We start from the raw sequence: 144179 nt of genomic DNA on the forward strand, positions 1-144179 counted from the left end.
CAAGGTTGATAATGGCAAGACAAGGAGCATTTATGTCCTGCAGTTTCCAGGGTTGGTATTAGTTAATCCATTGCTTGGGGAGTATTATTCGGTTTGAGAAATCATCCACAACCAGCAACAAGTTATAGGAATTTCAACATGGAATAAGGCTACTGGAAAGTAAGCATGGAGGAAGGTCGACAGAAAAATTAAAAGGTTAAAATGTATGGAGAAACACATATGAACGGTTTGAAGCATCAAAGAAGAAGACATAGGAGTCATAACAATCTCACAAGGTTGAGGGCCACAATAGACCCTTGGAGCAAGACCAAAGATGGGTTTATATTTTTTATTTTTATTTTTTTGATTAACTGTTCTAGCTATTTAATAGAATATTGCTATGAAACACCATTATAACTAATGTAGTTTTAGTTACAACATATTATATATATAGTGATAAAATTTGTTGTAGCTAAGAACACATTTAGTGACAACAAATTATAACTCTTGTGACTAATAACTTTTTAATGACAACATAAATATAATAATATAATTTATTCACAATTTTTTTCACTTTTAGTAACAATTGTGACTAAAAGTAAATATTTGCTTTTTGTAGTGTATCATCTTATGCCACATTAGCACCTTTATATGCCTATTTTGTTGTAGCCGGTGGTGGTTCTTGGGGTGGAGGTGGATTGAGTTCTATTAGACTATTGTGTCTCATATGGAATAAGTGTAAGAATATTAAACTATTAATAAGAACATGTGTAACTCCACTAATCACTAATTGATTTTTAGATGAAGTCTCATAATTCTTGTCAGATTCATGGGGCATGATGGGAGAATTGGATTATTCTTTGGGTGAAGGATTGGGTTCTTGGGCTTGGGGATGTGGATTGAGTTCTTGGACATATGCACCAACAAGTGTTTATTAATAAATTAAGTTTACCATCCTAATGAAATGTGTAATTTGTTAATTATATTAGTTTAGAAAGTATAATAATTATTAATTAAAACTATTAGTTATGCATAGATCAGCCATCTACAACGTGATACATGTATATAATAATATATATACATATATATTGTAATTTGAATAAGTCATACTAGCTAGTTACTAATTAAGCCTTGATCAATTGCGTCAGTTAATCCTCATAAATTAATGAGCTTTAGCTATCTCAACTAGAGATTTATCAATCAATGTATATGTACGTGTCCTTAAAATTAATATATCTCTACTCAAACTTGACATGATCACCACCAACTACTTGATTTTGATCTAATTAATCTAAACTACATATCAATAATTAATTAAGATCGATATTGTTTATATATAAATTAGGTTGTACCATACATGTTTTTCGAGTTGAAATTTTATCAGAGATCGCATTCATGTCAACTGAAGCCTCATCATCATCATCATCATCACCAACCACTTCTATCTTCTTCTTCATCAACATCATCTTTGTTCTAGCTTCATTAACAAGAGCTCAGAATAACAACACTACTCAACCAATTACAGATACCTCTGAAGGTTATCAATATTATTAGTATGCTGATATATAAATATATATATATCTTCATAATAACTAATGCTATATATATATATATATTTTGTAGTGAAAGCTTTGAATTTGATATTTGAGAAATGGAACATAAAGGGTAACACAAAACAATGGAATATAAGTGGGAATCCATGCAGTGGGGCAGCCATAGATGACTCTGATTTAGACGATGTCGCTTACAACCCTTTTATCAAATGTGACTGTTCTTTCAACAATGCCTCCCTTTGCCACATTACTAAACTGTAACTATATATATCCATACATATATATCTCTTATATTTTTTTTTTACATGTTGCTAACTAGAGATCAAGTCTTGAAAAACAAAAGAGTTTGTTTATTACTTGTGTGTTATTATTGCCAGGAAAGTTTATGCAATGGAGAATAGTGTTGTTGGTCCAATTCCAGAAGAGCTTTGGACTTTGACTTACCTCAACAATCTGTATGTTTTTCTTTGGTTGAATATTTACACCAACAATATATACTCATATTTTTTTTAGTCTTTTTGGTACAATATTCATACAATAAATGTTCACTTATTCATATTTATATATCTGTCAATGTTTCAGAAATTTGGGTCAAAATTACTTGAGTGGCACACTTTCTCCATCCATTGGCAATCTCACTCGCATGCAATACTTGTAAGCACACCCTTAAACTTAATTTTGGATTTAAGACATTTAAATTAAAAATATTCTAAACATATTATTATTATTATTATTATTATTATTATTATTATTATTATTATTGTAAAAAGTTGTTAATTAGGAAAAAAAGAATAAATGAAAGAGAGAAAATTTTGAGCAAAGAATTAAGTCACTTCTCTTTATTGACTTGTCAAAATTTAATTAGGTGAATTCAAATTAGTATTGAGCTTTTATAATTTTCTTTTCTTGTTTTGTTATTACTAGGAATTTTGGTATTAATGAACTTTCAGGGAAAATACCAAAGGAATTGGGACAACTTACTGAGTTAATAAGCTTGTAAGCTATCTTCCTCTTTATTCTAGTTCTTCTTTTTTTTTTACAAAGTGTTATTGAGTTATGAAGCAAAAAAAATGTGTAGAGTTTCTTTCCAACTAAGTGAAAGTTAAGCAATTTGGTATTTAAAATTTTTAAAGATTTTATTTTTTGGGCCAAGAAGATCATTGGATTTAGATACATTACATTTGTGAATATTTATACACACACAAACAATTTTTTTAATGGTTCTTGAATCATATATTATGTTAATTTTTAATTGTAGGTCTTTTTCGTCAAACAACTTCTTTGGTCCTCTGCCTTCTGAGTTGGGCAATTTAACAAAATTAGAACAACTGTAAGTTCAATAAAATTGTTCCTCTTTTTCCATTGAGTTGATTTGTAAAGGAATTTGTCAAAAATGACATTGAATTAACAAAATAACTTTAACTTTTAAAGTGAGGGACTCCAAATAAAGTTTCTATGTAAATGTGGTTGCTTGCAATGAATGTCACTTTGTAAACTTATTTTTTGGGGGGATAAATATATATATATATACATACATGATAAGGTCATTTTGGAATAGTCCCCATCTCACATATATAATTATGGTAAAAATTCATTTTTATTTTCCAAATTTGATTAATAGAAGGGTTGTTAATATAAAGTTTCTTTAATTTTAGGAGGTGTTTACATAATTATCTTAATAATCCTTGAAACTTGAAACTAGCTATATCAATCTTGTTACAAAGCCTAATATGAGATCATTTGGCAAATGAGATTTCAACTAAACTTTTAGTTTAGTCTCATGCTGATCCATCTCTTGTTTTTATGAGTTATCTGACAGTTACATGAGCAGTTCTGGTGTTAGTGGTGAGATTCCTTCATCTTTTTCCAAACTAAAGAATCTCAAAACCTTGTAAGAATTCCATGATTATGGATCTTTCACTTCCTCACTAATCACAAAATAGTATTATACATAAGTTATGTTTGATTAGCTTTCTTATTATATATTGTAACTATTACAGGTGGGCATTAGACAATGAATTCACAGGAAAAATACCCGATTTCATAGGAAGTTGGACAAAGCTTGCAGTATTGTAAGACAGTCTTGGTTCTGTCAATTTATGTCAATTACCAAATCCCCATGACTAACTATTATGTACCTTTTAATGTCTCCATAGGAGGCTGCAAGGAAACTCTTTTGAAGGTCCCATACCATCGACATTTTCGAATCTGACTTCTCTTTCAGAGCTGTGAGTATCTTGGCTACATCTTGCTTCCAATTTACTATATGCATACTTATAAAACTAACATTATTGTGTGTGATATCTTTGTAGGCGTGTAAGTGATTTGTCTAATGGGAGTTCTTCTCTTAAATTTATTAAGGGCTTGAAGTCACTGAGTATATTGTAAGCAACAAGAATTCTGCTCACAATTCTCTCTTCTTTATTAACTGTTCTGAAATTATAATGTAAACTGTTAATACACCTTAATACACCTTGCAGGGTACTTAGGAATAATAATATTTCTGATTCAATTCCACCAAATATTGGAGAATACCAAAACTTGACTCAGTTGTAAGTTTTGATTATACTAATGGAGCTAACTTTTTAAGCTGTTCTTTTTTACTCCAATAGAACACTTCATCATGTGTTGTATTTTAAAAGCTTTTATCCTTGTATTACAACATTCTATTCTTTTTCCAGGGATTTGAGTTTCAACAACTTAGTTGGACAGATTCCAGACTCTCTTTTCAACTTGAGTTCACTCTCAATGCTGTAATAAATGAAATATCCATTTAGTTGTATCACAAACCTCCTTAATAGCTAGTCTTAAAGGTTCTTGAAGTAGGTGTTTGTGCTTTCCTTAATCAGGTTTCTTGGGAACAACAAAATAAATGGTACTTTGCCTAAACAAAAAGTTCATTCTCTTCTCAATGTGTAAGTTCCTACTAATCGATCACCTAAAACAAAATCAAAAGTTCATGTGTACTTAGTTTATATTATTGTTACTCAATTTCCCTACTCATAATTGATGTTGTTGTGGTTGTTATGTTATGCCTGCAGAGATGTGTCTTTCAACAATTTAGTGGGGACTTTTCCTTCTTGGGTCAATAAACCAAATCTACACATGTATTTCTTTTAATTCTCAAAAAACATTTTTCTTTTTTGATAAAAACTCTCTAGCTTGATACTTATGTTTACTTCCATAGGTTAGTAGTTTACTAGTTTTGTTGCTACTCTTCTTTTCATTCAATGAATAAAATAACATGGATACTAATATTAATTAATTTTCTTTTGTTTTGGATAATATGAAGCAACTTAGTTGGGAACAACTTCACAATTGAAAGCTCAAACAACAGGTTGGTTTTAATGCTTGGTGCTTCTTTCTTTGCATGGTTTCTGTGCTATTAATAGTTGTGCTTGTCTTTTTTTTTTCTGCAGTGGTATTCTTTCAGGATTGAAGTGCCTTCAACGAAACTTTCCCTGCAATCATGACCGTCCAATCTGTAAGTCAAAAACAAAGATCCATTCTTGGTTTACATCAAGTCAAACATGTTATGACAAGTCAATTGAAAATGCCTTTTTTTGAACATAGTTGAAAGCATCTCCTTAACATCAATATGCAGATTATAGCTTTGGGATCAACTGTGGTGGGCCTCAGATTAAATCTTCTGACAATATTTTGTATGAGACGGATAACGAAACTCTTGGTCCGGCGAGTTACTTTGTCACCAAAACCAATAGATGGGCAGTCAGCAATGTTGGATACTTCAATGGGATTAACAATGCTCAATATACAACAAACTCATTGTCTCAATTTACAAGGACTTTAGACACAGAGCTATTCCAGACATCAAGGCTTTCTGCTTCATCATTGAGGTATTATGGCTTGGGACTTGAAAATGGCAACTACACAGTCAAACTCCTCTTTTCTGAGACAGCTATTCTAGATCCTCCTTCATGGAAAAGTCTTGGGAGACGTGTTTTCGATATCTATATCCAGGTAAATATACATCACACTTTTGCAAATAAGCTTTAGCAGTGTCTTTTCTAATCATTTATGCATCTTCTATTCTAGGGAAGTCTTGTTTTGAAAAATTTTGATATCAGAAAAGAGGCAGGCCATGTCTCTTTTGGCGCTGTAGAGAAAGTATTCACAACTCAAGTATCAGAAAACTACCTTGAAGTTCATCTATTTTGGGCTGGGAAAGGGACTTGTTGCATACCAAAGCAAGGCACTTATGGCCCTTCTATTTCAGCCATCAGTGCTACTGCAGGTAATATGGAATTAAACAAAAATTTGATAAGTACTTGTTTTCCTCTCATGTATATAGATTTGTATCAAGTTTTGACTGTAGTTTTGTACAGATTTTGATCCTACTGTTAGTAACAAGCCTCCAAGCAGTAAAAAGAACAGGACTGGTCTGATTGTGGGGATTCTTGTTGGTGTTGTCATTTTAAGCTCTCTGATGATTTTCATGGTCTCCTATACTTTTCAGAGAAGAAAGAAGTCTCAAATGATTGACAGTGATGGTAAATTGTTACTATAACATGTTGCATAATCCTATAAATTTCAGAAATAGAATAGAAAACCATCATAGTCTACTACATAAACATCAAGAGCCATGACATATAGTGCCTTGTTTTTCATTGTCAGATTTCTTGGGAATGGATGTTAGACCTTTCACTTTCAGTTATGCTGAACTAAAGATGGCGACAAACAATTTCGATTCTGCTAATAAGTTAGGAGAGGGTGGATTTGGACCTGTCTATAAGGTAAGTCATTGTTTTCATCACTTTCATTTTGTTTGCAAAAGTTTTCATAACACTTGAACAAGAAATGTTAGTACTTTTTAAGCATACAATTTGACAAGGTAGAAAAGTTTTTTTGGCTGTTTGTCACTATATGTTATTGTGTCAAATTCATTATTTTCATTCCATTAAATCAACTCCATTCTGAACAGGGATCACTTGATGATGGAAGAGTGATAGCTGTGAAGCAATTGTCTATGACTTCTCATCAAGGAAAGAGCCAGTTTGTGGCGGAAATTGCCACGATATCTGCTGTCCAACACCGAAACTTGATCAAATTGCATGGATGTTGTATTGAGGGAGGCAAACAACTTCTTGTTTACGAGTATCTGGAAAACAAGAGTCTTGATCAAGCACTTTTTGGTATGAAAATAACACTCATGATGCTTATACAATTACATGTACTAAACAAGGCTAATAATGTCTATGTCTGGCATGATCAGGGAACAATAGCTTGAAGCTAGATTGGTCAACACGTTTCGACATTTGTTTAGGCATAGCAAAAGGTCTAGCTTATCTTCATGAAGAGTCACGGCTAAGAATCGTCCACAGAGATGTGAAGGCAAGCAACATTCTGCTAGACTCTAATCTGAATCCTAAAATATCAGATTTTGGTTTGGCCAAGCTTTATGATGACAATAAGACTCACATTAGTACTCATGTTGCTGGAACAATGTAAGATAATTTATCATTGAAGACATTTAGTCACCTTACTTCTATGCATGATCAGGTAACAAAAAATAACCATGGATGATGATGATGCAGTGGCTATCTTGCACCAGAATATGCCATGCGCGGACATCTTACAGAGAAAGCCGATGTGTTTGCTTTTGGTGTTGTGGCGCTAGAGACTATCAGTGGCAGGCCAAACTCTGCTCCTAATTTGGAAGAAGAACAAATATATCTTCTTGGATGGGTACATAATTCCTTACTATTCAATGTATATGTTTTAGCTATGGATTCACAACACAGCAAGGCCCAATTCTAACTAATTTGTGCTTCTCTAGGCTTGGAACTTACAAGAACAAAACAATGAAGCTGATCTTGTGGATTCAGAGTTATCCGAATTCGATGAAGATGAAGTGAGAAGACTCATAAGAGTAGCTCTTTTATGCACTCAAACATCACCAACATCAAGGCCATCAATGTCTAGAGTTGTGGCAATGCTTTCAGGAGATATTGAAGTAAGCACTGAAATCTCAAGGCCTGGTTACTTGGCTGACTGGAGTTTGGATATTCTAAGCAGCATATTAAGTGATGTTGCAACTATAGGAACTGATTCTACCTACTATGATTCGCCTGCTAGTACGAGCATGGTGGGGGATGCATTACCATCGCCTGCCAAAGGCGCCACTCGTCCAATTCTTCAAAGCTGCAAGTCCAAGATTTCCTGAAAAAAATGAAGAAGTGAATTATGATTTTCAAGAGTTATGCTCAGCCTTATTTGACATGTGACACTAAATTAAATAAACTAATCCTAGTGAAGTGACAAGTGAGCAAATGTATCTTGATTCTTGAAGCAATTAGGAGAAAAATGAAGTTGGTTCTGTATATATGTAATTTATAGCTCTTAATTAGTTAAACTAGTGCAATGGTGAAACTAGAGAAGCAAACTAGCCCCACAAAATTTCATGGCTACTTGCTTTTTTGTCGTTTGGAAAGCTACTTTTTGTTATGGCCAGGTCGTTGTCTGCTGATTAGTGTTTGTTCTCCAATAAGATAGAAAACGTCATCAACAATAATAAAAACGACAAAACAAATCAACACGGAATCAAGCTTAAATGTATGTAAACAATAAAGTTTCTAAAATGAGAGAATTACCATAACGCGTGAATAAAATGAAAAATAAATACTTAAAAACTGACTAGTACTTTTAAGTCATATCAGCAAGAAAGCAACATAAAGTTAGTGATTATATTACATTTTTTTTAAAATATGATAGATAAGTACTTAACATAACAAATGATTCTCAATTCTATTTATAAATCTCAACCAGTTTACTAGAAAAGAGTGATAACCTTAGCTGCATCACCACTTTGGGGACCAATATCACAATTATAGAAGACAATTATGGTTAGTGATTACATTACTTATATGTTTTTCTTAGAAAAGATTGCATTACTTGTGTAGTTATGTTATATATTGATATTTTTGTTATATACGTTATTTTATTTAGCCCCAATCTCTCAATTAAGAATTTCAAATTTTCAATTTTAAAATAAGAAAGAAAAAACTACAAGAGTTGTTTTTTCTTTTCTGTTAAAGAAAAAAAAACAATGGGTGGTTGATGAGAGGGTGAAATAAAATGTCATTTCTTTAGAATTCTGAATACATAGAAGACTATGGCCCCGTTTCTTGAAATCAACTAATTTACAAGAGAGCGGTTGGGCTTCGAAATGGAGAGATGCAGAGCTCATTATTCGTCGCATTTAAAGAGAAGAGTTCAACAATTTCTGTCACCGTATATATTTTCCATCTCCACTACTCTCGTAAATATTAGAGCAATTACCTGCAAAATTCCCTCATCTTTACCTTTTAACACACTTAACTTCCATTTTTTATTTTTTTTTGGTAAAACTTCACAATCCATGTTACATTAGCAAATCTAACGGCTTAGTAGTCAATCCAAATTCAATTTTATGATTTCTGAAACTAAAAAATAGTGCATTCAATTTTATGATTTCTGAAACTAAAATAAAGTAGAGCCCACATAAATACTTGATTGGTTGTTTATTTTCAAATTCTAAATCCAAATATTATTTCTAACTTTAAGCTACAAAATAGAAAACATTATTTTCACGTTTTATCTCAATCCAAATCATTATATCCTAAAATCCTACAGATCTATTATTTTTTTTATATGTTCAAATTCTCTACCAATCACATATTCAGTTTTTTAAAATTCAAAAATAGTTTACGGATTCTGAACCAATCATGATTTCAAAAACATGTTTTAAGACTATAAATCCATATTTTCATTTTAGAAATACACTTTTTGAAAATACAGTTTTCTAATCGCCAATCAATCAGACCCTAAGATCTCATTTTGTTGTGGCTGTTAACTGTCAACGAGGATACAAGTGTCCATGATTTATTGGGCCACATATTAAATATCAATGCCATATCATGAAAAATTAATTTAAATTAATAAAAATTATAAAAATATATATGTAAAAATAAAAAAAAATCATTTTTATTTAAAATACAAAAAATTAGCATTAAACTTTTTTTCTTTTTCTGTAATATTCGCTTCTATTAGTAAGGGTATTATAGTGAATTGTATGACATTAAGTGTTTAATTATATGAATTATGATATGCATGATTTATGATGTATGTTTATTTTATGGGTTTTGTCAAACAATCCACACACATTAGTTGTTAGGAAAATATAAATTTGCCTCAATGGAGATGGTAAGAAATTACAACTCTATGCAATATATTACAAATAATAATAATTGATTTAAAAAGAATTATAACTCTATAACTGAAAATTACAAATAAAAAGAGAAGGAGATGTAAGATGATAGAAATAGAAAATACAACTCTATTACAAAAGATACAAATAAACTATAAGTGTTTGAACAAAAAGAAATAAAAGGATTACAACTCTTAAACAAAAGGAACAAGTATATAGAACACCATTGTAGGATACAAAAACATAGACAATAGAGCTTGTGTTGGAAAAAAAAACATTAACATTGTCAGGAAAACTGTCATTTTTTAAAAAATTCATGAAAAAAGAACATTATCGAGCTATATCGAGTTAGCATCGAGCTCTTATCGAGTTAGTATCGAGCTACCATTTCTTAAACCGAACATAAAACCTAACCAAAACCTCCATCGAACTCTATCGAGCTCCTATCGAGCACATATCGAGAAAACCTACACCTATCGAGCTCAAATATTATAGGGTCCAATCGAACCCTTATCGAGTTTCCATCGAGCACTAAAACCTAAACCTATCGAGCTATAATTGAGCTACATCGAGCTCATACAAGACATTCTTCTACATACAATCGAGCTCATATCGAACCGTTATCGAGCTCCTATCGAGCAAAAAAGTTACAAAAACCCAAAAAAAACGCAGATCGCAAAATCTCTATAAAAATCCCAAAAAATACACCAATATAGGCTCAGATTCGTTCAAAATAGCCAAAAAAAAATGTAAATAAATAATACCCAACACAGAAAATGTACAATCTTATTACCTATGGTTTTTCTCCTCCAAAAACTCTCAAAATAGATGTTGGCTTTGATATTAACGACTTCACAGAGACAATGGAGATGGCTAACAATGATTTTGACAAGAAAATTATACAAATCTGTAGGTTTTATAGATGATTTCGTGAGAATGAGAGTGAGAGAGGAAGAGAAGGTTTTATGATTTTTTGATATAATGGGAGGGGTATTTTGGGTATGAGAGGAATGTTTAGCATCAAATTGAAAATATTATTAGTGTTATGATTTTTTGGTAATATTAGGCATCATTAAGTATTAAAAGTAAAATTTCCCCTATTTGAGAGTAACTGAATTTCTTAATATTTTAGATAAGATGTAATAAATGCAGTAGTAAACAGTGATTGTTATTACAACTTACTTAGTATAATTGCATTTATTAAAAACATTTTAAGATCAATATTAATTGATTATATGCTTAATGATTTCACTTCTCAATATTAATTATTATTTATTCATTTATTTCTAGTTTGTTTTATTTTCCATTTAATCTATTGTGACTTGTGAGTTTAAACTTTGAATTAATATTGCATTTATTAAGAAATTTCTTTGTTGGACTAAGTCATACCATACATAGATGAGAAAGAGGATTTATTTGAGCATTTAGGCCTCTTAGGAAAGGAAAATGTTTTCACGTCAATGCGTGTCGTTGCATAATTGAGCACCATATATGAAACTCTGAGTGACCTGACCAGAAAGGCCAAGTAGATTTGAATGAAACTCTGAGTGACCTGACCAGAAAGGCCAAGTAGATTTGAATGAAACTCTGAGTGACCTGACCAGAAAGGCCAAGGAATCATGTCATCAGGTTTTATCTTCACTTTCTTTGTGGCCTGCTGCACTTTTAATCTTCCTTCTTTAACTCTTGCTCAAATTGATTTGAATAAAACTCAGCCCACTACAGATCCCTCTGAAGGTCTTCTCTCTCCCTGTCCCTCTCTATAGTTTCAGTTTTGTTTGTTTGTTTCTTTTTGTTTTATCAAAATTTATATATTAATTATATGATGGCACATACGTTTCTACTTTGACAAAATTTGGTTTTTTATTTCTTAAAATCATATATTAATCACACTAATAATTTTTTACAAGTTTTCAACATTAATCGGATAGTTTTAAATTTTTAATCACTCTTACCAGATATATAATTTGGTACCATAAATTATATTTTCCATATATTTTTTTATTAACTATTTAATTATTTATATAATTATCATCAATATGCTCTAATCTCGACCATTAATTTTTTTTTCATCCAATGGTGCAATCTTTATGTAAAAAGTGTTTTTTTACCAGTCATGTAAATAATTTACTGTTTCATACTATGATATTGGCCTACCCCATGATGACATGTGATTTGTTGGGTTATAGTCATATAGAATTTTGTTTACCGATTTTTAACAAGAACAATATCTTCCATCATTAACATTGAGGGGGAATTGATATATATATATATATATATTTATATATTTTTTAAAAACTTGATTGTTTCTTTGATGAATTGGTTTACATACAGTGAGAGCTTTGAATTCAGATTTTGATCAATGGAAGATAAAGGCTGACACCCGACATTGGAATAAAAGTGGGGAACCATGCAGTGGTGCGGCCATAGACGACGGCTAAGTTTGACGATTTCCCATTGAATCTCTTCATCAAATGCAACTGCTCTTTCAAGAATGACTCCCTCTGCCACATCACCCACCTGTGAGTTCTAGTAATAATTTGTTAGACAAGATCATGTCCAACAAAACAGTTGGCATTGGGAGTTGAATTAGGAGTCAATTGCGTTTAGTAATAGGGGTGTGCACGGTGTGGTTTGGGCGGTTTGAACACTTTTTAATATACCGCGCCACAAGTACGGTGTAGTAGCTAGAACACACCGTGTGGTGTGATTTCGTTGCACCAAACCGACCAAATCAAGCCATTTTTTGCAATGTGGTTTGGGTGGTTTTCCATGGTGTAAGTGTGTTAAAAAATGTGTGAGATAGAGATGGTGATAGGGAGGAGGCGCAAATGAGATGAGAGAGGAATGCGTTGTTGTCGTGTATGATGTGTTAGAGAATAAGGTTATACCATAATTTAAGTAGGCTCATAGTTTCAGATCGAGTTACTAAAAAATGGTATATATGTAAAGTTTAATTTTTTTAATATATTTGTAAGTATACTGTGCAGTGTGGTGCAAACCAAAATTTCACACTGCCAAACCGCGCACCGCACTGTACCATGCGGTTTAGTTAAGATACAAACCATACCGAACCATTCCACTTTTGACACCGCAATTTGCGGTGTAGTGTGGTGCGGTTCGGTCAGTCGCCGCAGTTTGCCGGTTTAGATGCTCATTACTAAATTAGTAATGAAAATGACACCTCGTGTAAGGTATCTCAGTAAGTGTTCTGTTTTCCACATTTATTAGTTGAGCATATTTTTTTTTTTAAAAAAGTAAAAGAATTGTGATATCAATAAAGTCTAAATGTATCATTATTTCATTTTTATCATTCTGGTAGTTAAAATATGTTTTCATTTTTATCATTCTGGTAGTTAAAATATGTTTACAGGAAAGTTTATTCAATGGATGTTGCTGGTCCAATTCCAGAAGAGCTATGGAGTCTGACCTTCCTGTCCAATCTGTATGACTTTATTAGACCTTCCATACTTATCATCATCATCATCTCTTATTGTCACTTTGCTGTAATAACCTAGTGCATGTATACTTGGTTTATTCCATCATCTGTTGTAGGAATTTGGCCCAGAATTTTTTGAATGGTTCTCTTTCTCCATCAATTGGAGACCTTACCAGTATGCAATACTTGTAAGCCTACCTAAAACTTGAGGTTGGAACTAACAAGATTTAGAATGATATGTTAAAAATGCTTTCTACTTATTGAGATAAGTTCGTATGTAGGTCCCTTTCATCAAACATCTTCTCTGGTTCACTGCCGCCAGAACTAGGGAATTTAAAAAAATTACAACAACTGTAAGTTTGGTAACATTACGTCTCGTTTCGCTTCTTTCTTTCGTTTTTTGTCTAAGATTTTAAGAAGTTCTTCTTGGCTGGATTATCTATTCATCTATTGATTGCAGTTGTACATTGGTCATATTCTGACTTCTTTGTATTTACTTGTTTATTTGACAGTTACATTGACAGTGCTGGATTTAGTGGAGAGATACCTTCAACATTTGCAAATCTCCAAAGCATGCAAACATTGTAAACTGTTTCTTCTACCTCATGATCAAATAGAGATGCTATTATATAAGAAGAAGAAAAAAAAAAATTAATTCTTATTTAATGAAATCTTCAAATTTCTGCAGGTGGGCATCAGACAATGAATTCACAGGAAAGATACCCGGCTTCATAGGAAATTGGTCAAATATTAATACCTTGTAAGACAAGTTGAGCAGATTTGCGTGGGTGCAGTTGCTTCTTCATTTTTTTTTTTGGCCAAGGGACCCTTTTTATTTTATATAAATATATATAACATTGTAAGTTGCAACATCTATATCTATATATTAAAAATGGGTAGATAACCACTTGGTACCCTGTGTTTTTGTAAAGTATCATTTTGGTACTTTTTATTTTCAATAATGCTCATATGATACTTTATATTTTAAAATCGTACATATTTGGTACCCTAAACTCAAATTTAATTAATAAAATTTTACCAATTTAATCAAACTGCTGCCAATTATGTAAGTTCCAAATTTAAATTTAATTATTTAATTACATATAACTGATGACAGTTTGATCATATTGATTTTATCTTTCAAATCTGAGTCTAGGGTATCAAATATGTATAATTTTAAAATACAGGGTACCATATAAGTATTTTTACAAACAGAGGGTACCAAAATAATATTTTGCAAAAACATAAGGTACCAAATGAGCAAATTTCCTATTAAAAGTAGTTATTGTTATGTATGCAGGAGATTTCAAGGAAACTCTTTTGAAGGACCTATACCATCAACTTTTGCGAATCTTACTTCTCTAATAGAGTTGTGAGTACCATGCTCAATAGTTACTAACATGTTCATTTACAAGTTATTAAAACTAACAATATTGAGTGTGAAATATATGTAGGCTATTAAGTGAAATATCTAATGCAAGTTCTTCTCTTTCCTTTATCAAGGATATGAAGTCTTTGAATATCTTGTAAGTATCATGTTTTATACATTAATTTTTCTTTGTATTTTTTCTCCCTTTCAAAATATAATCTAATTCTTTAATTCAACTTGCAGAGTACTGAGGAATAACAATATCACTGACTCAATTCCATGGAATATTATTGAGTACGATAAGTTGACACTTCTGTAAGTTACTTTAGGGACTCAAATATACCACCCTGAACTATCCTCCTAACTTTTTTTATTAATTAGTCATAGTATTTTCTACATTTTATTGTTGTTTCATGAAGTTGCACTTTTTATATTTGCAGTGATTTGAGCTTCAACAATATAAATGGACGACAGATTCCAGAATCTCTTTTCACCATGAATTCACTCTCAAAACTGTAATATATCATTTTTTTTTATTTTATGTTTTGCATCACTACCTCCCAACAGGAGTTATTGATAAGTTAGAGAATAATTTCTGTTCCTTTTAATCAGATTTCTTGGAAATAATAGCTTGAGTGGTACCCTGCCTCAACAAAAAAGCACCAGTCTTCTTGTTATGTAAGTATATCCTCTATAAATGTGATTTTTTTGCTGGCTTTGCTTGAACAAAAGTTGTGGTAGATGTTTATTACACAATGGACAGCCTAATAGATATGTTTTTATGTTATGCTTCATAGAGATTTGTCATACAACAATTTAGTGGGTAACCTTCCTTCTTGGGTCAATCAACCAAATTTACAACTGTAAGCCTTCCTTTTCTTTTACTTTTCACTCCCCTTGTAATATGCTTGTCCTTATTAAAATTAAGATTTACAGTTGTAAGTGCACTCCCAATAGAAGAGGTAAAATGTCTAATTCTTTATAATATAGAGAAAAAATTATTAAATAGTTCTAATAGGGGTGATGTAAAATTATATTTTTTTACCTAAATGAATAATATTTCTTTATATGTAGTGAAACATTATTCATCAAGCTATAAATATTTTATTATTTTTTATAAAATTTTGTGTATATATATATGAGTGTGATACTATTATATTTAATTATTTTATTTCTTAAAATGAATAAAATATTTTTTTAAAATATAATATTTAAATGATGTAGAGAAAAAATAGAAAAGTTGATATATGGTATAATGTAAAAGTTTGAGATAAATTATTAAAAATATATGTTTTGGTAATGTATTTTGTAATACATTTTCTCTATAATATTTAGCTAAAACTCACAAAACACTTTCCATCAGCTCATTTATACATATATTTATAATTGCTATGCACAAACTCCAATTAATCCATATCTACATTTACATAACATTTACATATCCTTTATATAATATTTTAATATTATTATTTTTCTTTATAAGCTTTCTCTCTCCCATTTAGTATATATATATTTATTATTTCTTTTTTCTTTTTCAATTATTTTATTTTACTTTAATTAATAAAATATGTTTGAAGATATAATATTTAAATGATGTAGAGAAGTATATAGAGAATCTGATGTATGTTATAATGTAAAACTTAGAGGTAAAATAGAAAAATGTGTATTTTTTGGAAGTATTTTAAAAAATAGAGTAGAGCATCCATTAGGAGTGCTCGCCTTCCTTTTATTTTATTTTTCCCAGTTTATTTATTCTGTTCTCTTCCCTTGTAATGTGTTTGTCCTTTTTATTAAAATTAATTGAAAATTTGATTCTTGTTCCATTGATGTGCTTTCTTTATTCACATGATGAGAAGAATCTAACAATCTCTCTTTCTTGTGGTTGAGTAATATGCAGGAATTTAGTAGGAAGAAACAACTTCAATATAAAAGGTGCAAAGCAGAGGTAATTCTTTGCAGAGTGTGATTCTAATGACTGGACCTTAGAATTATGAATACTTAGAGCATTCTCAACCAGAATACTTAGAGCATTCTCAACCAGTGGGTGTTCTACTCTCTCCTTTAAATACAACATCAAAACACACATTTTTTTTTATTTTACCTCTAAGTTTTACATTATACCATACATTAGCTTCTCTATATATTTCTCTATATCATTTAAATAATATATCATTAAATATATTTTATTACTTAAAATAAAATAAAATAATTAAAAAGGAAAAAAAAATATACTAAATAAAGAGAGAAAGCTTATAAAAAATAATAATAATATTAAAATATTATATAAATGATATGTAAATATTATGTAAATGTAGATATGGATTAATTAGAATTTGTGCATAACTATTATAAATATATGTATAAATGAGCTGATGGAAATAATTTTTATGAGTTTAGCTAAATATTATAGAGAAAGTGTATTACAAAATATATCACCAAAATATACATTTTTATAATTTACATCAAACTTTTACATTATACCATATATCTACTTCTATATTTTTTCTTTACATCATTTATATATTATATTTTTTAAAATATTTTATTCATTTTAAAAAATAAAATGATTAAATGTAATAGGATCACACTCACATATATATACAAAAGTTTATAAAAAAATAATAAAATATTTATAGCTACATGAATAGTATTTCACTATATATAAAGAAATACTATTCATTTAGGTAAAAAAAATATAACTTTACATCACCCATTGAAAGACTACTTAATCATTTTTTTTCTATATTATAAAAAATAAGATTTATACTTTTTTGGACCTTGTGTTTGTCTTATTACCTAAAGAGTATTTGAGAAAAATCAGCAAGTGTTACTGTTTAACTCCAGGTTGAAGTTATTTCCTGGAAAGCTTAAGTCCCGTTGGTCTGGACCATTTACTGTGATGGAAGTGTATCCATTTGGAGCTGTCCTAGTGAAAGATGAACAATCGGGAAGAGAATTCACAGTTAACGGACAGCGACTGAAACACTATTGGGGAGGCGAGGTCAACCGAGAAAAGACCTCGATCTCCTTAAAGGATGCTTGACAATTGTAATTTGGGGTGCCTACAAAAAGAAGAGAGAAAAAAAAAAAGTCAGAGAAAAAAAATGAGGAACAACAGATTCAATGGCACCCCATATAAAAAAAATATAAAGAGAGGAAAAAATATATATATATATATATAATAGATAGCAATAACTGTTTTGTGTAATTCTGAAAGGTGTATTTTTGGTGCAGGTTAAATTCTGGAAGGAAGTCAGGATCTGGGAAAATTTGGAATCTGGGAAAGACATTAAGTTTGGGGTGTAGGAGTATTGCCCAGTTGCTATAGCAATCCGTTAGCAATTGCTGGGCAGCAAGGTTCTGTGTAATTCTGAAAGGTGTATTTTTGGTGCAGGTTAAATTCTGGAAGGAAGTCAGGATCTGGGAAAATTTGGAATCTGGGAAAGACATTAAGTTTGGGGTGTAGGAGTATTGCCCAGTTGCTATAGCAATCCGTTAGCAATTGCTGGGCAACAAGGTTCTGTGTAATTCTGAAAGGTGTATTTTTGGTGCAGGTTAAATTCTGGAAGGAAGTCAGGATCTGGGAAAATTTGGAATCTGGGAAAGACATTAAGTTTGGGGTGTAGGAGTATTGCCCAGTTGCTATAGCAATCCGTTAGCAATTGCTGGGCAGCAATTTGACAAAGCTGGGTTCAAAAACGAGAAGTATCGGGCTTGAAGCTGGGGTAATTGGTTCTGTGAGAATTAATGGGCACGTGGTCAAAAAGAAAGAAACATTTTCAGTGAGCCAATGATTGGGAGATAAGTATTCAATCATTGGGCTTATTTAAAGAATTAGTGGGACCACTTACCTAAGCCCTTTCTTTTCTTGAAATTTTGGGAATGGCCCGTGGAAGTCAATGAATTAAAGAATTAAAACAAAAAGAGATCCATTTGCAAAATTTGTTTTTGGGGATTAATTATTCAAGTCAAAAAGGGCCCATGCATTTTAAATTCGGCCAGACCAGAGAAATGGGTATTGGGCTGACTTAGAAAAGTCAACTGGGCCCCTTGACCACTTTGACCCCAAAACACTCAGTGGCCCACTACATCTCAACCTTACCCTACTGCATCTTCTCCCCTTGGCACCAAGCACAGCAGCCGCCCCCCTCCACACCCAGCTCCGTCGCATTAACCCGAGCCAACCACGAGAACCCCGACCGCATCCCTCGACCCACCTGCCACATACACCGTCCGAACCACCACATTCCACGACCACCGGCACCGAGCCAGCTGCTGCGAAAACACCACGTGCATTCACAACCGCAAGATCCCAGTCATACGCCGCCTCTGCCCAGTGACGTAAACCCGAGCCACTTGCCGCACTCAAACGATCTCCACCACTCAGTCAGCCCTTTCCCTTGTTTACTCGTCCCTACATACGAACCATTCTCTGACTAACCACCATACACAGCCATTCATTTCCACCATTACCCAGAAATCAACCATCAACCCAGCAATATTCACGCCCTCTACCCGAACCAATTGCGTACCCATTACCCAGCCCCCAACCGAAGCTATTCTCCTTCACCATCCACAAATGCCGAGAGTAAAATCAGTTGCTCGCAAAGAGAAAGGCAAAAGGCGGCAGTTTAATGAAGTGGCCAAGTTCTATTGCCCAGTTGCAGAGGCAAAATACAACAATCAAGTCGTTCATCGCGAGTTGTACATGGAACGGGGACTCGTGGCAGATTCAGAGGGCATCAAAGAGTTACCTGAATGGTTGCAGGCAACAATCACTGAGAGGGGGTGGGATAAAATTGTTATGACACCGAAACCAGCTCTCACTGAAGTTGTTCGCGAGTTCTACGCGAATTTTTTATCTCAGGAATGGCCCACCGTAGTCACAGTGCGTGAAGTGCAAGTCCAATTTACTGCCGAGGCGATTAATAATCTGTTTGGGCTCGAGACAGGGAAATGTGTGTTTTCCAAGAACCGAGGAGAGATTCGGGGGGATGAGTTGGTTGAAGTGATGGAAAATGTCGCTCCAGGTGATGTCTGGGATGTCGATGAACAAGACAACTTGCGGCTTAGACGGACGAATTTAGAGCACGAGCTGAAGTGTCTCTATTCATTTGTGCAGACCACTTTATGCCCAACTTCGCACGATTCCACTGTCAGCAAAGCCCGAGCTTTCATGTTATATTGCATTCGGAAGGGGTTGCAAGTGGATGTTGGCACAGTCCTAGCGCGGGAAATTTTTGAGTGCGCACAGCAGGGCAAAGGGAAGCTGTTTTTACCAGCCACCATTACTGCCTTATGTCGAGATGCTGGTGTATCGGTATGGCCCGAAGAGGGGCTGTTGCATCCTAGAGCAGCAGTGAGTTTTGGCCCGGCCCGAGCGTCGAGGACTCATCGTGCCTCTGCCTTCTCCTCAGTGTATGACCCTGCTGCCCCTGTCGACCATGCCCTCATGGAGCGGTTTACTCAGTACGAGATGATGCAGCACCAAATGCATCATCGGCAGGGCGAACTATGTGACAGAATGCAAGCATTTTGGCAGTACGAGCAGCAAAGAGACGGCATCGTGGAACGTACATTCAAAAAGCTAACTCCCAGGATGGTTCCACAGTTCCCACAGTTCCCACAGCAACTCCTCGACCCATGGACGGACTACTCAGCCCCTGCGCCCAATCCGGAGGCTCCCGATGAGGACTCCGAGTGAAGGGGGTTTCCTAATCCTCATATATATATTTTAATTCTGTTTGCTGTTTTTCTGTGTTAGTGTTAGTTGTCATATAGGTGTTCGTTTATGTTTCTGTTCTGGATGTTATTGTTTGTTGTTTTTGTGTTTTTGTCTGTGATGAGAGTTTTAAAAGCTTATTCTTTTGGCCTAGTGTACTGCTCGATGATGATATTTTTTCCATTCGATCCATGCTTGTTTCTGCCTGGCTTTATATGCGGCCCATTCATGTTTAATTGCTGGATATTATGGATGTCTCTGTTAGTCTCTCCTCAATAGGGTATACTTTTGATTTTCCCACCTTACTTTGATCTTTTCTGTCAATGATTGCTGAGCTTATGCTATTAGCATCTAGATTTGGTTAGTGCATTTCCTTGAGGCGAAATCCTAGCTCCACTTATCCTTTAGAAATGATTTAGGCCATCTTTGGACGATTGAGCCTTCTTAGCCTTCCTTGTATGATATGTGTTCCTTAGTCACCCACGTTTGAGCCTATTAACCTGATTTTTTTTTTTTTCATTTAACCCGAACATGCATCACCTTTTCCCCGTTAATACACTTTCCATTTATCTACCCACTTAATTGCTCTCACTTGTCAATTATTATTTTTAAGATTAAGTTTGGGGTGAGTGTGGTGAGTGTAGCTTGTGGAGAGCTAATTCTTATTCATTATTTTAGCCACATTGGGGACAATGTTGGGTTGTAAGTTTGGGGTGGGGAATTATCTCACAAAGCATACATTAATTATATGCAAATTTTCTTGCTATATATATCATCATGTATTAATATCTCTCTCTTATGTTTAATATGTGTTTAGTGTTCAAAAAAAAAAAAAAACAGCATTTTTTAAGAAGAGAGATAGGAATAAAATTAGCAAGAGAAACAAATTTTATTTACATATCTTTGTGAGCCAAAAATCATAGGGAAGAGATTCAAGAGTGAAAAGAAAAACAAAAACAAAAATCATGAGAAAGAGGCTTAATTTTTGACAAGTGAGGTGGTTATGTTTACGCTAGTAAACACATCCTTTACCATACCCTAGCCTAAGCCTTACATTATAAGCTTAATAAAGTCCTTTTGATCTAAGGGATAAGTGAGACTACATTAGTGGAGAGGAATGCACTAATTCAACTTATGGAGCTATAATGAAAAATCAAAGGGTAGTTGTAGAAAATTCAAAGTTAGGTGGGATGCACTTGTGTACACTATTGATTAGGCGACTTGGAGGAGATATTAATGATATCCAGTGAATAAAAGTTGAAAAGGGCAGCATATACAGTTAGGGCAGAAACATTTCATTATTCCACTCAAATCCATTTTTTCTGAGAGCAACAATGTCACTAGGCAAAAATTTGAACCTTTTAAATCTCTCATCTGTTATTTGTGTGTTGTGTTTTGTTTATTGTTTTTACTGTGTGTTGTCATTACTCGAGAACGAGCAATATGCTAAGTTTGGGGTGTTGATAACTCTAAGATTTAGAGTTATTTTTATGTCTTTAAACTTAATTTTCAAACCAAATCAAAGAGTAATGAATTGTAATTAGTTGAAATGGTGTCGAATTAGTGTAAATTTATGTTAGGAGTAGTTGTGTTTGTGTTTTCATATTTTTAGTGATTTATGTAGTTTATGTTTTGTTATTCAGGTTAGGAAACAGGAGCTGAAGGAACTGTGAATCAAAGGGAAATGTTGCTGAAAAGGGGAGGATGCTAACTCAATAATGTTGTAGCAATCAGTCTTAGCAATTAAACAGAAGCTAGAGAAAAAGGACTTCGTGAAAAAAAAGAAATACTCCAGCTGGATTAAATGAAGAGAAAAGAGGCGGCCAGGTGGCAAGTGTACTGAGTACTGAGACAGCTGAGTATGTGGGACAAAGTACATGTAGGCAAATGATCTGGATTGTCCAATTAGGGTAAAGGAAAGTACCCTAGAATTAAAGGAGGGGCCGTATTTTTTGGAGGACGATTTTTTTTTTTTAGAAATTAAGAGAAGTTTTGACTAAGTACAGAGAAGGTTTCAGGGAGAAGATTTTAGAAGAGTACGACCAAAAGAGAAAGAAGAAGGCTGATGCCATAAGGAGGATTTGAGCTCACAACTCATTCTTCCTACACCATTTTTCATTCTCTTTGTATTAATTTCATCTAATATTCTGCAAACTCCATGGATTACTTCTGTATTATTTTCATGTTTAAGTTTGCAACTATGAACTAATTTCCCAAGGGTTTGGGTGATTATGAACCCTCAAGTATGAACTCAATATATAAATGCAATGGCTAAGTGATTATGTCTTTGTTCAATTGAATGTGCTTTACTGTTATTGAATGTTAATTATTGGCCATTTTTAGCATTTACTAAGCTAGATCTAACTTGGAAAAGGGAAGTCTAGCTGATTTCATTCAATTGATGCAAGAGATTCATCTAGTTTTAGGTGATTTTGAGTAGTAGAATAGGAATGTTTTGCTACCTTGCATAACTTAAGAATTGATGCTTAAATGAATGTTTATAATCTGATTTCATGCAGGAATGTATAGAAGGGGAGTATAGACATTAGATTGCACGTTTTGGGAAAAACTTGCTGGGTTTTACGAAATTTGTTAACACTGTCATAATTGCTAACCCATTGCTGAACCATTGCTGTAACAACTGGAACGAACCAAGGGGAATTAATCACCCGAATCCATTTTTCTTATATCTGAAAACCACCCAGTATTTTGTCATTTTAATCTCTGATTTTTGTTTTAATTCCTTTGTTTATCTACAATTATTTTCAGAGTTAATTACCCACTCTTTCCTTTGTTTTGGTCACTATTTGATAAGTTGTTTTTGGTTGATTTTACATTAATTTAGTTAAAAAGTCCCTGTGGATACGAACTTTGACACTTTGTCACTGTATTACTTGTTGCCGATTGTGTATACTTGCGCATATTTTAAACGTTAGAAAATTCACAACAAGTTTTTGGCGCCGTTGCCGGGGACTTTAAAATTAAATTATGTTTTATCAACTATTTGACAATTTATTTTCATTGTTTTTAACCTTGTTGGTTCGGGTTGCGCAATCTCAGGTACCTACAGTGTATGAACCAACAAGAGGACAGTGAACTTGCTCCTATTGACCCCGAAATTGAACGTACTTTCAGAAAAAGGAGAAAGGCACAAAAGGCTAACAGCCGCTGCAACATGGCTGAAAATGTTGGAGAAGAAGAAGAGGGTGCGCAAAACATGACTAATCCTATTGTCTTGGCGGATGATAGAGCCAGGGCAATAAGAGAATATGCTGCCCCTATGTTCAATAAGCTCAATCCGGGCATTGTGAGGCCCGAAATTCAAGCACCTCAGTTTGAGCTAAAACCTGTCATGTTCCAAATGCTCCAAACAGTTGGTCAATTTAGTGGGTTGCTAACGGAAGATCCTCATCTCCATCTTCGCTCATTTTTGGAGGTGAGTGACTCTTTCAAGCTGCAAGGAGTAAGTGAAGAGGCGCTAAGATTGAAGTTGTTCCCGTTCTCTTTAAGGGATCGAGCTAGATCATGGCTCAACACCCTTCCTCCCGATTCGGTGACAAATTGGAACGACTTGGCTGAAAAATTCTTAAGAAAGTACTTCCCTCCCACTAGAAATGCAAGGTTTCGAAGTGAGATTATGTCTTTTCAACAAATGGAAGATGAGTCTACTAGTGATGCTTGGGAAAGATTCAAGGAGCTATTGAGGAAGTGTCCTCACCATGGTATCCCACATTGCATACAAATGGAGACATTTTACAATGGTCTCAATGCAGCCTCTCGAATGGTATTGGATGCTTCAGCCAATGGAGCCATTCTTTCCAAGACTTATAACGAAGCATTTGAGATTTTGGAAAGGATTGCAAGTAATAACTATCAATGGTCAAACACTAGAGCTCCTACAAGTAGAAAGGTGGCGGGAGTTCTTGAAGTAGATGCATTAACGGCTCTAACAGCTCAAATGGCCTCAATGACCAACATCTTGAAGAATATGAGTTTGGGAGGAAGTATTCAGCCAGCTGCTGCCATTCAAAGTGCAGAAGTATCATGTGTGTATTGTGGGGACGGGCATACTTTTGAGAATTGCCCTTCAAATCCAGCCTCGGTTTGCTATGTGGGTAATCAGAATTTCAACCGTAACAACAACCCATATTCTAGCACTTACAATCCAGCGTGGAAGAATCATCCTAATCTGTCATGGGGGGGTCAAGGAGCAAGTTCAAGCACAGCACCAGCACAAGGAAGACAAGCATATCCACCAGGTTTTTCACAGCAGCCAAGACCTTCACAACATGTTCAAAACTCCCAGCCGAACTCTTTGGAGAATCTAATGAGGGAGTATATGGCTAAGAATGATGCAGTAATACAGAGCCAAGCAGCTTCTCTTCGTAATCTTGAGATGCAGCTCGACCAGCTAGCCAATGAAATGAAAACTAGGCCACAAGGATCTTTGCCTAGTGATACAGAAAACCCAAGGAGAGATGGGAAAGAACACTGTAAAGCTATTCAGCTGCGGAATGGTAAAAATCTGGGAAATTCTGAGGAAATACAGGGTAGTGGAGAGCCCACTTCAATCCAAAGCGAAGGAGAAACAAGTAACAAAACTGCCCAGGAAATTGCTGAAACTAGCCCAGTTGCTACAGCAAAGGGTCAGCAAACTGCTCCAGTAAATTCTGGTCCTAAACCGCCCCTTCCATTTCCGCAGCGATTTCGCAAACAACAACAGGATGGTCAGTTCAGAAAGTTTTTGGATGTACTGAAACAGCTGCATATTAATATCCCCTTGGTCGAAGTATTGGAGCAAATGCCAAATTATGTCAAGTTCTTAAAGGATATTTTGACGAAGAAAAGGCGTTTGGGGGAGTTTGAAACTGTAGCACTTACAGAAGGATGCAGCGCAATGTTGAAAAGTAAAATACCCCCTAAATTAAAAGATCCTGGCAGTTTTACAATTCCGTGCTCAATTGGGGGTAGAGATGTGGGAAGAGCATTATGCGACTTAGGCGCTAGTATCAACCTTATGCCTATGTCAATTTTCAAGAAGCTGGGTATTGGTGAGGCACGACCCACTACTGTTACTTTACAACTTGCGGACAGATCTATGGCTCATCCCGAGGGCAAAATCGAAGATGTTCTAGTCCAAGTGGATAAGTTTATCTTTCCGGCGGACTTCATCATTCTAGACTATGAAGCGGATAGAGAAGTGCCTATAATATTGGGTCGGCCCTTTCTTGCTACAGGGCGTACTCTCATTGATGTACAGAACGGAGAACTTACTATGTGGGTGAATGACCAACAAGTCACTTTTAGTGTATACAAAGCCATGAAGTTTCCGGATGAAGTGGAAGAATGTTCTAGAGTTGATGTGATTGACACTTTGGTGGCTGAGAGGTTCAGCAAAAGTGTGGAAAAAGCTGCAATGGGTGCCCAGATTTTTGTAGATGAGGAGGAGTATAGCAATGAGGAAGAGCAGATTATTACATGGGTGGATTCTTATCAACCAGTAAAGAAATTCAATAAAGTTTTTGAAGCTCTAAATCTGCCAGAAAAACACTTCCAGCCACCCAAGCCATCTGTTGAAGAACCACCACAGCTGGAGTTAAAGCCACTGCCAAGTCATTTAAAGTATGTGTACTTAGGCGACAATGATACTTTGCCTGTAATAATTTCAAGCTGTCTGGAGTTTGTTGCTGAGGAGTCATTGCTGAAATTGCTGAAGCAGCATAAAAGGGCGATTGGATGGACAATGGCTGATATTCAAGGGATTAGTCCAGCGCTATGTATGCACAAGATCTTGCTGGAATCTGATTGTACGCACTCTGTGGAGCAGCAAAGGAGGTTGAATCCAGTAATGAAGGATGTGGTTAGAAAAGAAGTCATTAAGTGGCTTGATTATGGGATAATCTATCCGATTTCCGATAGCACTTGGGTTAGTCCTGTCCAATGTGTTCCGAAGAAGGGGGGTGTTACAGTAGTTACAAATGACAGCAACGAACTTATTCCTACTCGCACAGTTACTGGGTGGCGGGTTTGCATGGATTATAGAAAACTAAACAAAGCCACTAGAAAGGACCATTTCCCTTTGCCCTTCATCGACCAAATGTTGGACCGCTTGGCGGGTAAGGAGTTCTTTTGTTTCCTTGACGGGTATTCTGGGTATAATCAGATTTCTATCGCGCCTGAAGACCAAGAGAAGACTACTTTCACCTGCCCATACGGCACATTCGCTTTTAGGAGGATGCCCTTTGGGTTGTGCAATGCACCAGCCACATTTCAGCGGTGCATGATGGCGATTTTTTCAGATATGGCTGAGAGTATTTTGGAGATATTCATGGATGATTTCTCTGTCTATGGGGATTCATTTGAAGGTTGCTTGGAGAATTTAGAAAAAGTCTTAAAGAGGTGTGAGGAAACCCATTTAGTGTTGAATTGGGAAAAATGCCATTTTATGGTGCAAGAGGGCATTGTATTGGGGCATAAAGTGTCAAAAAAGGGGATTGAAGTTGATAGAGAGAAACTGGAAGTTATAGAGAAACTACCAGCCCCTACTACAGTTAAAGGCATTCGAAGTTTCCTTGGTCATGCTGGTTTTTACAGGCGCTTTATTAAGGATTTTTCGAAGGTGTCAAAACCGTTATGCAGCTTGCTGGAGCAGAATAAACCTTTTGAGTTTACTGATGAATGTCAAGAGGCATTTTTGAGATTGAAGTCAGCCCTTGTTACAGCACCAGTGATCACAGCACCCGACTGGTCATTACCTTTTGAACTTATGTGTGACGCCAGTGACTTCGCGATTGGAGCTGTTCTTGGGCAGCGGAAGAACAAAATTTTTCATTCTATTTACTATGCAAGCAAAACATTGGTGGATGCCCAGATTAATTACACTACAACTGAAAAAGAGCTGCTGGCCGTGATTTTTGCCTTTGAAAAATTTCGATCCTATCTTGTGGGGACTAAGGTCATTGTGTACACGGACCACTCTGCGATCAAGTATTTGATAGCCAAAAAGGATTCTAAACCGAGGCTTATACGTTGGGTTTTGTTGCTGCAAGAGTTCGATTTGGAAATCCGAGACAGAAAAGGGACAGAAAATCAAGTGGCGGACCACTTATCAAGGCTAGAAACTAACACTCACAGCAGCAATTTAGAGGCAGAATTACAAATTCAAGACTCATTTCCTGATGAACAGCTGCTGGTTGTGGAGCAAGAACAGGTACCATGGTATGCGGATGTTGTAAACTTTTTAGTTGGGGGTGTACATCCACCTGATTTCACCAAACAGCAGCTTAAAAAGTTCTTACATGACATCAGATTTTATTTCTGGGATGAGCCGTACCTGTACAAACAGTGCCCAGATCATATAATGAGAAGATGTGTACCAGAAACAGAAGTTTCCAGCATCTTGGAACACTGTCATTCAGCTCCATATGGTGGTCATTTTGGTGGACAACGCACTGCTGCCAAAGTGTTTCAATCAGGTTACTATTGGCCTTCTATCTTTAAGGATGCCCACGATTTTGTTCAACGCTGTGACCGATGCCAGCGAGTGGGTAACATCTCAGCCAGGAATGAAATGCCTCTCAATTGTATTTTGGAGGTGGAATTGTTTGACGTGTGGGGCATCGACTTCATGGGGCCTTTCCCCCAATCTTTTGGAAACCTCTACATTTTAGTGGCTGTGGACTACGTATCGAAATGGGTGGAGGCAGTAGCTAGTCCAACGAATGATGCCAAAGTGGTAATGAAATTTCTGCATAAAAATGTTTTTACACGATTTGGGACGCCAAGAGCACTAATCAGTGATGAGGGGACGCACTTTGTCAACAAAGTCTTGGCTGCCTTATTAGCTAAGTACAGTGTAAAGCATAAAATAGCCACGGCATATCACCCGCAGACCAACGGGCAGGCGGAGATTTCGAACAGAGAAATTAAAGGAATTCTTGAAAAAGTGGTGCATCCCAGCAGGAAGGATTGGTCCCAACGATTAGATGATGCACTCTGGGCTTACCGTACAGCTTTTAAAACTCCTTTAGGCATGTCACCTTATCGCCTAGTTTATGGAAAGGCCTGTCATCTTCCTGTAGAATTAGAGCATAAGGCATTTTGGGCGTTGAAGAAGTTAAATTTGGATCTTGTAGTGGCTGGAGAAGCAAGAAAGCTGCAACTGAATGAATTGGATGAGATGCGGCTGTTTGCTTATGAAAATGCAAAGCTGTACAAAGAAAAGACGAAGAAATGGCATGACAGCAGGATAAAGGAAAGAGTGGGTAATTAACTCTGAAAATAATTGTAGATAAACAAAGGAATTAAAACAAAAATCAGAGATTAAAATGACAAAATACTGGGTGGTTTTCAGATATAAGAAAAATGGATTCGGGTGATTAATTCCCCTCTGTTCGTTCCAGTTGTTACAGCAATGGTTCAGCAATGGGTTAGCAATTATGACAGTGTTAACAAATTTCGTAAAACCCAGCAAGTTTTTCCCAAAACGTGCAATCTAATGTCTATACTCCCCTTTTATACATTCCTGCATGAAATCAGATTATAAACATTCATTTAAGCATCAATTCTTAAGTTATGCAAGGTAGCAAAACATTCCTATTCTACTACTCAAAATCACCTAAAACTAGATGAATCTCTTGCACCAATTGAATGAAATCAGCTAGACTTCCCTTTTCCAAGTTAGATCTAGCTTAGTAAATGCTAAAAATGGCCAATAATTAACATTCAATAACAGTAAAGCACATTCAATTGAACAAAGACATAATCACTTAGCCATTGCATTTATATATTGAGTTCATACTTGAGGGTTCATAATCACCCAAACCCTTGGGAAATTAGTTCATAGTTGCAAACTTAAACATGAAAATAATACAGAAGTAATCCATGGAGTTTGCAGAATATTAGATGAAATTAATACAAAGAGAAAGAAAAATGGTGTAGGAAGAATGAGTTGTGAGCTCAAATCCTCCTTATGGCATCAGCCTTCTTCTTTCTCTTTTGGTCGTACTCTTCTAAAATCTTCTCCCTGAAACCTTCTCTGTACTTAGCCAAAACTTCTCTGAATTTCTAAAAAAAAAAAATCGTCCTCCAAAAAATACGGCCCCTCCTTTAATTCTAGGGTACTTTCCTTTACCCTAATTGGACAATCCAGATCATTTGCCTACATGTACTTTGTCCCACATACTCAGCTGACTCAGTACTCAGTACACTTGCCACCTGGCCGCCTCTTTTCTCTTCATTTAATCCAGCTGGAGTATTTCTTTTTTTTCACGAAGTCCTTTTTCTCTAGCTTCTGTTTAATTGCTAAGACTGATTGCTACAGCATTATTGAGTTAGCATCCTTCCCTTTTCAGCAACATTTCCCTTTGATTCACAGTTCCTTCAGCTCTTGTTTCCTAACCTGAATAACAAAACATAAACTACATAAATCACTAAAAATATGAAAACACAAACACAACTACTCCTAACATAAATTTACACTAATTCGACACCATTTCAACTAATTACAATTCATTACTCTTTGATTTGGTTTGAAAATTAAGTTTAAAGACATAAAAATAACTCTAAATCTTAGAGTTATCAACTCTATATTTTAACAAATTACTTTTTGGACCATATGTTTTATAAAATAGTTAAAATAGAACCCTAAACTCAATTTTGATGAAGAAAAAATTAAATATAACAACACAATTTTTAAGCAGAATGATTTTATTTTGTTCTGAAGTGTTAGTTTGGTAAATTATTTGTGATTTTAGTTGAGAAAACATTGACCAAAATCGGGTTTAGGGTTCTATTTTAATTATTTTACAAAATATAAAGTCTAAAAAGTAATTTATCAAAATACAAGGTACAAACATTTAACGGAAAAAACACATGACAAAAAGGTATAAACTCAAAAAAAAAAAAAAATAACACATTTTAAGTTGACAGAGCTCTTATAGCCAATCTCTAAGTAATTGCCTTAACATGATAGTTTCTCTCGTTTTTGGCTCTCAGCAGTCTTGTGTTTTGAGGGTTATAAAGCCCATATTAGAAGCTATTTTTTTTTTTCATTTCATTATGCTCTTTTAAGAATATTTAAGTACCTCTCTCTCCTTCTCTCTCTCTCTCTCTGTAATTAATGGTCTGAGTAGCGAAATGGCCTAGTTGTTGTTGATTGACAATAAACTCTGTTACTTTTGGAAATGTAACTAGCTAGGTGGTACATAACGTTTTGTTTATTTCAGGGTTCTTCAACCAGGATTGGATTGTCTTCAGCAGAACTTTCCTTGCGGTCGAGGCAAACCCATCTGTGAGTATATGATTAAAATTTCATATTATCTTATTATAACCTTGAGAGGAGAATACATGAAGGAAAAGGAAATCTTAACTACTCTTTCCGTCACCATTCTTGAAATGTTTAATGATTACTAGTTTATGGTACAGATTATAGCTTTGCAATTAACTGCGGTAGTCCTGAAACGACGATTTATGATGACATTTTATACGAAAGAGACGATGAAACTCTTGGTCCAGCTACTTATTATGTTAGCAGCGGTAACAGGTGGGCAGTTAGCAACGTTGGAATCTTTACTGAGAACAATATTCAGAGGTATACTTCAGAATTAGCACTTTTCCAGACAGCAAGGGTTTCTACTTCATCACTAAGATATTATGGTCTTGGACTAGAGAAGGGTAACTACACTGTAAAACTTCTATTTGGAGAAGAAACAGCTGTCCTAAACTCTATTTCCTGGAAAAATCTTGGGAGGCACGTATTTGATATTTATATCCAAGTGAGTATTATGTAGTTGAATTGTTGTCAAGAGGTTGTTTTCTGAACACTGTCTAAGCTAAAAGTTTGTCCATTGGTTCTTTTTGTCATGGTACTTGATCATTTAGCTTCTCCCCAATCATCTTTGTAAATTCTTACATGTGATTCCAATTAATTGTCAAAAATCTGAATATTCTAATAATTAGTAATAGTTTCTACTTCTTTTTTGTGGTGTTTTATGTTGGCAAATTAATTTCTACAAACCTACTTCCTGTTTGGTTCAATACCTGTTGTTAGAGAAATAAGAACATTGATTCAAGTCTACTGTTCTTTTATATTTATGCTTCCCTTGGCTACATCCATGCTTTCAGTTTTTTTGGCCTTCCAAACCCCTGCGGACTCAGAGATCCTGGATGCAGATCTTACTCTCTGTATGTCAGGTCCTTGGTCCTTTTTCCTTAGCTGTTCCTGGAGTTATGTGATAGACCTCTTATTAGATCACATATGCTATGCCTTATAAGAAGGGACAGTGGTGATTTAGATTTAGTAGTGTGGAGGAGAGGAATCTTTTGGAAAGTTTATCTTAATCCGGTTGGAATGGACAAATGGTGTCCAGGTGAGAGAAGTTTAACCTTAGACAAGGAAGGTGAGAGAGGTAGGATCCGTGGTGAATTAATTATTGGGAAAATCTTGGGAGTGGAGCTGTTTCTATTGGGAGAGTTTGTGTTTTATTTCCATCCATTCACTGAATAAATGAGGTATTTCAAGTATCTTACTTATCTTTTATATTCTTTCATCTGGAGTCCTATAATTATGGCTCAACCATGAATTTCTTAGTTGTCTTGTTAATTTGCTGGAAGGGATAGAAGATAGGGGGGTTTGGTTGGGAGATAGCTTTCGTTTATTCATTTGCCAGTCAGCTTTTGAAAGTCTGAAGGCTCAGGATTTTCCACTTGTTGTTCTTTGATCTTATAAAGAAAAGTCCAGCTCCATCTGAAGTAAAGATGTTGTTGTGGTTTTTGTTTCGGGATCATGTGTGTGTCCACTAGGTGCTACAGAAATGAAGGCCTTATCAATATGTATCTCCTGGTTGGTGTGTACTAAGGAAGGATTTATTTCTGCACTGGGATTTCTCTTTCCAGATATGGATCAGGCTGTTTCAGGAGTTTAATGTGTGCTGGGTAGTTCAACAACCCTGTTCGGATATATTTGGCTCTCTTATTTTAGGGTATAAGAAGAAACAAAAGTTGTGGAACGTGGCAGCCATGGCTATTTGCTGGGCTATATGGTTAAAGAGGAATAGAATTTTTTTTTAATGATACTGAAAACAAGTTAAATAACTTGTGGGATCGAAGTAGAAATCGGGTAGTAGTTATTTGGTTATTAGATGTTAAGAGTCTAAAGATATATTGTTTTCTAATCTAGTCAGGGATTGGATCATTGGAGTATCTTAATATACAAGTGTTTATTTCTTTTTCAAAAGAAAAAAGTATATATATACTTGTTGTATAGCCTCTCAAGCTCTTGGAGGTGATCCTTGTAATCTCATAATCATCAATACAAAGTTATTTTATCCTTAGGCCTGTGTCTGCTGCAGGGGGAGCTTGTTTTGAAGGATTTTGATATGCGAAAGGAAGCTAGAGGAGTTGATTCTCGATTTATCCGAAAGAACTATACGGTCCTAGTATCAGAGAACTACCTTGAAATCCATCTTTTTTGGGCTGGAAAAGGAACTTGCTGCATACCTAAGCAAGATTCTTCTGGACCCTCTATTTCAGCCATCAGTGTTACCCCAGGTAATATGTTGTAAAGTATTTTGGATCTGATCCTTAAAGTTTGGTTTCTTGCCATAAAATTTCAATTCATTGAATTGATTATTGAGCTTCCATCATGCAGATTTCGAACCCGTGGTCACCATGAAGAACAAGAGGACTGATCTGAGTGTAGGGGCTTCTGTTGGTATTGGGGTTTCAATATTTTTGTGTGTGTTGGGAACTCTTTATTATCTTCAAAGAAAAAAGAAGTCTCATAGCAACAACGACGAAGGTATTTCTTAATGCCATCTAGTAGTCCTAATTAATTAATTAATTATAAAGTTCCTACTTTTTTAAGTAAATATTATTACTTTAGAAGGCTAATTTAGTCTCTCTCTTTTTAAGGATTATTTTAGTTTTTTCATGACTTTAATACAAATAGTATGCTTTTTTCTAAAATGTATATGATGTGTAGTACCTTATGTTTCGTTTGCATGCAGAGCTTTTAGGGATCGATGTTAAACCATTCACTTTCAGTTATGCTGAGCTAAAGATGGCTACTAATGACTTCAGTTCTGCTAACAAGTTGGGAGAGGGAGGATTTGGATTTGTCTACAAGGTAAGTCATTTTTTTCTAATCAAAGTTCAATTACCCAACTCAGGAATTGTCATGTAATGTTCCATATTGCATTCAGTAGTTGAAACAAATTTTTAAGTAGACTTTCTAACCCCTCTCTCTCTCTCTCTCAACATCTGTTCATAATCATTTTGTACTGTTCTTCAGGGAACACTTGAAGATGGAAGAGTAGTAGCCATAAAGCAATTGTCAGTGACATCCCATCATGGAAAAAGCAAGTTTATAGCCGAGATTGCTACAATATCTGTTGTGCAACATCGTCACCTAGTAAAATTGTATGGTTGCTGCCTTCAAGGAGATAAACGACTTCTTGTTTACGAATATTTGGAAAACAAAAGTCTTGATCGAGCACTATTTGGTATGAATTGTCATTAACAGTGTTGTATATACAAACGCAAACATGTAAATGACCATATTTGATGTCAATAGTAAAAACTGATATATTTATGGCTGACACATGAGGCAGACCACAGTTTGAAGCTGGATTGGGCAACACGTTTCAATATTTGCTTAGGAGTAGCAAGAGGTCTAAGTTATCTTCATGAGGAATCACACATTAGAATTGTCCACAGAGATATAAAAGCCAGCAACATTCTGCTAGACTCTAATCTCAACCCCAAAATATCAGATTTTGGTTTGGCAAAGTTTTATGATGATAAAAAGACTCACATAAGCACCTGCGTTGCTGGGACATTGTAAGATCAATCTCAAAGACCTTTTACTTTGCATTTTGCCTTTCTATTACATTTGTTAATATTTGTGAAGTAATTGAAACAATGCAGTGGTTATCTTGCTCCTGAGTACGCTATGAGTGGGCACTTAACAGAGAAGGCTGATGTGTTTGCCTTTGGTGTTGTGGCGCTTGAGATTGTTTGTGTCCGTCCCCGCTCTGATCTGACCTTGGAACAAGAAAAAGTTTATCTTCTTGAATGGGTAACGAAAGTTATATATTTTATGCTCCTTAAAGATTTTTGTGTTCTTGTCATTCTATTACTAAGTGGTAGATTAAGTAAACAAATATAGGACTCTAGTAACACTTGCATAGATTCATAAAATTTATCCTTGATTGAATATTATATTATATTATTTCCCATAGGCTTGGAACTTGCATGAACGAAAACGTGAAGTTGAATTGGTGGATTTAACACTGTCATCGGAGTTTAAGGAGGAAGAAGTAGTGAGAGTGGTAGAAATAGCTCTTTTATGCACCCAAACATCACCGTATGCTCGGCCACCAATGTCTCGAGTGGTGGCAATGCTTTTGGGTGATGTTGAAGTAAACCAAAAAATGTCAAGACCTGGCTACTTCTCTGACTGGAGATTCAGTGATGTTAGCAGCATAGTGAGTGATATTACTGCTACTAACCATTATTACTCGTCTTCGAGTTTAAACACCATGGAGGTCAAATCATCACCCACTAATACGACTCGACCTATACTTTCACAATCACAAGTACTTTAGATCAACTTACATCATTCCTCTGTTTTTATTCAAATATTATAAAATTAGAGAGGTAACATCTATTCTTGAGACTGAATATCAAGTTAAGTTTAGATATGATTTTTGTGCGCATGTAATTACTAAATTTTATTGTATTTTATATTGAAATTAAATGGTTATCTCTTAACTTGGTTCCCACTCTGTTTAAATTGAAAGAATCCATCATGCTAGTATATTATTAATCTATCTGAATAATAATATTATTGTTGGTGTGGTATAATTTGACATTATTCCCAACTAATGACAGTTTTAGTACGTTAGTGTTACTATTTCAATTAATGAAAGTAATGTCTTGGTAACGTAAAATTAATTAGTGAGCTTGTTAAGACTAGTATGAATGGGGCAACTCACAGCTTGAGTTTAAAGACAAAATTGATGCAATTAGAGGTAAAATCAATGCAATTTGATGATTCCATCAAATTTGATTTTTGAAAAATTGTATCTATTTCGAATTAAAAAATCAAGTTTAGATGGAATCGATTTACATATAAAAATTAAGTTTTGATGGAATCATCGAATTGCTCAATTGCATTTAATTATTTTTGCCTTCCAAATCAAGTTTTGATAGAATCATCTTACCGCATCAAAATTGTTTGAAAATCTACATATTTAAGATTTCAAATTTGCAAAAAAAAATTAATAATAAAAAATAGAGGCAAGTAAAACTAGAACATCATGCATAAAAGTATTTGAAACATATAAGTTAGTGCCTCAGGTGAGGATTTTTTTGTGTTTAAGTTTTGCATCATTAAAGTCATTAAAAAAATTGAAAGTGTTAATGGTGGATGTGTGCTTCTAATGGTGAGGGGAGGTGGTGTTAATTGTGTTGTTATTATCTTAAGGTTATTTTAGTCTTTTATGTTATTTTATTATTTTTGCCTTTTATAAGGCTTGACTGATTATTTTACGGTAAGAGAACATTTACTCTTCTTTTGCAATATACTTAGTTTCTCTCTTTCTCTCTTCATATCTTTGCCTTTTGCTTTCTCTTTGAGTTCTATAGATTGTGTAATCTTTGCATAATTATCATGGTATCAGAGCATGATTTATAGAGTTGAATTTCTTAAGCGTAACCATAGCTTTCGCGGATCCAACTTGGGTCTTCTTCATATTTCAGCAATTTGGGTTGGAGCACCATTGCAACAACCTGGTATGTGATTTTTGTGTTCATCTGCAATTTTAGGGTTTCGCCAGATTGTAAAATTTGGTAATTTTTTACTGAGTTAGTTGTTGGAAGTTTGTTTTGCATCTATAATGGCTAGTAATAGAGATGACTCCCTTCAGTCAATTAGCGTGAGGTTAGATGGAAAGAATTACTCTTATTGGAACTATGTGATGAAAAAAAATTGAAAGGGAAAAAGATGTGGGGTTATGCTTCTGGAATTGTGATTAAACCTCCAAATGACAAAGCATATTATGCAACTTTGCTAGAAAATTGGGAAGTGGATAATTCAAAAATCATCACTTGGATAAACAACTCAGTGGAACACTCAATAGGTACCCAATTAGCTATGTATGTATAACGACCCAAATTTCTAATAAGGCTTGGGGCTTTGATTAGGGAGCCAGGATGACAAATTTTGGAATTATATGATTATGTGATATTTATGTATCATTATGTGATTATGTGAGTTATATTATAATATGATTTGATATGCATATTTAGATGTATTAAATATGCATGTGGGCCAATTTCTGTTTAATTATGCAATTTTCATAATTTTGCCCGTTTTGGGTATATTTGACATATATGTGGTATGTGTGTGATACTTCATTATTATTTGGTTATGTTAGAGTTACTCAACACAAGACGATCCTAGGAAGCAAGCCAGTGGGAAAGTCACAACAGGATCCATACTTAACTTGAAGTGAGTCAATGGGTATTTAGCATTATCGGGATATTGGATAATGGGAATAAATATTTGATGATAAATTGGGAGTTAGTAAGATCAGGAGAGAAATTTTGAGAATTTTGACTATTTTATCCCGGGGCGTTTTTGGGACCCCAAGCATTAGGATTTGCTTGAGATTACTTAAGCTTAAAGTAACCTGTCAGAATAATAAAAGAACATTCATAACATTCTCCCTCCCTCCCGTTCCATTTTCGACATTCGATCACATTTTCGAAGAAAACTTGAGTTTTAGGACTCGGATTTAAGCAATGATCGAGGCATAGTGATTCTATGAAAGATTAGAAGCTTATTAGCCGGATGATTTAGTTGGGAAACAACTTAATCAGAGTTAATCTGAGTTTTAAGTTCTAAGTTTTTAAGCTTGGATTGGATTTTGTGTTTTGATAAGTTTTTGAATGGATTGAAATGCCGCCTGTTTTGTTGTGTATTTTAATTTAATATGAGATAATATTTTTAATATTATATAATTACATTTTATATATTAATTTAATTCCTATAACATTAAATAATGTAAGTTATATATATCTCTTCTATATAATAAGTGTGTAGATAACGGAAATTCTTAGTTTTAACGGTTTTTTATTTTTTTAATGTTAACTTTAACAGAATATTCTTATATTTAACAGTAGTTTGTAAATACTTAAATTTAAATAAAATAAATAATTAAAAAAATTAAAATAAGATATATTTTAGATATTTTACAATGATAATTATTTAAAAATAATAAATAATTAAATAAATTAAAATATGATATTTTTAAGATGTTTTACAATGATAATTATTTTAAAATAATAAATAATTAAACAAATTAAAATATGATATTTTTGAGATTTTTTACAATAATAATTATTTAAAAATAATAAAATCATACGTTTTATAACTTAAATAAAATTTAACTAAACTTATAAGCTTACTTATTAAAATAATATCATATTAAACGTATAATATAATTTGCTGTGAATTAGCAACAAATTGCTTTTTTTTTTTAAAAAAAAAACTTGCAAAAAACTTAAATTTAAAATCCACGTATAATATTTAATATTACATTAAACATATAATATATAATCTCTTGTTGTCATTCCTAAATTCAAAAACTAGAAAAACATAAACTTAAACTAAAATAAATAAATTATTTAATTAAAATAAGATATTTATTTCAAAATTTATATGACATTAATATAAATTTAATAAAAATAATTAATAAATTCTATAAATAAAACTAAGCAAACGTGCATATTGTACGTTGCTTGTATCTAGTATATATAAACAAATAAGGAAAGTGGCCGAATTGGTGGGATTGTATTTTTATATTTATGTTTATTAAAATGATATATAATGTATATCTCTTCTATATAATAAGTGTGTAGATAACGGAAACTCTTGGTTTTAACGATTTTTTATTTTTTTAATGTTAACTTTAACAGAATATTTTTATATTTAACGGTAGTTTGTAAATACTTAAACTTAAATAAAATAAAATAAATAATTAAAAATATTAAAATATGATATTTGTTGACGCCGTTTTTCGTCAACAGATAAAAGAAGAGAGCACGTAAACAATTAAAGACAATGGCCAAAAGAAATAAACGAATCAAACACACGGTTTTTTACGTGGTTCAGTAGTTAAATCTGCCTAGTCCACGAGTCTCTGTTATTAATCTCAAGATTATCTCTGAACAATTCTTTAGCATGAATTCTCCAGAGTTTTCTCTCAAGGATCAGAATTTCGGTCCATTACAATGGTGCATGGCTTCTCTATTTATAGAGAAGGATGCAGAATACTATCCCACATATTTTGGGTAGTTACTCTTTTGTGAATAAAAATAAATGGCTTTAAATGCCTTTAATCAGATAAAAAAGGAAACGTCCCTGAAGACCAGGGAATGCATAACTGACTAAATAATATCCTACGATTCTTGGGGATTTACATCAATAAATGAGGATTACATCTCATGTTTACAATACTTGTAGATATTCAAGGTGGTTATAGCGTATCTTCGAGGCTTCAGCATCTCAGGTTTCATGTCATTGTGCGAGCCACTGACATCTCCCGAGCTAACATTGCTTTCGAGATAGTACATCGAGCTCAAGACCCATGCTCCGAAGTTCCTGAAGATGAAGGTGTTCTCGGAGCTACCTTTCGAGATCGAGATCATTTCGAGGTCACCGCATTCGAGATCATATATCATACTTTGCATGCTCGATTTACAATCCTAGATCATACTCTAATCCTCACGAGACCATTTATTGCGAACTCAGCTTTCGAGGTCATATTTACCATGGCTCGAAATCTGGGTATAACATCTTGCCCCCTCAAAAGTATTTGTTCGAATCCTAAGAGAAAGAAACTTTTGAACTACTTTCTCTGGGAACCGTACCGTCATACGCTCTTGAAAACGGACACGTGCCAGATGGGTATTGCTCACTTTAGGTACTTGAGTACCTTGGGAACACGCCCACGATCGTCCGTCTGACAACTTTTCGGCGCCATCTTGTCATTGATCCCCATCCGTTCGATCTAGTGAGAATTCCATTCGACGCTCCTGATTAATTCCATTTTCCCACCTATATATACAAGACCCCCTCTTCGTCTTCTTCTTCACGTTTGTTCATCGTAAACCAGAAAGGAAAAAAACAAGAAAACCAAATACTTTTTTAAGAAGCTTCCGTCCCGTGCATGTTTTCTCGACCCAAGAAACAAAGAAATCCTGGTCTGTTCGAGTCAGTGAGTTCTTTCTTGCAACCTCTCCTCCAATCGACGATTTCGCTGCAATCACCATCACTGTGTAAGTATGTCATTTTTGTTTTCAGCTTTTTACCCATACTGTTCTTGTTGTGTATGCTAGTTTACGTTCTTAGAATGATACGATATGAAGTTTTGAACCAATGGGCTTTTATGCCTTCTAGATTTTCATTCTGGATATTCGTCTCTGGTTTGTACCCAGTTTTGTCGTTTGAACGAAGTTTCAACTTTCTGGATTTTGAAAATTTTAGGCAATGTTTCTTGTACACTAAGTTTTCGAGTAAAAACCCTTGTTCTTGACAATTGCACGAAACCCAAAAATGCCCTTTCCTGGCTAATCGCCACCTTTCTTTCCCTTGAATTTCGGGATTTTCAAAAAATCATCCACGCTCATTTTCTTTCCTGTGGAACACACGCTCTGACTCTTTAGTAAGGGTCTTAATACTTAGTTTCTTGTCCTTAAATCTCCGAGTTCATCCCATCGAGCTCGTGATTCTTGCATGCATGACCCTCACAATTTTTTCTTTCTCGTTAGATGTCACAGAATCCGGAAAGACGGTGGGGGTCATTACGAGCAATCCCTTACGAGCCCAAATCTCCGAGCCCGGAATCGGTCTTTGTCCGGAACCAACGTCGGATTAAAGAATACGAGATCGCACGCGAGCAAGAAGACATTCGAGCCCACTATCGTCGCCAGATAGACGAGGTTATTGAAAAGAAGAGAAGAGTTCTTCGGGAAGCCATCTATCCGGAGCCCAACCCAGGACCTAGGCCAGTTCCCCTCGACCCTGCGTTAAAAGTCACGGTTGCATACCACCCAGGGGAACTCCAGTTTTCCTTAATGGCGGAGCCTTCGTCTTCGCAGCCTAGGAGGGAGATGTTTGAAGCTGAGTTCTACCAGAGCTCGGTTACCACCAGCGACCAAATAACTGATATCTTGGCCCTCCATGGCCTTAGTTCGTTGGACACACTGAAGTGTCGAGCTCCGACTAGGCATGAACGGAGCTGTTTCTCCCCTGGGGGCCGCGATTCCAGTGTAAAATACGCGGCCTGGAGCCAGGAACATATAAGGGCAGGAGCTTTACTGCCCCTGGAGTCCTTTTTCAGAGACTTCATTGATTTCGTTGGGTTGGCTCCATTCCAACTCAACACCAATTCATACAGGGTGCTGTCTGCCCTGAGGTCCTTGTTCCACGAGCTGGGGTGGACAGGGCCTTCACCCCAAGAGATTATATATCTCTTTTGTTTGAAGAGTAATCCCTCCCGAGCTCGGGGAGGAGATAGTTTTTACTATCTTTCGAGCTACCCCAAAGAGAGGAAGATCTTTGAAGATCTTCCGAACCACCCTCCTGACTTCAAGAAGGCTTTTTTCTGGACAGACGGTCTGTCCTCGTCTCGACATCGTTCGTTTAGGCGGATTCGTAAGTATTCTCGTTACTTTCTATTTTTGAGCTCGGAATTTTAGCCCTTAAATCCATATTTAGTTGAAGTGTATCTCGCCTTTCAGCTAACTTTCAGCGTCCCACCCCTGACGAGACAATGAAGGGGCACAGAGAGACCTTGCTCCGACTCTCTTACGGCAGGAGATCTCTCTCATTTCTATTACATGAGGACAAGCTATGAGCTTGTGGGTTGTTGGGACAGGGCCAGTCAACCTCTGACTGGTCCAGTAAAAAATATGAACGCTGGGAGGAAGTGCCACTGCCCACAGGCATCCTTCCTCCGAGGAGAGAAAGGAGGGCATCTCTCCCAATTCGCTCGAGAAGTCCGCTGTCGGGGAATGAGGCCAATGACGAAGCCTCGAGTTCGGACTCCGATGGAGGTAAAACCCTTCCTACTTCGCGAATGTGGTCCCCCACTTTATTAAAACACAGGCCCAATAGACTAGTCTCATGCGCACAGGATAGATACCACTTCTACATATGGAGTTGGGTAGATGACTGTGTCCATAGGTTTGATAGTGGGCTCGAGAAATACGACACTATGTACACCACGGACGAGGTGTGGAATGAGATAGCTGTGCAGTATGGGACCAATGATTATAGGGACCTCTCGAGGTTATCACCAACTTATAGGGAAGGCACTCCCCCCGCCTCTTCTGAAGACGGGGGAATTTCATGGTCCCCAAGCTCGAGCTCGGGGGAGAGTCTCAGTTAGGTTTTTTCTTCAACTGGTTTCCATCTTTTTTCAAAGTTATTATTATTGTTTAACTCACTGTCATTGTGCAGGTGCCATGAATCCCGACCTCGACGCCGTGCTTTTTAGCGATGGGGGAGCTGGCGCCCAAAAGAGTAAACGCCCGAGGATACCAAAGAGATCCGACCGACCGTCCAAGGTACCTAAACATCGTGAGACGACTCCCACGGCCCAGACCACTGCGAACACCTCCAAGGAACCGACTGCCCAGATTGATGGGTCAGGCCCGACTGCATCCATCTCGCTGCTTCCCACCGAAACCCGGTTAACAGTTGTTCGGCCCCCGAAGAAACCTTCTACCTCAACGGTTCAGCTGCCAACGGCTCGAACCCACACTGAGGAGTATGTACTTGATGGTGCCGCTGGGACAGAAGGGGCTGTACTCAGCTCGGACGTCCTTTCTCGGGTAGGTCAGAGCTTTTCTGGCTTCGGCGCCGACCACTGGGATCTCGTGCGCAAGGCCTCGGACTGCAACACTCTTTATGAGAAGAGTATCGAACTCACCGCCGCGGTAGCCTTCTCAACTCTATTTTAAGTATTTATGCCTCAATTCGCAATTCTGATTCGTTTGTGTTTCAGGCCCTTGTTGTTTCAGCACAGCTCAACTATAAACTGACCAACGAGGTGCAAACGAGCTTGTCTCTGGCTCAGAAGTCGAAGGATCTCGAGCTTAAGATGGTTGACGAGCTCAAAGACTCGAAGTCTGAACTTGAAAAACTGAAGACCCGTCTCGAGGAGCTGGAAAAGTCAAACGCTGAGCTCGAGAAGGCCAATGCCAAGCTCGAAGAGGAGAAATCTGCTACCCTCGACCTCATGGAGAGCAAGAAGGTCCGCCTCCTGAACGAGTCTAAGGAGCAGAAGGAGAAAGCGGTCGACCAGGCCATGTACAAGCTTTGGGCCGACAATGCCGACCTCGACATCAGCTTCCTGGGTCCTCTCGAAGCCACATATGTTGGGCGGTGGAATGCCCTTCTCGAGGCAAGTGTAGCTGCTCGAGAGGCGGCCCAGCAGGATAGCCATGCTATTCGTCCTGGAGGGTCTGGTGATACTGATGCTGAGAAGGCCAAGGATACTCCTCTCCCTTAAATCCGATTTCGGAGAAATCAGTTATCGGGGCTGCGTCCCCTCATTCCTATAACTATTTAAATTTGTGCCCACGGGGCTGACACAATTTCTTTAACTACTCCTTTTATATGCTTTACATTTCTCGGCTCGAAATATTTTGCACATTTTATATGGATGAATCATTTATGTTTATTTATTCATACAAACATATTGTGGATTTAGGCTCGAAACTCTATGCATTCATGCATAGTTTGTTCAAATTATACGCTTCCAACCTCGTTATTCATCAAAGTCGGATGTTACTTTAACCATGAACTCGAAAGTACTTATATGGTATGTAACGTGAATGGTTCGGTTATATCTTTTTTTCTTAGTCACTTTTCCTCGTCTTCGGTTTTTACTCCAAGGTTAAGAGTTTGAAACTATTTTTCTTTAAGATATTCCAGCCTCGATCTCGACTTATCCCGAAGTGGGTTTAGGTTCCTACTTATCGTCGATTAGTTTTTTGGCTGGTTTGTTCCGAACCTGTTAAGTTTGCACATCTGGTTAACTCCAAACGTTTTCTATTTTTTGATAACTCGGTTATGTCCGAACTATCTAAGATCGCGTACTTGGTTATATCCAAATACTTTATGTTTTTGATAATTCGGTTATGTCCGAACTATCTAAGATCGCGTACTTGGTTATATCCAAATACTTTATATATTTTTTATTTTTTAAGCTGGTGGTATGTATACCAATGATGCCCCCTTAATATCCTATGAGTGTGACCATAGGTTATTAAATTAAGAGAGATTGCAAAAATAAAAATAAATTACATGTGAAACAAAGTAGACCTTTCATTTGATGAAATTCAAAAACAAACTAACATAGATAGAAAATCATGGTTACAGGCAACACTTTTCCTATACTATTGATAATAATGTCTAAGGTGTTCGCCATTCCATGCTCGTGGTATCAGGCTCCCATCTAATCTCGCCAGTTTGTACACGCCAGGTCAGATGACTGATTCTATTTGGTACGGGCCTTCCCAGTTTGGCCCGAGCACTCCCGCCGCTGAATCTCGGGTTGCTAAGAATACGCATCTCAATATCAGATCTCCCACTCCGAACTTTCGATCTCGAACCCTTTTATTGAAATATCTTGTGGTTCGTTGCTGGTAAGCAGCATTTCTTAGCTGAGCCTCTTCCCTTTTTTCTTCGATCAAGTCTAGGATTTCTTCGAGCTGAGTGTGGTTTGAATCCTGATCGTAAATTTGAGTTCGAATTGTTGGGATTTCGACCTCGATGGGCAACATTGCCTCGCAGCCGTACGCTAGAGAGAACGGGGTATGTCCCGTCGATGTCCGGGCTGTAGTTCTATATCCCCAAAGGACTTGGGGTAATTCCTCGGGCCATCGTCCCTTTGCCTCCTCCAACTTTTTCTTTAGAGAACTCTTGAGAGTTTTGTTAACGGCTTCGACCTGACCATTCGCCTGTGGGTGAGTCACTGACGAAAAGCTCTTTATTATGCCGTTCTTGTTACAAAAGTTGGTGAATAAGTCGCAATCAAACTGGGTTCCGTTATCAGATACAATCTTTCTTGGTACTCCATATCGGCATACAATGTTCTTTACCACGAAATCTAGGATTTTTTTCGAAGTTATGGTCGCCAATGGTTCAGCCTCCGTCCATTTTGTGAAGTAGTCAACCGCGACCACAGCATATTTTACTCCTCCTTTGCCAGTTGGGAGTGAGCCTATGAGGTCGATGCCTCATACCGCGAAAGGCCATGGGGATGTCAACATGGTCAGTTCGGAAGGTGGAGCTCGGGGTATCATGGCGAATCTTTGGCATTTGTCGCACTTTTTCACGTACTCGAAAGAGTCCGTTTTAATGGTTGGCCAGAAATATCCTTGGCGTATAATCTTCTTGGGCAGGCTATGCCCCCCGGTATGGTCTCCGCAGAATCCTTCATGTATTTCTTCAATAATCTTCTTTGCCTCGGGAGGAGTCACACATCTGAGCAACGGCATGGAATACCCTCTTCTGTATAGCCTTCTGTCCAGGATGGTGTAACGAGGAAGTTGATACATTAGCTTCCGAGCCTGATTTCGATCTTTTGGAAGAATTCCATTTTCGAGATAATCAACTATCGGGCTCATCCAGGTCGACTCTGTCTCGATCATACACACATCTTCCTCGTCTGGCTCAGTAATGCTGGGTGCTGACAGGTGTTCTACGGGTACAACATTCAGCTCTTCATTTTCGGCGGAAGTGGCGAGCCGAGCTAAGGCATCTGCATTTGAGTTTTGCTCTCGAGGAACCTGTTCGATTGCATAAAACTCGAAATACTCTAATGCGGATTTTGCCTTCTCCAGATAAGCTGTCATTTTTGTGCCACGAGCCTGGTATTCTCCCAAGATTTGATTAACCACGAGCTGGGAGTCGCTGTAGCAATGTATAGTTTTGGCCTTGAGCTCTTTTGCTATTCGTAGTCCCGCAAGTAAAGCCTCGTACTCAGCTTCATTATTAGATGCTTTAAAGCCGAACCTTAAAGCAGAGTGAAATTTGCTCCATGCAGGAGTGATCAGAATAACTCTTGCCCCCGCTCCATTTTCATTTGACGACCCGTCGATGTAAAGTTTCCACAGCTCGTGGGCCGTGGTTGTTACCTCGTCGTCGGCTATACCGGTGCACTCCACTATAAAATCCGCCAACGCTTGTGCCTTAATGGTCGTTCTCGGATGGTAGGTGATCTCGAACTGTCCGAGCTCAACAGCCCATTTAAGGAGTCGACCAGACGCCTCTGGTTTAGACAAGACTTGCCTTAGTGGTTGATCTGTTAGTACATGGATAGGATGTGCCTGAAAGTAAGGGCGGAGCTTGCGAGATGAGTGGATTAGACTGAGGGCGAGCTTCTCCATCAGTGGATATCTTGATTCTGGCCCCAGTAATCTTTTACTGATATAGTAGACGGGTTTCTGTATTCTCTCTTCTTCTCGAACGAGCACCGCGCTTATCGCGTGTTCGGTAGTTGAGAGGTATAGGAACTGTACTTCTCCCGTCTCAGGCTTCGATTGGATGGGTGGTTTGGCTAAGTGCTTTTTGAGCTCCTGAAAGGCTAGCTCGCACTCATCTGTCCATTCGAACTTCTTACTTCCTTTCAATAAGTTGAAGAATGGGAGACCGCGGTCCGTTGACTTCGAGATGAACCTGCTCAGAGCTGCCATCCTGCCAGTCAAGCTTTGAACATCTTTATGCTTCCGAGGCGAAGGCATATCGATCAGGGCCTTTATTTTGTCGGGATTAGCCTCGATCCCACGATAGTTGACAATGAAACCCAGAAATTTTCCTGAAGACACCCCAAAAGTGCACTTCTGAGGATTCAACTTTATGTTGTACTTTCTGAGCACGCCAAAGCACTCTTCGAGGTCATCAACATGGTTCTTGTTAAGTTGAGACTTTACAAGCATGTCATCAACATAAACTTCCATGTTGTTCCCTATTTGCTCTGAGAACATCATGTTTACGAGCCGCTGGTACGTGGCTCCGGCATTCTTGAGTCCGAATGGCATGACATTGTAGCAGTAGAGCCCTTTATCTGTGATGAAGCTCGTATGCTCTTGGTCGGGGGCATGCATGGGAATCTGGTTATATCCAGAATAGGCATCCATGAACGACATCAGACCATGCCCCGCCGTGGCGTCTACGAGCTGGTCAATTCTCGGCAGTGGAAAACAGTCTTTTGGGCAGGCCTTGTTGAGGTCCGAGTAGTCAATGCACGTTCTCCACGTCCCATTGGGCTTCGGGACCAACACTGGATTGGCCACCCAGTCAGGGTAAAAGGCGTCCCTAATGAAATTATTTGCTTTCAGTCTGTCAACTTCCTCCTTTAGTGCTTTCTTTCTGTCTTCATCCAGCTGTCTTCGCTTTTGTTGCTTCGGGGGAAAGCTTTTGTCTATATTCAATGCGTGGCTCGCTACATTAGGGCTTATTCCCACCATGTCAGAGTGTGACCATGCGAAGACATCCTGGTTTTTCTTCAGAAAGCAAATTAATTGCTATTTTGATTCGTCTTGGAGGTGTTTTCCGACCTTCACCTTCTTTGAGGGATCAGCTTCCTCGAGCTAAACCTCCTCGAGCTCTTCCAAAGGTTGGAGGTCAACTTTTTCCTCAATCCTCGGATCGATCTCCTCATCAAATTCTAAAACTGTCCCATCTTTATTTTGTATGACAACGAGTGCTTGAGCGCTCGTTTGTTTCTTTCCCCTCAAGGAAATGTTGTAGCACTCTCTTCCTGCCAATTGATCTCCTTTTAATGTTCCGACCCCGCTTGGGGTTGGGAACTTAAGGGCCAGATGCCTTACAGATGATACTGCCCCCAGCTCGACCAGGGCGGGTCTCCCGAGCAGTACATTGTAGGCAGATGGAAACTCTACTACCACAAATTCCATTATCTTGGTCACCGAGACTGGATAGTCTCCCAAGGTCACAGGGAGTTCAATGGATCCCATACAGGCAGTTCCTTCTCCAGAAAAGTCGTACAAAGTGGTTGCACAAGCCTTCAGGTCGCGAAGGGAGAGTCCCATTTTCTCTAGCGTTGCTTTATAAAGAATGTTTACTGAGCTCCCATTATCTATGAGAACTCGGCGCACTCTTCTGTTGGCAAGTTGCAGGGTGATGACAAGTGGATCATGATGAGGGAACTGGACATGGGAGGCATCCTCCTCGGTGAAGGTTATAGGCTGAGTTTCAACTCTTTGGCTTTTTGGTGCCCTTGGTTCGGGTTCATAAGGAGACCCGTCCCCTGTCTTCAGCTCATTCACATATCGCTTTTGAGCATTTCTACCCCCTCCTGCAAGATGAGGACCTCCCGAGATGGTTATTACGTCATCTCCATCTATCGGCGGAGGCCTGTCTTCTTCCCGAGATCGGGAGTTATTATTCTGTGCCGCCGAAGGCGCGGCTATTCTCTGGCTTGTAGTGGTCTGTCCAGTACTCTGGTTTTTGACATACTGCCGGAAATAACCTCTCGAGATCAACCCTTCGATCTCGTCCTTCAGCTGTCGGCACTCATCAGTTGTGTGTCCGGTGTCTCTATGAAACCGGCAATACTTACTAGAATCCCTCTTGGACTTTTGATTCCTCATTGGGTCCGGACGCCTGAAGGGGACCTGGTTTTCATTTGCCAGGTATATATTTTCCCGAGACTCGTTGAGCTCGGTGTGTACTTTATATACGGAGTAATACCTTTCTCCTTTCTTTTTCTTTCCTCCTTCAGCCTCGGGGTTATTTCCCTCGCTCTTTTTCCTCTTAGAGGGATTCTCTGAGGTAGGCTGTGAAGCCGCTGGGTCAGCCGAGGTTGAGGCGGAGTTAATGTTTATCGTTGTAGTTTCGGTTTGCGAGGTTGCTTTTAGCGTTGACCTCGCCTCCTCTACATTGACAAATCTCTGCGCCCGCTTGTTAAACTCGGTTATCGACCTCACCGGTTTCCCTTGCATGTCATCCCAAAGGGCACTCTCGGGTAAAACACCAGCTCGGATAGCCATTAGGTGCCCACTGTCATCCACATCTCGAGCTCGGGCGACCTCAAGATTAAATCTTGTCAGATAGCTTTTCAGTGTTTTGCCCGGTTGTTGTCGGACGTTAGTCAAAGTGATGCTTCGGGTCTGACTCCCATCATAGCCCGGAACTGCTTCTTGAAGTCTCTAGACAATTGATCCCACGAAGTTATAGAATGTCTCTTGTACTTCTCGAACCAACTCTTGGCATGTCCGGCCAATGATGTCGGAAACAACATGCATCTGAGCTCGTAACCTACATTACTGGCTCTCATAATAGTGTTGAATGTACTCAGGTGGCTACATGGGTCGGTTTTTCCTTCAAACGCTGGGACGTGAGGAATCCGGAACCCTTGAGGAAACTGAGTGTTAGAAATATTAGGAGCGAATGGCTCGAGCTCCTCATCAGAGTCCTCGTATCGACCACTCCCTCGTTCATTCTTCAAAAGCCTAAAGGCTTTTTCGAGCTGATCAATCCTTTCTTGAACTGGATCCTTAGGTGGTGTCTGGAATTGATAGTCATTAATCGTGATCCCAGGCTCGCGTCTCCGTGAGGGATCTCTACGCCCATTCAGATGATTCCTTAGATCCGGATTTGTCTGATCTCCCTTTCCCCTGCTCTGATTCAAATGATTTCGCAGGTCAGGATGACTCTTGCGATTCCCAGTATTTTTACGACCTCGGTCGTGTTTACTGACGGACCTAGTCTCTCCAGACTCATCACTGGTGAAACTCATTGATCGGTCATTTGGTGGTGGATCATTTCTACGTCTCCTTGTCTCCGCAGTGCGAGATCGAGACGTCTGACTTCTCTCAGATGGTGCGCCTCTCCGCTCCTGGAACGTCTCCCTGTTTCCTTGTCTTTCCCCTGCACGCCCTTGATCCTGATCTCGAACAGGTTGAGCGTTTCTGCGGGGAGGTGAAGGATATCTTATGGGAGACGGAGGGAACCGTATAGGCGACGGTGGTTGTCGCCCTTGCCTCGGCCTAGAGGGTCCAGAATTTGCCCGAGATGGGTCAGTCGCGTTCGGTGCACTACCAGGAACCTGAGTCCGAGCCTCGGCAGGAGTTCGGTTGTTCTCAGTTCCTGCAGGCACTTCCACAGGTGGATTAGGCGGGACCCGAGCTCGGGTACTCCTCTGAGGCCTAGGAGCAGATGGCTCTGCTGGTGCTGGAGGTTGTGTCGGCCTCCTTGTGGCAGCATTTTTCCGTGGACGTCCACGGGGCCTCCGGGGAGGAACGTGCACGTCCCTTGGAGGAGGGACTTGGTTTTCGCGCGGAGGCGGGGGCTGAGCCACCTGCGCCTCTGCGGCTATCCTGGTCAACTCCTCGTTACGTTTGTTGGCTTCTGCCAAAAACTGTTTCAGCTGCCGATTCTCCAATTCTACAATAGGGACATAATGCTCAGGATTGTAGTACATGTCCTCATCCCTTGGTTGTGGAGGTGGTCCCCGGGAATCAGAGGACCCACTTCTTTCATCAGCATCCGGGTTCTCCATTGGTTGTTTTCCAGGGCGCCTTGGGTAATTTTCTTCAGGAGTGTTCTGATTGTTTGCAGTCATGAATCTCTCAGGGATGGATGCTTAAGGCTCTCAATGAAAGCACCAAACTGTTGACGCTGTTTTTCGTCAACAGATAAAAGAAGAGAGCACGTAAACAATTAAAGACAATGGCCAAAAGAAATAAACGAATCAAACACACGGTTTTTTACGTGGTTCAGCAGTTAAATCTGCCTAGTCCACGAGTCTCTGTTATTAATCTCAAGATTATCTCTGAACAATTCTTTAGCATGAATTCTCCAGAGTTTTCTCTCAAGGATCAGAATTTCGGTCCATTACAATGGTGCATGGCTTCTCTATTTATAGAGAAGGATGCAGAATACTATCCCACATATTTTGGGTAGTTACTCTTTTGTGAATAAAAATAAATGGCTTTAAATGCCTTTAATCAGATAAAAAAGGAAACGTCCCTGAAGACCAGGGAATGCATAACTGACTAAATAATATCCCACGATTCTTGGGGATTACATCTCATGTTTACAATACTTGTAGATATTCAAGGTGGTTATAGCGTATCTTCGAGGCTTCAGCATCTCAGGTTTCATGTCATTGTGCGAGCCACTGACATCTCCCGAGCTAACATTGCTTTCGAGATAGTACATCGAGCTCAAGACCCATGCTCCGAAGTTCCTGAAGATGAAGGTGTTCTCGGAGCTACCTTTCGAGATCGAGATCATTTCGAGGTCACCGCATTCGAGATCATATATCATACTTTGCATGCTCGATTTACAATCCTAGATCATACTCTAATCCTCACGAGACCATTTATTGCGAACTCAGCTTTCGAGGTCATATTTACCATGGCTCGAAATCTGGGTATAACAATATTTTTGAGATATTTTATAATGATAATTATTTAAAAATAATAAATAATTAAACAAATTAACATAGAATATTTTTAGATTTTTTACATGATAATTATTTAAAAATAATAAATAATTAAACAAATTAAAATAGAATATTTTTTAGATATTTTATAATGATAGTTATTTAAAAATAATAAAATCATTGTATAACTTAAATAAAATTTAATTAAACTTAAACTCACTTATTAGAATAATATCATATTAAACATATAATATAATTTACTGTCAATTAGTAACAAATTATGTTTTTAAAAAAACTAGCAAGAAGTTTAAAATCAACCTATAATATTTAATATTACATTAAACATATAATATATAATCTCTTGTTGTTACTCCCAAATTCAAAAACTAGAACAAACATAAACTTAAACAAAAATAAATAAATTATTTAATTAAAATATAATATTTATTTAAAATTTATGACATTAATATAAATTTAATAAAAATAGTTAATAAATTCTATAAATAAAACTAAGCAAACGTGCATATTGCACGTTGTTTGTATCTAGTAATTGTATAAATTTTATATGTGATATTATTATAGTAAATTCTTTACTTTTGTTGTATGTAAGTAAAAATTGCCCCTAATTTTATGGCGTACAACCACCCAATATCCACTTAAATGAGTACAACCTAGTTTTGTCAAGACACCAAATTAGACGAGAATGGATAAGGCCTCCTTTGGAGTAAAGTGTGTTGGTATTAAGTTTGAAAAATATCAAAATATGTAGCCTAATGTATAGGGATGGATTTTCAAAAATCATTAATACCAGTCAGAATCATACATATATAATATATTAAATAACACATATAAAGAATATAGATTACATCTTGTAGTCTATCAAGTGTCATTGAATCTTTTAGTAAAATCAACGATCTTCTTATCCTTATGAAAGCTCACACCTCATCATTTCAAGTCGTTCCTCTAACACACAAGGACGTGTGTGGACATGTAGGATTCACAGGTTGATTTAAACTATCTAGATGTACTTAGCATATGAGATCTAAAGATGTTTAAGTAGAGAGAGACTATGGAAACTTCTAGAATTTCAGGTTTATAGAATTCTATTGTTAAGAGAGTCTTATAACTTAGAAACAACTGACTTAGAAAAAAATCGTTTCTTTTCAGGTTTATAAAGATAATTAAACTATTTCAATTAATCTTCATTTAATTAAAATAAAACTGATAGGTTACAACCTATTTTAATTATCTAATTTAAATCATATTTAAAAAAAGAATAATTAAATAAACAAATTAATTTGAAATTTAAAATTTAAATATGTGAGTGGCGCCACTCACTGTCAGATGTGCCACTATTTTTCTATGCCTGATTTTGTTTAATTAATTTTAAGACAAGATATGTATCCTAAAATAAATATCATTTAATTCAAAATCAACTTTATCTTAAAATCTATCAATTTTAAATAATTAATATATAAGAAGATAATAATTAAACTCTCTCAGATATTAATCAAAATATGATTAATATTTATTTGAACTAATATAAAGTTTTTCAAATAAAAACTATATAATTAATTAATTAATTTACAATTAATCAATTGCACATAATTATCATATAATTATTTCCTTACACTGAAAAATTAAATCATTTGCAGTTTAGTTATTCTCTCAATTAATCTTCCTTGTGACATTGTTAACCTTGACAGTGTAGAATAGAGGTGACTCGGGGATCATGGACCTATAATACGAAGCTCCAATAAACCAAACTATTAATTAAACTCTTTATTTCAATAATCTTATTTATTAATTCCTAGATTACTCCACTATAAACATAACACTCAACAATTTGCTTCATTCACCCAAGCATTCTCGAAAAAAAATCACAACTCAAGAGTATTTGTGATATTCACGAACGTCAGACATTATCTCGAAATAAATTTGTTATGATAGGTCGAAGCATTATGATTTAGTGTTTTGATTATTCTTTTAATTTTGTTTTAATATTTTCAATTAAACGATAAGATTTAATCAGATTTTTATATTATAAATTATATATATTTTTTAAAAGAAATTATAAATTTATATATATTTTTTAATATAGGGTTTCCAAAATAAATTTTTAATGAATTGTTTTTTTTAAAGAGTTTTTAATAATAGATTGTTTTGATAGATTTTTTTTAATAGATTATGTTTATATCAGTAAAGGTCTACCATCTTTTAAAAAAGTATCATTTAAGTCTTTATATTTTATTTTGTATTATTTAAGTCCCCAAACTTACTAAATATGTATCTGTTGACGTGGTTCTTCGGCAACAGATAATTAATAGAATAAAGAGCAGGATTAGTGCTGAGAATGAACCGTAATAGATGAATGATCTTAAAATACAATGATAACACGAATATTTTTTTAGGTGGTTCAAAGGTTAAAATCATTCTAGTCCACCAGCCACTATTATTGATATCTTTTTGATATTCTTTACAAGATGTTTCTTTACAGATTAGAATCCAACCCCTTGCAACTCCCAGGGTTTCCATATTTATAGCGAGAGGACACCTTGGGGTTGGCAAGGGAGGTCATCCCGTGACCTTCTTACCCGTCATGTCACTTCTGTGACATTCATGATTAATTCTTAAAACCTGACAATTAAGTGTGGTCTAATCAATAGGAAATGGGGATAATGGGCCGCATGGCCCAACCCAGTCATGGGCCCCTGAACACGCACGTTTATGCTGCGTGTCCGAAAATTCAGGGGTGGATCAGACATGTGATATCTGATATATGCACGTTTACATTGTGTGGTTGACTTTACAAGGAGTCAGAGGGGCCAACTCAAGCTCGCACCACGAACTGAGATAATCTCAGCTCGTGATCTCATACTCCTGACCCGACTCTTAGTAATCGTATTAAGCCTTCGGTTACGTCGAGCTAAAAAGGTGAGACCTGGTAACAGCAACTCCGGGTATGTGACATTCACGTGGCTGATATAATTATGTCATTTCTCAACTCGTTAATAGCCCGTGGATATTTAGGGCGTACATTTACCCCCCAAGCCCCTGCTCGTGGCACACGACGTCACTTGGGGCCACAGTGGGGGCTTTTAGGCTTCTCTGTGGACTCTTCACATTCCGCCCATTATGCGGGTATCGAATACGTGGAGCATCGTGGTTGGTGATGGTACGTCTTCCGAGAACCGCATTAAATGGTCTAGCCTATACTCGGCCGTCGTTTCGTCTCTCGAGTATTGATCCTCGTATCTTACATCAAGGCGATCCAACGGCTCCCTTCCTTTGGCCTATTACGTATATAAAAGGGTTGGCCACCTTTCGCATGGGCTACCTGTTCATTTGAAAATTTCCTCATTTTCTTATTTCTTCTCAGTCTCAAAACCCTTTCTTTCTTCCGGTCACTGTTCCCAGCGTTCCAGAAATTCAGGCACGAGAACTCCTTCGAGACTCCGATACCAGCAATCCTAGCAGGATTCCAACCCAGACGACCCTTTCAGTTTCACCCCAGCAAAAATTTCGGTAAGTCCTCCGTTTGTGCATGTTTTAAGATTTTTTCCTTCACTGTTGCTTAGGTAAATTTTCTCTATAATCGCATGCAGTATGTTACTGGTTTTTGGCTGGTATTTTAGGCGTAGGTTTTTATCCTAGGGGCCTCGGCCGTAGGAAAAACCATTTAGAAGCATGACTCATTGGTTACACTTTCTGGGGAGATTTTCTGGGTAAATTTTTTTCGTATGCCTGTTTGGAAAAGCCAATTCTTAGGGTGCAAAAATCGGGTAGCTTAGGGGACACGCTTCTCAGGCGGTTTTTCCAAATAGTAAGGCAAGGGGTTTTGGTCCAGGAAACCTTTTCTAGGATATCAATACTATAAAATATTCCGGATAATGCTTAAACTTCCTTCTTGGCTAGTTTTCTTCTTGTCCTCATATCTTTATCAATGCATTCAATTCAACTACCTTCTCTTCTATTGTAGTGGAAAAATCAATAAATCAATTATAACATTGCATTTGTTAAGAAATTTCTTTGTCTGACTGAGTCAAACTATACATGAGAAAGACTGAAAGAGGATCACCTTGCATTATTTGAGCATTTGAAGCCATTCATACTCAGGAAAATGTTTCCACCTGATCAATGCGAGTGGTTGCATAAGTCAGCACAATATGATTACTACTAATTAAACAGTGGGTTGATATTTTATTTGGGAACTCTGCTATCTGAGCTCCAAGTGACCAGAAAGCCCATTTAGCCATTTTTGTTTGGGTTGACTGAGATATTCATGTGAATTAATAATCATGTCCTTAGCTCTAATACTTACTTTCTTTGTGGCCTTCCCCACTTTTAGTCATGCTTCTTTAACTCAGCCCACTACAGAGCCCTCTGAAGGTCTTCTCTCTATATAAATATATATATTATATTATATTATTGTAGTTCTTTTTCTTTAATAGATAGATATGCTGTTTTTTGCAAAAGCTATAAAAACCTTGTATGCATGTCAGCAGGTACTTTTTTTAATAAGATATCAGAGGTTAAGATTAAAAAAAAATAGTCATGTTTAAGTGTTTACTGTGTTTACTGTGTTTATACTATTGTATTGGCCTATCACATGAGCACGATGACTTGTGATTTAAACAAGAGCAACGTGTACCATCATTAACATTGAGGTGAAAATGATATGATTTGCATGCAGTGAGAGCTTTGAACTCTATCTTTGATCAATGGGGGATTAAGGCTGACACTCGGCAATGGAATATAAGTGGGGAACCATGCAGTGGTGCTGCCATAGGCGACTCCACCTCCAACGACGACAGCTCAAACAACGCCTTCATCAAATGCGAATGCTCTTTCAAGGATGGCTCCCTCTGCCACATCACCAAACTGTGAGCTCTGATAATATGTATTAGTATACTTAATACCTTGTTAGACAAGATCAAAGCTGAATATCTGTTTACAGGCACGTTTATGAAAAGAATGTTGGTGGTGAAATTCCAGAAGAGCTATGGACTCTGACCTTTCTCTCAGAACTGTATGACTTTATTAATTAGACCTTCCATTATCATCACCATCTCTTTATTGTCACATAATAACCTAGTGCATATATCTGTTGAAGGAATTTGGCCCGGAATTTGTTGACAGGCTCTCTTTCTCCATCAATTGGGAACCTCACTGACATGCAAGACTTGTAAGCGTACCTAAAATTTGAGCTTGGAACTAACGGTTAGATTAAATGAAATATAGACATATGTGTTAGAGTTATTATTTGAGGGTATTTTAGTCTTTTCTTAATCATTGTTATTTTATATCTTTTGCCTTATATAAAAGGCTTGGCTTATAAGTTTTGTAACCTAGAATACATTCTCTCTATTTTTGCAATACACTCTAGCCTCCATTTTCTCTCTTCATCTTCTTGCTATCTCTCATTTGGGTTTTATGGATTGTATCTTTGCATAATTATCATGGTATCAGAGAAGGTTTTGGCTTGGGTCTCCTTCGTATTGCAGCAAATTGGGTCGAAGCATCTTTGCAGTAACTCGGTATGTGATTTTCGTGTTCATTCTGAAATTTTAGGGTTTCGTCATATTGCAGAATTTGGGAACTTTTGTCTGAGATAGCATTTGGAAATTTGTTTCTGAAATGGCAAGTAATAGAGATGATTCCCTTCAATCCATTAGTGTGAGGTTAGATGGAAAGAATTATTCTTATTGGAACTATGTGATGAAAAAAATTTTGAAAGGGAAAAAGATGTGGGGTTATGTTTCTGGAACTTTGGTTAAACCAACAAATGACAAAGCGGATTATGCAACTTTGCTAGAAAATTGGGAAGTGGATAATTCAAAAATTATTACTTGGATAAACAACTCTGTAGAACACTCCATAGGTACCCAACTAGCCAAGTATGAAACAGCGAAGGAAGTTTGGGACCATCTTGCAAGGCTGTATACTCAGTCTAACTTTGCAAAGCAATATCAATTAGAATCAGATATTAGAGCTCTTGAACAGAAAGATATGAGTATTCAAGAGTTCTATTCAGTTATGACAGATCTATGGGATCAATTGGCCCTTACTGAATCTGCAGAATTACGAGCTTTTGCACCATATATTGCTCGTAGGGAGGAACAACGATTGGTTCAGTTTTTGATGGCACTTCGTGATGACTTTGAGGGACTCCATGGCTCTATTTTGCATCGTTCTCCACTTCCTTCGGTTGATTCAGTAGTTAGTGAACTATTGGCAGATGAAATTCGTCTTAAGTCTCAAGCAGGAAAAGGCATCCTCCCAGCACCCAGTCCCTCTGTTTTGGTAGTTCCTTCTCGACACTTTACTCACCATGAGAATAAACCTCACACAAAGGTTGGAGTTGATGAATGCAGCTTTTGCAAACAAAAAGGTCACTGGAAGGCTCAGTGTCCTAAATTAGTAAATCGTGCAACCCAGCAACAAAGACATCAACTCAGACCTCCTCAATTCGGTAATCAACCGCCTCATTATGGTAGCCAACCACAGTTTGGCAACCACTCACAACCTCGACCATACCGTCCTCCGCAATTTAATGCCGCTGCTACTGTACCTCCATCTGACTCGTATGATTTTGGGGCCTCATCTTCCAATCCTGCTCTTGCTGCCCTCTCAGAACAGTTTCAGAAGTTTCTTACCATGCAGCCACATGCCATGTCTGCCTCTTCTTCGGTAGGTCAGCCCCCTACTAGCTCTTCAGGTATGACATCCTCTACATGGATTTTAGATTCTGGAGCCTCGCACCATATGTCTCCACATTCGAAATCTTTTGTTTCCTTGTGTCCTGCATCATCTGTGCCTGTCATGACTGCTGATGGTACTCCTATGCCATTAGCAGGTGTTGGTTCTGTTGTCAGTCATCATTTATCGCTTCCTAATGTTTACCATATTCCTAAGCTTTCACTAAACCTTGTATCTGTTGGTCAATTGTGTGATTCTGGTTACTCAGTGTCTTTTTCTTCTACTGCTTGTCATGTGCAGGATCCGCAGTCTCAGAAGCTGATTGGGACCGGCCGTAGGCGGGGGGGTTTATATGTTTTGGATGAGCTGAAATTACCAGTATTTGCAGCTCCTAGTGCTGATCTGTCTTCCTTTCGATTGTCTCCATCATCGTCTAGTTTTTATTTATGGCACTCTCGCCTTGGTCATGTTTCAGCTTCCCGTTTAAGATTCTTAGCTTCTACAGGAACCTTAGGAGATTTGAAAGTTCATGATATTTCTGATTGTAGTGGTTGTAAACTTGCAAAATTTTCTGCTTTACCTTTCAGTAAAAGTACTTCATGTTCTGTTGCACCTTTTGACTTAGTTCATTCTGATGTGTGGGGACCCTCTCCTATTGCTACAAAAGGAGGGTCTAGATATTATGTCTCTTTTGTTGATGATCACACTCGATTTTGTTGGGTTTTTCTAATGAAATGTCGTTCTGATTTCTATGATATTTATGATCGTTTTCGAGCTTATGTAAAAACTCAACATGCTTCTGTTATTAAATGTTTTAGATGTGATCAAGGTGGTGAATATACTTCAAATAAATTCTGTAATTTGCTTGCTTTAGATGGAACTGTGTATCAAACTTCTTGTACAGATACCCCTGAACAAAATGGTGTTGCTGAAAGAAAGCATAGACACATTATTGAAACTGCTCGTTCTCTTTTATTGTCCTCATTTGTGCCTAGTCAGTTTTGGGGAGAAGCAGTTCTCACTGCAGTCAATCTTATTAATAAGATTCCATCTTCAATCACTTCAGGTTTGTCCCCTTTTGAAAAACTATATGGACATATTCCTGATTATTCTTCTTTGAGAGTCTTTGGTTCTACTTGCTTTGTTCTTCGTCCTAGTGTAGAGCGTACAAAACTGTCATCACGCTCTGCACTTTGTGTGTTCCTTGGTTATGGTGATGGCCAAAAAGGATATCGTTGTTTTGATCCAACTTCTCAAAAATTATATGTATCTCGCCATGTTGTTTTTCTTGAGCATATACCCTTCTTTTCTATTCCTGGCACTACTCACAACTTGACCAAATCAGATCTTATTCATATTGATCCTTTTTGCGAGCATACAAGTACCTCTTCTCCTCAAGTTCCTCAAATTGTAGAGTCTGAATCTTCTCCTGCTCCTATAGTCCCTTTTCCACGTCATTACTCTCGCAGGTCTCGAGCTATTGATACTGGTATTTCGCAGGCTGACATTTCTGAAACACCTCCGCCTACAGCTGTTCTAGATCCTTCTGATACTGTAGATCCTCCTCGCTATCCTTAGCGCACTCGTAAGTCTACTAAACTACCACATTTTGTTTATTCGTCTTATTCTATCCCTTTCACTTCATTTTTAGCGTCTATTCATTGTCTCTCTGAGCCTTTATCCTATAAAGAAGCAGTTACTGACCCTCTTTGGCAGCATGCTATGAATGAGGAACTTTCAGCTTTGCACAAGACAGATACTTGGGATTTGGTATCTTTACCTCCTGGTAAACATACAATTGGTTCTCGTTGGGTTTATAAAATCAAGACCAAGTCTGATGGGTCTGTTGAACGCTACAAAGCTAGATTGGTAGCTAAGGGATTTTCTCAACAGTATGGTATGGATTTTGAGGAAACTTTTGCTCCTGTTGCAAAAATGACTACTGTCCGTGCTCTTATAGCAGTTGCATCTGCTCGTCAGTGGAATATATCTCAGTTGGATGTTAAGAATGCTTTCTTGAATGGCGATTTACATGAAGAGGTCTACATGGTTCCTCCTCCTGGGGTCCCTCATAATCATGGAGAAGTTTGTAAGCTTAAGAAAGCTCTGTATGGTCTCAAACAGGCTCCTCGAGCATGGTTTGAGAAGTTCTCCAATGTTGTTACTTCTCTTGGGTTTCTCTCAAGTAATCATGACTCAGCACTATTTGTTAAGTGTACCAATGCAGGTCGTATTCTCCTTTCCTTATATGTTGATGATATGATCATTACTGGTGATGATTTAGATGGAATTGCAGTGTTAAAGTCTCAATTAGCTTCTCAGTTTGAGATGAAGGATTTGGGGCCTCTTCGGTATTTTCTGGGTATTGAAGTTGCCTTCTCCCCAAAAGGCTATCTTCTTTCTCAGTCAAAATACACTTCTGACATTATTGACCGTGCTCGTCTTACAGATACAAAAGTAGTTGCCACTCCTTTTGAGCTCAATGTTCAGTATTCTCCTTCTGATGGCACTCCCTTGCATGATCCTACTTTATATCGCACTATTGTTGGCAGTTTGGTTTATCTCACTATCACTCGCCCCGACATTGCATATGCTGTTCACATTGTTAGTCAATTTGTTGCCTCTCCTACTACTGTTCACTGGGCAGCTGTTCTTCGCATTTTGAGGTATCTTCGGGGTACTATCTTTCAAAGCCTTTTGTTTCCCTCCACTTCTTCCTTGGAGCTGCGTGCATACTCTGATGCTGATCATGGTCGTGATCCCACGGATCGGAAGTCTGTTACTGGTTTCTGTATCTTTTTGGGTGATTCTCTTATTTCTTGGAAAAGTAAGAAACAAACTGTTGTCTCCCAATCTTCCACTGAAGCAGAGTACCGCGCTATGTCATCTACTACCAAAGAAATTGTTTGGTTAAGATGGCTGCTTGTAGATATGGGTGTATGTCATTCTCAACCCACTCCTATGTATTGTGACAATCAGAGTGCCATCCAGATTGCTCACAACTCAGTTTTTCATGAACGCACCAAGCACATTGAGATTGATTGTCACTTCACTCGTCACCACCTGAAGCTTGGCACTATCACTTTGCCTTTTGTTCCTTCTTCTTTACAGATTGCTGACTTTTTTACTAAGTCTCATTCTATTTCTCGTTTTCAATTTCTAGTTGGCAAACTCTCGATGCTTATTGTTGCTGCATCGTGAGTTTGAGGGGGGTGTTAGAGTTATTATTTGAGGGTATTTTAGTCTTTTCTTAATCATTGTTATTTTATATCTTTTGCCTTATATAAAAGGCTTGGCTTATAAGTTTTGTAACCTAGAATACATTCTCTCTATTTTTGCAATACACTCTAGCCTCCATTTTCTCTCTTCATCTTTTTGCTATCTCTCATTTGGGTTTTATGGATTGTATCTTTGCATAATTATCAATATGAACAATTCTATACATGTAAGCGGAATTGATATATAGATTGAACATATACAAAGAAATTATCGAATAGTGTATACCTTCAGCCATTGCAATTGATAATCTTCATCTAGCTTTAGATCTACAAAAGAAAATAAACAGAAATTAGATCGAGTATACAGACTTCCAAGCTCTCACTAACTCTTTTAGATGGAGTTACTAAAAGTCAGAAATGAGCAGCGAGCTTGGGGACCGGTACTCTATATTTACAGAGTGAGACCTACCATCAGAGTCTCTGCCACAGATTGAGATATTATCTCAATCAGTTGGGATATGCAAAATTGGGTAATAAATAATGTTGACCATTAATTAGAATATTTTGTCAATAAATAAAATATTGATTTTGATATATTAAATCAATTAGTTATAACAAATTAATTTTATATACCATATAAATAAATATTCTAACACTAACAAAATTTGATATGTTATGCTACTTGTTTTTTAATCATTTTTTTTTTCATTTGGCTAAAATTAGGAGCATTGAGTCAAATGCACTCTCTGGGGAGGTACCAAAGGAATTGGGAAGACTTACTAAGCTAATAAGTTTGTAAGCTGCAGTATTTTATATATTTATATATAATCTTAGTGTATGTAATCTGAATTTCCTTTGCCCAATTCAATCATATTCTTGTCTTCTCTTTCATAGTTTATGATGCTATTGAACTAATATTTGAGATAAACTTTTTATACAGGTCATTTTCATCAAATAACTTCTCTGGTACCTTGCCGCAAGAGTTGGGGAATTTAAATAAATTACAAACACTGTAAGTTTGTATCATTGCATCTCTTTCCCTTCTTTTTCTCTTTCCTTTTTAAGGATTTTAAGTTGTTCCTGGCAACATTTAGTTAGAGTTCATAAAGCCAGCATGAACCCCATAGAGACTTTCTGTTCAACTGATGATTGCAGTTGCACATTGGCCCCAATCTGAGTTCTTTGTTTCCTTGTTTATTTGACAGTTCCATTGATAGTTCTGGAGTTAGTGGTGAGATACCTTCAACATTTGCAAATCTCACAAGCTTGCAAAGCGTGTAAACTGTTTCTTCTACCTCGTGATTCAATAGATATCTTATATTGGTATATAAGAAGGAAACAAAAAAGTTATAGGTTTCATTTTTTATGATATCTTTAACTAATGCAGGTCGGCATCAGACAATGAACTAACAGGGAAGATACCTGGCTTTATAGGGAATTGGAGAAATCTTATTACCTTGTAAGCCAAGTTGAGCAATTTCATTTGTGTAAATATATTGGTGGCACAACTTAATATATCACAATATATTAACAATTGTTAGTTCCTTGCCTATGATTTTTACAGGGCTCTTCAAGGAAACTCTTTTGAAGGACCTATACCACCAACTTTTGTGAATCTGACTTCTCTAACAGCCTTGTGAGTACCATACTTAATAGTCACTTCCATATTTATATGCAAATTTCTAAAGCTAACATTCTTGAGTTTAAATTATATGTGTAGGTGGTTAAGTGAAATATCTAATGCAAGTTCTTCTCTTGCATTTATCAAGAATATGAAGTCTTTAAGATTCTTGTAAGTAATATGTTTATCCACACATGATCATGTACTTTATATATGACAATACATCTATTTTTCTTGTGCATTGTTTCTTTTTTCGCAATATAATGTAACAATATTTTAATGCAATGTGTAGAATACTGAGGAATAACAACATCACAGACTCAATTCCTTCTAATATTGGAGACTACCAAAAGTTGACAAAGCTGTAAGCTACTTTAGAGTTAGAGACTCAAATATATTTGTTATTGGTATTATTTCCTAGATTTCATTGTTGAGTCATGAAGTTGTACTTTTTGTTTACAGTGATCTGAGCTTCAACAATATAAGTGGGCAAATTCCTCAATCTCTTTTCAACATGGGTTCATTACTAGAACTGTAATATTTCTTGTCTTTTCTATTCCATCACATACCTCCTAACAGGTATTATATTGATGTATTAGAACATATTTTCTGTTCCTTCTAATCAGGTTTCTTGGAAACAATAGCTTAAGTGGTACGCTGCCCCAACAAAAAATAAGCACCTCTCTTAATACTATGTAAGTATATTTTCTATAAATGTGATTTTTTTGCTGGCTTTAATTGAACAAATACACATTGGACAGCCTAATAGATATGCTGTTATGTTATGCTTCGATAGAGATTTATCATACAATAATTTAGTGGGAAACCTTCCTACTTGGGTCAATCAACCTAATTTACAAATGTAAGCCTTCCTTTTCTACTCTTCACTCCCCTTGTAATATGCTTGTCCTTCTTATTAAAATTAATACAAAACTGGACTCTTGTTCCGTTTGTGTGCTTTCTTTCTACATATGATAAGAAACTAACAACTATCTATCTTGTGGTGGAGTGGAGATTCTAATATGCAGGAATTTAGTAGGTGGAAACAATTTCAATATAAAAAGTTTAAAGAAGAGGTGATTCTATGCAGTGTTTCAATTACATATCATTCTCTACATAATTGCTCTCCCGTTTTTGACTCTCAATCTTACTTAGCTCACATTATATGCTTTTGTTTCAGTCCTCTTCAGAATTTTCAAATACTTTTCTCTTTAGTTATTGATCGGAGTAGTCAAATAAATGGCTTAGTTGGTTGCTGCTGTTTGACAATCAAATTCTCTTACTTTTGAAAAACTAAGTGGTACATCTCTTTTTGTTTATTTCAGTGCTCTTCCCTCAGGGTTATATTGCCTTCAGCAGAAATTTCCTTGCAATCGAGGCAAAGGCATCTGTGAGTCTGATTAAAAATTATCTTTTGAGAGGAGAAATCATGGCTTTGTATTATGGAAAAAGAAATCTTAACTACTCTTACTTGCAGTAATCATTCTTGAAATGTTTAATGATTATTAGTTCTCTGGTACAGATTATTGTTAGAGTTATTATTTGAGGGCATTTTAGTCTTTTCTTAATTATTATTATTTTATATCTTTTGCCTTATATAAAAGGCTTGGCTTATTAGTTTTGTAACCTAGAATACATTCTCTCTATTTTTGCAATACATTCTAGCCTCCCTTTTCTCTCTTCATCTTTTTGCTATCTCTCATTTGTGTGTGTGTATGGATTGTGTCTTTGCATAATTATCAATTATAACTTTGGGATTAGCTGTGGCGGTCCTGAAATAACGCCTTCTAATGGTATTTTGTACGAAAGAGACAATGAAACTCTTGGTCCAGCTACTTATTATGTTAGCAGCACTGAGAGGTGGGCGGTTAGCAGTGTTGGAAGCTTTGGCGTGAACCGTAAAGGGAGTTATACTTCAGAATCAGCACTTTTCCTGACAGCAAGGCTTTCTGCTTCATCACTAAGATATTATGGTCTTGGCCTTGAGAATGGTGCCTACACTGTAGAACTTTCATTTGCAGAAACAACTTTCCCATCTAAGTCTTGGAAAAGTATTGGGAGGCGTGTGTTTGATATTTATATCCAAGTGAGTATTACATAATTGGATTGTTTAAAGAAGTTGTTTTCTGAACATTGTCTTAGCTCAAAAGTCTGTAAATTAAGTCCTGTTTATCATAATACTTGATCATCCCAAGCTCTCAGAGCTGATTCTTGTAATCTCAGGGGAAGCTTGTTTTGAAGGATTTTGATATGAAAAAGGAAACAGTTGGAGGAAATGGTAACTCTATTAAGAAGAACTATACGAAGGTGAGAGTTATAGAGAACTACCTTGAAATCCATCTTTTTTGGGCTGGAAAAGGAACTTGCTGCATACCTTCCGCAGGTACTTATGGACCCTCTATTTCAGCCATCAGTGCTAACCCAGGTAATATGTAGTCAAATATTTAGGATGCTATAAAAGTTTAAAGTCTGTTTTCTTCCCATAAAAGTTTAATTCATTGAGGTTCCATCATCCAGAATTCATTCCTACAGTCAGTAACAAACCTCCAACCAAGAAGAACAAGAGGACTAATCTCATTGCAGGGGCTTCTGTTGGTATTGGAGTTTCAATCTTTTTCTCTGTGTTTGGAATTCTATATTTTCTAAAAATAAAAAAGAAGCCTCAAAGCGACAACGACAACGACAACGACGAAGGTAATCTATTTTAACAGCTATAATATGGCACGTAACAAAGTGATCAGTACACACACTTCAAAATGTGTTTACAAAAGATGTTTGAATTGTATATGGTGTGTAGTAAGTAGAGCCACTGCCTTATGTTTGGTTTGCATGCAGAGCTTTCAGGGATGGGTGTTAAGCCATTCACTTTCAGTTATGCTGAGCTAAAGATGGCTACAAATGACTTCAGTTCTGCTAATAAGTTGGGAGAGGGAGGATTTGGAGTTGTCTACAAGGTAAGTCATTTTTTCTAATCAAAACTTAGTTAACCCAACTCAAGAATTGTCATTTAATGTTCCTTATGATGTTGTGACATCTGTTCATAGTCATAGTCATCTGCTCTGCAGGGAACACTTGAGGATGGAAGAGTAGTAGCCATAAAGCAATTGTCAGTGACATCCCATCATGGAAAAAGTCAGTTTGTAGCTGAGATCGCTACAATATCTGCGGTGCAACATCGCCACCTAGTGAGGTTGTATGGTTGCTGCCTTGAAGGAGATAAACGACTTCTTGTTTACGAGTACTTGGAGAACAAAAGTCTCGATCGAGCACTATTTGGTATGAAATATCATTAATATTGTTGTATATACAAATACACATGTATGCATACAAATCTGATATATTTATGGCTGACACATGAGGCAGACCACAGTTTGAAGCTGGATTGGTAAACACGTTTCAACATTTGCTTAGGAGTAGCAAGAGGTCTAAGTTATCTTCATGAGGAATCACACATTAGAATTGTCCACAGAGATATAAAAGCCAGCAACATTCTGCTGGACTCTAATCTCAACCCCAAAATATCAGATTTTGGTTTGGCAAAGTTTTATGATGATAAAAAGACTCACATAAGCACCTGCGTTGCCGGGACATTGTAAGATCAATCTTCAAGAAATTTTAGTTGCATTTTGTGTTTCTACTACGTTTGTAATATTTGTGAAGTAATTGAAACGATGCAGTGGTTATCTTGCTCCTGAGTACGCTATGAGTGGGCACCTAACAGAGAAGGCTGATGTGTTTGTGTGGTATTGGTATTCATTCAAATCCAACAGTCTTTAACTAACTCTGTTAAGTCAGTTAAGTTAGTTTGAGAGGCTTTTGCCTATTCTTTTAAGAGGCATATATATATGAGGGGTCTCGGCTCATCAGAAAAATACACACAGAAAAACACAGCAAGAAGAGAACAGAGAGAGAAAGTGAGAAAGAGAACTAGAAACTACAAAGAGAGAAAGAGAAGTATATGCACGACAGAAGGAGAGAAGAAGCTGGCATAACACTATGAACGGATGTGTTATGGTGATAAGTTGCTGTTGAGTAGTTCTGAGTTTACTCACCATTGAATCTCTCATTGTCTGGTGATATACTTCTTAACTGTTGTAATTTTGTACTTCTGAGTTCTTGATTAATAAAGGGATAGTATTCAACTGGATGTAGAGTCAAAGATCACATTGATCTTTGATCTTGAACCAGTATAAAATCACTGTGTCGATTGCTTTCTGTTTTGGCCCTTTTATTTCTCTCATTTTTTGATTTCATTGATTCTGGTGTTCTAATTTCGATTAACAGTATATGTTTTGCCTAGTTGTATTGTTCTTCTAATCTATACAGGTTGATATATCTCCTACAGTTTGCCTTTGGTGTTGTGGCGCTTGAGATTGTTTGTGGCCGTCCCCGCTCTGATCTGACCTTGGAACAAGAAAAAGTTTATCTTCTTGAATGGGTAACGAAAGTTATATATTTTATGCTCCTTAAAGATTTTTGTGCTCTTATCATTCTATTACTAAGTGGTGGATTAAGAAAACAAACATAGGACTCTAATAACACTTACATAGATTCATAAAATCTATCCTTGATTGAATATTATATTATATTATATTATTTCCCATAGGCTTGGAACTTGCATGAACGAAAACGTGAAGTTGAATTGGTGGATTTAACACTGTCATCGGAGTTTAAGGAGGAAGAAGTAGTGAGAGTGGTAGAAATAGCTCTTTTATGCACCCAAACATCACCGTTTGCTCGGCCACCAATGTCTCGAGTGGTGGCAATGCTTTTGGGTGATGTTGAAGTAAACCAAAAAATGTCAAGACCTGGCTACTTCTCTGACTGGAGATTCAGTGATGTTAGCAGCATAGTGAGTGATATTACTGCTACTAACCATTATTACTCGTCTTCGAGTTTAAACACCATGGAGGTCAAATCATCACCCACTAATTCGACTCGACCTATGCTTTCACAATCACAAGTACTTTAGATCAACTTACATCATTCCTCTGTTTTTATTCAAATATTATAAAATTAGAGAGATAACATCTATTCTTGAGACTGAATATCAAGTTAAGTTTGGATATGATTTTTGTGCGCATGTAATTACTAAATTTTATTGTATTTTATATTGAAATTAAATGGTTATCTCTTAACTTGGTTCCCACTCTGTTTAAATTGAAAGAATCCATCATGCTAGTATATTATTAATCTATCTGAACAATAATATTATTGTTGGTGTGGTATAATTTGACATTATTCCAAACTTATGACAGTATTAGTACGTTAGAGTTACTATTTCAATTAATGAAAGTAATGTCTTGGTAACAAAAAATTAATTAGTGAGCTTGTTATGACTAGTATGAATGGGGCAACTCACAGCTTGAGTTTAAAGACAAAATTGATGCAATTCGAGGCAAAATCAATGCAATTTGATGGTTCCATCAAACTTGATTTTTGAATAATTGTATCAATTTCGCATTCACAAATCAAGTTAGATGGAATCATCGATTTACATTTAAAAATTAAGTTTTGATGGAATCATTGAATTGCTCAATTGCATTTAACTATTTTTGCCTTCCAAATCAAGTTTTGATAGAATCATCTGATTGCGTCGAAATTGTTTGAAAATCTGCATATTTAAGATTTCAAATTTGCAAAAAAATAAAAATAAATAAATAGAGGCAAGCAAAACTAGAACATCATGCATAAAAGTATTTGAAACATATAAGCTAGTGCCTTAGGTGAGGATTTTTGTGTGTTTAAGTTTTGCATCATTAAAGTCATTAAAAAAATTGAAAGTGTTAATGGTGGATGGGTGCTTCTAATGGTGAGGGGAGGTGGTGTTAATTGTGTTAGAGTTATTATCTTAAGGTTATTTTAGTCTTTTATGTTATTTTATTATTTTTGCCTTCTATAAGGCTTGACTGATTATTTTACGGTAAGAGAACATTTACTCTTCTTTTGCAATATACTTAGTTTCTCTCTTTCTCTCTTCATATCTTTGTCTTTTGCTTTCTCTTTGAGTTCTATAGATTGTGTAATCTTTGCATAATTATCATGGTATCAGAGCATGGTTTATAGAGTTGAATTTCTTAAGCGTAACCATAGCTTTCGCGGATCCAACTTGGGTCTTGGGTCGGAGCACCATTGCAACAACCTGGTATGTGATTTTTGTGTTCTTCTGCAATTTTAGGGTTTCGCCAGATTGTAAAATTTGGTCATTTTTTACTGAGTTAGTTGTTGGAAGTTTGTTTTGCATCTATAATGGCTAGTAATAGAGATGATTCCCTTCAGTCAATTAACGTGAGGTTAGATGGAAAGAATTACTCTTATTGGAACTATGTGATGAAAAAAAAATTGAAAGGGAAAAAGATGTGGGGTTATGCTTCTGGAATTGTGATTAAACCTCCAAATGACAAAGCATATTATGCAACTTTGCTAGAAAATTGGGAAGTGGATAATTAAAAAATTATCACTTGGATAAACAACTCAGTGGAACACTCAATAGGTACCCAATTAGCTATGTATGTATAACGACCCAAATTTCTAATAAGGCTTGGAGTCTTGATTAGGGGGCCATGATGACAAATTTTGGAATTATATGATTATGTGATATTTATGTGTATCATAATGTGATTATGTGAGTTATATTATAATATGATTTGATATGCATATTTAGATGTATTAAATATGTATGTGGGCCAATTTCTGTTTAATTATGCAAATTTCATAATTTTGCCCGTTTTGGGTATATTTGGCATATATGTGGTATGTGTGTGATACTTCATTATTATTTGGTTATGTTAAAGTTACTCAACACGAGACGATCCTAGGAAGCAAGCCAGTGGGAAAATCACAACGGGATCCATACTTAACTTGAAGTGAGTCAATGGGTATTTAGCATTATCGGGATATTGGGTAATGAGAATAAATATTTGATGATAAATTGGGAGTTAGTGAGATCAGGGGAGAAATTTTGAGAATTTTGACTATTTTATCCCGGGGCGTTTTTGGGACCCCAAGCATTAGGATTTGCTTGAGGTTACTTAAGCTTAAAGTAACCTGTCAGAATAATAAAAGAACATTCATAACGTTCTCCCTCCCTCCTGTTCCATTTTCGACATTCGATCACATTTTCGAAGAAAACTTGAGTTTTAGGACTCGGATTTAAGCAATGATCGAGGCATAGCGATTCTATGAAAGATTAGAAGCTTATTAGCCGGATGATTTAGTTGGGAAACGACTTAATCAGAATTAATCTGAGTTTTAAGTTCTAAGTTTTTAAGCTGGGATTGGATTTTGTGTTTTGATGAGTTTTTGAATGGATTGAAATGCCCCCAGTTTTGTTGTGTATTTTCATTTAATATGAGATAATATTTTTAATATTATATAATTACATTTTATATATTAATTTAATTCCTATAACATTAAACAATGTAAGTTATATATATATAAACAAATAAGGAAAGTGACCGAATTGGTGGGATTGTATTTTTATATTTATGTTTATTAAAATGATATATAATGTATATCTCTTCTATATAATAAGTGTGTAGATAACGGAAATTTTTGGTTTTAACGATTTTTTATTTTTTTAATGTTAACTTTAACAGAATATTTTTATATTTAACGGTAGTTTGTAAATACTTAAACTTAAATAAAATAAAATAAATAATTAAAAATATTAAAATATGATATTTTTGAGATATTTTACAATGATAATTATTTAAAAATAATAAATAATTAAACAAATTAACATAGAATATTTTTAGATTTTTTACATGATAATTATTTAAAAATAATAAATAATTAAACAAATTAAAATAGGATATTTTTTAGATATTTTATAATGATAGTTATTTAAAAATAATAAAATCATTGTATAACTTAAATAAAATTTAATTAAACTTAAAATCACTTATTAGAATAATATCATATTAAACATATAATATAATCTACTGTCAATTAGTAACAAATTATGTTTTTAAAAAAACTAGCAAGAAACTTAAATTTAAAATCAACCTATAATATTTAATATTACATTAAACATATAATATATAATCTCTTATTGTTACTCCCAAATTCAAAAACTAGAACAAACATAAACTTAAACAAAAATAAATAAATTATTGAATTAAAATATAATATTTATTTAAAATTTATATGACATTAATATAAATTTAATAAAAATAGGTAATAAATTCTATAAATAAAACTAAGCAAACGTCCATATTGCACGTTGCTTGTATCTAGTAATTGTATAAATATTATATGTGATATTATTATAGTAAATTCTTTACTTTTGTTGTATGTAAGTAAAAATTGCCCCCAATTTTATGGCGTACAACCGCCCAATATCCACTTAAATGAGTACAACCTAGTTTTGTCAAGACACCAAATTAGACGAGAATGGATAGGGCCTCCTTTGGAGTAAAGTGTGTTGGTATTAAGTTTGAAAAATATCAAAATATGTAGCGTAATGTATAGGGATGGATTTTCAAAAATCATTAATACCAGTCAGAATCATACATATATAATATATTAAATAACACATATAAAGAATATAGATTACATCTTGTAGTCTATCAAGTGTCATTGAATCTTTTAGTAAAATCAACAATCTTCTTATCCTTATGAAAGCTCACACCTTATCCTTTCAAGTCGTTCCTCTAATACACAAGGACGTGTGTGGACATGTAGGATTCACAGGTTGATTTAAACTATCTAGATGTACTTAGCATATGAGATCTAAAGATGTTTAAGTAGAGAGAGACTATGGAAACTTCTAGAATTTCAGATTTAGAGAATTCTATTGTTAAGAGAGTCTTATAACTTAGAAACAACTGACTTAGAAAAAAATAGCTTCTTTTCAGGTTTATAAAGATAATTAAACTGTTTCAATTAATCTTCATTTAATTAAAATAAACTGATAGGTTACAACCTATTTTAATTATCTAATTTAAATCATATTTAAAAAAAGAATAATTAAATAAACAAATTAATTTGAAATTCAAAATTTAAATTTGTGAGTGGTGCCACTCACGGTCAGATGTGCCACTATTTTTCTATGCCCGATTTTGTTTAATTAATTTTAAGACAAGATATGTATCCCAAAATAAATATCATTTAATTCAAAATCAACTTTATCTTAAAATCCATCAATTTTAAATAATTAATATATAAGAAGATAATAATTAAACTCTCTCAAATATTAATCAAAATATGATTAATATTTATTTGAACTAATATAAAGTTTTTCAAATGAAAACTATATAGTTAATTAATTAATTTACAATTAATCAATTGCACATAATTATCATATAATTATTTCCTTGCACTGAAAAATTAAATCATTTGCAGTTTAGTTATTCTCTCAATTAATCTTCCTTGTGACATTGTTAACCTTGACAATGTAGAATAGAGGTGACTCGGGGATCATGGACCTATAATACGAAGCTCCAATAAACCAAACTATTAATTAAACTCTTTATTTCAATAATCTTATTTATTAATTCCTGGATTACTCCACTATAAACATAACACTCAACAATTTGCTTCATTCACCCAAGCATTCTCGAAAAAAAATCACAACTCAAGAGTATTTGTGATATTCACGAACGTCAGACATTATCTCGAAATAAATTTGTTATGATAGGTCGAAGCATTATGATTTAGTGTTTTGATTATTCTTTTAATTTTATTTTAATATTTTCAATTAAACAATAAGATTTAATCTCATTTTTATATTATAAATTATATATTTTTTAATATAGGGTTTCCAAAATAAATTTGTAATGAATTGTTTTTTTTAAATGGATTTTTAATAATAGATTGTTTTGATAGATTTTTTTTAATAGATTATAAATGAGTTTATATCAGTAAAGGTCTACCATCTTTTAAAAAAGTATCATTTAAGTCTTTATATTTTATTTTGTATTATTTAAGTTCCCAAACTTACTAAATATGTATCTGTTGACGTGGTTCTTCGGCAACAGATAATTAATAGAATAAAGAGCAGGATTAGTGCTGAGAATGAACCGTAATAGATGAATGATCTTAAAATACAATGATAACACGAATATTTTTTTAGGTGGTTCAAATGTTAAAATCATTCTAGTCCACCAACCACTATTATTGATATCTTTATGATATTCTGTACAAGGTGTTTCTTTACAGATTAGAATCCAACCCCTTGCAACTCCCAGGGTCTCCATATTTATAGGGAGAGGACACCTGGGGGTTGGCAAGGGAGGTCATCCCGTGACCTTCTTACCCGTCATGTCACTTCTGTGACATTCATGATTAATTCCTAAAACCTGACAATGAAGTGTGGTCTAATCAATAGGAAATGGGGATAATGGGCCGCATGGCCCAACCCAGTCATGGGCGCCTGAACACGCACGTTTATGCTGCGTGTCTGAGAATTCAAGGATGGATCAGACATGTGATATCTGATATATGCACGTTTACATTGCGTGGTTGAATTTACAAGGAGTCAGAGGGGCCAACTCAAGCTCGCACCACGAGCTGAGATACTCTCAGCTTGTGATCTCATACTCCTGACCCGACTCTTAGTAATCTTATTAAGCCTTCGGTTACGCCGAGCTAAAAAGGTGAGACCTGGTAACAGCAGCTCCGGGTATGTGACATCCACGTGGCTGATATAATTATGTCATTTCTCAGCTCGTTAATATCCCGTGGATATTTAGGGCGTACATTTACCCCCCAAGCCCCTGCTCGTGGCACACGACGTCATTTGGGGCCACGGTGGGGGCTTTTAGGATTCTCTGTGGACTCTTCACATTCCGCCCATTATGCAGGTATCGAATACGTGGATCATCGTGGTTGGTGATGGTACGTCTTCCGAGAACCGCATTAAATGGTCTAGCCTATACTCGGCCGTCGTTTCGTCTCTCGAGTAGTGATCCTCGTATCCTACATCAAGGCGATCCAACGGCTCCCTTCCTTTGGCCTATTACGTATATAAAAGGGTTGGCCACCTTTCGCATGGGCTACCCGTTCATTTGAAAATTTCCTTATTTTATTCTTTCTTCTCAGTCTCAAAACCCTTTCTTTCTTCCGGTCACTGTTCCCAGCGTTCCAGAAATTCAGGCACGAGAACTCCTTCGAGACTCCGGTACCAGCAATCCTAGCAGGATTCCAACCCAGACGACCCTTTCAGTTTCACCCCAGCAAAACATTTCAGTAAGTCCTCCATTTGTGCATGTTTTAAGATTTTTTCCTTCACTGTTGCTTAGGTAAATTTTCTCTATAATCGCATGCAGTATGTTACTTGTTTTTGGCTGGTATTTTAGGCGTAGGTTTTTATCCTAGGGGCCTCGGCCATAGGAAAAACCATTTAGAAGCATGACTCATAGGTTACACTTTTTGGGGAGATTTTCTGGGTAAAAAAATTTCGTATGCCTGTTTGGAAAAGCCAGTTCTTAGGCTGCAAAAACCGGGTAGCTTAGGGGACACGCTTCTCAAGCGGTTTTGCCAAATAGTAAGGCAAGGGGTTTTGGTCCAGGAAACCTTTTCTAGGATATCAATAATATAAAATATTCTGGATAATGCTTAAACTTCCTTCTTGGCTAGTTTGCTTCTTGTCCTCATATCTTTATCAATGCATTCAATTCAACTACCTTTTCTTCTATTGTAGTGGAAAAATCAATAAATCAATTATAACATTGCATTTGTTAAGAAATTTCTTTGTCTGATTGAGTCAAACTATACATGAGAAAGACTGAAAGAGGATCACCTTGCATTATTTGAGCATTTGAAGCCATTCATACTCAGGAAAATGTTTCCACCTGATCAATGCGAGTGGTTGCATAAGTCAGCACAATATGTTTACTACTAATTAAACAGTGGGTTGATATTTTATTTGGGAACTCTGCTATCTGAGCTCTAAGTGACCAGAAAGCCCATTTAGCCATTTTTGTTTGGGTTGACTGATATTCATGTGAATTAATAATCATGTCCTTAGCTCTAATACTTACTTTCTTTGTGGCCTTCCCCACTTTTAGTCATGCTTCTTTAACTCAGCCCACTATAGAGCCCTCTGAAGGTCTTCTCTCTATATAAATATATATATTATATTATTGTAGTTCTTTTTCTTTAATAGATAGATATGCTGTTTTTTGCAAAAGCTATAAAAACCTTGTATGCATGTCAGCAGGTACTTTTTTTAATAAGATATCAGAGGTTAAGATTAAAAAAAAATAGTCATGTTTAAGTGTTTACTGTGTTTATACTATTGTATTGGCCTATCACATGAGCACGATGACTTGTGATTTAAACAAGAGCAACGTGTACCATCATTAACATTGAGGTGAAAATGATATGATTTGCATACAGTGAGAGCTTTGAACTCTATCTTTGATCAATGGGGGATTAAGGTTGACACTCGGCAATGGAATAGAAAGTGAGAGTTATAGAGAACTGCCTTGAAATCCATCTTTTTTGGGCTGGAAAAGGAGCTTGCTGCATACCTTCCCCAGGTACTTATGGACCCTCTATTTCAGCCATCAGTGCTAACCTAGGTAATATGTAGTCAAATATTTAGGATGCTATAAAAGTTTAAAGCCTGTTTTCTTCCCATAAAAGTTTAATTCATTGAGGTTCCATCATCCAGAATTCATTCCTACAGTCAGTAACAAACCTCCAACCAAGAAGAACAAGAGGACTAATCTCATTGCAGGGGCTTCTGTTGGTATTGGAGTTTCAATCTTTTTCTCTGTGTTTGGAATTCTATATTTTCTAAAAATAAAAAAGAAGCCTCAAAGCGACAATGACAACGACGAAGGTAATCTATTTTAACAGCTATAATATGGCATGTAACAAAGTGATCAGCACACACACTTCAACATGTGTTTGCAAAAGATGTTTGAATTGTATATGATGTGTAGTAAGTAGAGCCACTGCCTTATGTTTCGTTTGCATGCAGAGCTTTCAGGGATGGGTGTTAAGTGAAGAAATTCAGAGACAAAAGATATAATTTGGTGATAAAACTTGATATTTTATTCACTGTGATGAACAATATTTATAGGCTATACAAGAATAAAATAAAATCTTTACATTTAATTGAAATATTCTAACTAAGGAAAGATAATATACACAATAAAAACTGCCAGCCTATCACAAGGTAATTTTATAATTTCCTAGCTGTCAATACTCCCCCTCACGCTTGACTATAGATATTGATGAGTCCAAGCTTGTTCATAAGGAAATTATAAACTTTTTCAGATAATCCCTTGGTAAGAATATCTACAAGTTGTTGATCAGTGTGCACATACTCGATTTTGATAACTCCCCCATTGATTTTTTCCTTAATAAAGTGACGGTCTACTTTTACGTGTTTTGTTCTATCATGATGAACTGGGTTGTGAGCAACGCTAATAGTAGACTGGTTGTCACAGTAAAGCTGGACTGGAGCTTCATACTTAATTTTCAATTCTTCCAATAGTCTTTTTATCCACACTGCCTCGCACACTCCATGTGCCATGGCTCTATATTTAGCTTCTGTACTGCTTCTTGCAACGACAGTCTGTTTCTTACTTCGCCATGTTACCAAGTGTAATGACCCACTAATCTAGACTTTTGGACCATTAACGAAACTATACATGCAATCCTTAATAGAACTCACATTTGCGAAAATACCATAATTTTATTAAGTAACTTGTAAAAATAAGAGTTACTTACAAAATAAATACCAAGAAGGATATGGGATCCCATTGTCTTTAAAAACAAAACATGATTTAAAATAAAAAGACATTACATAAATAGTGCGGAAAATACATGTAAAAAGACATAAAAAGAAACTACATCCTCGAATCGAATAACGCTCGGCTCCTTGACTCCATTCACCATCGATACACAATCTCCAAGCTTCCACGAACCTTACCGCCACTAAAAGCTATTTTCCTGCACATAAAACAAAAAAGAATGAGCCTAATGCCCAGCAAGGAAAATCTAACACATAGTCATAAACATAAATTTCGTAATAAACATACAGATATATCATAACACTTATTACATACACTTATTATAATGGCCATTATTACTTGGGGTCCCATAGACTAAACAAGTCATATGCCCATGGGGTTAGTGGGGTCCTACTAGCTAAGTAGGTCATATGCCCATAACCCATTTGGGGTCTTGTTGGTCATATGGGTCATATGCCCAAGCCTACAAACATATATACATACATATCATAGCACATTTAATAACATAAAACATAAGATAACATAAACATATAACATATTGATTCTAGCCTATTTTCCTTACCAAAGTTACCGAGATATGTGGACTGAGTTGGGACTTTTGGAACACTCCTAAAACCATATATAAAGGGTGAGTAGATTTGAAGAAAAGAGATGAAATGAAAGGGATGGAAAGACTAAACCATTGAAAGTCACACTTACCAAAACTTATGTGCTCAAGAATTTAGATTTCCTAACCAAAATAAGAATGAGGTTAGGAGACTGAGTAGAAGACTAAGAGAAGGAAACATAACATAAAACAAATGAACTAGAGTTTTGGTTTACCTCAAAGACTTGTAAGACCAATCTACACCACAACCGAAATACTATAGAACCTTACTTCCCAAAGTGTTTGATAAGCTTATGATATTTAAGCTTATGATTTCCCCAACCCAGGTGTTTAACTCTCACACTCTCCTAGCACTTGCAGCTTTTGAACTTAGAGTAAAAAGGTGAATAATGGCTGGGTACTAGGTCCTATTTATAGAGTTTTGGAATGAAAGGATCTTGATTTTACTTGAATAAAAATAATAGCTTTTTAGGTGAAAATAATTTGAATAATCGTTCAGCAGAGGCTGAAGACTCGTTCAGAAAAGATGCTGGACTTATCAAGAGTTTGAATGGCTGAAAGGAAAAGAATTCAAAAACATTTGAAAATACACTGAAGGAGGCGATATATCGCCCCCTGTAGGCGATATATCGCCTGGGCCAGTATGCCCGAGGCGACCGTGCATCGTCTCGTGTTTTCCGTATCTACGTGCTGCGATATATCGCCCCCTATAGCTGCGATATATCGGCACACGCTGATTAATTAAAAATGAAATTACACATTTTTAGCTAAGTTTGAATGGAGTAAACAGCCTTGACTAAGCCCTCAACGTATTCAAAGCTGCTGACTGGCCCTATTGCATTCAAACTTTACTCCTTATTAAATTTAATCCTCAAAATACTTAATCTTTAATCACCCATTCATAACATGTGCTTAAAATCCTATTGGTTGATATCTAAACCTTATAGTATAATAAATATTATTCTTAATATCAGTAATATAATCAAACCTTAGGTTAAAATTAATATTCTTAAACTATAGATTAAACTTAGAAAATCTATAAGTACTACTATGAGTGTCCAAATAATTCCCGGTCTGAACCAAAAATCCACAGTAACAAAGATAATACTATACATACTATAATACTACTAAATAATTAGCTAAGTAAAGTTCTTGGACTCTACACCAAGTTGCCCCACAGTAAAGTGCAATATCCTGATGTAGATTTTCTGTCATCAATCGATCCGGCCCAATCTACATCAGTGAATACTTCGACTTTTCTTTCAACAGTTTTCTTTAAAAACAACCCTTTGCCTGGAGTTCCCTTCAAATACTTCAAAACTCGATATACAGCATTGAGGTGACCTTGGCGTGGGTCGTGCATATATTGACTTACTGCAAAAGCAATGTCTGGTCTAGTATGTGAGAGATAAATGAGTTTTCCAACTAGTTGTTGATATCTTCCTTTGTCCACTGGTTCTCCTTTAAGCATTCGATCTTTGTTGCCGAGTTCTATTGGAGTTTTGCTTGCCTTACAATCAAGCATTCCAGTTTCTTCGAGAAGATTAAGAGTGTATTTTCTTTGTGAGACAGAAACACCTCTTTTGCTTTTAGAAATCTCCATACCTAGGAAGTATCTCAGTGTTCCAAGATCTTTGACTTCAAACTCTTTGGCTAATAATTCTTTGATTAAAGTCATATCCTTGGTATTGTTGCCAGTAACTATTATATCGTCAACATATACAATCAGGATAGTTATCTCTCCTTTTTCCAAGTGTTTAATAAATAGAGTATGGTCTGTCTGACCTTATTTGTAGCCGAGATCCTTGACTACTGATAAGCGTACAAAATATACGCTTATTTATAACCTTTTCAGATTAATTTGGTTGTTTTTCTCAAGAGAAAGTTTCTATTTAATCTGTTTGGTGAACTTGTGCAGTGTGTCGTTATAATTCTGATTTGTTCGAGAATGTTGATAAATATTTGTTTGAGTAGTCAAAATTGGTAAACATTTGGAAATTCGGTACAGGCGATATATCGCCTGCCTTGGGCGATATATCGCAGAAGGAGCAGTTTCAATTTTTGGCTTAGCAGAAACGACATCAGAAACTTGCGTTTTTATTGAGCACATTCAACAGGCGATATATCGCAGCATCATAGGCGATATATCGGCACAAGGACATTTTTGGAAATTATTATGGAAATTCGTAGGTTTTTTGGATTTTTGTAAAAAGAATAAAAAGAATATCGAAAGAGACTGAAAAGAAGAAGCATTCTGACGACAGAAGGAAGGAAACAGAGAAGAATCTACTTTTATTTTGTTTGTTTTTCTTTATGCTTTTGAATTTTAGATTGTGTGATGAAGTTTGATATTATGAACTAAATTCTTATTTAGAGTATTTTAATGTAGTCACTGGATATTCTATTCGTCTTTAATGCAATTTCTATGACTCTTTGAATTTATGGTTATCTATTGTTCTAATGTTTAATGCTTCTAATTGATTGGCCATCTGTTGCATGATTATTGGTTTTAATTCAATATCTGAAAAGTGAGAATTGGAATAGCTTTAGACAATAGACATAGATTTCAATTTAGAACGAAAGTATCAAATTGGTTTGTGCAGCAATTAGGTTTTTGTTCTTAATGCGGTTTATGTGTAGAATTTATCACAGACATGTAGAGAATTCACAGGTAAACTGAATATTTTATATCTTGAGAAAGAATAGAATTGTCATTAGTAAACTTGCTATAATCATAGATCAAAGAAGCATATTAGTTGTATTATTGATTGAATATAATTGAAGGTTGATGAAATTAGAATGCTCTAATATTTCGCTTATATTAAGTTTCGCTAATTAAATCTTGCTTTCCTAGTTTATTGTTCATTGTTAATTGTCATTAAATTTTCATTAGTCAAATAGAAATAAAAGTTTGCTATTGGTAATTATTGGATCAATTCTCTGAAGGAACGATACTGTATTTCCACTACTATTACTTGTTTATTCGATTGCGTATACTTGCGTAGTAAGAAAATTTCGCAACAAGTTTTTGGCGCCGTTGCCGGGCAATTGATATTCTATTAATATCAAAATAGTTAATTTTTATTCTTATTTGGCTGTTATTATTATTTGAACTAATCCAAGTTGTCGCATTTTGTTTTAATAGGTGAATCTTTTGTATGCGACGTGAAGGATCTGTAAATCTTGTGCCTGTTAATCCTGAAATCGAAAGATCCTGCAGACAAAACAGAAGGAAAAAGAGGTTGGAAGCATCAATGGCTGGCAACCAAAGAGACGAGGTTAACAATAATGATGGTCCAAATCACATCGCTCAGGACCAAAATGTGCGAGCATTAAGAGATTATGTGCTCCCTGCTGTCACAGGAGTGCACTCGTGCATTAGGCCACCGACTGTTACTGCCAATAACTTTGAGATTAAGCCGGCGATGATACAAATGGTCCAGACTTCTGTGTAGTTTGGTGGTCTCCCCAATGAGGATCCTAACTTGCGCATAGTGAACTTCCTTGAGCTATGTGCAACGTTTAAGTTTAATGGGGTGAGCGATGATGCAATAAGGTTGAGATTGTTCCCTTTTTCATTAAGGGACAGAGCAAAAAGTTGGCTTATTTCTCTATAGGCCAACTCAATCAATACATGAGAGGAACTAGCTCAGAAGTTTCTCTCAAAGTTCTTTCCTCCTGCAAAAGCTGCTAAGTTGAGGGGAGAAATCAATAACTTCTATCAGAATGAGGGAGAGTCATTGTACGATGCTTGGGAAAGATTCAAAGACCTGCTCAGGAAATGCCCTCATCACGGTATAGAGAAGTGGATGTTAGTCCACAATTTTTATAATGGGCTTTGCGGTACTACTCACACTATAATAGATGCAGCAGCAGGTGGTGCTTTCATGAGTAAAGGGGCTGATGAGGCATATGAATTGTTAGAGGAGATGGCTATGAACAATTATCAGTGGCCTGCCGAACGAGATACTTCACAGAGAAAAGTAGCTGGGGTACATGAATTAGATGCTATCACTGCTTTAACTGCTCAGGTTGCTTCATTGACAAAACAGTTGCAACAAAACAAGATCTCAACTCAAGCCCAGGCTATACAGATGCAATCAGGGTGTGAATTATGTGGAGGGCCTCATTTGTATGAACAGTGTACAGCGGCCAACATGTATGGTAATATGCCAGTTAATCAGGCTCAGGTACAGGCAGTTGGTAATTTTCAGAGGCCTTATCAGAATCCGTTCTCCAATACTTACAATCCTGGGTGGAGAAATCACCCAAATTTCTCATGGAGAAACAATCAGGGCCAACAGTCATAGTTTCAAGGGCCATACCAGCAACACAGGTCACAACAACCTATGAATCAAGCCTCATCGTCACACCAGCCTAGACCGCAAGATCAACCAGAAAAGCCTAATGATTTGCAAGCAGCCTTGTTGACCCTCACTAATACTCAGACTCAATTCATGACTGAGACCAGATCCTCTATTCGAAACCTTGAGACACAAGTGGGTCAGTTGGCCAACATGCTTAATAACAGACCGCAAGGGAATTTGCCTAGTAATACCGTGGTAAATCCTAAAGAGAACTGTCAAGAAATTTCGTTGAGGAATGGTGAGCAAGTGGAGCAGCCCAGTGTCCAAATGTCAGTGGTTCAGAATGAAGAGTTGGGTGAGAAATCAGATACAAATGCTAATGGGGTTACTGAAGACCACCAAGACTCAAACAAGTGTCCTCCCTTTGTTGATAACCAGCAAGTTCAAGTTCCATATCCTCAGAGGCTTAGAAAAACTACACTGGATAAACAGCTTTCTAAGTTTTTAGAGGTATTCAAAAAGTTGCATATCAATATTCCATTTGCTGAGGCATTAGAGCAGATGCCTAGCTATGTGAAATTTATGAAAGAGATTCTGTCAAAGAAAAGGAAGATGGACGATTATGAGATGGTGGCGCTCACTGAAGAGTGCAGTGCGATATTGCAGAGGAAGTTGCCCCAAAAGTTGAGAGATCCGGGGAGCTTCACTATACCGTGTACAATTGGGAAGTTTGAATGTAAGCATGCTTTGTGTGATTTGGGGGCGAGTATAAATCTGATGCCTTTGTCTGTATTCAGAAGACTTGGTTTGGGGGAGGCTAGTCCTACAACAGTTACATTACAGTTAGCAGATCGTTCAGTGAAACACCCCAGAGGAATCATAGAGGATGTCCTTGTTAAAGTGGACAAGTTCATTTTTCTGGCAGATTTCATAGTTCTGGATATGGAGGAGGATATGGATGTACCTATCATTCTGGGCAGGCCATTTTTAGCTACTGGGCAGGCTTTAATTGATGTGCAGAAATTTAATGACCCACTAATCTAGACTCTAAGACCATTATCGAACTATACATACAAAGTCTTACTAAAACATACCTTTGCGAAAATACCATAATTTATTATAAACTTGTAGAAACAAATGTTACTTTCATAAAATTTAGTAGGATATGGGTACCCATTGTCTTTAAAACAAAAATAGCTTAAAGTAAAAAGAGTTACATAGAAAATGCGGAAAATACATCTAAAACCATAAAAACATAAACAAGACTACATCCTCGAATCGAATAACGCTCGGCCCCCTTGACTCCATTCACCATCGATACACATCCTCTAAGCGACACGAATCTTACCGCCTCTAAAGCTTATTTTCCTGCACATAAAACAGAAAGGATTGAGCCTAATGCCCAGTAAGGAAAATCTAACACATAGTCATACACATAAATTTCATAATGAACGTAAAGACATATCATAACACTTAATACATACACTTATTATAATGGCCATTATTACTTGGGGTCCCATAGACTAAACAAGCATATGCCCATGGGATTAGTGGGGTCCTACTAGCTAAGTAGGTCATATGCCCATAACCCATTTGGGGTCTTGTTAGTCATATGGGTCATATGCCCAAGCCTACAAACATACATGCATACATATCATAACACATTTAACAACATAAAACATAAGATAACATAAGCATATAACATATTGATTCTAGCCTATTTTCCTTACCAAAGTTACCAGGATATGTGGACTGAGTTGGGACCTTTTGGAACACTCCTAATAACCATTAGAAAGAGTGAGTCTAAAGAAGAAAGGAGATGAAATGAAAGGGATGGAAAGACTAAACCATTTGAGAAACATGCTTATCGAAACTTATGTGCTCAAGAACTTAGATTCCCTAACCAAAATGAAGATTAAGGTTAGAGATTGAGTAGAAGACTATGAGAAAGAAAATAACATAATACAGAAATGAACTAGAGTTTTGGTTACCTCAAAGACTTGCAAGATCAATCTAACCACAACCGAAATACTAACGAACCTCACTTCCCAAAGTGTTTGATAAGCTTATGATGTTTAAGCTTATGATTTTCCCAAACCAGGTGTTTACACTCTCACACTCACTTAACACTAGCAGCTTCTGAACTTAGAGCAAAAGGTGAATAATGGCTGGGTACTGGGTCCTATTTATAGAGTTTGGGAATGAAAGTATCTTGATTTTACTTGAATAAAAATAATGGCTTTTTAGGTGAAAATCATTTGAATAATCGTTCAGCAGAGGCTGAAGACTCGTTCAAAAGATGCTGGACTGTTGAAGGAGTTTGAATGGCTGAAAGGAAAAGAATTCAAAAGTGTTTGAAAACATGCTGGTGGAGGCGATATATCGCCCCCTATAGGCGATATATCGCCTGGACCACTGTTCCCGAGGCGACCGTGCATCGATTCGTGTTTTCCTTATCTACGTGCTGCGATATATCGCCCCCTATAGCTGCGATATATTGGCATACGCTGAATATTTAAACACGAAATTACACAATTTTAGCTAAGTTTGAATGGAGTAAACAGCCTTGACTAAGCCCTCAACGTATTCAAAGCTGCTGACTGACCCTATAACATTCAAACTTTACTCCTTATTAAATTTAATCCTCAAAAATACTTAATCCTTAATCACCATTCATAACATGTGCTTAAAATCCTATTGGTTGATGTCTAAACCTTATAATATAATAAATATAATCCTTAATATCAGTCACATTAATCAAACCTTAGGTTATACTTAATATTCTTAAACTATAGATTAAACTTAGAAAATCTATAAGTACTACTATGAGTGTCCAAATAATTCCCGGTCTGAACCAAAAATCCACAGTTACAAAGATAATGCTATAAATACTATCATACTATTATCTATCTTAGCTAAGTAAAGTTCTTGGACTCTACAAGAAAGGTGAACTGGCACTTCGAGTTCAGGGTGAAGAAGTGATATTCAACGTGTTTAAGGCTTTAAAGTTTGCAAATGTAAATGACAGATGTTTCAAAGTTGACATGGTAGAGAAAGCGGTGGCAGAAATTAATCTTATAGAGGATTCACTTCATAAGAGTTTGACAATTGAGGATATAGATGCTGAGTTAGACATTGAGGTCCAAGAGTGTGTACAGTGGATGAATTCTAAAGGGCCAATTTATAAGCGAAAATATGAAGATTTGAGCCAAGGACCTGAAAGACCATTACCATCAGTTCAGAAACCTCCAGAGTTGGAATTGAAATCATTGCCTGCACATCTTCGCTATGCTTTTCTGGGTGAGAAGGAGACTTTACCAGTCATTGTGTCTTCTTCTCTTTCTAATGAGGAGATGGAAAAATTATTAAGGGTGTTGAGAACCCATAAGTTGGCAATTGGATGGACGTTGGCAGATATTCAGGGGATAAGTCCATCCACAGTTATGCACAAGATCTTGATGGAAGATGACAGTAAGCCCTCCATTGAAGCACAACGTCGATTGAATCCAGCAATGAAAGAGGTGGTAAGGAAGGAGATCTTGAAGTGGTTAGATGCTGGGGTGATCTATCCCATTTCAGATAGTAGTTGGGTAAGTCCAGTTCAGGTAGTCCCTAAGAAAGGAGGGATTACAGTGGTGAAGAATGACAATAATGAACTTATCCCAACGCGTACCGTAACTGGTTGGAGGATTTGTATAGATTATCGTAAACTGAACAAAGCAACCAGAAAAGATCACTTTCCACTGCCTTTCCTTGATCAGATGTTAGATAGATTGGCTGGACACCAGTATTACTGTTTTCTGGATGGCTATTCAGGGTACCGTCAACTAGCCATTGCTCCTGAGGATCAAGAAAAGACGACTTTCACCTGTCCATATGGTACATTTGCATTCCGTCGTATGTCGTTTGGTCTGTGCAATGCCCCAGCCACTTTTCAACGGTGTATGATGGTTATTTTCTCTGATATGGTGGAACGAAGCATTGAGATCTTTATGGATGATTTCTCTGTTATGGGGTCTTCTTTTGATGATTGTCTAAGGAATTTGGAGGCTGTGCTGAGAAGATGTGAAGAGGCGAATTTAGTCTTGAATTGGGAAAAATGCCATTTCATGGTAAATGAAGACATAGTACTTGGGCACAAGGTGTCTAAGAATGGTATTGAGGTTGATAGGGCTAAGATTGCTACTGTTGAGAATTTGTCACCTCCAGTTTCAGTAAAAGGGGTGAGAAGTTTTCTTGGTCATGCGGGGTTCTACAGAAGATTTATTAAGGACTTCTCTAGGATTTCTAAGCCACTCTTGGCATTGTTGATGAATGGGGTGCCATTTGAGTTTGATGAGAAGTGTCTTGAAGCTTTCAGGATACTAAAGAAGAAATTGGTGTCAGCACCTATTATAATTTCACCGGATTGGGAGCTGCCATTTGAGTTAATGTGTGATGCAAGTGATTTTGCAGTGGGTGCGGTTCTTGGGCATCGTGTTGACAAAGTATTTCAGACTATTTATTATGCCAGCAGAACACTAAATGGCGCTCAGTTGAATTATGCCACCACTGAGAAAGAGCTTCTTGCCATTGTATATGCATTCGATAAATTCAGGCCTTATTTGATGGGGAATAAAGTTATTGTGTATACTGATCATTCAACAATCAGGCATCTTATTGCTAAGAAAGATGCTAAACCTAGACTTATTCGTTGGGTACTTCTTTTACAAGAGTTTGATATGGAGGTTCGGGATAAGAAGGGTACAGAGAATTTGGTGGCGGATCACTTATCAAGACTTGAGTTGGGGGATAAGTCAGAACTTGCTGCAGGAGAGATTAATGAGAGTTTCCCAGATGAACAATTATTTGCAGTGGAAGATGAATTGGTGCCATGGTTTGCGGATTATGTGAATTATTTGGCAGCCAACGTAGTGCCACCAGAATTTGTAGGGCAGAGATTGAAAAAGTTTTATCATGATTTGAAGAGCTACTACTGGGATGATCCTTTCTTATTCAAACAATGTCCGGATTTAATTATCAGAAGATGTGTGCCTGAAAGAGAAATGAAGGACATCTTGTTTCATTGCCATGCATCGCCTACTGGTGGACATTTGGGGGGAGCAAGGACTGCTGCAAAAGTCCTTGAATGTGGATTTTATTGGCCTACTCTGTATAAAGACAGCTATGACTATGTGAAACGGTGTGATCGTTGTCAAAGGGTAGGTAATATCTCAAGACGTCATGAAATGCCTCTCACTAATATATTAGAGGTTGAATTATTTGATGTTTGGGGTATTGACTTTATGGGACCCTATCCACCGTCGTTCGGTAATTTGTATATTTTATTGGCGGTGGATTATGTAAGTAAGTGGGTTGAAGCAGTTGCTACTTCAACTAATGATGCTCAGGTGGTAGTCAAGTTTTTGAAAAAGAATATTTTCTCTCGGTTTGGCACACCTCGAGCAATTATAAGTGATGAAGGGACTCATTTCGCCAATAAGATTTTTGATTCCTTAATGGAGAAGTATGGAATTAAACACAAGATGGCATTGGGATATCATCCGCAGTCAAATGGGCAAGCGGAAGTGTCAAATCGTGAGATTAAGCTGATTTTAGAGAAGACGGTGCAAGTTAATAGAAAGGATTGGTCGAATAAGCTTGATGATGCGTTGTGGGCTTATCGGACAGCTTTTAAAACGCCAATTGGTACTTCTCCCTACCGTCTTATATATGGTAAAGCTTGTCACTTTCCATTTGAACTGGAGCATAGGGCACAGTGGGCGTTAAAGAAGTTGAATTTCAATCCGGTCGCTTCGAAAGCATTAAGGTTAGCTCAACTGAATGAGCTAGATGAATTGCGTCATGATTCCTACGAGAATGCAAGAATCTACAAAGAGAAGACAAAGAAATGGCATGACAATAATATTGTCAATCGGACTTTTCAAGTGGGCGATAAGGTGTCGTTATTCAATTCCCGTCTCAAGTTATTTCTGGGAAAATTAAAGTCTCGATGGTCGGGGCCATTCAATGTTACAAAAGTGTTTCCATACGGGGCTTTGGAGATTCAACAAGGTGATTCTTCACCGTTTAAAGTTAATGGACAGCGGATGAAGCATTACTATGGAGGCGAAATTGAAAAGAAGATCAATATTACACTGGTGGATTCTTGAAGGCAAGAAAAGCAGCGTCCGGCTAAATGACGTTAACGACATCGCTTTTGAGAGGCACCTCATTATTTTTACTTTTCGGTTGTTTTCAGTTTTAGTTTACAATTCATTTTTGTTTTCGTTTGACATTATATTTTTATTTCTTTTAATGTATTAGAACCGTGAAAAACGTTAAAAAAATGAAAAATAGAAAAATAAACTGTGTTTAGGCGATATATTGCTTGGACAACAGATTTGGATGGGTTTTTTTCTTCAATTTGGCATTATTTTCAGGTGCCCAGGAGATATATCGCCTACCAATGGCGATATATCGGCTAGAGCAAATTGGGCTGCACTATATCGGGGGTGGCCGAGGCGAAATATCGGCATGCAAGTCAGAGACGCCGATTTGTATACAGCATGTGGCGATATATCGCCACTTACAGGCGATATATCGCCTGGTGGAATTTGTTGAAAAAAAAAACATCACATGGGGAGCACATGATCCATTCATTTCAGTATATTTTCCCCCAAAAAATAACCCCAATTCGACCCCTATTACAAAACCGAAACACTCCCCATATTCCCATCTTCAATTTTTCATCTCAAACAAATCTCTCTCAAGCATCCCATCATCATCATCACGCATCAAAGGGGCCGAATATTGTTGTGATTCACCACCAATTTCATCATCATCTTCAAGGTTTCAAGGTACATTGTTGAGTTTTTATGTGCTTAATGATATATTGAGGAATTTGAAGAACTTAGATTTTGTGTTGGGCATTGGACGGATTTTTGGAAATTATTGTGAGATTGGTGTATGTTTCTTGTTTTCATCATTTTGGGAGATTATTCTGTATAGTTGGGAAAGATTGTGGGGTTGTTTGAGTATTTTTGGACACTTTTTCACTATTGCACACTAAGTGTTCGATAAAAGTCCTCAGTGAACGGTTTTGCCATATTTTGGAGATTATTGGGTGTTTCTGAGTTGATTTGGGGTTGTTAGTGTGTTCAGCGGCTATTATTTGTGTTTGTGAAATTCAACTACTCCATGGCTCCCAAGAAAGCGAAGACCATGTCCACCGTCCAACGAGCCAATGTAACTATTCCCCATACCTTTGTTAACCCCACTGCTCAAAACAAATTCGAGGAATGGATAATTAAAAATAAAACAGTGATAGTGGAGTCTCACTTTCGGCCAAGTGAATTGGATGACATTCTTCCACAGATGATTATAAATAGAAATTGGCAACAGTTGTGTGAGCCCAAACTTTTAGCCAATATCAGTTTGGTAAGAGAATTTTATACCAATGCTTTTGTGGAGAAGGATGATCATACAGTCTTAGTTCGGGGTAAAAAGGTTTGCTATTCTCCTCAAGTAATCAACAGGTTCTACGGCCTCAATGATCCATGGGATGAAGATTATCACGCAGGAGCCGCTGAAAAGGATTATGATTTGCTCTTAAAGGAAATGGCTAAGCCCGGCTTTACATACAAAATGGGGAGTGACATGGTTACTCCAAGATCAATCAAGGCCACATGTTTGAGTCCGTATGGGAGGCTTTGGAACAGGTTCGTCATTAGTACTCTTATGCCTTCCACTCAACAAATGGAAGTAACTACTGAACGTCTATACTTGCTATATTGTATTTGTTCGGGCAAGTCAATCAATGTTGGGAGGCTTATCGCAGAGAGTATTAATTATATTGCGCGAGGGGCCACATCTGGTGGTCATGGACATGCTTCGTTAATTACCAGTTTATGTAAGGATCAGGGAGTGCCAATGAACGTTAATGAAGTATGTGAACAGTCTCCAATAATTAGTCATCAGTCAGTGTTGCATCAAGACGAGAATTATGGAGGTGTTCCTCGACCCACTGGTTTGGGATACGAGCCTGTCGACCCAAGTCTACTGTCCTTGCCACCGACCAATGAACAACCTGAGTCCACTAGGCCAAAGAGAAAGGGTAGAAAACCATCCACTTCTAGAGCTACTGAAGGCTCTAGTTCTCGGCAATATAGCACCATGCAACAAGATATTGAAGATTTGAAGAGACAACAACAGCTGTTGTTGCATGGTCAGGCGGATATTCGAGATCGTCAGTTCCACATGACGAACTACATGGCTGATTTTTGTGGGGCATTTGCGCGCTACACAGGCTTTAATGATTTTCCACAATGTCCTCCAGAATTGCGCCAACCTTATCAGCCACCTCCCGATTCTGAAGACGACGAGTAACTGTTCTGTTGTCAGACTGATGTTTTGGATATGTAGACTGTGTGCTTAACCTGTTGATAATTGATCTGAGTATTGTCATTTGTGTATTATATGTGTTTTATTTAATTTACGCTCTACATTATATAAGTTTATAAGTATTGTGGGAATTGGTATGTATGGTGGATGTTGAAATAAGCTAGAACTTGCTCAGTTAATTTGTTGAGACGAAATGCTAAATGAAGTATTGAGTAGAGATGATTTAGGCAATTTTCTTTGGTAAACGTTTGAGCTTTTCTAGCTAACCCATGAAAATTTATCCTTAGTTACCCTTTTTGAGCCTTAAACTTTGGTTTTTGTTCTTGATTATACTATTTGAGCCTAAATTTCCAAACTTCATTATTTTTCCTTTTCCTTTGTTATCATAAGCATATAATTTGTGGGAAAGAAGAATGGAAGATAGTGAGGTATTGATATGATTTGCATGTAGTATAATTGTACAAAAAGAAGAGAGAGAGAAGTCTTTGAATTTTAAAAAAAAAATCACTTTGTCACACTCCTTGATTATATATATATATGGAAAATATTAAGTTTGGAGGAGTGTGACTTGAAAAAAAAAAGTGATAAGTCTAGAAAAAAAATGATACAAAAAGAAAAGAAGAAAATGATGAAAGTGTTGTAATCTCTCTCTCTAATTGTATAAAAGGGTGATTTTTGGTGTGGTGAAGAGAAATTTGGCTGGCTTCGAGGTTTATATGCTTATGGTAATTTTGAGCCTAAATGACTATTTATCTACCTTTACCTAAGCCTAATGTTATGAGCCTATCAAAGTCCTTTTGATCTACTTGATACAGATTTTATATTAGTGGAGACAAGTTAATTGAGCAAGCTTATGGTGAATTTTGATGGGTTTGTGGTATGAATGAATGTTGATACTTGTAAAATTATGTTTTGTACGGTATTTGTTAAATGAAGTGTGTATTTGCATGAATGACAGTATTTGGAGAAATTATTGATATGTTGAAATTCTAGTCATATGATCTGAAGCATTGGTTGAGTGATTGAAGAAGAATTGGAATTTTTGAGAAAAGTTATGCCCCTAGTCTAAGTTTAAATTTTTTTGTGAAGTTTAGTCATCCAATAGTTTTTTTTTTAGTTTTGGATTGTTTCTTTGTTCTTTCTTTTGTTTGCTTGAGGACAAGCAACCAGTCAAGTTTGGGGGTGTGATAAGCGTACAAAATATACGCTTATTTATAACCTTTTCAGATTAATTTGGTTGTTTTTCTCAAGAGAAAGTTTCTATTTAATCTGTTTGGTAAACTTGTGCAGTGTGTCGTTATAATTCTGATTTGTTCGAGAATGTTGATAAATATTTGTTTGAGTAGTCAAAATTGGTGAACATTTGGAAATTCGGTACAGGCGATATATCGCCTGCCTTGGGCGATATATCGCAGAAGGAGCAGTTTCAATTTTTGGCTTAGCAGAAACGACATCAGAAACTTGCGTTTTTATCGAGCACATTCAACAGGCAATATATCGCAGCATCATAGGCGATATATCGGCACAAGAGCATTTTTGGAAATTATTATGGAAATTCGTAGGTTTTTGGATTTTTGTAAAAAGAATAAAAAGAAGATCGAAAAGAGACTGAAAAGAAGAAGCATTCTGACGGCAGAAGGAAGGAAACAGAGAAGAATCTACTTTTATTTTGTTTGTTTTTCTTTATGCTTTTGAATTTTAGATTGTGTGATGAAGTTTGATATTATGAACTAAATTCTTATTTAGAGTATTTTAATGTAGTCACTGGATATTCTATTCGTCTTTAATGCAATTTCTATGACTCTTTGAATTTATGGTTATCTATTGTTCTTATGTTTAATGCTTGTAATTGATTGACCATCTGTTGCATGATTATTGGTTTTAATTCAATATCTGAAAAGTGAGAATTGGAATAGCTTTAGACAATAGACATAGATTTCAATTTAGAACGAAAGTATCAAATTGGTTTGTGTAGCAATTAGGTTTTTGTTCTTAATGCGGTTTATGTGTAGAATTTATCACAGACATGTAGAGAATTCACAGGTAAACTGAATATTTTATATCTTGAGAAAGAATATAATTGTCATTAGTAAACTTGCTATAATCATAGATCAAAGAAACATATTAGTTGTATTATTGATTGAATAGAATTGAAGGTTGATGAAATTAGAATGCTCTAATATTTCGCTTATATTAAGTTTCGTTAATTAAATCTTGCTTTCCTAGTTTATTGTTCATTGTTAATTGTCATTAAATTTTCATTAGTCAAATAGAAATAAAAGTTTGCTATTGGTAATTATTGGATCAATTCCCTGAAGGAACGATACTATATTTCCACTACTATTACTTGCTTATTCGATTGCGTATACTTGCGCAGTAAGAAAATTTCGCAACAACTACCTTCGAAAAACGATTGAACCACGCCCGAGGAGATTGTTTCAAGCCATAGAGAGATTTGTTGAGTTTGCAGACAATATTGGGAGTTTTCTCTTCAAATCCAGGGGGTTGTGAAATTCCGTTTTTTTAAGATTACCAACTTAATTATTCAAATTAAATAATTAATTGTTGTACCGTTACAGAAATGTGTAAACAGACACAGAGACTGTTTGAACTGAAATCAGATATGTTTAAACAGTTTGTGACCAAAAGATAAAAACGAACATAAGGTAAAGAACACACGAAATTTTACGTGGTATCAGCAATCTTTGCAGATTGCTACTAGTCCACGAGGCCACGCCCAGAGAATGAAATTTATTAGAAGAATATCTAAATGATTACAAAACCAAATTGACTTATACAAATAAAGACTCCATCTTGAATTTGTCGCAACTGTTGTAATCTAAACTTCTAATCAAATTTATGAAGTGCTAAGATCTTGAACTCCCTTCAAATCATAACACTTGCACTTTTCCTCCCGAAAAGTGACTCACAAACAAGACTTCTCCCGAAGCTTGATTAACAATGTCCAAGTGTGTTCAACCTGCACAATTAACACAATGAAAACAATACAGAAGTATACTGTAATAAACCACTAAGAACTTGCTGGACTCAAGTTCTTCACATAATAAAAAGTCTCTCTAACACTTGAAAAATATTTGGAAAATAATACACCAAGAGAGATAATAAAAAAACAGCGACCTAAGGATGATTATATACTTTTTAGAATCCCTTTAGGTCGTGGAAAACAAATCAAAAACCAATCAGCCAATAAATGGAAAATATTCCAAAACAGGAAAGTCAGAATCTATTCAAACATACTGGCAATCCGTTCAAACAGATTCATTGAACCTAGACAGATTTTAAACCTAGTTTCCTGAAATAAATAAGGAAACAATATTTTTTTTATCTCTGCAAGCTGTACACGATTTCTGGGCAAATAAATCATATCAAAATAAAAAGTAAATACCAATAATTTATATTTCAAGAAAAGATATTCTTTTATGGAAATTATATATTTATTTTATTAACATATATATATATATAATAATCTGATTATAAAAAGACATATCACAACAAAACAAGAAACTACCCATTTCAAAAAATTACTCCTTTAATTAATTTTGTTAATATTGTCAAAAATGCCAATAAAGGATTTTACAATCTCCCCCTTTGGCAATTTGATAGACAAAATTAATTCAAAAACCTGCAACACAAATGTTAGTGACAAGTAAAGAGAAAGAACTCCCCCTGCAAACATGCATTAACTTATAACAAACATTGTAAAGAAACTAGACTTAACTCCCCCTCAAAATAAGAAGATCCAGAGTTAAACAAAACAACAAACAAACTGGTTTTTGGAGTATCTAATCTCCCCCTTTGTGTCTTTCAAAGAAGCCAAAGAACCATAAAACAAAATAGAGTATCAATGTTCAATAGACAAAAAAACGAAAGAAAACTAAATGACTGGCTCTTTGGACAGAGATTGAACAGCCTCCAACACAGAACGTTGCAGTCCTTCAATTGACATCACTCGAGCAGCCAAAGAATCAACAGAGGCTCGAACAGTAGCTATTTCTGTTGCAACAAGTCCTGAACCTGTGGCAACAGAGGAGGACGCATGAGGAATGTCATCTGAGGAAAACTTCAGAGATTGGGGCTTGACTTTCTTGGTTGAAGGAGCATCAGTGGCTTTAGTAGGAGGAGCAGAGGCCTTGTAGGAAGCCGCAGTAGTGGGAGCCACCAAGTCTTCTTGATCACTTTGGAGATCTTTTTTCTGAATACTCAACACTTTATAAATAACTTGAGGAAAAGGAAGATTCAAGTTTTTCCTATTACCTTTTCAAAAACCAATGATTTGATCATGGATAACCAAAGCCAAATTTATACCAAGACCGGTCCCCACCTTGTACAAAAATGAAGCCATATCAAAAGAGATAGTGGCGGTGTGAGAAGTGGGCTTCCAATTTGTTGTGGCAAAATTATGGAGGACAGCATAAGTGTAGGTGAGATTAGAGACCGAGATGACTATATTAGATGGCCATACCATTTTTTGCCCTACCAATTCAGTGATAACTGTGTCCTTGTCAAGAGAGGCAACATCATCATCATCATCCTCGACATCAAGGGGAAGGTGCAAAGCATGGGCAATGTCTTGAGGAGAACAAGAGAACCAATGGCCCCTAACAAACACTTTATTATACAGAGGAGATTTAGGTTCAATAATTTCATTTGTAAGATTGGCGTAGAATTCCTTGACTATTCTATCCACAAAACTAGTAAATTTTACCAAAGAACCTGTCCATTGTCGATCTTGAAGCATTGTTAGCACACCAAAAGGACGATGATCACTCGAGACATAATTTATTTCAATGATAAGTTTCCTTTGAGCATATAGAACCATATCACGAGCATTATCATTATAGCAAAAAGTGGAAGAATAAGGTTTGAAATTTACACCTGAACGTTTTGGAGAAGGTGTAGGATCAGAAATAGGTTTCTTCCCTTTAGCCTTGGATGACAAAGGAGACGCAATTGGTTCTGAGTCAGATTCGGCTTCTTGTTCAAAGGGGACAATGTCGTATTTTTCTGTCTCATCAGACTCAACCTCTGATTCTGCATTGTCAAGAACCGTTTCATCAGATAAGGTGGTATCACGGGTTTCTTCAGATTCAGACTTTTCTTCCTCAGGGTCAGATTCGGAGGAAGACAGAGAAGGGGGATGAGCCTTCAATTTTTTCTTGGCAGCAGTCAAGGGAGAAGAAGACGTGTCCAATCCTAATTTCCTTTTGGGAGCCACATAATTTTTCTTGGACTGGCTCGGCTTCGAGGGAAATTTGAGCAACCCAGCAGCAGCAGCTTTGGAAGAAGATGAAACAGATTTTGATTTTGCCCTAGACGCCAGAGATGAATCAATCGGAAGAGGAGATGGGTCCTTGGCTCGAGAAGGCACCACCACTTCAGATGGTGATGCAACATCGACAATGTCGGCTGAGATATCTGGAAACACCATGGGGTGTTCAAGAGAGAGGGAGAACACCTTCTTGCGCGCCTTGGATTTGCAAGTCTTTCCAATAGATGAGGTAGGTGCTGGAACAGATGGAGCCTCCGTTGACACAGATGGAGGTGGCGATGGAGATGGCACCTTCCTGGATTGAGAGGCAGGGGTCTTCTTAGAGGATGCACCACGAGTTCTCACCATTGTTTCTTCACAGAAACCTCTTACAAAAAAAATGAGAGAAAAAAAATAGAAGAAGACAAAGTGACTTAGAGAGATCGTGGGTGAGAAGGAAAAAAGGTAATGGCAAGCTTTTTAAGGACAACACTTACCCAATTTGGCCACCCACGACAATAAGAGGTTTCCTTTTTTTTTATTTTAAAAAATGATTTAATTAACAAATAAAAGGAAACAACCTTTAAGACACGATCTACATAAAACTTACCCTTTTTTTTTTGTCTTTTATAAAGAAAAATAGAAGATTTATAAAATCCCAATCCAAAAAAGGTAACCAGAAAAAAAATAACCCCACATGATCTTCCTTTTGTCCATTTTTTTTTAAAACAATTCCAAACAAGGTACAAAACAATAAAGATACAAATCATGGTATTTCAAATTAAGAAATAAGACAAAATAAATTCCTTGGAGACAAAGAATATATTAAATCACACAAAATAAATGCATAATTTCACATAATTATCACAATGATTCGGTCCACCAAGAATTTCCTTATCAAAATTTTTTTATTTTTTTATGTTATATATATATAAATATAAAACTCAACCAAAAATTTCTGCTTTGATCAATGTGAGTCATCCTGATAAGAATAAAATCAAGCAAATGAAAATAAGTGTTAGTGTATACCATGGATAAGAACACTTGTGAGAATAGAAAAATTAGAAAGAATATTCGAGAGAAATAATGCACAATTCAGTCACAAGCACATATTCTTAAGTGAATCAACCAACATGTATGAGACTTACACACATTTTTTTTTTATATTATAAACTGTGTACAATTTTTCTTGCATAGTTTCAAGCATAAGTGTGTGATAGTGTATGCAAGGGAGCATTGCCCAATGACAAATAAGTCTTTTTCGGAATTGTAAATAATTGTAACCCATGAAGACGCTGTCACACTACACCAGTGGTAGCCCTTTTCTATGGTAGCGTATCCTCTTTATAACTCCGAATTACAAAGTTCCAACTTACTCAAAAGACGGCTTTCACACACTGATGTAGGTAGCTCTATTCTTGCACAGGAGCTTGAAACAATGCTACACAAAAGGAAGCTCAAACATTAAACATTGATTAATTTACTCGAATATGCCTAGGAGGAATTGATTAAATTTCTCTCAAGAATATACAACCAAAGGCTTATAAACACAAGTCAGATTATCCAGCTTGACACACAACAAAATTTTCAAATTGATTGACAATTTTCTTAACCTTAAATGACACACGTTTGATCAAGAGGACAACACAATAACAAGGAAATTTAAAGGGAACAAACCCCCAAAGATTTTCGGAGGAAATCAAAGCGAACCAAATCAAGAGCTTTAATGAAAATATCAGCAATCTGTTTATGTGTTTTAATATATTCCAAGACAAGGACTCTATTTTCAACTAATTCTCTTATGAAATGATGATGAATATCAATATGTTTAGTACGGGAATGTTGCACAGGATTTTTTGAAATATTAATTGCACTTGTATTATCACAAAAAATAGTTAAAATGTCAAGATCAAACCCATAATCCATCATCATTTGCTTCATCCACAAAAGTTGTGCACAGCAACTTCTTGCTGCAATGTATTCAGCCTCAGCTGTTGAGAGAGAAATAGAATTCTGCTTCTTGATGTGCCAAGAGACTAGATTATTTCCCAAGAAGAAACATCCTCCACTAGTGCTTTTTCTGTCATCAGTGTTACCTGCCCAATCAGCATCACTAAAACACACTAGATTAGGGTTAGTTTCTTTTGAATACCAAATACCATAATCAGCAGTCCCATGAACATATCGAATGATTCTTTTGACAGCTGTAACATGAGACTCCATGGGATTTCCTTGGTACCTAGCACACACACCAACACTATAACTCAAATCAGGTCGACTAGCAGTGAGATAAAGAAGACTACCAATCATGCTCCTATACAATGTAGGATCAACTTTGACATCATTTTCATCTTTGGATAGCTTCACAGTCGTTCCCATTGGTGTTTTGGCAATCTTTGAACTTTCAAGTCCAAACTTTTTCACCAAGTTCTTAGCATATTTGCTTTGAGAAATAAATGTGCCTTCATCTAACTGCTTGACTTGCAAACCTAAGAAATAGGTCAATTCTCCCACCATGCTCATTTCAAATTCCTCTTTCATTTGTTTCACAAATACCTGCACCTCATTGTCAGAAGTAGAACCAAACACAATATCATCAACATAAATCTGAGCAATAATTATGTTAGATTTAATATTTTTGATAAATAAAGTTTTATCTACTCTACCCCTTTTGTATCCATGAGAAACAAGAAATTGAGAGAGTCTCTCATACCAAGCCCGAGGGGCTTGCTTAAACCCATATAGAGCTTTCTCCAATTTATAAACATGATCAGGTGCATGGGGATCTTCAAACCCTTTGGGTTGTTCAACATATACCTCTTCATTCAAGATCCCATTAAGAAATGCAGATTTGACATCCATTTGGAACAACCTGAAACCAATCAAGCAAGCAATAGACAATAATAATCTAATTGATTCAAGTCTTGCAACAGGTGCAAATGTTTCATCAAAGTCTATTCCTTCCACTTGTGTGTACCCTTGTGCCACTAATCTTGCTTTATTTCGCACAATTGTACCAAATTCATCAGATTTATTCTTGAAAATCCATTTTGTGCCAACAATATTTGTATGCAACGGCCTTGGCACAAGGATCCACACTTTGTTTCTAAAAAATTGTTCCAATTCCTCCTGCATAGCTTTAATCATATTTTCATTAGTTAAAGCTTCTTTCACATTTTTAGGCTCAATTAAAGATAAGAAACAAACAAATTGAACAACTTTACTAAACCTTCTTCTTGTCACCATACTGTCTTTTGGATTTCCAAGAATTAAATCTGCTGGATTATTTAATTTAGCTCTGGTTGATGGCTCCTTTTGGACTTCATCCGAAATAATAACTGGAAATTTCTTTTATGTTTGTCCAGAATCTGTTTCGTCGGATTCGTGCTCTGTTGGAACAGATGGACCTTGCGTTGCAACAGTAGTATCACTGATAGAAGCTTCTTCGTGCTTTTCTGTAGGTTCATCAATAAACCTATCAATTTCTTCCTCAGTAGAAAATTCAGAAAAATCCCTGGCATCATCAATAACAATGTTAGCCGACTCCATTATAGTTTGGGTTCTCATGTTATACACACGATACGCCTTATTGTTAGTGGAGTATCCAATAAAAACACCTTCATCACTCTTAGTATTAAATTTCCCAAGATTTTCTCTATCTCTCAAAATGTAACAAACACATCCAAAAACATGAAAGTAAGCCACACTTGGTTTCTTACCTTTCCAAATTTCATAAGATGTTTTAGATGTACCTGGACGGAGAAAAACACGATTTATGATATAACAAGTAGTGTTAATTGCTTCTGCCCATAACCGTTTGGTCAATTTTTTGCTATTTAACATCACTCTAGCCATTTCTTGAAGAGTGCGGTTTTTCCTTTCTATAACTCCATTCTGTTGTGGAGTTTTTGGAGCTGAAAACTCATGAGAGATACCTGCAGACTTACAAAAATCATCATAGACAGAATTTTCAAATTCTTTACCATGATCACTTCTTATACGAACAATTTTTCCAATGTTGCAATCTTTTTCAACTTTTAATTTCAAGCAAAGAGTTTTAAAGGCATCAAAAGTGTCAGATTTTTCTTTCAAGAAATCCACCCAAGTATATCTAGAAAAATCATCCACATACACAAAAATATACATTTTCCCATTTAAACTCTCAATTTGAATTGGACCCATAAGATCCATGTGAAGCAATTCTAAGACTTTTGAAGTGTTTATGTCAAAAACACTTTTATGTGTAATTTTTAATTGCTTACCAAGTTGACAACCTTTGCACTTACCATCAGATTCTTTACCTAGCTTAGGTAAACCACGAACACTCCCAGTATGAGACAATTTTTTCAAAGTTTTAAAATTTATGTGACCAAGTTTAGCATGCCACACATCAGTGTTATTACTCACAACAGATTGACACATAATAGATGGCAGAAGAGTGTAGCAATTGTCATTAGATCTATAACCTCAAGAACATTCTCACCATCTTTGTTTAAAACAAAACAATTCTCTTTATCAAAGTTAACAGTATAACCTTGATCACAAATTTGACTTATGCTTAGAAGATTAGCTTTAAATCCTTCCACAAGTAACACTCTTTTGATTCTAGGCAACCCTTCAAAGTTAAGAGTACCCATTCCAAGAACATTACCCTCAATTCCATTGCCAAAAGTAACCCACAATGCATAGGTTTTATGTCTGTAAGAATAGACTTGTCACCTGTCATATGTCTTGAACAACCACTGTCAAAATACCAAAAATATGAAGAAGCAGATCTATCATATTCACTAGTAAAACCAGCAAAACAATTATTCTTTTTTATCCATATTTTCTTTGATTGAACATTTTCCTTTTTTACTCTTTTGAAATTATCAAAATAATTGAATTTTTCAAAATATTCATTTTTGGAAAAATTCATGAGAGTAAAACACTTAGGACGAATATGACCCTTCCTACCACAAAAATGACAGATTGGAATGAATTTTTCAAACTTACCATTGGATTTACCTGCTGACTGTGTCCTTTCTGTTGGAACAATCCGAGTACCGGATTCAACAGATTTCAGTGAGGATGACACAGGAACATCAGATGATAGCATTCCAGCTGAGATAAAGACAATTTTCTTTGATTTTTGAGAACTTGAAGCACCAAGTCCCACATGACTTCTTTGACCTGCATTTTGTATATTCTAAAAAACAGTTGAACCGGGGTTAAGCATTCTAACATTTTTCTCAAGAGTATCCAAATCTTTAGACAACTTATTAATTTCAATATTTTTTGAAATTATTTCTTTTTCAAATTTTTCATTTAAGTCAGTAAGTTGTTTAATTTCAAAGGATAATTCTTTATTTTTGCTTACCAATGACCGATTATCAGAACACACTTTCACCCATGAACCATACAACTTTTTGTAAGATTCACTCAAGGACTCATCATTCAATTCAGATTCATCACTATCAGAATTTTCTTCATCTTTTGAAACATTATTCAAGCAAACAATTTTCTCATTTTCAGATTTAGAAACAGGCAAAATAGAAGTGAGAGCGACATTACCTTCCTCGTCTTCACTACTTTCAGAGTCATTATCACTCCAAGTAGCAATCATACATTTTTTTTTCTTTTTCAAGGTGTTTGCACATTCAGACTGGATGTGACCAAATCCCTCACATTCCCTGCACTGAATACCCTTTTTTTTAGTTTGAAAAGGTTTAAGAGAAGAAGGATTACCTTTTGTCATCTTGCCATTGAATTTCTTGTTTCCTATCTTATTCATATATTTTTGAAAATTCTTTGCAAGCATTGTCATTTCATTATCACCATCTTCATCATCTGACACTTCTTTTTCAGTGCTCTTGAAAGCTATGGTTTTCTCTTTCTCTTTGGAAGTACTTGGCTTATCTTTTTGATGAATTTTTTGATTTAACTCAAAAGTACGAAGTGACCCCATCAATTCTTCTACCTTCATAGTACTGAAGTTTTTTGCTTCTTCCATAGCAGTGAGCTTAACATTGAACCTATCAAGAAGAACTCGAACAATTTTTCTAACAAGAACAGAATCATCAAGTTTCTCACCAAGAGAAAAATACTCATTAAAAATATCAGATAATCTCTCATAAAATTCAGATAGTGTTTCAAAATCAGACATCCTAAGGTCATCAAACCTAGTTTGTAACATAATAAATATAGACCTTTTAACATCTACAGTTCCTTCAAACTGAGTTTGAAGAATTGTCCAAGCATCTTTAGCCGAGACACATGTGGAAACAAGTTTTATGAAACTTTCTCCAACACCATTAAATATCGCGTGAATAGCTTTATTATTATAACTGGATAATTTTTCTTCTTCTGTATCCCAAATAAGTTCAGATTTTACAATTGTGCTTCCATCTTCACCTTTTTCAGTAGGAGGTGACCATCCAGACAAAATTGCTCTCCATGCCTTCTCATCTTGAGCTTTTATGAAGGCTCTCATTCTAACTTTCCAATATGGATAGTTTGAGTCATTAAGCAATGGAGGTCGAGACACCGAACTACCTTCTGCAAAGAAAGACATTTCACACAAAACAAATCAAACAGAAAGTAACCACAAGATCTCACTAAGAGTTTAGTGTACTGCTCTGATACCAATTGAAATTCCGTTTTTTGAAGATTACCAACTTAATTATTCACATTAAATAATTAATTGTTGTACTGTTACAGAAATGTGTAAACAGACACAGAGACTGTTTGAACTGAAATCAGATATGTTTAAACAGTTTGTGACCAAAAGATAAAAACGAACATAAGGTAAAGAACACACGAAATTTTACGTGGTAACAGCAATCTCTGCAGATTGCTACTAGTCCACGAGGCCACGCCCAGAGAATGAAATTTATTAGAAGAATATCTAAATGATTACAAAACAAAATTGACTTATACAAATAAAGACTCCCTCTTGAATTTGTCGCAACTGTTGTAATCTAAACTTCTAATCAAATTTCTGAAGTGCTAAGATCTTGAACTCCCTTCAAATCATAACACTTGCACTTTTCCTCCCAAAAAGTGACTCACGAACAAGACTTCTCCCGAAGCTTGATTAACAATGTCCAAGTGTGTTCAACCTGCACAATTAACACAATGAAAACAATACAGAAGTATACTGTAATAAACCACTAAGAACTTGCTAGACTCAAGTTCTTCACATAATAAAAAGTCTCTCTAACACTTGAAAAATATTTGGAAAATAATACACCAAGAGAGATAATAAAAAAACAGCGACCTAAGGATGATTATATACTTTTTAGAATCCCTTTAGGTCGTGGAAAACAAATCAGAAACCAATCAGCCAATAAATGGAAAATCTTCCAAAACAGGAAAGTCAGAATCTATTCAAACATACTGGCAATCCGTTCAAACAAATTCATTGAACATGGACAGATTTTAAACCCAGTTTCCCGAAATAAATAAGGAAACAATATTTTTTTTATCTCTGCAAGCTGTACACGATTTCTGGACAAATAAATCAGATCAAAATAAAAAGTAAATACCAATAATTTATATTTCAAGAAAATATATTCTTTTATGGAAATTATATATTTATTTTATTAACATATATATATAATAATCTGATTATAAAAAGACATATCACAACAAAACAAGAAACTACCCATTTCGAAAAATTACTCCTTTAATTAATTTTGTTAATATTGTCAAATATGCCAATAAAGGATTTTACAGGTTGAATCATGTAGACTTCCTCTTCTAGTTCCTCATTTAAGAAAGCATTTTTTACATCTAGTTGATGTAATTCCTAATCCAGGTTTACTGCTAACGAAAGTAAGACTCTGATAGTATTGAGTTTAGCAATAGGAGTGAAGGTTTCGGTGTAGTCAATTCCATAGGTTTGTGTAAACCCTTTTGCAACTAGTCGAGATTTGTATCTCTCAATAGATCCATTCGCATTATATTTGACTGTGAACACCCATTTGCATCCTACCACTCTTTTATTAGGTGGTAATTCCACTAATCTCCAAGTTTCAGTTTTTTTAAGAGCTCTCATCTCTTCATAAACAGCTGTTCTCCATTCAGGAATCTCAAGTGCTTCTTCAATATTCCTAGGAATAACAATATTTGACAAGCTAGAAGTAAAAGCTTTAAATGAAGATGACAAATTTGAATAGGAAATAAACTTGGAGATGGGATATTGAGTGCAAGACCTAGTTCCTTTTCTCAATGCTATAGGAATGTCTAGATCGAAATTAGTATTTGAAGGAGGATTACCTGACATATTTGGAGAAGGAGAATCTACCACCGGATTGGTTTCTTGACTATGCTGTGAATTCATGATTTGGTTATGTCTTTTCCGTCTAGAATAAACACGCAAATCTTGTTGTTGATTTGGTGGATGTATATCTATTTCAATTGACTTGGAAGATGGAGCAAGAGTTTGAGATTTTGGATCTACTGAATTTTGAGTCAAGTCTGGAAGCTGGACAGAGGAATCAAGAGGAAGCTCTAACCCCCACGACCATTGAGCTTCATTATGATGAGTATTGTTCTTCCCCTGAAGCGAAGTCGGTGAGAAATATGGAGTACCTTCGAAGAATGTGACATCCCGAGAGACATAAGATTTCTTTGTGAGAGGACAATAACACCTGTAACCTTTCTGAGTAGGAGAGTAACCAAGGAAGATGGTTTTAATGGCTCTTGGGTCAAGTTTAGTGCGATCTCGAGGATGTACATGAACAAATGCGGTACATCCAAAAGTTTTAACCAGAAGAGTGTCAAAGGAGATCTGAGGATAGGAAGTAAGAAGAACTGAATGGGGTGTCGTAAAATGAAGAGGTGGACTCGGAAGGCGATTGATAAGATATGCAGCGGTGAGAATAGCATCTCCCCAAAAATACTTAGGAACATGCATGGTAAAAATTAGAGCCCGGGCCACTTCTAAGAGATGACGATTTTTCCATTCAGCCACACCATTTTGTTGAGGGGTATCGACACAAGAGCTTTGATGAATGATGCCTTTTTGGGAAAGATAAGGTCCCAAGACAGAATTAAAATACTCTGTGCCATTGTCTGTTCGTAATATTCGAATAGATATCTGAAATTGTGTTTGAATCATATTATTAAAATTTTGAAATACATCATGTGTATCAGACTTGTGTTTGAGTAGATAGACCCAAGTAAGACGTGTGTGATCATCAATGAATGTGATGAACCAACGATGACTGTTGGAAGTAGTGACTTTGGAAGGTCCCCATAGATCACTATGAATTAAAGAGAAAGGACTAGTTGGCGTATAATGTTTCTGAGGAAAGACAGATCGAGTATGCTTAGCAAATTGATAGATATCACATTGGAAAGACTCAATAGTATTATTTAAAAACAATGTTTGAAACCAATGTTTTAAATATGAAAAAACTTGGATGTCCAAGTCGATAATGCCATAACATAATTTTGTCTTTATTTGAAACAGAAACAGAATTGAAAGTAGAAACAAAATTAGATAAAATTGACGCCAAACTAGTGGAACTAGGTTGCTGCCTTTTTATTTGTTGACGATTGTCAAAGAAATAAAGTCCATCATGAATTCTAGCACTGCTAATCGTCCTCCCCGATGATAGATCCTGAAATTGACAAGAATTTGGTAGAAATTTAGCAAGACAACTATTATCAGTAGTTAACTTACTAACAAAGATTAAATTGCATTTTAATGAAGGAACATGAAGGACTGAATTTAGAATTAAATCAGTCGACAATTTAATTTTACCAATGCCTGCAATAGGAGAAAGAGTGCCATCATCAATCTTGACACTAGAATTATTAGAACACGGAGAGTAGGAATCAAACAAGTGAAATAAACTAGTCATGTGATCAGAAGCACCTGAATCAATTATCCATGGTGTTTGAAATTGTTTTACAGTAGAAGAGAGATTACCAGAGTGTGCAACAGAGCAAGATGCACTATGAGATCCAAAACCAGATGGAGAATTGAGAGAAGACTGATTCAGGAGAGAATACAAATGAGCAAGTTGTTCCTTACTGAATGAGAGTGAAGTGGTTCCATGAGTGGTGTCTGAATGAGTGGAATTGATGGACCCAGTGGTCTGAGATATAGCTTCCTCACTGGTTGACATTACTGAAGCAGAGAAAAAGAACGAAAAAAAAATCTGATATTGAAAATCTGGATGTCACCTGAGAAGATGAACTCTGCCGGACTGAAAAGAGAACAACCTTCAACTAAACCACCTTTGAATAATCAGACTGGCTGGTGGGAGTGACTGAAAGGAGGATAACTTGGACAAACACCTGGTGGTAGCAGCTGAAAGCTGTCGGAAAACAGAGGAGCCGCGCAAAAAAAAATGGAGAAAATGATCTATAGAAGATTGAGCCTTAAGCTCTGATACCATGAAGAAATTCAGAGACAAAAGATATAATTTGGTGATAAAACTTGATATTTTATTCACTGTGATGAACAATATTTATAGGCTATACAAGACTAAAATAAAATCTTTACATTTAATTGAAATATTCTAACTAAGGAAAGATAATATACACAATAAAAACTGCCAGCCTATCACAAGGTAATTTTATAATTTCCTAGCTATCAATATTAAGCCATTCACTTTCAGTTATGCTGAGCTAAAGATGGCTACAAATGACTTCAGTTCTGCTAATAAGTTGGGAGAGGGAGGATTTGGAGTTGTCTACAAGGTAAGTCATTTTTTCTAATCAAAACTTAGTTAACCCAACTCAAGAATTGTCATTTAATGTTCCTTATGCTGTTGTGACATCTGTACATAGTCATAGTCATATGTTCTGCAGGGAACACTTGAGGATGGAAGAGTAGTAGCCATAAAGCAATTGTCAGTGACATCCCATCATGGAAAAAGCCAGTTTGTAGCTGAGATCGCTACAATATATGCGGTGCAACATCGCCACCTAGTGAAGTTGTATGGTTGCTGCCTTGAAGGAGATAAACGACTTCTTGATTACGAGTACTTGGAGAACAAAAGTCTCGATCGAGCACTATTTAGTATGAAATATCATTAATATTGTTGTATATACAAATACACATGTATGCATACAAATTTGATATATTTATGGCTGACACATGAGGCAGACCACAGTTTGAAGCTGGATTGGTCAACACGTTTCAACATTTGCTTAGGAGTAGCAAGAGGTCTAAGTTATCTTCATGAGGAATCACACATTAGAATTGTCCACAGAGATATAAAGGCCAGCAACATTCTGCTGGACTATAATCTCAATCCCAAAATATCAGATTTTGGTTTGGCAAAGTTTTATGATGATAGAAAGACTCACATAAGCATCTGCGTTGCCGGGACATTGTAAGATCAATCTTCAAGAAATTTTAGTTGCATTTTGTGTTTCTACTACGTTTGTAATATTTGTGAAGTAATTGAAACAATGCACTGGTTTTCTTGAACATAACTATTTTCCTACACATATAAAACATAAAGGAATGAGTCTAATGCCCAGCAAAGAAAATCTACTACAAGCATGAAACATAATCATACACATAAACTATGAACATATATCATATACTATAACACATATATTCTAACCCATGTACATGGTGACTATTGGGGTTTGCTAACTAAGCAACTATAAGCCTCAAACTACAATGAGGTTTGCTAGTTAAGCAACTATAAGCCCCAAAAACATAAAAGTGTTGGGGTTTGCTATATAATAACTATAAGCCCAAAACATAAAAGTGTTAGGGTTTGTTATATAACAACTATAAGCCCCAAAACATACATATATCATAACACTTAAAATCATATTATAGCATTGTTGACGCGGTTCTTCGCCAACAGGTAATTAAGAAAATAAGAGAGTGGGATTAGTGCTAAGTAATGAACCGAAATGGATGAGTGATCTTAATATAAAATGGTAATGCAAACACTTTTTTTAGGTGGTTCAAAAGTTAAAATCCTTCTACTCCACCAGCCAATATTATTGGTAGTTTTTGATATTCCTTACAGAGTATTTCTTTTACATAATAGAATCCAACCCTTTGCAACTCCCAGCCTCTCCATATTTATAGGAGAGGGCACCTGGGGGTTGGCAAACGGGGTCACCCGTGACCTTCTTACCCATCATGTCATCTTGTGACATTCATGATTAATTCCTAAAATTGGACAAATGAAGTGAGGTCTAATCAATAGGTAAGGGGGATAATGGGCCGCACGGCCCAACCCAGTCGTGGGTGCCTGAACACGCACGTTTAGGCTGCGTATCCGAGAATTCAAGGACATATCAGACACGTGATGCCTGATATATACACGTTTACATTGCGTGGTTGACTTTACAAGGGGTCATAGACTCCAACTCAAGCCCGTATCTCGAGCTAGACGTCTTCTTAGCTCGCGATGTCCACACTCCTGACCCGATTCCTTAGCAACTCCAGTGGACCTGTGGCTACCTCGAGCTAAATAGGTGGGACCTGGGGGCAGCAGCTCCGGGGTACACATCATCCTCGTGATTGACACACAATTATGCCATACTTAAGACTGCTAACAGCCCGTGGAAAATCTAGGGCGTACAAGCATAATCATAACGCTTTTATATAAACATAGCACATATCACATAAGAACTATCCTATTTTCCTTACCAAAATACCGGGATGATGAGAACAAGGCCGGGATTTTGAAACACTCCTAAAAACCATTATTAGAAAGGTGAGTATTCTAAAGAAAATAGATGAAAAGATTGAAGTACACAATCGAAAAGATACTTACCAACAAGACCCTCAAGTTCAAAGAACTTAGATGCCTAATCAAGAATAATGAATACTGAGTTAGGATTTGAGTAGAGAAAAACTATAAGAACTAATGAAACAATACAGAAAGGAACTACAATTAGGAATACCTTTGAGATTGCTACACCCAAACTACACCTCGAAATCGAAATACACACTATGAAGCTTACTTCCCAAGTGTTTAATAAGCTTATAATGATAAAGCTTATAACCCCAACCCAAGTGTTTAACACTCTGTTATCCCCAAAAATTGGAGATCGATGACGTGGCAATAGAGGTGACAAGTGGCAGTACATGGTCCGTAAACGACACATTAATAGTTAATAAATATATTGGCTCCTCAGAGTTGTGATAAAGTGATCTGGCTTAGGAGTGGCCCGGCAGACCAATGAAGAATTTTGACTGGCCAGTCAAGTGTCATGACCGACCAGGCATGACCTTGTCCGACCAGTCATATGGTTGTCTGTCCAAGAATGACCTTGTCTGCCCAGGAATGACCTTGCCTGCCTAGGCATGACTTTGTCCGACCAGGCATGAACTTGGCTGATCGATCATGACCATGTCTGACCAGTCAAGTGCATGTCTGCCCAGTTAAGTGCATGTCTGCCCAGCCAAGTGAGTGTTTGCCCAGCCAAGTGCGTGACTGCCTAGTGAAGGTGTGTTCGACCAAGCTTGAATGAGATATGGATCAACTAGATAGAGCAAGACTACGTCAAGATTCCCAGAAACGGCTTCAACAAGAATCAGTCTTGGCTTGCGCGGGAATCTCTCATTTATCCCACGAATGTAGTGTATTGTTACGTTTTGAATATTAATGTAATTTAAATATAATGAGAATAATAAAATATCTCGACTATGGGGGATATCATCTGTACGATCCTGAGCCTATAAATACAAGGCTTATAGCATCATAAAGAGGACTTTTGACTTTGGGACTTTTGGGGGATTTTTGAGCTTTTGATCTGAATTTTCTAGAGAGAGAAAGTACTTGCATTTGAGAGAATTCTTGTATTTTTGTAATCTGCACTGAAGAAACTCAGTTGACTTAGGTTCATCTGATCTTGAGTGCAGATCTATAATCACAACTCTAAGTGGATTAGACTATTACCATCACATTGGGGCTGAACCACTATAAAATCGTCTGTGTCGTTTATTTTCTCTTGAAGGTTTTATCGTTTTTAACATTCTCACGTCGTTGGCCAAAAACGCGGTCAACACACTCAAAAGTAAACCTAGCAGCTTGTAAGCTCTGAACTCAACTTAATGAATGAAGAAATGGTTGGGTACTAGGTCCTATTTATAGAGTTCAATAATGAAAAGATCTTCATTTAGCTTGAATAAAATAATGGCTTTTTAATTGAAAAACATTTGAATAATCGTTCAACAGAGGCTGAAGACTCGGTCAAAAAGATTCTAGACTTATCAAGAGGTTAGGGATTAAAATGAGCTCACTTTCAAAATCATTTGAAAATATAGCCCTAGAGCTAATATATCGCCTACCATAGGCGATATGTCGCCTGGGCTCATATTCCCGAGGCTCGTCGAAGTGGTCGTGCGAAGTTAGGTGTTTTCTTTATCCCCGTATGGCGATATATCGCCCCCTAGAGCTGCGATATATTGGCATTCACTGAAATATTATACATGTAATTACATTTTTTCAACCTAATTTGAATTGAGTAAACAACCTTGACTAAGTCCTTTAACGATTTCAAAGCTGCTGGCAGACTCTAGGATTTTCAAATATTGTTCTTAATAAACTATTCCTCAAAAATACTTAATTTCTCATTAAACATACACATGACAAGTGTTAATATCTTATTGGGTTCATCTAAACCTTATAGTATAATAAATATCATCTTCATAATCAGTCATATTAATCAAACTTTAGGTTATAATTAATATTCTTAAACTATAGGTTAAACTTATAAAATCTACAAGTGTTACTACAAGTGTCCAACTAAGTCCCGGCTTGAACCAAAATCCACAGTAATAAACATACTATAACTATTATTAACTATTACTATTACTACTATCTAACTAGATAAGTAAAGTTCTTGGACTCTACAGAGACTGCAGATCCTGGGCATGACAAGAAGTAGAAGAAAAGGACACTAAGTAATTAGAATCACACAATTGACCAACAGATACAAGGTTTAGTGAAAGTTTAGGAATATGGTAAATATTAGGAAGTGATAAATGAGGACTGACAACAGAACCAACACCTGCTAATGGCATATGAGTACCATCAATAGTTATGACAAGCACAAATGATGTAGGACACAAAGAAACAAAAGATTTCAAATGTGGAGATATATGGTGCGAGGCTCCATAATCTAAATCCATGTAGAGGAGGTCATACCTGAAGTGCTAGTAGGGGCTGACCTACTGAAGAAGTGGTAGACATGGCATGTGGCTGCATGCTAAGAATTTTTTTAAAATTGTTCAAAGAGGGCAGCAAGAGCAGGATTAGAAGATGAGGCCCCAAAATCATATGAGTCAGATGGAGGTATAGTAGCAACGACATTAAATTGTAGAGGACGGTATGGTCGAGATTATGGGTGGTTGCCAAAATGTGGTTGGCTACTATAATGAGATGGTTGATTACCGAATTGTGGTTGGTTAGCATGATGAGGTGGTCTGAACTGATTTCTCTGCTCTTGTGGTGCACGATTCACTAGTTTAGGATACTGAGCCTTCTAGTGACCCTTTTGTTTGCAAAAACTGCATTCATCAATCCCAACCTTTGTGTGAGGTATGGTGAGTAAAAGGTCTAAGATGAATTACCAAAATAGGATGCCTTTTCCTGCTTGAGACTTGAGACAAATTTCATCAACCAACAACTCATTGACTACTGAATCAACCGAAGGAAGTGGAGTACAATGCAAAATAGAGCCACACAGACCCTCAAAGTCATCACGAAGTGCCATTAAAAATTGAACCAGTCGTTGCTTCTCCCTACGAGCAATATAAGGTGCAATAGCTCATAGCTCTTCAGATTCGGTAAGAGCTAATTGATCCCAAAGATCTGTCATAACTGAATAGAACACTTGAATACTCATATCTTTCTGTTCAATAACTCTAATATCTGATTCTAACTGATATTGTTTTGCAAAGTTAGACTGTGTATACAATCTTGCAAGATGATCCCAAACTTCTTTTGCTATTTCATACTTAGCTAATTGGGTACCGTGTGTTCCACAGAGTTGTTTATCCAAGTGATAATTTTTGAATTATCCACTTCCCAATTTTCTAGCAAAGTTAATCTGCTTTGTCATCTGTAGGTTTAATCACAGTTCCAAAAACATAAACCCAAATCTTTTTCCCTTTCAAATTTTTTTTCATCACATAGTTCCAATAAGACTAATTCTTTCCATCTAGCCTCACGCTAATGAACTAAAGGGAATCGTCTCTATAACTAGCCATTATAGACACAAAACAAACTTCCAACAGCTAACTCAGTAAAAAATTACCAAATTTCACAATCTGACGAAACCCTAAAATTGCAGACGAACACAAAAATCACATACCAGGTTGTTGCAATGGTGCTCCAACCCAAATCACTGCAATATGAAGATGACACAAGTTGGATCTACAAAAGCTATGGTTACGCTTAAGAAATTCAACTCTATAAACCATGCTCTGATACCATGATAATTATGCAAAAATTACACAATCTATAGAACTCAAAGAGAAAGCAAAAGACAAAGAGACGAAGAGAGAAAGAGAAGAGCTAAATATATTGCAAAAGAAGAGCAAATGTTCTCTTACCATAAAATAATCAGCCGAGCCTTATAAAATGCAAAAGATAATAAAATAACATAAAATACTAAAAGACCAAAATAACCTTAAGATAATAACTCTAACACAATTAACACCACCTCCCCTCACCATTAGAAGCACCCATCTGCCATTAACACTTTCAATTTTTTAATGACTTTAATGATGCAAAACTTAAACACACAAAAATCCTCACCTAAGGCACTAACTTATATGTTTCAAATACTTTTATGCATGCTGTTCTAGTTTTGTTTGCCTCTATTTTTTATTTTTTATTTTTTTTTTGCAAATTTGAAATCTTAAATATGCAGATTTTCAAACAATTTCGACGCAATCAGATGATTCTATCAAAACTTGATTTGGAAGGCAAAAATAGTTAAATGCAATTGAGCAATTCAATGATTCCATCAAAACTTAATTTTTAAATGTAAATCGATGATTCCATCTAACTTGATTTGTGAATGCGAAATTGATACAATTATTCAAAAATCAAGTTTGATGGAACCATCAAATTGCATTGATTTTGCCTCGAATTGCATCAATTTTGTCTTTAAACTCAAGCTGTGAGTTGCCCCATTCATACTAGTCATAACAAGCTCACTAATTAATTTTTTGTTACCAAGACATTACTTTCATTAATTGAAATAGTAACTCTAACGTACTAATACTGTCATAAGTTTGGAATAATGTCAAATTATACCACACCAACAATAATATTATTGTTCAGATAGATTAATAATATACTAGCATGATGGATTCTTTCAATTTAAACAGAGTGGGAACCAAGTTAAGAGATAACCATTTAATTTCAATATAAAATACAATAAAATTTAGTAATTACATGCGCACAAAAATCATATCCAAACTTAACTTGATATTCAGTCTCAAGAATAGATGTTATCTCTCTAATTTTATAATATTTGAATAAAAACAGAGGAATGATGTAAGTTGATCTAAAGTACTTGTGATTGTGAAAGCATAGGTCGAGTCGTATTAGTGGGTGATGATTTGACCTCCATGGTGTTTAAACTCGAAGACGAGTAATAATGGTTAGTAGCAGTAATATCACTCACTATGCTGCTAACATCACTGAATCTCCAGTCAGAGAAGTAGCCAGGTCTTGACATTTTTTGGTTTACTTCAACATCACCCAAAAGCATTGCCACCACTCGAGACATTGGTGGCCGAGCAAACGGTGATGTTTGGGTGCATAAAAGAGCTATTTCTACCACTCTCACTACTTCTTCCTCCTTAAACTCCGATGACAGTGTTAAATCCACCAATTCAACTTCACGTTTTCGTTCATGCAAGTTCCAAGCCTATGAGAAATAATATAATATAATATAATATTCAATCAAGGATAGATTTTATGAATGATAAGAGCACAAAAATCTTTAAGGAGCATATAATATATAACTTTCGTTACCCATTCAAGAAGATAAACTTTTTCTTGTTCCAAGGTCAGATCAGAGCGGGGACGGCCACAAACAATCTCAAGCGCCACAACACCAAAGGCAAACACATCAGCCTTCTCTGTTAGGTGCCCACTCATAGCGTACTCAGGAGCAAGATAACCACTGCATTGTTTCAATTACGTCACAAATATTACAAACGTAGTAGAAACACAAAATGCAACTAAAATTTCTTGAAGATTGATCTTACAATGTCCCAGCAACGCAGGTGCTTATGTGAGTCTTTTTATCATCATAAAACTTTGCCAAACCAAAATCTGATATTTTGGGATTGAGATTAGAGTCCAGCAGAATGTTGCTGGCTTTTATATCTCTGTGGACAATTCTAATGTGTGATTCCTCATGGAGATAACTTAGACCTCTTGCTACTCCTAAGCAAATGTTGAAACGTGTTGACCAATCCAGCTTCAAACTGTGGTCTGCCTCATGTGTCAGCCATAAATATATCAGATATTTATGCATACATGTGTATTTGTATATACAACAATATTAATGATATTTCATACCAAATAGTGCTCGATCGAGACTTTTGTTCTCCAAGTACTCGTAAACAAGAAGTCTTTTATCTCCTTCAAGGCAGCAACCATACAACTTCACTACGTGGCGATGTTGCACCGCAGATATTGTAGCGATCTCAGCTACAAACTGCCTTTTTCCATGATGGGATGTCACTGACAATTGCTTTATGGCTACTACTCTTCCATCCTCAAGCGTTCCCTGCAGAACAGATGACTATGACTATGAACAGATGTCACAACAGCATAAGAAACATTAAATGACAATTCTTGAGTTGGGTTAACTAAGTTTTGATTAGAAAAAATGACTTACCTTGTAGACAACTCCAAATCCTCCCTCTCCCAACTTATTAGCAGAACTGAAGTCATTTGTAGCCATCTTTAGCTCAGCATAACTGAAAGTGAATGGCATAACACCCATCCCTGAAAGCTCTGCATGCAAACCAAACATAAGGCAGTGGCACTACTTACTACACACCATATACAATTCAAACATCTTTTGTAAACACATGTTGAAGTGTGTGTACTGATCACTTTGTTACATGCCATATTATAGCTGTTAAAATAGATTACCTTCGTCGTTGTCATTGTCGCTTTGAGGCTTCTTTTTTATTTTTAGAAAATATAGAATTCCAAACACAGAGAAAAAGATTGAAACTCCAATACCAACAGAAGCCCCTGCAATGAGATTGGTCCTCTTGTTCTTCTTGGTTGGAGGTTTGTTACTGACTGTAGGAGTGAATTCTGGATGATGGAACCTCAATGAATTAAACTTTTATGGGAAGAAAGCAGACTTTAAACTTTTATAGCATCCTAAATATTTGACTAAATATTACCTGGGTTAGCACTGATGGCTGAAATAGAGGGTCCATAAGTACCTGGGGAAGGTATGCAGCAAGTTCCTTTTCCAGCCCAAAAAAGATGGATTTCAAGGTAGTTCTCTATAACTCTCACCTTCTTATACTCCTTGTTAATAAGGTTACCATTTTCTCCACCTGGTTCCTTTTTCATATCAAAATCCTTCGAAACAAGCTTCCCCTATAATGTACACAGGGATGATATGAGATTACAAGAATCAGCTGTGAGAGCTTGGGATGATCAAGTAATATGATAAACAGAACTTAATTTACAGACTTTTGAGCTAAGACAATGTTCAGAAAACAACTTCTTTAAACAATCCAATTATATAATACTCACTTGGATATAAATATCAAACACACGCCTCCCAATACTTTTCCAAGACTTATATGGGAAAGTTGTTTCTGCAAATGAAAGTTCTACAGTGTAGGCACCATTCTCAAGGCCAAGACCATAATATCTTAGTGATGAAGCAGATAGCCTTGCTGTCTGGAAACCTTTTTCTGAAGTAAAGTTGGCAAGACTGTTCCCATCAAAGCTTCCAACATTACTAACTGCCCACCTTTTAGTGCTGCTAACATAATAAGTAGCTGGACCAAGAGTTTCATTATCTATTTCGTACAAAATACCATTATCAGCCCTTATTTCAGGACCGCCACAGTTAATCCCAAAGTTATAATCTGTACCAGAGAACTAATAATCATTAAACATTTCAAGAATGATTACTGCAAGTAAGAGTAGTTAAGATTTCTTTTTCCATAATACAAAGCCATGATTTCTCCTCTCAAAAGATAATTTTTAATCATACTCACAGATGCCTTTGCCTCGATTGCAAGGAAATTTCTGCTGAAGGCAATATAACCCTGAGGGAAGAACACTGAAATAAACAAAAAGAGATTTACCACCTAGTTACTTTTTCAAAAGTAAGAGAATTTAATTGTCAAACAGCAGCAAGAAACTAATCCATTTATTTTACTACTCCGATCAATAACTAAAGAGAAAAGTATTTGAAAATTCTGAAGAGGACTGAAACAAAAGCATATAATGTGAGCTAAGTAAGATTGAGAGTCAAAAACGGGAGAAACTATCGTGTTATGTAAGGCAATTATGTAGAGAATGATATGTAATTGAAACACTGCATAGAATCACCTCTTCTTTACACTTTTTATATTGAAATTGTTTCCACCTACTAAATTCCTGCATATTAGAATCTCCTCTCCACCACAAGATAGATAATTGTTAGTTTCTTATCATATGTAGAAAGAAAGCACACAAACGGAACAAGAGTCCATTTTTGTATTAATTTTAATAAGAAGGACAAGCATATTACAAGGGGAGTGAAGAGTAGAAAAGGAAGGCTTACATTTGTAAATTTGGTTGATTGACCCAAGTAGGAAGGTTTCCCACTAAATTATTGTATGATAAATCTCTATCGAAGCATAACATAACAACATATCTATTAGGCTGTCCAATGTGTATTTGTTCAATTAAAGCCAGCAAAAAAATCACATTTATAGAAAATATACTTACATAGTATTAAGAGAGGTGCTTATTTTTTGTGGGGGCAGCGTACCACTTAAGCTATTGTTTCCAAGAAACCTGATTAGAAGGAACAGAAAATATGTTCTAATACATCAATATAATACCTGTTAGGAGGTATGTGATGGAATAGAAAAGACAAGAAATATTACAGTTCTATTAGTGAACTCATGTTGAAAAGAGATTGAGGAATTTGCCCACTTATATTGTTGAAGCTCAGATCACTGTAAACAAAAAGTTGTTAGTGATAATTTTGCAAAATAGACAAAGGAGATTTGAAAGAGAATCAAAATGAAGGCTAGGTTTTCATTATGTTAAAAGAGGTAAAAATAAGAGTACAAGAGTAACAAAATATATAGCCAAAATAATGAGAGGCTAAAAGACTAAACTACCCTTACATAATAATAAAACTTATATTATTAACATCCTCCCTCAAACTCACGATGCATTTGCGAGAAGCATCGAGAGTTTGCTAACTAAGAAACGAAAACGAGAAATAGTATGAGCCTTCGTAAACAAGTCGGCAATCTGCATAGCGGAAGTGACAAATGATAAAGTGATGGTCCCATTCTGATAGTGGTGACGAGTAAGATGACAATCTATCTCAATATGTTTCGTGCGCTCATGAAAAACGGAGTTGCGAGTAATCTGAATAGCACTAACATTGTCACAATGCATCGGAGTGGGATCTGAGAGAATAACACCCATATCAGCAAGTAACCAACGCAACCAAACAATTTCAGCGGTAGTGGAGGCCATGGCACGATATTCTGCTTCTGTAGATGATCGAGAGACAACAGTCTGTTTTTTACTCTTCCAAGAAATAAGAGAATCTCCCAAAAATATACAAAAACCAGTGGTAGATTTGTGATCAGTACAATCACCACCCCAATCTGCATCTGAGTAGGCACGTAACTCTAAAGTAGACGTAGATGGAAAAAGCAGACTCTGAAATTGAGTTCCCTGAACATATCGAAGAATACGAAGCACAATGAACGGTAGTGGGAGATGCAACAAACTGACTGACAATGTGAACTGCATAAGCGATGTCTGGCCTGGTGATAGTAAGGTACACTAAGCTACCAACCAGAGTGCGATATAGAGAGGGATCTGACAAGGCAACACCATCAAATGAAGAATACTTGGCATTAAGCTCAAGAGGGGTATCAACAGTGCGAGCATCAGAGAGATGAGCCTGATCGAGAATATCAGCAATGTACTTAGATTGAGAAAGAAGATAGCCACGAGGAGAGTAAGCTACTTCTATCCCTAAAAAGTACTGTATGGAACCCAAATCTTTCATCTCAAATTCACGAGTCAAGTGCGTTTTCAACTCCGTTATCCCATTCGCATCATCACCGGTGATAATCATATCATCAACATATAAAGAGAGTAAAGTGCGGCCAGAAGAAGTACACCTAACAAAGAGAGCTGAATCATGTGCACTGGGGTGGAAGTCGAGAGAAGTAATCACGATGGAAAAAATTTCAAACCAGGCTCGGGGAGCTTGTTTAAGCCCATAAAGAGCCTTCTTCAATCTGCAAAATTCTCCTGAATTATGAGGAATATTTGGTGGAGGAACCATGTAAACTTCTTCTTGAAGATTCCCGTTCAAGAAGGCGTTTTTAACGTCCATTTGAGAAATGGACCACTGTCGAGCAGACGCAACAGCAATGAGAGTACGAATAGTGGTATGTTTGGAAACTGGAGCGAAAGTTTCCTCATAATCCATCCCATACTCCTGAGCAAAGCCTTTAGCAACCAAACGAGCTTTGTACCGCTCTACTGACCCATCAGACTTAGTCTTGATCTTGTAAACCCAACGGGAACCAATAGCACGCTTCCCCACAGGAAGAGGAACAATATCCCAAGTACCTGTCTTGTACAACGCAGAGAGTTCTTAAGACATTGCCTGCTTCCAAAGAGGGTCAAGAATAGCCTCTTTATAGGAAGAGGGCTCAGAGAGTTGGTGAATAGAAGTCAAAAAAGAAGAGAAAGAATCAGAATAAGTGCAGTAGACAAAATCAGGTAACTGTGTGGACTTACGAATTCCTTGAGGGTAGCGAGGAGGAGGAGCAGGATCCACAATCTCAGAAGCATCTTGGGCAGTAGTAGGGACAGAAGGGACTTTGACAGGCTGAGAACCGACATCTGCAGAGTTAAGAGTATCAACAGTACAAGAATCAAATGGATCAATACGAGTGAGATCAGATTTGTGTAGATTGGGGGTGTCCGATGGAATAGAGTAGAAAGGTATATGCTCAAGAAACACAACATGACGAGAAACATAGAGTTTTTGACTAACAGGATCATAACATCGATATCCTTTTTTACCTTCACCATAACCAAGAAATACACAAAGAGCGGAACGAGAAGTAAGCTTACTACGTTCAACATGAGGACGGAGAACAAAACATGTGGAACCAAAGACTCTCAATGAAGAATAATCAGGAGCGTGACCATAAAGTTTTTCAAAGGGAGACAGACCTGAAGTGACAGATGACGGAATTCTATTGATTGAATGAACTGCAATCAGAATGGCTTCCCCCCAAAACTCACTAGGAACATAAGCAGACAATAAGAGAGAACGAGCAATTTCAACAATGTGTCTGTGTTTTCTTTCGGCAACCCCATTTTGCTCTGGTGTATCGGTACAAGAGGTTTGATGTAAGGTACCATCTAAAGCAAGCAATTCAGAGAAACGAATGGAGGTATATTCACCACCCAGATCACATCGAAATCATTTGATAACAGCATTATGTTGAGTTTTAACAAAAGCACGAAACATATGATAAATCGCGAGGAAATCAGAACGATGTTTCATAAGATAGACCCAACAAAAACGAGTATAATCATCAATTAAAGAGACATAGTAACGTGATCCACCTTTTGTTAGAACAGGTGATGGCCCCCACACATCAGAGTGAATCAAATCAAAAGGTGCAAGAGAAACAGAAACACTCTTATAAAAAGGTAAAGCAGAAAATTTTGCCAATTTGCAACCACAACAATCTAAAATATCATAGGTTTGTAACTTTCCTAATGCTCCTGTGGAAGCTAAGTACTTTAAACGTGAACCAGATACATGGCCAAGACGAGAATGCCATAAATAAAAACTAGATGAAGATGAACTTAAACGAAATGAAGACAAATCGACACTAGAAGCTGCAACATCAGAAACTCTCAGCTCATCCAAAATGTAAAGCCCCCCCTGCCTACGGCCTTTCCCAATCAGCTTCTTGGAATGAGGATCCTGCACATAACAACAAGAATTAGAGAAAATAACTGAGAAACCAGAGTCACATAATTGACCAACAAAGACAAGATTCAAAGTAAGATTTGGAATATGATATACATCAGAGAATGACATTTTTGGAGTGCAAATCGAGCCAATCCCTGCTAATGGCATCGGAGTGCCAGCCATCAGCGGTCATGACAGATACAGAAGGTGCTGATTTAATGGACAAGAAGGAATTGGAATTAGGTGACATATGATGTGAAGCTCAAGAATCAAGGACCCATATAGAGGAAGATATACCTGGTGTACTACTAGAAGACAAACCTATGTGTGAGGAGGCTGACATGGCGTGTGGCTGCAAGGCAATGAACTTCTGAAACTGCTCTGTGAGTGTAGCAATAGAAGTACTAGGAGTGCTTCCAAAATCTGCAGGTGGAACAATAGCTGCCATATTTGAAGACATAGAGTGAAGAGGTCGATGAGGTTGGTTGCCAGATTTCCAATGAGGAGACTAATTCGGTGATTGCGCCCTGTTCAACAATTTGGGACATTGAGCCTTCCAGTGTCCCTTTTGCTTGCAAAAACTGCATTCGTCGTAGCCAACCTTGGCTTGAGTCTTGTGTTGAGTATTGGAGGCTGGCCGATGAGGAACTTCAAAGACAGAGGGATTCGGAGAAGGAAGAATCCCCTTTTCCGCCCCCCCCCCCCCCCCCCCCCTTTATCAACACGAGACTTCAAGCGAATCTCTTCTGCTAACAACTCATTAACCACTGAATCAATCGACGGAAGAGGACTGCGATGCAGGATTGTTCCATGAAGACCTTTAATTTCATCTCGAAGAGCCATCAAAAACTGAAATAGACGTTGTGCGTCTCTCCGAGCAATGTAAGGGGCAAATGCCCGTAACTCCGCTGATTCAGTCAAAGCAAGCTGATCCCACAGATTAGACATAGCAGAATAAAATTCATGAACGTTCATGCTATTCTGTTGAAGGGCCCGAATGTCAATCTCCAACTGATACTGCTTTGCGAAATTAGACTGTGTATACAGCCTTTCCAAGTGCTCCCAAACTTCCTTCGCCGTCTCATATTTCGCCAATTGGATACTGATTGATTGTTGAACCGAGTTGTTGATCCAAGTGATGATTTTTGAATTGTTAGCATCCCAAAGATCCAACTGTTCTACAAAGCTCTCATCCTTATCGTTCTTCGGTTTCGTGGAAGTTCCAGAAACATAACCCCACATACGTTTCCCTTTCAGAATTTTTTTCATAACATAATGCCAATACGAATAATTCTGCCCATTCAATTGCACATTGATGAACTGAAGCGAATCATCTTTTGCGCCAGCCATGACGAACAATCGAAATCCAAATAAATAGAACAAAGTGCGAAATCCCTAAGATTGGTGCGAAAACCTCAAAATCAAAGCCAAAGACAGAGTCGAATTCCTAAAAAAACATTGCAACCAAATCGAGAATACTCAAGAACATTGCTCTGATACCATGATAATTTTGCAAAATAGACAAAGGAGATTTGAGAGAGAATCAAAATGGAGGCTAGGTTTTCATTATGTCAAAAGAGATAAAAATAAGAGTACAAGAGTAACAAAATATATAGCCAAAATAATGAGAGACTAAAAGACTAAACTACCCTTACATAATAATAAAACTTATATTATTAACAGTTAGGGTCATTTTAGGTTTGATTTAGAGATTGTTTTAGGTTGTGTTTTTAGTTATTTAGGATTGTTTAGTGCAGATTTACGCTTGTTTTCTTTTTGTTTCAGGTTTTAAGGGTCAAGTACATAATATGGAGTGAAATGAGAAGAAACATGTTAAATATGATGATTAAGATGGATTTAGTGTTGATTGTGGAGTTTCAAGACATCATGTGTGGAAGATACTACATTAAAGAGGCTCAACACATGTCGTTTATGTTCTATAACGCAAGTATGAGACTTTAAGCCGCATTTTGACTAGGATTTATTCACTTTCTGGAAACACTTCTATAAATAGAAGTTGTATATATTTGTCTTAGCTTTCCATAGCTTTTTGCATCATTCAATTCGGAGTTATATTGAAGGAGTTATGATCAAAATACGATGAGATGACGCTGCAGGTTGTTTGAAATGAGTTCAGTGTTTTTCTGTGCAAAGCAGCGCCCCAGCGCTGCCGAGAAACAGAGAGCATGTTTTGATGCGGGTTGTAGCGCCTAGGCGCTACATTTCAGCGCCCCAGTGCCATTAATTTTCCAGAAACATGTTTTGAGACTTATTTCAGCGCCCCAGCGCTAGGGTTCGTACGGAAACACAATTTATGGGAATTTTCAGGGGTAATCTTGTCTTTTCATGCAAAAATGAATTAGGGTCTATAAAAGCTTCTTTAATGTCATTTTTAGAGGGGAGATCAGGTTAAGAAAGGAGGCTAGAGAAGAAACAAAAACCTAGAGTTCTTTTTCTTTATCTTTTGATTCTATGTTTATGTTTGATTTAGTCATGTTTATGAACTAAATTTCTATTTAGGTTTTCTAATTGACTCTCTTGAAACTCTATTATGATTTAATGCATTTATCTATTTCTTCGTCATCTAAAATCTATGCAGTTTGTGTTTATTGTGTATGTGATTGATTGATCAACTTTTACATACGATTTATGAATTTGAATCAAAATCTGAAAAGTGAGATTTGAATATGCTAAAATTGAATAGACATAGATTTCAATTTAGAATGAGAGTATCAAATTGGTTTATGTGATTTAGGGTTGTATTCATTGCTTCCTATTGTTTGAATTGACCATAGAAATATAGGGAATTCACATTAGGTCGAGTTTTCTATTTCTTAACTCGAATAGTTAACACTTTTGTATGCCTATCATTTCAGTGAGAAGAGTTTCAGCAGTAATTGAATTAAAGATTAATAGAGTGGATAGTAGAGAAGATTAGGATTCCTAATTCTTTTATAGTGAATTTAATCCTTGTGTTCTTATTATTATTTGATTTCTGCAATTTTCATATATTTCTGTTTTCTTGTTTTCAAAATTCACAAATCCAGTTTTCATTAGTTAAATAGAAACTAAAAATTAATTATTTGGTAATTGATAAATCAGTCTTCGTGGGACGATACTTGTTCTTATCGAGATTTATTACAAATTGCGATTACGTATACTTGCGTAGTTATAAAATCCGCAACAAAAGTACAACTTCATGACTCAACAATGAAATCTAGGAAATACTACCAATAACAAATATATTTGAGTCTCTAACTCTAAAGTAGCTTACAGCTTTGTCAACTTTTGGTAGTCTCCAATATTAGAAGGAATTGAGTCTGTGATGTTGTTATTCCTCAGTACTCTACACATTGCATTAAAATATTGTTACATTATATTGCGAAAAAAGAAACAATACACAAGAAAAATAGATGTATTGTCATATATAAAGTACATGATCATGTGTGGATAAGCATATTACTTACAAGAATCTTAAAGACTTCATATCCTTGATAAATGCAAGAGAAGAACTTGCATTAGATATTTCACTTAACCTCCTACATATATAATTTAAACTCAAGAATGTTAGCTTTAGAAATTTGCATATAAATATGGAAGTGACTATTAAGTATGGTACTCACAAGGCTGTTAGAGAAGTCAGATTCACAAAAGTTGGTGGTATAGGTCCTTCAAAAGAGTTTCCTTGAAGAGCCCTGTAAAAATCATAGGCAAGGAACTAACAATTGTTAATATATTAAGTTGTGCCACCAATATATTTACACAAATGAAATTGCTCAACTTGGCTTACAAGGTATTAAGATTTCTCCAATTCCCTATAAAGCCGGGTATCTTCCCTGTTAGTTCATTGTCTGATGCCGACCTGCATTAATTAAAGATATCATAAAAAAAAATGAAACCTATAACTTTTTTGTTTCCTTCTTATATACCAATATAAGATATCTATTGAATCACGGGTAGAAGAAACAGTTTACACGCTTTGCAAGCTTGTGAGATTTGCAAATGTCGAAGGTATCTCACCACTAACTCCAGAACTATCAATGGCACTGTCAAATAAACAAGGAAACAAAGAACTCAGAATGGGGCCAATGTGCAACTGCAATCATCAGTTGAGCAGAAAGTCTCTATGGGGTTCATGCTGGTTTTATGAACTCTAACTAAATGTTGCCAAGAACAACTTAAAATCCTTAAAAAGGAAAGAAAAAAAGAAGGGAAAGAGATGCAATGATACAAACTTACAGGGTTTGCAATTTATTTAAATTCCCCAATTCTTGCGGCAAGGTACCAGAGAAGTTGTTTGATGAAAATTTCCTGTATAAAAAGTTATCTCAAGTATTAGTGTCAATAGCATCATAAACTATGAAAGAGAAGACAAGAATATGATTGAATTGGGCAAAGGAAATTCAGATTACATACACTAAAATTATATATAAATATATAAAATACTACAGCTTACAAACTTATTAGCTTAGTAAGTCTTCCCAATTCCTTTGGTACCTCCCCAGAGAGTGCATTTGACTCAATGCTCCTAATTTTAGCCAAATGAAAAAAAAAAATGATTAAAAAACAAGTAGCATAACATATCAAATTTTGTTAGTGTTAGAATATTTATTTATATGGTACATAAAATTAATTTGTTACAACTAATTGATTTAATATATCAAAGTCAATATTTTATTTATTGACAAAATATTCTAATTAATGGTCAACATTATTTGTTAACCAATTTTCCATATCCCAACTGATTGAGATAATATCTCAATATGTGGTAGAGACTCTGATGGTAGGCTTCACTCTGTAAATATTGAGTATCGGTCCCCAAGCTCGCTGCTCATTCCTGACTTTTACTAACTCTATCTAAAAGAGTTAGTGAGAGCTTAGAAGTCTGTGTACTCGGTCTAATTTCTGTTTATTTTCTTTTGTAGATCTAAAGCTAGATCGAGATTATCAATTGCAATGGCTGAAGATATACACTATTCGATCATTTTGTATATGATCAATCTATATATCAATTCCGCCTACATATATAGAATTGTTCTTATGTCTATATTTCATTTAATCTAACAGTTCCAAGCTCAAATTTTAGGTAGGCTTACAAGTCTTGCATGTCAGTGAGGTTCCCAATTGATGGAGAAAGAGAGCCTGTCAAGAAATTCCGGGCCAAATTCCTTCAACAGATATATGCACTAGGTGATTATGTGACAATAAAGAGATGGTGATGATTATGGAAGGTCTAATTAATAAAGTCATACAGTTCTGATAGAAAGGTCAGAGTCCATAGCTCTTCTGGAATTTCACCACCAACATCCCTTTCAGAGACTTGCCTGTAAACATATATTCAGCTTTGATCTTGTCTAACAAGGTATTAAGTATACTAATACATATTATCAGAGCTCACAGTTTGGTGATGTGGCAGAGGGAGCCATTCTTGAAAGAGCAGTCGCATTTGATGAAGGCGTTGTTTGAGTTTTTGTCGTTGGAGGTGGAGTCGCCTATGGCAGCACCACTGCATGGTTCCCCACTTATATTCCATTGCCGAGTGTCAGCCTTAATCCCCCATTGATCAAAGATAGAGTTCAAAGCTCTCACTGTATGCAAATCATATCATTTTCACTTTAATGTTAATGATGGTACACGTTGCTCTTGTTTAAATCACAAGTCATCGTGCTCATGTGATAGGCCAATACAATAGTACAAACACAGTAAACACTTAAAAATGACTATTTTTTTTTTTAATCTTAACCTCTGATATCTTATTAAAAAAAGTACCTGCTGTCATGCATACAAGGTTTTTATAGCTTTTGCAAAAAACAGCATATCTATCTATTAAAGAAAAAGAACTACAATAATATAATATAATATATATAGAGAGAGAAGACCTTCAGAGGGCTCTGTAGTGGGCTGAATTAAAGAAGCATGACTAAAAGTGGGGAAGGCCACAATGAAAGTAAGTATTAGAGCTAAGGACATGATTATTAATTCACATGAATATCAGTCAACCCAAACAAAAATGGCTAAATGAGCTTTCTGGTCACTTAGAGCTCAGATAGCAGAGTTCCCAAATAAAATATCAACCCACTGCTTAATTAGTAGTAAACATATTGTGCTGACTTATGCAACCACTCGCATTGATCAGGTGGAAACATTTTCCTGAGTATGAATGGCTTCAAATGCTCGAATAATGAAAGGTGATCCTCTTTCAGTCTTTCTCGTGTATAGTTTGACTCAGTCAGACAAAGAAATTTCTTAACAAATGCAATGTTATAACTGATTTATTGATTTTTCCACTACAATAGAAGAGAAGGTAGTTGAATTGAATGCATTGATAAAGATACGAGGACAAGAAGCAAACTAGCCAAGAAGGAAGTTTATACATTATCCGGAATATTTTATATTATTGAATATTGATATCCTAGAAAAGGTTTCCTGCACCAAAACCCCTTGCCTTACTACTTGGCCGCCCATCTCTGTTTGACACTGATAAAGACGGATTGAAATTTTGATTGGTGGTTATTGATTATTACTAAATATAGAAAAAGAAAAACTAAAAATTCTATAGATAGATTATTGATTATAACATTTAATTTGGGGATTGAAGTTGGAGGGGTTTTGAAGATGTTTTTTGTTTAGTGGAGATTATCTGGAATAAGATCAAGTTTTGGGTTGCTACTTGTTGGGTGTATAGATCAAGAGGTTTTGAGGGGTTTCTTTTTTGGTTCAGTGTAGGGAGTGGGATAGTTTGTGGCTTTAACGGCGATCGGGGAGTGTGGGGTGCTTTTTGTGTTTTTGTTTGGCCTTGTTTCGTTTTATTGTGTGATGTTACCATGGTTTTTCTCCGCCATAAGTGAGAGCTCTCAATATATTTGAGAGGAGTTCAGTTTAAGACGAGGCATCTGTCTCTTTTTTTTATTAGGCGAATTCAAATAAAGAAGATTTTTATTAGTCCAATCAAAATGAATACAATTACTCTCAATAAAAAGAAATGATTACACGAAGAAGTAGCCTAACATATCAAATCTTGTTAGTTCCAGGCTCAAATTTTAGGTAGGCTTACAAGTATTGCATGTCAGTGAGGTTTCTAATTGACGAAGAAAGAGAGCCTGTCAAGAAACTCCGGGCCAAATTCCTACAACAGATGGAATAACCTAACTATATATGCACTAGGTTAATATGTGACAATAGGAGATGGTGATAATTATGGAAGGTCTAAAAAGTCATACAAATTGAAAGAAAGGTCAGTCCATAGCTCTTCTCGAATTGGACCAACAACATCCATTGCATAAACTTTCCAGTAAACATATTTTAATTAGCAAAATAATACAACTATAATAAGGATACATTCAGATTTTGACATCATGGTTCCCCACTGCAATGACATATTTTTTATCAATCTATCACTCTTTTTTGTACTGATGATAACTTTTATCATCAAAAAAAATTTCAGAAAATTTTCTCAATTATTTCTATACTGAGGCTGCAGTGATTTTTTTATTTTTTTATAAGAAAAAACTAGTGTCGTTTTCTTGTTGCTATGACTTTTAGTATTAAAACTATTGTCGTTATGTGTCAGATTTTTAGTATTTATTTTTCATTTTATACTGCTGATGTCGTTTTCTATCTTATTGGAGAACAAACATTTGCTCACTTGTCATTTTTCTCCTAATAGCTTCAAGAATCAAGATACATTTGCTCACTTGTCACTTCACTATGTTTAGTTTATTTAATTTAGTGTCACATGTCAAATAAGGCTGAGCATAACTCTTGAAAATCATAATTCACTTCTTCATTTTTTCAGTAAATCTTGGACTTGTAGCTTTGAAGAATTGGACGAGTGGCGCCTTTGGCAGGCGATGGCAATGCATCCCCCACCATGCTCGTACTAGCAGGCGAATCATAGTAGGTAGAATCAGTTCCTATAGTTGCAACATCACTTAATATGCTGCTTAGAATATCCAAACTCCAGTCAGCCAAGTAACCAGGCCTTGAGATTTCAGTGCTTACTTCAATATCTCCTGAAAGCATTGCCACAACTCTAGACATTGATGGCCTTGATGTTGGTGATGTTTGAGTGCATAAAAGAGCTACTCTTATGAGTCTTCTCACTTCATCTTCATCGAATTCAGATAACTTTGAATCCACAAGACCAGCTTCATTGTTTTGTTCTTGTAAGTTCCAAGCCTAGAGAAGCACAAATTAGTTAGAATTGGGCCTTGTTGTGTTGTGAATCCATAGCTAAAACATATACATTGAATAGTAAGGAATTATGTACCCATTCAAGAAGATATATTTGTTCTTCTTCCAAATTAGGAGCAGAGTTTGTCCTGCCATTGATAGTCTCTAGTGCCACAACACCAAAAGCAAACACGTCGACTTTCTCTGTAAGATGTCCGCGCATGGCATATTCTGGTGCAAGATAGCCACTGCATCATCATCATCCATGGTTATTTTTTGTTACATGATCATGCATAGAAGTAAGGTGACTAAATGTCTTCAATGATAAATTATCTTACATTGTTCCAGCAACATGAGTACTAATGTGAGTCTTATTGTCATCATAAAGCTTGGCCAAACCAAATCTGATATTTTAGGATTCAGATTAGAGTCTAGCAGAATGTTGCTTGCCTTCACATCTCTGTGGACGATTCTTAGCCGTGACTCTTCATGAAGATAAGCTAGACCTTTTGCTATACCTAAACAAATGTCGAAACGTGTTGACCAATCTAGCTTCAAGCTATTGTTCCCTGATGACATAGACATTATTAGCCTTGTTTAGTACATGTAATTGTATAAGCATCATGAGTGTTATTTTTGATAATTATGCAAAGATTATACAATCTATAGAACTCAAAGAGAAAACAAAAAGACAAAGAGAGAGAGAGAGGAGCTAAGTATATTGCAAAAGAAGAGCAAATGTTCTCTTACAATAAAATAATCAGCAAAGCCTTATAAAAGGCAAAAGATAACAAAATAACATAAAATACTAAAATAACCTTAAGATAATAACTCTAACACCCCCAGCAATAAGCATCGAGAGTTCGCCTACTAGAAAGTGAAACGAGAAATAGAATGCAAGTTAGTAAAGAAGTCAGCTATTTATAAAATAGAAGGAACAAAAGGCAAAGTGATAGTGCCAAGCTTCAAATGGTGACGAGTAAAATGGCAATCAATCTTAATATGTTTGGTGCGTTCATGAAAATTTGAATTGTGGGCACTCTGGATGGCGCTCTGATTGCCACAATACATAGGAGTGAGTTGAGAATGACAAACACCCATATCTTCAAGCAACCATCTTAACCAAACAATTTCTTTAGTAGTAGATGACATAGCGCGGTACTCTGCTTCAGTGGAAGATTGTGAGACAACAATTTGTTTCTTACTTTTCCAAGAAATAAGAGAATCACCCAAAAAGATACAGAAACCAGTAACAGACTTTTGATCTGTGGGATCACGACAATGATCGGTATCGAAGTATGCACAAAGCTCCAAGGAAGAAGTGGAGCGAAACAAAAGAATTTGAAATATAGTACCCCGAAGATACATCAAAATGCGAAGAACAGCTGCCCAGTGAGCAGTAGTAGGAGAGGCAACAAATTGACTAACAATGTGAACAACATATGCAATGTCGAGGTGAGTGATAGTGAGATAAACCAAACTGCCAACAATAGTGCGATACAAAGCAGGATCATGCAAGGGAGTGCCATCAGAAGGAGAATACTGAGCTCAAAAGGAGTGGCAACTACTTTTGTATCTGTAAGACGAGCATGCTTAATGATAACAGAAGTTTATTTTGACTGAGAAAGAAGATAGGCTTTGGGGGAGAAGGCAACTTCAATACCAAGAAAATACCGAAGAAGACCCAAATCCTTCATCTCAAATTGGGAAGCTAATTGAGACTTTAACACTCCAACTCCATCCAAATCATCACCAGTAATGATCATATCATCAACATATAAGGAAAGGAGAATACGACATGCATCAGTACACTTAACAAATAGAGTTGAGTCATGATTACTAGGGAGAAACCCAAGAGAAGCAATAACATTGGAGAACCTCTCAAACCATGCTCGAGAAGCCTGATTGAGACCATACAGAGATTTCTTAAGCCTACAAACTTCTCCATGATTATGAGGGACCCCAGGAGGAGGAACCATGCATACCTCTTCATGTAAATCATCATTCAAGAAAGCATTCTTAACATCCAACTGAGATATATTCCACTGACGAGCAGATGCAACTGCTAAATCCATGTTCATGGAAAGCTAAAATCCATGTCAGGCACAAACTCCTCTAGTGGCAAGTGCTAAATGATGCTCTTCCAATCAAAGACAAGCCGAGTTGTTTCTCCCATGTAGAAGACCTATCTTGCCCGTTCTGTAAAGTTGAAATTGAGTCAACAGACCATCTGTTTTGGAGATGTCAATTTGCTACGAGACTGTTGTTAAGCAAAAATTTCACATTTAGAATATAAAAAAAAATAAATGCAAAACACAATTTCTCCTATGATAAATTTATAGCATAAGATTTTAATTAATTTAAGTTCGACCCATCCAAGATTATAAGAATAATCCTTCAATTACAATCCTTTTGTCTAAAGGACACACATTTTGATTCCAATTACGATGATATTAATTACTTGGGGTGAACTTGGGGAAAATTTGGGTGAATTTGAAATTTCAGCTGAACTCAGTAATTTTGGTTAACTAAGCTGCCTACATACCTTCTTTATGAAGGATCAAGCCACTTGTAGTTCAGAATAAGTTTGTACGCCCTGATTTTCCACGGGCTATTAGCGAGCTGAGATATGACCTAATTATATCAGCCACATGGATACCACATGACCGGAGCTGCTGTCGTCAGGTCCTACCTCTTTATGGGGGTGTTCCTAGACCAACTGGTTTGGGATACGAGCCTGTAGACCCGAGTCTGTTGCCATTGTCACCTACCGCTAAACAACCTGAGTCTACTCGGCCAAAGAGAAAGAGTAGAAAACCATCCATTTCTAGAGCTACTGAAGGCTCTAGTTCTCGGCAATATAGCACCATGCAACAAGATATTGAAGATTTAAAGAGTCAACAACAGCTGTTGTTGCATGGTTAGGCGGATATTAGAGATCGTCAGTTTCACATGACGAACTACATGGACGATTTTTGTGGGGCATTTGCGCGATACACAGGATTTAATGATTTTCCACAATGTCCTCCAGAATTGCGCCAACCATATCAGCCGCCTCCAGATTCTGAAGAAGACGAGTAACTATTCTGTTGTCAGGTTTTTTTTATATTATTTTCTTTTCTTTTCCTTTTCTTATTTTCGTTAAGTTCCTTGGGATTTCATGCAACAGTGAGGACACTGTTTATTTTAAGTTTAGGGACTATTTATTTTTCTTTTGATTATTTATTTCTATTTTTAATGTTGGATGACTGTACGAAACTATTATTGACTAAGACAGGTGGGGCTTCAATGATGAATTATGCTAATTCTTTGATGTTGTTAGATTGATGCTTTGGATATGTAGACTGTGTGCTTAACCTGTTGATAATTGATCTAAGTATTGTCATTTGTTGTATTATATGTGTTTTATTTAATTTATGCTTTACATTATATAAGTTTATAAGTATTGTGGGAATTGGTATGTTTGGTGGATATTGAAATAAGCTAGAACTTGCTCAGTTAATTTGTTGAGACGAAATTCTAAATGAAGTATTAAGTAGAGATGATTTAGGCAATTTTCTTTGGTAAACGTTTGAGTCTTTCCAGCTATCCGATAAAAATTTATCTTTAGTTACCCTTTTTGAGCCTAAAACTTTGGTTTTTGTTCTTGATTGTACTATTTGAGCCTAAATTTGCTAACTTCATTATTTTTCCTTTTCCTTTGTTATCATAAGCATATAATTTGTGGGAAAGAAGAATGGAAAATGGTGAAGTATTGGTATGATTTGAATGAAGTATGATTGTACAAAAAGAAGAGAGAGAGAGAAGTTTTTGAGATTATAAAAAAAAAAAAAAAAATTCACTTTGTCACACTCCTAAAAATATATATATATATATATATATGGAAAATATAAAGTTTGGGGGAGTGTGACTTGAAAAAAAAAAAAAAAGTGATAAGTCTAGAAAAAAAATGATAAAAAATAATAATAAGAAAAATGATGAAAGTGTGTAATCTCTCTCTCTAATTGTATAAAAGGGTGATTTTGGTGTGGTGAAGAGAAATTTGGCTGGTTTTGAGGTTTATATACTTATGGTAATTCTGAGCCTAAATGACTATTTATCTACCTTTACCTAAGCCTAATGTTATGAGCCTATCAAAGTCATTTTGATCTACTTGATACAGATTTATATTAGTGGACACAAGTTAATTGAGCAAGCTTATGGTGAATTTTGATGGGTATGTGGTATGAATGAATATTAATACTTGTAAAATTATGTTTTGTACGGTATTTGTTAAATGAAATGTGTATTTGCATGAATGACAGTATTTGGAGAAATTATTGATATGTTGAAATTCTAGTCACATGATCTGAAGCATTGGTTGAACGATTGAAGAAGAATTGTAATTTTTGAGAAAAGTTATGCCCCTAGTCTAAGTTTAAATGTTTTTTGTGAAGTTAAGTCATCTAATAGTTTTTTTTAGTTTTGGATTGTTTCTTTGTTCTTTCTTTTGTTTGCTTGAGGACAAGCAACCAGTCAAGTTTGGGGATGTGATAAGCGTACAAAATATACGCTTATTTATAACTTTTCCAGTTTGATTTGGTTGTTTTTCTCAAGAGAAAGTTTGTATTTAATCTGTTTTGTGAACTTGTGCAGTGTGTTGAAAAAATTCTTATTAGTACGAGAATGCTGATAAATATCTGTTTGAGTAGTCAAAATTGGTGAATATTTGGGAATTCGGTGCAGGCGATATATCGCCTGTCTTGGGCGATATATCGCAACATGAGCAGTTTCATTTTTTTGGCTGAAGCAGAAACGACATTAGATTTTGCGTTTTTATCGAGTTCATTCAACAGGCGATATATCGCAGTATTGTAGGCGATATATCGACACAAGGGTATTTTTGGAAATTTTTATGGAAATTCGTAGGTTTTGGTTTTTTTGGGAAAAAGAATAAAAAGAAGATTGGAAGAAGTAGGACAGAAGCGTTCTGACGGCAGGAGAAAAGAAACAGAGAAGAATCCACTTTTATTTTATTTTCTTTATGCTTTTGAATTTTAGATTGTGTGATGAGGTTTAATATTATGAACTAAATTCTTATTTAGAGTATTTTAATGTAGTCACTGGATATTCTATTCATCTTTAATGCAATTTCTATGATTCTTTGAATTCATGTTTATCTATTGTTCTTATGTTTAATGCTTGTAATTGATTGGCCATCTTTTGCATGAGTATTGGTTTTAATTCAATATCTGAAAAGTGAGAATTGGAATAGCTTTAGACAATAGGCATAGATTTCAATTTAGAATGAAAGTATCAAATTGGTTTGTGTAGCAATTAGGTTTTTGTTCTTAATGCGGTTTATGTGTAGAATTTATCACAGACATGTAAAGAATTCGCATGTAAACTGAATATTTTATATCTTGAAAAAGAATATAATTGTCAATAGTAAACCTGCTATAATCATAGATCAAAGAAACATATTAGTAGTATTATTGTTTGAATAGAATTGAAGATGATGAAATTAGAATGCTCTAATACTTTGCTTATATTAAATTTCGTTAATTAAATTTTGCTTTTCTAGTTTATTGTTCATTGTTAATTGTCATTAAATTTTCATTAGTCAAATAGAAATAAAAGTTGCTATTGGTAATTATTATATCAATTCCCTGACGGAACGATACTGTATTTCTACTATTATTACTTGTTTATTCGATTGCGTATACTTGCGCAATAAAAATATCGCAACAACCAAGTAAAAAAATATTTTGTTCTTTCAAAATAATTGAGCCCAACACCTCTCGCAACCTATTAGGTAAGGCATTCGCAATGATCTTATAGAGAACATTGCAGAGGCTAATGGGTCGAAGTTCAATAGTTTGGAAGGTGATTTAACTTTAGCAATGAGCATAATGAGAGTTTCATTGAGCACATCCAGCTTATATGTGCCATTCAAGAAACCAAGACACGCCCTACAAACATCAGTCCCTACCATATCCCAAAACTTCTTATAAAAACCTACGTTCATACCATCTTTGCTTAGGCTCTTCTCAGGGGACATACTAAAAAGAGCACTTTTGACATCCCCTCTGTAAAAGTTCTCGAGAGTAGACAATTAATATTTCCATCAACTCGGCAGGGCACAACTTCAAGCACCCGTTCAAATTCCAACTCAAAAGAGGAATCCAAACTGAGAAGATTAGAGAAGTATTTCTTCATCACCTTCACCACTCTTGGAGTGCCTTCCACCCTACGAGTTATACTCTAACTTTTTTTCTTCTAGAAAATGGTAATCTTATGGAAGAATGTCGTATTTTTATCTCCCAAGTGAAGCTAAAAGTTCTTGCATCTTGAAGCCCAATATTTCTCTTCTTTGTACAACAGAATATCTAGCTCTTTCTCTAAGCCATGGTGCTCATGACTCTAAGAAGTTGAGTTTAGATTCAGCTAAATATTGTTGAGCTTCTTTTTCTTGGCATTGATCTATGTCCAAAATCTCTTATAGGTGTTCTTACTCCACCTTTTTAAATGTTCTGAACGTAAACTAACACTCAACAGTCAGCCTCATCTGCCCAAGCATTCTCGAAAAAAGAATCACAACTTAAGAGAATTTGTGATATCCAGAACGTCTGGAAATAAATTTGTTATGATAGGTCGAAGCATTATGATTTAGTGTTTTGATTATTCTTTTAATTTTATTTTAATATTTTCAAGTAAACAATAAGGTTTAATCAGATTTTTTATATTTCTTCAAAAAAAAATCAGATTTTTTATATTATAAATTATATATTTTTTTAAAAGAAATTATAAATTTATATATATTTATATACGGAACGACTACAACGCATCACATTTTTTTGCAATACCGATGCATTCTTTTTCAATTTTCAATACCTAAATAGATATAATTCCAAATTTTTTTAATAGATTATAAATGAGTTTGTATAAGGTCTACAATCTTTTATAAAAGTATCACTTAAGTCCTTATATTTTATTTTGTATCATTTAAATCTCAAAACTTAACTAAATATGTATCACATAAACTTTTCTTATTAAAAAATAGTTTATAGAATGCACAGCAAAAATCGATTTATAACCTAATTAATTATCAAAAAATTAACTAGTTTATAAATTATTTTTTTGCTATGTGTTCTGCAAAATATTTTCCAACTAGAAGGACATATATGATATACATTTATTAAGTTTGAACTTAAATGATATAAAATAAAATTTGAGGATCTAAGTAATATTTTTCAAAAGAACAGGGACTTTAATGATATAAAGCGGTTATAAATAGATTTTTTAAAATATTTTTAATAGATTTTTTTTTTTACCAAAATCAATTTAAGTATTTAAGTGTTGTTATAACAACAACTAGGGATTCCGTAAAAGAAGAACAACTAGTAGGGAAGGGAGCACCGGAAAAAAGCGACCTCAAGTTCTAGCCGCCGCTGCCAGTATGAAGTTCAATATAGCAAACCCTACCACTGGCTGCCAGAAGAAGCTGGAGATCGACGATGATCAGAAGCTCCGAGCCTTTTTCGACAAGAGGATTTCACAGGAAGTTAGTGGTGATTCCTTGGGAGAGGAATTCAAGGGCTATGTATTTAAGATCATGGGAGGTTGCGACAAGCAAGGTTTCCCAATGAAACAGGGAGTGTTGACTCCCGGTCGTGTGCGTCTCTTGCTCCACCGTGGAACTCCTTGCTTCCGCGGTTTCGGAAGGCGTACCGGAGAGCGCAGGAGGAAATCTGTGAGAGGGTGCATCGTCAGTCAAGATCTCTCTGTTTTGAATTTGGTTATTGTGAAGAAAGGAGAGACCGATCTCCCTGGCTTGACTGATACCGAGAAACCCAGAATGAGAGGACCGAAGAGGGCGTCGAAGATCCGTAAATTGTTCAACCTTTCCAAAGATGATGATGTCAGAAAGTATGTCAACACTTACCGCAGGTCTTTCACGACGAAATCTGGGAAGAAGGCCAGCAAAGCTCCAAAGATCCAGAGGCTGGTCACTCCATTGACGTTGCAGAGAAAGAGGGCCAGAATTGCTGATAAGAAGAAGAGGGTTGCCAAATCCAAGGCGGACGCAGCTGAATACCAGAAGCTCCTCGCTTCCAGACTGAAGGAGCAGAGAGAACGTCGCAGTGAGAGTTTGGCCAAGAAAAGGTCTAGGCTTTCTTCCGCCAAGCCATCGGCTTAGTTTAAACATTGTAGAACTTTTTTTTTTCTTTTTCTTTTTTTTACTCAAGTATGATTTCTTGATTTCTGTTTTGGTAAACTTGAGGAGTTTGAATTTTGACGAATTTTTGTTGGTGCAAGTCTTACATCTTCAATAGACTCAAATTTCTTGGTTAATTTTTATCTCTATAAGGGTTTTTGCTGGAAATTTCCATATTTTTTGTTTATTTATTTCTAGGCTATACTCAGATTGTTAAATGGTTTGTTTTATTTTCCATTTAATTCATTGTGAGTTCAAATTGAATCTACATTGCATTGGTTTAGACAAAGTCAATTTAATTCTCAGGAAAATGTTTTCAGTTTTCACCTCAATGCCTGTTGTTTAGTAAAATGTTAAACAATGTTCACATTAATTTGGGGACTTTGCTATCTGAGCTCTCTGTGTCCAGAAAGGCATGTGAATATAATTATGTTATAGCTTTTATCTTTCTTTGTGGCCTGCTGCACTTTTAGTCTTGCTTCTTTAACTCTAGCTCAATTAGATTTGACTAAAACTCAGCCCACTTTTCTCTTTCTCCCTCTATTATATAAAGTATAAACATGTGTAATGGTAGTTGTAGTCATTTTTCTTCAATAAGATATTAAGATATGCTACAAAACCCTTGGATGTATGCCATTACCACGTACAATAAGATACCAGTGATGAGTTTAATAACAAAGTGATTTTTTTCTTCTTCTTTTTAACCCTCGTGTAAAATATTTACGGTTTTATCACATGATGACTTGTGATTTGTCCGGTTGTAGACTAATAGAGTTTTGTTTAGGATATTTTGTTAACAGTTTTCAGATTTTGAACAAGAACATCTACCATCATTAACATTGAGGTGGAATTGATATGGATGTGTGCATAAAAAGTTCACAGTTGCCAGCCAGTTGTACATATATATAATTATATATATTTTTTAAACTTGATTATTCTTTCTTTGATGAACTTTGAATTCTATATGTCGGGAACCTTGCAGTGGCGCCGGTGCGCGCCGCCATAGACGAGGACTCAATCAACCCCTTCATCAAATGCAACTCTGAGTTCACCATCCATCTCTGAGTTCTCGTAATATGTACGAGTACACAATAGTTGGCTTTGGGAGTTTTCGGAGTCAGTTGCATTCAAACCTCTTTTTTCCCTTACCACACATTTTGACACGCACAATCCAAGACTCAATTGCATTTAGTAATGAAAATGATACCTCGTGTAAGGTATCTTAGTGAGTGTTCTGTTTTCAACCTTTGGCTGCGCTTATTTTTAAAAATAATTAAAAGAATTATGGTACTTAAAATATTTCAGGTGGGCAGCTAAATGCAAAGTATTATGATGTCAAAGCTGAACTGAATGTATCCCATATTTCATACTTTATTATTCTGTTAATCAAAATATGTTTACACCAATGGATGTTGTTGGTCCAATACAAGTTGTTTGAGAAGAACATTGATTCAAGCCTAATACAGTTTAAAACATTTTGTTTACACTAATGCTTCCCTGGGCTATAGCTATATTGCATGCTTTCAGTCAGATTTTGGATTGAGATTTTACTCTGTGCAATTCTACTCTCTGCAATGCAGGTCCTTACAATTCTACTCTCTCCACAAGTTGGTCTTTGATCCTATATTAAAAAGTTCAGTTCCATCTAAGGTAAATGTGGCTTCTGTTTTGGGATCGTGTGAGTGTTAATGAGGTGTTACAGAAAATAAAATAAATAGACATGTTCTAGTTGAATTTACGAGCTAAAATAGTCATGTGCTAGTCAAACATGTCTACTAGTGATTAGATATGAATTACAACACTACAATCATAAAAATAAAATCAAAGACGTAACATCTCTTCTTCACATATTATTTTCATATATAGCTATGAAGTTACCTCTGGATATAATTTTTTAATTTATTTTGTGATTACTAAATTTTATCGTGTTTTATATTGAAATTAAATGGTTAACCCTTGAACTTGGTCTTGGTTCCACCACACTCGCATTATTCTCTCAACAAATAATAGTATTAGTTGGTTAGTGATTACTATCTTAATTAGCTAGCTACCTAGGCCATCTCCAACGTTCGTGGTCTCCTAAATAGTTCTCTGACAGGCTACCGAATATATTGATGGCTTACTATTGGAGTGGAAAGTGGCTTTTCAATTTTGAAGGAGTCGTTGTCTCTGTGTGCTATCTTTATTTTTATTTTTTATTTTTTTAATTATACATATATATATATTATATATAGGAAAATATTACTGTTGGTGTAAAAAACGGTAATATATTAAAAAAAATTCTTTTATAGATACTCATCTATTTTATTCAATTTTCACACCATTTCATACATTTTTCTTCCAAATTATCAATATCACAAAATTTATTTTTTTACCAATGGATTCCCAAAATTTTCCAAATTCTCCAATATCAACTTCCAAAATCTAAATTTTCAAAATTCATCATTTTCTCCACATACCAATCCACAAAATCCAAATTTTCAATATTCTCATTTCAATCAAAATTTTCAAAATACTCCTTCTACTAATCCTCAAAATCCAAATTTTCAATATTATCAATTTAACCAAAGTTTTCCAAATTCTCAAAATTATCCCATGTCCTCTTACCCTTACCAAAATTTTGGCTCTATTGAGACACCCCAACAAGCTCCATTCTTCACACCAACAAATTCACTACCATATTCATTTCATATGCCTTCCCTACACCAACCCGAAATAGTTTCAAAAAATTATAGGCCAAGTATGGAAAAGTTTAGTATTGATTTGAATCGTGGAACATCATCGACATCTGTCTCTGAAACCCAACCTGAACATAGTGTTGAAAGGTTGGAAAATGTAATTCTACACAATGAAGATGAATCAAGGCACAAATGTAAAGTCAAATGGAGCAAGGAAGTCACTATACTTCTGATAAGTGGATGGCTTAATACATCTAAGGATGCCATTGTGGGGAATGACCAAACTTCTACACATTTCTGGGCTCGGATTGCAGAATACTACAACACCAACCAAAAAGGCGAGCAAGCAAGAATTGGAAGGCAATGCAAAGATCATTGGAACAAGATGAATCAAAAGGTGGAGCGTTTCAATGGGTGTTATAAACGAGTACAACAAGCACATCACAGTGGTTGGTCTGATGAGCAAATTCTTGAGAATGCACATCAATTGTACAAATATGAAAATAACAACTCAAATTTTCTGCTTGTGGACTGTTTGAGATTGCCAAAGGATGAGCCGAAATGGAATACAATGTATCAACCAAAAGGTGGTAAGAGAACAAAGGTGCCAGATACAGGGGCATTTACTTCTTCTTCCAATGCAGACATCAGTGATGATGAAGTACATGAAGTGCGCCCTACTAGCCAAAAGGCAACAAAGAGAAAAGGGAAGGAAAAAAAAGACACACATGCTAGATTTATAGAGATTAGTGAACAGAAAGCATCTGCATTGGAGAAAGAGGCGACGATAAAGGAGAAAGAGGCAGAAGATAATAGGATGACAAAATACATGGATTATCTCATCATGGACACGTCTCATATGACTCCTGAACAAAAGAAAGATCATGAAAACTTGTGTACTTATATTAAGAATAATATCCTGAAGTTGTAATTGCTATGTACTTTTATCAACCGCATTATTAGGTATTTTATTTTATTTAAATAAATTATCCTTTATGTTAACGGCTATATTTTAACGGCTACATTTCAATGGCTACATTTCAACGGCTACATTTCAACGGCTACATTTTAACGGCTATATTTTAACGGTTATATTTTAACGACTGCATTTCAACGGCTATATTTTAACGACTATATTTCAACGGCTATATTTTAACGGCTATATTTCAACAGTTATATTTTAACGGCTACATTTCAACGGCTATATTTTAACGGCTACATTTTAACGGCTATATTTCAATGGCTACATTTTAACGGCTATATTTCAACGGCTACCATGTCTATAAATACCAAATTTCAATATTCCTTTTACTCAACTCTCCATTCAATCCTTCATTTTACTCTTTCATTCATCTTTCATTCCCAAATATCATATACTCTAAGTTTAACAATGGATTCGCCAAATTCTCCAATCCATACGACAATATGAGTCTAGAGGATATCATAATTGCAGAGTGTACTGATGACGATCATGATGATCAATATTTCAAAGCGCTCATGGATGGGGGTAGCTCAACAAGACAAGGAAGAAAGAGAGCCCACATTGATAGAGGTCATGTAGAAGGACACCAACGTTTGTTCGATGACTACTTTTCTGATGAACCGGTGTATACAGAATATCAATTTCGAAGAAGATTTAGAATGCATAGACATGTATTCCTACGCATAGTGCAAGCTCTAGAAAATCATTCAGAGTATTTCCATACGAGGTTTGATGCAGTCGGTAGAAGGGGGCTTTCGCCATTACAGAAGTGCACCGTTGCTATGCGAATGTTGGCATATGGAGCGCCTGCCGATTATGTTGATGAGTATGTTCGAATTGGTGAAACTACAGCTATTGAATGTCTAGTCAATTTCGTTCGAGGAGTGAATGATATTTTTGGGACCGAATATTTAAGACGGCCCAATGCTGGGGACATTCGTCGCTTACTTCAAATGGGGGAGGTGCGTGGTTTTCCAGGCATGTTGGGAAGCATTGATTGTATGCACTGGGAATGGAAAAATTGCCCAGTTGCATGGAAAGGTCAATTCATGTGAGGTGACCACGGCAGACCAACAATCATGCTCGAAGCAATTGCGTCACAAGATCTTTGGATATGGCATGCATTTTTTGGTGTTCCAGGATCCAATAATGATCTCAACGTGTTAAATCAATCCCCAATATTCACTGATATCTTACAAGGGCAATCTCCGAGAGTTGAGTTTATAATAAATGGCACACAATACAACAAGGGGTATTATCTAGCATATGGTATCTATCGAGAGTGGGGTACATTTGTTAAAACTATCCCACTGCCTCAAGGAGAGAAAAGAAAATTATTTGCCCGATGCCAAGAAGCGGTACACAAAGATGTTGAGCGAGCATTCGGAGTACTTCAATCTCGTTTTGCTATTATACGAGGACCAGCATGTTTTTGGCAAAGAGATGTTCTCAAAGATATTATGTATGCATGCATCATATTGCACAACATTATTGTCGAGGATGAAAGAGATGCATATGAGAATTTGTTTGATTTTAATTATGATGACGACCCCGCCGACACCCTAATGGTTGAAGTATTGCATGGACCTATTTCTGACTTCCCGACAATGCTTCAAAGAAATATTGAAATTCACGGTAGAAACATTCATCGCAATCTTCAGGCGGACTTGGTAGAGCACATATGGTCAAAATTTAGAAATCATTTTAATTAGCATTTTTTTAATTATGTTAAATTGACTAGTTATGATTATGTCATTTTATAAGCTCCTTTAAATTTCGTCTAATTTAAATTTGATGTAATATTTATTTATATTAATATATGGATTTAAAAAATTTAGTATGACAATATTTATAATTACAAAATAATATATTAAATAATAATATGTGGGGCCATAGTTAACAACTTTTGGGGTGTCATTTTTATGAAAAAAATTATCAAAAGTGATATGAATGAGAGATAAAATAAAAAATTATATTTTTGGGGTAGCCACAGTTGCTCTTATAAACTTTTTTGTTACACTTGAATTTAAATAAATAACTAATCTTCCTAATAAATGTGAGAGAGACTCCTATCTTTGTGGAAAACAAATTAAGCATATCTCAATCTCATATCTTTGTGTTTAGATACTCGACCGCGCTCCAGGCCTACATCATCATATCACAGTGACATGTATACCCACATGACCACGTCAGTATTCCCATTTGTGACACATCATCACTTAAAAATAGGAATAATTGGTTTCGGAGATCTTTTAGAAAGAAAAAAAAAAATTTTAAAATAATAATTATATTCAAGTAACGATTCTCGAGAAGTATATAAAATTATGTATCATTAAGTTTAATTTAAAATGAACGAGAAAGTAGTAATTTTTTTATAAGAATTATGATTAATAATACACTTTTGGAAAGATAAATTGATAATACGATATTATATTACTTGATACTCACAAATAAAAGGTCTAAAAAATAGATCAATGAAAAAGTATAAGGAAAACAGCATATTATTAATATCCATGTTAATTTATTACAATAAATTTAATGAGAAAACAAAATAAAAAAATTATGAAGAGGGCTAACAACAATTTCATATTTTCTGCCTTAGAAAATATATATTAAATTAATTTTTTTTAGATTTTTTCTTAAATACACAACTTTTATTTTATTTTATTTTTTTATAGTCTTTATTTATTTTTAAATAGAATACACACTCAAGTTTTTAAAAATATAATTTTCAAAGTTTTGTAATTATAAAAATAAAACTTTTAGCAAAAACAACTAAAAAGCAACTTGAAAACTTACTGGATCAAAAAATATATATATATATATATCATAACAAATAAACATCAACAAAAAAAATCTAAAAACAACTAAAAAATAACAAAAAAAGGCAAAATCTAAAAATATAAAAAAATATCTTAATACTATAAAATTAAAAATATATATATTTTGATAGTAAAAACATAATTGTTTAGCAAAAATGAATATTTTATGTAAAAATCACTATTTTTTATTTATTTATTTTATAGTGGAGTGGAGTTCGTTGTAGTTACAATATATATCCTACAAATTTTTAAAAAAATTCGAATAGTTTATAATGTTGAAATATGTTTTTATTTTTTTTAACATACGTCGTAAACCGTAATATCAAGAACTTTGTTTTCGATACTGTAAACTATTTAGAATTTTTCAAAAATTTGCAAGAAAAATATCATAACTACAACGAATACCGCCATAATTTTTTTTTAAAATATGTGTTTTTAGAGACTAAGATTAGCTAAAATATTTAAATAGGAGGTTCATCGTAGCACTTGTTCTAACTACTTATTTAAATCTTTATCTATCTTTTTAATATTTTTATTTAACAATCTAGACAAATTATTTTGGCATTTTCATATTTTATTAATTAAAATGAAATCTACCCAGTGCACGTGGTACCTAATGCGCATGGTGTTCCAATACCAATAGGTATGTTGTGTGCCTTGTCTCCACTATTGACACCCTTCATGCTAGGGTGCACAAAAAAACAGCTAATTCGTCCCATCAACCTATTTCATCAAAATTCATCTGCTTTGAACCCACGTCATTAAAAAATTCGCTGAAATTGAGTTGGGTTGAACCCAACCCGTCACAAAATGGGCTAGGTACATGTTGTAATAATATAAGGAAAGTCCAACCTGCACCCGTTATTTTTTTTTTTTTTTTTTTTGTATATACATTTTTAGTAATAATCTAAATAAAAAAAATACAACTCATAAATGGTTCTTTAAAAATTATAAAGTTTGTGACCATTTTAATATGTTTGATGAAGATATTGGATTTTGAGATAAATCATTCTATTCTTTATATTTATATATATATATATATTTATGGTAGTCCAAAGATTTAATTCTTTTTAATGAAAGCTTTGGCTGCTATGAAATTAATGGTGGAAACTTAAGAATTGTATATAAAAACTTGTTTAGGAAAAATAGATGGAAAAAGAAATAGTGTTACTCGTATTGATGGTTTAATATTAGTGAAATTTTTCATAACAAAATTCAAATTGTTAAATTCAAATTATACCATTTACAATTTGTATAATTTAGATAATTATTAGATTTTTTTTTGTAAAATTTTTGATTAAAATTTGAGATAGTATAATATTTTATCAAACTATTATTCATGATAAAATTAATGAGTAATGATGTTATAAGTTTAAACTTTATAATTTACAATTTTTTTGTTTTTTTTTAAATATAGTAAGTTGATAATTTTAATTTTTACATCAATTCAACCCGCTGCATAAATTCATACATAAAAAAATCAGTCAAAGTGCACCCTTGTTAGACAATTATAAGTTACAATTTTATAAAACTATCATATAAAAAACTGCCCAAACAGCTCAAAATCTCCGCCCAACCTGCACGCCGTGTGTAACATGCCGGCCTTGAGGGCATGTTACAAGCTAGGTTAGCGCTCGGTCAGATGCGCATGCGAGAGTGCAGGCTGGTGAGCATGTTGATGCCTAGTTTGTACGGTAGTGACATTTTCGTAAATATCTTCAATGTTGCCAGGAAATGGACGAGACTTGGTAGGTTCCATATTGAATGGTCAATGAATGCAATGGTACGATCGGATTTGGGAGATTCAGAGAATTGGCGAGCTGGAAGCCAAATATGTCTCTCAAGCAAAAATCATATATGTTCCTGGTAGAAGGCTAAAAGCGCAGAAGGCTCTTTGTAGGGGGAGCACCTGGTGTCAGCTCTCCACTACCCCCTGGCACAGGTGCGTCAAGTGAGCTACTACTAGTTGGGAGGACTAGTAGGGCAGGCATATGAGAACCACAAGGGGACTCATATGTCTCCATGAGTAGGAGTACTCATGGACATTATCGGCCCACCCCGGTAGTGCGTTGAAATGTGCTGCCAGAGGTTTAAGGGTATGGTTCCCTTGGCTTACCGGGATGCCGCTTGAATGGAACGTGGCCCAAACCTTCGAGAGATGTCGCGGTGCGCCATGGCCATGAATCTCGACACGAGATGGCACGAGAAGTCATTCATGGGACTTGTTAGCATGCAAGCATTGGAGGGTGCATTATGCTTGAGTAGGACAGAGGTCCAATGTGTGCTACTAGTCTGGCAGCCAGTCTCGAGGGCCTGCCAACATGCATGATGGTATGGTGCCTTGAGGATTGGACCATGGACGTATGGGAATCCTTGGTCTGTGACATGAGCTAATCGGATAGTATCGAATGGGACATGATGGGAGGTGTTGGCACGTCAGCTTGGTGTTGGCTCTTGGCCACGCATGCTACCTTGGCTTGCGAATGTCTGGGTGAGCATCGGTGTTGGGATTTGCCTTGCCATAGTGAGAACCTATGGACAGTGTGAGTATCTTGGCTAGATAGCCTTGATGCATGGTTGCACTCATAG

General features: G+C 35.8%; 8 protein-coding genes and 2 non-coding genes across 11 annotated transcripts; 7 read left to right on the plus strand and 3 right to left on the minus strand.

Annotated features, from left to right (window-relative positions):
- Positions 1-1374: 1374 nt before the first annotated feature.
- On the plus strand, positions 1375-7772 carry LOC133831872 (probable LRR receptor-like serine/threonine-protein kinase At1g56140). The gene is made up of 24 exons (XM_062262278.1): positions 1375-1516; positions 1603-1789; positions 1910-1987; positions 2115-2186; positions 2457-2528; positions 2791-2862; positions 3352-3423; positions 3533-3604; positions 3689-3760; positions 3845-3916; positions 4013-4084; positions 4214-4285; positions 4382-4447; positions 4574-4639; positions 4825-4869; positions 4952-5016; positions 5137-5513; positions 5589-5787; positions 5879-6043; positions 6168-6286; positions 6475-6685; positions 6766-6997; positions 7088-7238; positions 7330-7772. Exons 1-24 carry the CDS (start codon positions 1375-1377, stop codon positions 7714-7716), a joined length of 3138 nt encoding a protein of 1045 aa, XP_062118262.1. The 3' UTR covers positions 7717-7772.
- A 3385-nt stretch (positions 7773-11157) lies between these two features.
- On the plus strand, positions 11158-22563 carry LOC133829936 (probable LRR receptor-like serine/threonine-protein kinase At1g56140). 2 transcript variants are annotated; one of them, XM_062259778.1, is made up of 15 exons: positions 11158-11475; positions 12073-12260; positions 13112-13183; positions 13294-13365; positions 13459-13530; positions 13690-13761; positions 13866-13937; positions 14478-14549; positions 14632-14703; positions 14790-14861; positions 14987-15061; positions 15159-15224; positions 15344-15409; positions 16444-16491; positions 17391-22563. In XM_062259778.1, exons 3-15 carry the CDS (start codon positions 13125-13127, stop codon positions 17587-17589), a joined length of 1017 nt encoding a protein of 338 aa, XP_062115762.1. In that variant the 5' UTR covers positions 11158-11475; positions 12073-12260; positions 13112-13124; the 3' UTR covers positions 17590-22563. The 2 variants fall into 2 exon arrangements, with proteins under 2 accessions (XP_062115762.1, XP_062115763.1); XM_062259779.1 differs by lacking the exon at positions 11158-11475 and having other exon boundaries at positions 11526-12260.
- A 1324-nt stretch (positions 22564-23887) lies between these two features.
- LOC133833657 (small nucleolar RNA R71) lies at positions 23888-23994 on the minus strand. Its single transcript, XR_009893025.1, has one exon. It is a non-coding gene; the product is annotated as a small nucleolar RNA R71 (small nucleolar RNA).
- Positions 23995-28692: 4698 nt separating this feature from the next.
- Positions 28693-35040, plus strand: LOC133831873 (probable LRR receptor-like serine/threonine-protein kinase At1g56130). Its single transcript, XM_062262279.1, has 9 exons — positions 28693-28696; positions 30694-31043; positions 32619-32817; positions 32918-33067; positions 33276-33394; positions 33560-33770; positions 33879-34107; positions 34195-34345; positions 34509-35040. The coding sequence occupies exons 1-9, from the start codon at positions 28693-28695 to the stop codon at positions 34872-34874; spliced, it is 1779 nt and encodes a 592-aa protein (XP_062118263.1). The 3' UTR covers positions 34875-35040.
- Positions 35041-54954: 19914 nt separating this feature from the next.
- On the plus strand, positions 54955-105908 carry LOC133831874 (probable LRR receptor-like serine/threonine-protein kinase At1g56140). The gene is made up of 22 exons (XM_062262280.1): positions 54955-55148; positions 55453-55642; positions 55717-55788; positions 55873-55944; positions 61400-61471; positions 61617-61688; positions 61882-61953; positions 62064-62135; positions 62241-62312; positions 62397-62468; positions 62590-62661; positions 62760-62831; positions 62924-62992; positions 63094-63159; positions 63326-63373; positions 63623-63687; positions 64040-64383; positions 64521-64722; positions 64815-64991; positions 65133-65251; positions 65363-65573; positions 105676-105908. The coding sequence occupies exons 1-22, from the start codon at positions 55058-55060 to the stop codon at positions 105906-105908; spliced, it is 2535 nt and encodes an 844-aa protein (XP_062118264.1). The 5' UTR covers positions 54955-55057.
- Positions 80306-80412, minus strand: LOC133833288 (small nucleolar RNA R71). The gene has a single exon (XR_009892679.1). It is a non-coding gene; the product is annotated as a small nucleolar RNA R71 (small nucleolar RNA).
- Positions 105909-111855: 5947 nt separating the features above from the next.
- Positions 111856-124825, minus strand: LOC133829937 (probable LRR receptor-like serine/threonine-protein kinase At1g56140). Its single transcript, XM_062259781.1, has 24 exons — positions 124619-124825; positions 124138-124327; positions 123992-124063; positions 123836-123907; positions 123196-123267; positions 122979-123050; positions 122714-122785; positions 122530-122601; positions 122363-122434; positions 122207-122278; positions 122014-122085; positions 115651-115722; positions 115490-115558; positions 115323-115388; positions 115109-115156; positions 114772-114836; positions 114299-114639; positions 113938-114139; positions 113675-113845; positions 113415-113533; positions 113093-113303; positions 112777-113005; positions 112541-112691; positions 111856-112433 (listed from the first exon to the last, which is right to left on the minus strand). Exons 1-24 carry the CDS (start codon positions 124707-124709, stop codon positions 112068-112070), a joined length of 3039 nt encoding a protein of 1012 aa, XP_062115765.1. The 5' UTR covers positions 124710-124825; the 3' UTR covers positions 111856-112067.
- A 9435-nt stretch (positions 124826-134260) lies between these two features.
- LOC133829927 (small ribosomal subunit protein eS6y) lies at positions 134261-135245 on the plus strand. The gene has a single exon (XM_062259768.1). The coding sequence runs from the start codon at positions 134350-134352 to the stop codon at positions 135088-135090; it is 741 nt and encodes a 246-aa protein (XP_062115752.1). The 5' UTR covers positions 134261-134349; the 3' UTR covers positions 135091-135245.
- A 2605-nt stretch (positions 135246-137850) lies between these two features.
- On the plus strand, positions 137851-138717 carry LOC133831875 (glutathione S-transferase T3-like). The gene has a single exon (XM_062262281.1). It carries the CDS (start codon positions 137851-137853, stop codon positions 138715-138717), a length of 867 nt encoding a protein of 288 aa, XP_062118265.1.
- A 494-nt stretch (positions 138718-139211) lies between these two features.
- LOC133831876 (uncharacterized) lies at positions 139212-139823 on the plus strand. Its single transcript, XM_062262282.1, has one exon. It carries the CDS (start codon positions 139212-139214, stop codon positions 139821-139823), a length of 612 nt encoding a protein of 203 aa, XP_062118266.1.
- Positions 139824-144179: the final 4356 nt, after the last annotated feature.

Source organism: Humulus lupulus, chromosome 4, assembly GCF_963169125.1.
Source record: "Humulus lupulus chromosome 4, drHumLupu1.1, whole genome shotgun sequence".
NCBI lineage: Eukaryota > Viridiplantae > Streptophyta > Magnoliopsida > Rosales > Cannabaceae > Humulus > Humulus lupulus.

Excerpts from the sequence above, each read along its gene's own strand:
- LOC133831875 (XM_062262281.1), top strand. The coding sequence starts at position 137,851 with ATGGAAAAGTTTAGTATTGATTTGAATCGTGGAACATCATCGACATCT.
- LOC133831876 (XM_062262282.1), top strand. The coding sequence starts at position 139,212 with ATGAGTCTAGAGGATATCATAATTGCAGAGTGTACTGATGACGATCAT.
- LOC133831872 (XM_062262278.1), top strand. The coding sequence starts at position 1,375 with ATGTCAACTGAAGCCTCATCATCATCATCATCATCACCAACCACTTCT. Across the intron at positions 4,448-4,573 it reads GTTCATTCTCTTCTCAATGT|AGATGTGTCTTTCAACAATT; the intron begins GTAAGTTCCTAC and ends TTATGCCTGCAG. Across the intron at positions 4,640-4,824 it reads AATAAACCAAATCTACACAT|CAACTTAGTTGGGAACAACT; the intron begins GTATTTCTTTTA and ends GATAATATGAAG.
- LOC133831873 (XM_062262279.1), top strand. Across the intron at positions 31,044-32,618 it reads TATTTGATATTTATATCCAA|GGGGAGCTTGTTTTGAAGGA; the intron begins GTGAGTATTATG and ends TGTCTGCTGCAG. Across the intron at positions 34,108-34,194 it reads ACCTGCGTTGCTGGGACATT|TGGTTATCTTGCTCCTGAGT; the intron begins GTAAGATCAATC and ends GAAACAATGCAG.
- LOC133829937 (XM_062259781.1), bottom strand. The coding sequence starts at position 124,709 with ATGTCCTTAGCTCTAATACTTACTTTCATTGTGGCCTTCCCCACTTTT. Across the intron at positions 123,268-123,835 it reads CTCACTGACATGCAAGACTT|GAGCATTGAGTCAAATGCAC; the intron begins GTAAGCCTACCT and ends GGCTAAAATTAG. Across the intron at positions 113,006-113,092 it reads TCTCGATCGAGCACTATTTG|ACCACAGTTTGAAGCTGGAT; the intron begins GTATGAAATATC and ends CACATGAGGCAG.
- LOC133829936 (XM_062259778.1), top strand. The coding sequence starts at position 13,125 with ATGGATGTTGCTGGTCCAATTCCAGAAGAGCTATGGAGTCTGACCTTC. Across the intron at positions 13,938-14,477 it reads TGGTCAAATATTAATACCTT|GAGATTTCAAGGAAACTCTT; the intron begins GTAAGACAAGTT and ends TTATGTATGCAG. Across the intron at positions 15,062-15,158 it reads ATGAATTCACTCTCAAAACT|ATTTCTTGGAAATAATAGCT; the intron begins GTAATATATCAT and ends CCTTTTAATCAG.
- LOC133831874 (XM_062262280.1), top strand. The coding sequence starts at position 55,058 with ATGTCCTTAGCTCTAATACTTACTTTCTTTGTGGCCTTCCCCACTTTT. Across the intron at positions 55,945-61,399 it reads CTCACTGACATGCAAGACTT|GAGCATTGAGTCAAATGCAC; the intron begins GTAAGCGTACCT and ends GGCTAAAATTAG. Across the intron at positions 63,374-63,622 it reads ATAAAAAGTTTAAAGAAGAG|TGCTCTTCCCTCAGGGTTAT; the intron begins GTGATTCTATGC and ends TGTTTATTTCAG.
- LOC133829927 (XM_062259768.1), top strand. The coding sequence starts at position 134,350 with ATGAAGTTCAATATAGCAAACCCTACCACTGGCTGCCAGAAGAAGCTG.